At 42.1% G+C, this 144,179-nt stretch overlaps 6 protein-coding genes across 26 annotated transcripts in view; 4 read left to right on the top strand and 2 right to left on the bottom strand.

Annotated features, from left to right (window-relative positions):
* The window catches only part of palld (palladin, cytoskeletal associated protein), a 457,154-nt gene extending 412,528 nt beyond the window's left edge, over positions 1 to 44,626 (bottom strand). Inside the window, exons 1-12 of the mRNA XM_072439450.1 lie at positions 44,446 to 44,626; positions 41,692 to 42,636; positions 19,093 to 19,268; positions 18,398 to 18,464; positions 17,721 to 17,838; positions 17,595 to 17,657; positions 16,199 to 16,340; positions 15,920 to 15,943; positions 13,756 to 13,875; positions 9,367 to 9,625; positions 8,680 to 8,844; positions 5,188 to 5,223 (exon numbers count right to left, since the gene is read on the bottom strand). Coding sequence (XP_072295551.1) covers positions 5,188 to 5,223; positions 8,680 to 8,844; positions 9,367 to 9,625; positions 13,756 to 13,875; positions 15,920 to 15,943; positions 16,199 to 16,340; positions 17,595 to 17,657; positions 17,721 to 17,838; positions 18,398 to 18,464; positions 19,093 to 19,268; positions 41,692 to 42,635 — 2,114 coding nt within the window. The 5' untranslated portion in view covers position 42,636; positions 44,446 to 44,626. The remainder of the gene's footprint in view (positions 1 to 5,187; positions 5,224 to 8,679; positions 8,845 to 9,366; positions 9,626 to 13,755; positions 13,876 to 15,919; positions 15,944 to 16,198; positions 16,341 to 17,594; positions 17,658 to 17,720; positions 17,839 to 18,397; positions 18,465 to 19,092; positions 19,269 to 41,691; positions 42,637 to 44,445) is intronic.
* Positions 44,627 to 46,024: 1,398 nt separating this feature from the next.
* Positions 46,025 to 53,014, top strand: anapc4 (anaphase promoting complex subunit 4). Of its 3 annotated transcripts, XM_072438627.1 has the most exons (28): positions 46,025 to 46,124; positions 46,612 to 46,727; positions 46,949 to 47,054; positions 47,119 to 47,251; positions 47,330 to 47,404; positions 48,171 to 48,197; positions 48,290 to 48,334; positions 48,405 to 48,489; positions 48,650 to 48,757; positions 48,838 to 49,008; positions 49,086 to 49,150; positions 49,300 to 49,342; positions 49,425 to 49,501; positions 49,640 to 49,740; positions 49,822 to 49,873; positions 49,956 to 50,011; positions 50,089 to 50,135; positions 50,205 to 50,261; positions 50,345 to 50,401; positions 50,493 to 50,586; positions 50,674 to 50,771; positions 50,854 to 50,915; positions 51,081 to 51,119; positions 51,203 to 51,304; positions 51,530 to 51,607; positions 51,814 to 51,981; positions 52,442 to 52,565; positions 52,727 to 53,014. In XM_072438627.1, the coding sequence occupies exons 2-28, from the start codon at positions 46,620 to 46,622 to the stop codon at positions 52,958 to 52,960; spliced, it is 2,412 nt and encodes an 803-aa protein (XP_072294728.1). In that variant the 5' UTR covers positions 46,025 to 46,124; positions 46,612 to 46,619; the 3' UTR covers positions 52,961 to 53,014. The 3 variants fall into 3 exon arrangements, with proteins under 3 accessions (XP_072294728.1, XP_072294727.1, XP_072294729.1); XM_072438626.1 differs by having other exon boundaries at positions 49,640 to 49,873; XM_072438628.1 differs by lacking the exons at positions 46,025 to 46,124; positions 46,612 to 46,727; positions 46,949 to 47,054 and having other exon boundaries at positions 47,200 to 47,263; positions 49,640 to 49,873.
* A 1,436-nt stretch (positions 53,015 to 54,450) lies between these two features.
* Positions 54,451 to 75,595, top strand: slain2 (SLAIN motif family, member 2). 9 transcript variants are annotated; one of them, XM_072438231.1, is made up of 11 exons: positions 54,452 to 55,141; positions 58,896 to 59,038; positions 64,684 to 64,724; positions 64,767 to 64,893; positions 65,647 to 65,823; positions 66,258 to 66,608; positions 67,143 to 67,286; positions 70,688 to 70,774; positions 72,691 to 72,729; positions 73,289 to 73,517; positions 73,883 to 75,595. In XM_072438231.1, exons 1-11 carry the CDS (start codon positions 54,690 to 54,692, stop codon positions 73,938 to 73,940), a joined length of 1,848 nt encoding a protein of 615 aa, XP_072294332.1. In that variant the 5' UTR covers positions 54,452 to 54,689; the 3' UTR covers positions 73,941 to 75,595. The 9 variants fall into 9 exon arrangements, with proteins under 9 accessions (XP_072294328.1, XP_072294326.1, XP_072294331.1 ...); XM_072438229.1 differs by having other exon boundaries at positions 70,685 to 70,774; XM_072438227.1 differs by having other exon boundaries at positions 54,451 to 55,141; positions 64,684 to 64,893.
* Positions 75,596 to 78,095: 2,500 nt separating this feature from the next.
* slc10a4 (solute carrier family 10 member 4) lies at positions 78,096 to 82,564 on the top strand. Its single transcript, XM_072439452.1, has 3 exons — positions 78,096 to 78,583; positions 78,651 to 78,861; positions 81,950 to 82,564. The coding sequence occupies exons 1-3, from the start codon at positions 78,096 to 78,098 to the stop codon at positions 82,466 to 82,468; spliced, it is 1,218 nt and encodes a 405-aa protein (XP_072295553.1). The 3' UTR covers positions 82,469 to 82,564.
* A 354-nt stretch (positions 82,565 to 82,918) lies between these two features.
* Positions 82,919 to 85,096, top strand: zar1 (zygote arrest 1). Its single transcript, XM_072438735.1, has 4 exons — positions 82,919 to 83,553; positions 84,609 to 84,701; positions 84,775 to 84,849; positions 84,915 to 85,096. The coding sequence occupies exons 1-4, from the start codon at positions 82,951 to 82,953 to the stop codon at positions 85,056 to 85,058; spliced, it is 915 nt and encodes a 304-aa protein (XP_072294836.1). The 5' UTR covers positions 82,919 to 82,950; the 3' UTR covers positions 85,059 to 85,096.
* A 1,192-nt stretch (positions 85,097 to 86,288) lies between these two features.
* Positions 86,289 to 141,602, bottom strand: fryl (furry homolog, like). Of its 11 annotated transcripts, none has more exons than XM_072439441.1 (64): positions 135,674 to 135,902; positions 133,636 to 133,707; positions 124,764 to 124,972; positions 124,269 to 124,322; positions 122,923 to 123,062; positions 122,750 to 122,846; positions 121,532 to 121,611; positions 120,531 to 120,611; positions 120,146 to 120,314; positions 119,596 to 119,688; positions 119,420 to 119,518; positions 119,222 to 119,323; positions 116,425 to 116,469; positions 114,699 to 114,802; positions 114,500 to 114,608; positions 114,222 to 114,308; positions 113,974 to 114,145; positions 113,753 to 113,885; positions 113,533 to 113,640; positions 113,205 to 113,448; positions 112,939 to 113,115; positions 112,779 to 112,865; positions 112,443 to 112,711; positions 112,161 to 112,365; positions 111,945 to 112,072; positions 111,813 to 111,870; positions 111,646 to 111,737; positions 111,385 to 111,557; positions 111,150 to 111,310; positions 110,954 to 111,064; positions 110,731 to 110,885; positions 110,552 to 110,651; positions 110,313 to 110,481; positions 109,902 to 110,170; positions 109,563 to 109,703; positions 109,186 to 109,354; positions 109,009 to 109,093; positions 108,613 to 108,725; positions 107,975 to 108,125; positions 107,770 to 107,873; positions 107,496 to 107,678; positions 106,018 to 106,222; positions 105,527 to 105,648; positions 105,231 to 105,418; positions 104,814 to 104,908; positions 104,117 to 104,715; positions 103,361 to 103,629; positions 102,621 to 102,761; positions 101,640 to 101,840; positions 101,375 to 101,536; positions 100,632 to 100,742; positions 100,347 to 100,523; positions 99,277 to 99,450; positions 97,909 to 98,103; positions 95,330 to 95,470; positions 93,509 to 93,834; positions 91,795 to 92,002; positions 91,573 to 91,722; positions 91,404 to 91,502; positions 90,496 to 90,564; positions 89,427 to 89,444; positions 88,529 to 88,639; positions 87,923 to 88,116; positions 86,289 to 87,858 (listed from the first exon to the last, which is right to left on the bottom strand). In XM_072439441.1, exons 1-64 carry the CDS (start codon positions 135,873 to 135,875, stop codon positions 87,624 to 87,626), a joined length of 9,690 nt encoding a protein of 3,229 aa, XP_072295542.1. In that variant the 5' UTR covers positions 135,876 to 135,902; the 3' UTR covers positions 86,289 to 87,623. The 11 variants fall into 11 exon arrangements, with proteins under 11 accessions (XP_072295542.1, XP_072295539.1, XP_072295541.1 ...); XM_072439438.1 differs by having other exon boundaries at positions 99,238 to 99,450; positions 135,674 to 135,901; XM_072439440.1 differs by having other exon boundaries at positions 99,238 to 99,450; positions 100,668 to 100,742; positions 135,674 to 135,900.
* Positions 141,603 to 144,179: the final 2,577 nt, after the last annotated feature.

Here is a 144,179-nt window from a genome sequence, read left to right as displayed (position 1 = left end):
AGACGGTCGAGGAAAGGTCTTTGTGATCAGTATTGGGATATGTCTGAATATATCATATCGCGACATGTAAATCATGATAAATAATGCACACCACACTGAGGAGAGAATATAAGACTCTGCAGCCTCTGGAATATAACATAAGCCAAATCAGTCTAAAAATCATTGCATGCTCTTGTCTTTATGCACATTTATCATTATGTTTATACCGCTGTGACATGTTACTAAGTAAAGAAGTTGCCATGTCAAGCTCCAGAAGGGAAAAGTGAAAAGGAAAAGATGGGATTTCACTTTTTAAGCCGTTTTCAAACTCAATAAGTTATGATGGGTCAGTGTCTGTGGCGTCCTCTCTGAAAATCATCGGTGACGAGAGAGTGATGAGGGTTTTTTTGGTTTGTTTCTTTGAGTGTGTGTCCTGTCTCCACTGACGACCGCCTCACTGTGGGCTTCTGAGGTTTGGAGCTACTGCACAAATCAGTTAATCTTCCCGGTATGGCAATTATGTCAGTCTATGGGGATTGAAATGTATAAGGTCAAACTGTGCGCTACGGCCACCATATTAAACAGGATTAGACCATTGCTCAGTGTTATCGCCGCTGGATGGACGTCTGTGGCTGGCTCTAAGTCACTGACACACTATAGGCATGTTGTTGTAAGCTCCTGTGTGCCCCTCCATCTCTCAGTGTAGGCCCTCAGTAATCATTCATGTAACGAGCCAGACTGTTATTATTAACCACAGTTATTTGGGCAAAGCACTGATGCCAAGCAAAATTGGCCCAGATCTTACATAATGGGCCTGCAGTTTGTTTGATATGGTAATTGGAGAATTTGTGGTATTTAATAGTGAAGGGTAACAGAATCGAGTTTATAAAGTGTATCCAAAGTATGCAAAGATGTATTAAATGTCCTCTTATTTTGTGAAGAACAATAAACAAAGTGTGCCATTTCATTTTTTTTGTTCAACCAACTAATAACATATTGTTCATGTTCGTTCCTTTTGACTTTTCTCTTCTGGGGTCAAAACAGGAAATTGTGACTATGTGCACAGTGAATGTATTTACTGTAAGTTTAACATTGGTTTTGATATTTATCCAAGCTTGATAAATGCACAAAAGATAAACCAACTTTAGACGGAATAAAAAAACTAAATTAAATCAACTGGACAATGTTTTAATTTTTAGATTCTTCTCTGATCCAAAAGATTGATGAAGTCTTTAGGGTAAATTTCGAGCAATTTGGTAAATTAGGTCCAATTTAAAATTTTTAAAGATCCCGTATCATATCATGCTATTATTCCCGTTTTATTGTCTACTCTAAGGACATAGTTGATTATAATGAGTGTTGTGCAACACCCATAACATATCCATCCGTCCATCTTATTCCGCTTATCCGGGGGCGGAAGAAGATGGAGTCCAAGCAGGGACTCTCAGATTTCCCCCTCCCCAGACACTTCCGCCAGCTCCTCTGGGGGGATCCAGACCTGTTACAAGGCCAGTCCCTCCAGTCCTGGGTTTTCCCCGGGGCCTCTTCCCAGTGGGACATGCCCAGAACTCCTCCCCAGGAGGGGCGGAGAGGCGGAGGGGGCGTGTTACAGGTACAGAGTGCTTCCTGGAGGATTGGCTTGAACAGGGAAGCGTGCTACGTCACTAGGCTGACTCATCCTGGTGAGTAGCCCCGTCCGTCTGTTCATCCGAGGGGAAGGATAGAGACTGTTCTCCAGCTAAAAACTGCAGGAATCAATCAAAACCCACTTTGGGCACATACAGTATATGAGGCACCAATAGCACTGTAAGAAGGTTAAAAGATCTAAAAGGCGATTTTGCATGATATGGGACCTTTAAACTCAAATGTATGTTGTGGTCTGGGGCAACGTTATAACCATATTGTAAAAAATAACTATGGGCCACTATAAAAATGTGTTTTTCTCAACATGAGAATAAATTGGACATGATTCAAGGCTAAACAATAAGATCAAAGCCTTTATATTTTATATTGACAGGATTAAGCAATGTCATGTAATGTAAGGCATGTTCTCTAAATCCCCTGACATAAATCTTTGGCTCAAAATCAGTATATGTGCATTACATTAAGGTTCATGCCAAAACCCCAAATCCAAAGTAAGTAAACTGTGCTGTGTAAAGTGCTGAGCCTGTTTTTCATCAGCGCTAATCTTCCCATAGTGAGTAAAAATGAACATGAAAGTATTTTGTTCAACCAGATCCGTGCTACAAAACAATTTGGCCCGTCACTGCAGATTCCTGCTTGTTTGAAGGAGATGAAGCTGTGGAGTGGTTTGAGGGGGAGTTGTTGTTGCTACACAGTGTGACAGTCAAAAAGACATGATTCTATGCTATTATATTGTATCGAGGTATACTTGTATACAAGTGTATCAATGTGGCTACGCAGCGCTCTGCAATCTACTCGGACCATCATCTCTGGTCAGAAAGCAACAAAGTATGAAACCAGTTAAATACTTGTGTTTCTGACAATGTGACAAAATACTTCCTTGAGAAAAATTTTATTGCACGTAACGTAGACTTTACGAGAACAAAAAGAGACAAAACTCGACCGTATCAGTGACAGAATAAAGCAGAACTTAACTATTTAACAAGTCAGGACTAAACAGAACTAAACTGGGTCTAAATGCAAGTTTATCTAGCACAAATGCCATATTAAAATTGGGTCTAAACTAGGACTAAACCCAGAACTAAACATGGACACGACCAGGGCTAGACCAGGACTAGAACAGGACCAAATCAAACTACATCAGAATTAAACTGGGCAAAAACTAAGACCAAACAAGTGTGAACAGACCCTGAATCAGGCCCAAATGAGAACTAAACCAGCACAAAAACAGGTTTAAGTGAGATAGAATCCAGAAGTTAAGCAGGACAAAGTCAGATGATGAAACCAAAATGCATCAAGGTTTGCATCAGGACCAAACCTGGACTAAACCTGGATCAACCAGAATTACTCCTATACCTCTTTTATTCATTTAAAAAAGAATACTAACTCTATTTGACTCCTATTTCTAAGAATGAGAACAACACTGGAGAACATTCTTAGAAGAAAAATAAGACACTTCATTTGTCAGTGAGATCCACATAGAACATCACACACCAGATATAGATAGTGCCTTAAGCAATTGTTACTTTATGGTGACCTCTTTGATAATCACTCAAATCCAGGCTGGACTCACCGTGCATCACCTAATGCTATCGTCTCACACGTGTCTAAATCATTCAAGCTTTTTATCAACATGACAACTTATGTAACAGACTCTGGTTCAACAGCCTGAAGGACCTTAACCGCACTCAGCCAATGTTATTCACAACATCAATATATGTATATTATATATGTCAAAACAAGTGAAGATATCCTATTGGTATGTACAAACCCGGGGTAACAGAAGAGCATTTATGGCCTCTACAAAGCTGTAAATCTGAAGCCACATTCTTGTCCTCACCTGAACACTGTTTATCACCCAAACAAAGTCATCCAACAGTTTCTGAGCTTTAACCAAACTACCGGACCATCTGCAGCCCTTTCATTGTTGGTAAAGAGATTATACTGTAAATAACAATCCAAGCAGGTGGTTAGTCATTTGTATTCTTTCATTTGTCTGGATTCTCATTAGTTATTACCACAGCAATAACTATATAACTTGATTATCTTGTACCAGTAGAATATGTCTTTGGTTTACCATCAATGTTGTTTTTCTAGCTACAATGAGTTCTTAATTAAAACATTGTAACACCATAGGCATATCTGATCATACATTCATTCAAACAGCACAGGAAAATAAAACTAGATTTGCCATTTGAAATTATTATCAATTTCAAATTACCAGTTCAAATAATCCTTGAGGTTCACTGTTGGACAGAATAATGAAATAATAACACTTATATTTACCATCTAAAATCATTCAAATATTATTTTTCTCTTCCCAAACAGACATTGATAATATCCACTTTACAGCTTATTTGCTTTCTCTCAAAATTCCAATTTCTGCTCTTTGTCCTAAGGTCTTATTCAGATGAAGTAAAGCATAAAACTCAAACACCTGAACACATTTTCAACATAAGAAAATCTCCCCTTGTGTTTCTTGCCTTTAGTGCCAAGAAACACAGCGTGGCCCCAAACACCAGCGCTTTATTCAAACATCATCACCTTCTCCATGTTATTCTTATCATTTCATCTAAATTTGAGAGACTTTTCCTCTGAACACAAACACGTCATCCCTCCAGTTACTTTAGGGTTTTCAGCTTGTGCAGCGCTTAAACACAACTCCAGAGATATTTCCTGTTTCGGGACGTCGTCTTCTTAAATGTCTAGGACCTCACGCCTCGAGCTGCAACTAAAGTGCTCAATAAAACGATCCATCTTGTGCTGATGTGGCCTTTAAGGAAGCAGCAGTAAAAAGGTCACACTTTTCACAATTCAATTCACAACAAAAGCAGAAAGTCGTAAAGGCTAAATTGACCCTTCAGTTTGTGATGCAGAAAAGATGTATTAATTATGACTAGACTAGAAGCATCTGGAGCTGCCAGAGGAGACGAAAGCATTGATCTGGTCTCACAAAGGTAAAGATGGTGGAGCTCTAGAGGAGATGGGGCAATGTTGAAAAAAATAAAAAAATGCTTAATAAAATATAATACAGATACAATATAGAGGATAGTTCAACAGAGCTCCTGGAACGTCCTAAAATGTGTGGTTTAATTATCATAAAATGAACCGCAAAAGTGCAGAACTATCACTTTATCACAATCGTTTGGGCGATTACACTAGACATTTCCATCTATTTTGAGATCATTTTTAATAGTTTCAATTAGAAAATATACCATATCACCTAAACAGCAACTGCAATATTATCCGTTTCTTTGATATATACCACCTCTATTCAAAGGCAAATGCTTTTTAAAGACTTCATATCCGACATTAGAAAAGAAGACAATGAAACACTTTCTCATTTCGTTTGAATCAGGTTTAAGTCTGACTGTGTCATTATGAAGTAAAGGGAGGAGTGTGGTTTGCGTTTTACTAATTGCCTCACAGTTTGGAGCCCATAGTTGTAGCACTGTGTGTTCTTGTTGTTGTGGAAAGCTCCAGGAGACATTTTATAGAGATCTATTTCGAGAAACTCTGTGCTAATGAAGAATACTGAGTAATTCCTCTCAAATGCATATTTACCTGACATTTTGTGCCTCCTCCACTCTACCCTCAGCTCTGGAAGGACAGAATCAACAGGTCAGCACACTTACATAAGCTGCGGTTAATGCCACGTTGCCCATGCTGCAGATTTGTATTCGTGCTGTCCACATGTACTTATGTTAGTTACAGAAGTCTTTCCTATTGCAGGGAATGTTGAAAGATGCAGCCTTATAATGTTGAGCGTTGGATGAAAAGGATGCAGGGACAATGTTGTTTTGTAAAGTTTTCATTTGCGTCTTCTGCATCGCTTTATCCCGTCACCAACAATATAAATAATAATACTGTCCACACAAACCAATCCTAACTACACTATAATTGTCCTTTTTGGTAAGGCAAAGAGTGGTAAGCCATCTTAAGTTGACCTGAAACTGGAGTCATGACAACGCCACAATCGACACACAATTGAAACAGCAAAAAGCTCGTGAACATGAAAACATCGCCCAAAATGCTTCATCTTTGCACAAAGAGCTCATGCACACGATAAGAAGGTTTTTCCAAGCAAAGCGTCTCCAAAACAGAGACATCTGAAGGAGACACTGAGGACAGAGACGTGCTGACCGCTTTGGGACATACGGAGGTCAAAGGAGCAGGAACAATAGGAGCAGATCTGTTTCCAGCAGACAGAGGCAGCTGCACACGGGACGGGCCACACCCCACCCCACCCCACACCTCACCCCACCCCACACCCCACCCCACCCCACACCTCACCCCACCCCACCCCACACCACACCCCACCCCACCCCACACCTCACCCCACCCCACCCCACACCTCACCCCACCCCACCCCACACCTCACCCCACACACCACACCTCACCCCACCCCACACCTCACCCCACACCTCACCCCACACCTCACCCCACCCCACCCCACACCTCACCCCACCCCACCCCACACCTCACCCCACCCCACACCACACCCCACCCCACCCCACACCTCACCCCACCCCACCCCACACCACACACCACACCCCACACCTCACCCCACCCCACCCCACACCACACACCACACCCCACACCTCACCCCACACCCCACACCTCACCCCACACCTCACCCCACACCTCACCCCACCCCACCCCACACCTCACCCCACACCTCACCCCACCCCACCCCACACCTCACCCCACCCCACACCACACCCCACCCCACCCCACACCTCACCCCACCCCACCCCACACCACACACCACACCCCACACCTCACCCCACACCTCACCCCACCCCACACCTCACCCCACACCTCACCCCACACCTCACCCCACACCTCACCCCACACCTCACCCCACCCCACCCCACCCCACCCCCCACACCCCACCCCACCCCACCCCACACCCCACCCCACACCTCACCCCACCCCACACCCCACACCCCACACCCCACCCCACCCCACCCCCCACACCCCACCCCACCCCACCCCACACCCCACCCCACACCTCACCCCACACCCCACCCCACCCCACACCCCACCCCACACCCCACACCCCACCCCACACCTCACCCCACCCCACCCCACACCCCACACCACCCCACCCCACCCCACACCTCACCCCACACCCCACCCCACCCCACACCCCACCCCACACCCCACCCCACACCTCACCCCACACCCCACCCCACCCCACACCCCACCCCACACCCCACACCTCACCCCACACCACCCCACCCCACACCTCACCCCACACCCCACCCCACACCCCACCCCACACCTCACCCCACCCCACCCCACACCCCACCCCACACCCCACCCCACACCCCACCCCACCCCACACCCCACCCCACACCCCACCCCACACCTCACCCCACCCCACACCCCACCCCACCTCACCCCACACCTCACCCCACCCCACACCTCACCCCACCCCACACCCCACCCCACACCTCACCCCACCCCACACCCCACCCCACCTCACCCCACACCTCACCCCACCCCACACCTCACCCCACCCCACCCCACACCTCACCCCACCCCACACCACACCCCACCCCACCCCACACCTCACCCCACCCCACCCCACACCTCACCCCACCCCACCCCACACCTCACCCCACACACCACACCTCACCCCACCCCACACCTCACCCCACACCTCACCCCACCCCACACCACACCCCACCCCACCCCACACCTCACCCCACCCCACCCCACACCACACACCACACCCCACACCTCACCCCACACCTCACCCCACCCCACACCTCACCCCACACCTCACCCCACACCTCACCCCACACCTCACCCCACACCCCACACCTCACCCCACACCTCACCCCACACCTCACCCCACACCTCACCCCACCCCACACCTCACCCCACACCTCACCCCACCCCACACCCCACACCCCATACCTCACCCACACCTCACCCCACACCCCACACCTCACCCCACACCTCACCCCACCCCACACCCCACACCCCACACCTCACCCCACACCTCACCCCACACCCCACACCTCACCCCACACCTCACCCCACACCTCACCCCACACCTCACCCCACCCCACACCTCACCCCACACCTCACCCCACCCCACACCCCACACCCCATACCTCACCCACACCTCAGCGCACATACAACTTATTATTCACAGCTAATAATCAATACAAAAATCTGAGTTATTAAAGTTTCTGCCAATCACAAAAGCACAGACTGTGATTTTATTGTCTGCAAGTACCAGTAATTACCACAAACCAGCTGAATGGTTAATGTATGGTCCATGCAGCTGGTAACTGGGATTATTACCACCACTGGAAGGCCTTTACTTATAAGATTAACTATGATGTATTTCAACAGTGATGATAACCACAAATGTTAGTTTTGAGTGATAAACCTCATCATAAACAATGAAAACATTAGTAAGTCAAATCCGACAATATTATGATAATTAACATGTTCGATCTGTTTAACTGGGACATTTCTTCAGCCTACATATTAGCATTAGCAAAATTGTTCATTCATTTGCTCTGAATTCGGATATTGTAATGTTCAAGTGGTAAATAACCGACTTCCCAGTTGCCTGGAGCTCGAGTGGACGTCAAAAAACAACTGTTGCCATGGAAATCTGCCACAATGTTAAAAAGTAAAGTGTACAGTGCAACCACCTGATAAACTGAAGGGTCACTACTGGTAAATACATTTGTCTCACTGTAGTGTCAGAATGATGTGAAGCTACAATCCAGAGCTCCATATCAAAAATAAAACTCAAGTATAAAAACCTGATTGGATTTTGAACGGGAAATCACATGTGAGCTACACGAACGAGAGACACTGTTAGAAGTAAACAGTACCAACACTAAATAGGTGAATATCTGAACATAACAGGTCGACTACATGATGACTCGGTGCCTCAGTGGAGCGTCACTGTCCCACTGGGGACTTTGCAGAAAGGTTAAATAACCACATGGTTTTAGTGTCAGTGTTGTTCCCCTCCCGGTCCTGGGGCCCTGACCACATGGGACCTGATAGCCCTGTACTCACAGTTTGGGTTTGGGCTTCAGGGGCAGCGGGGCGTCCTTGGCTGGAGATGGAGACAGTTTTGGGGAGGGGGGCAAGTCTGGCGCCGGCGGGACAGGAGCCTGGGACTCTTCAGCAGGTTCAGTCTGAGGAGGAGAGGGTGGAGGCGGGAGGGGCGCGGCTGGCTCTCTATTTAGGGAAAAAGTGCATTCATTTACTTTTTACCAACAATTATTACAAGCAATATTTTGTCTTGATTACATAAATAGTCATAAATAGTCATAAAATAATAAATATATTGTACGGTACATACATAAAGACTATGAAATACTTTCCATGTGTACTTTTTGTGTTCAATACATCAATTAAAACATTTGACATTTAATGTTTGTAATGTGATTTTCTACTAAAGTAATTTTATTTACAATCTGTAATGTGACTGTAAACTATCATCGTTCTATGATCTTTCATTTATTCAACTTTTATTCAGGATTCTTTTTTTTAATAGTACAAATACAAAAATAAACAGTATGTTTTTAAAAGACAGCTATACCAGGGTTTCCACATCTTGGGACTGTATTGCATCTTATATTCATAAGTAACAACAGGACATTTTAGTAAATACGAGTTCTTGCAGCTTGTTGAGTGTTGACACGTGCCCACCAAACAAAGTAATTTTATAAAAACGTGAGTTATATGCACTTTACCCACCTCTGACACGGAGGGGAAGGTGGACTCTGGGGTTGACCGTTGGAGACCGTCTCTTTCAGCTCCATGTCTGAGGACATCAGCGCAGGGGGCAAGGAGGACACACTGGGCCACAGATCGAACTCTCTCACCTGGGAGAGGTGGGGCAGGGCTTTGGGGGGGAGCTCCAGGAGGGTGATCTCTGTGGGAGGAGGCGGAGGAGGAAACAAGTCCTCCAGACCTGAGCTCTCACCGGGAAACCCATTAGTGGAGGAGTCCTCAGCTGCAGAGAGACATGGTATGCTTTACATCCATTTATTTATTTCAATTTGGTTTAAAAAAGGACATTATACAAAAACAACTTTGATGAGCTTTTAACATACAACAATGTTTCCTCATAATTAGTTTCCCCCAAGTTGTATTTTGATTGAGTCCTGCATGTCTGAGTAAGCCTGAGTGTGGTAAAACACTTAAACTAATGCATCTGGTGAGTTGAGATTATTTAAGATGAGAAGAGTTAGAGTGACACATGTGGGTTATAAAATGTCCCACAGGCTCTTTTTAATCACAAAAACAATCCGCTGCTTGTTACAGTGAAATGTGACTATGAAGAGGCGGGGCTTAGTGATCTATACTGAATTTTTCCCTGAACAAAATATAAGATGATGACCTATGTCATAGTTCAATACTAAGTATCTGAAAGAGCATAATATGTCTCCCTTAACATTATTATGAGGGTATTAAAAACATGTTAAAGGTCCCATAACATGCAAAATCGACTTTTCAGAGCTTTTAACCTTCTTACATTGCTATTTGTGCTTCATATATGTCCAGAGTGTTGTATTGATTGATTCCCGCAGTGTTTAGCTATATTACAGACTATCTCCTTTCCGCGAATCTCCAAACTGACGAGCAGTGGGAGCAAGACCGCGTCATAACCACAGGCACGCGTCATCATCCCCCCTCACCCTCCCCCTCCCCCCTCTCCACCTGCCTCCCCCTCCCGCCTCTCGCCTCCCGCCCCCTTCCCCCCGGCTCCGCGCTGCTCAGGCTCCCGTTTTCTCCCCATACAAGCCCTGGAGTTTTAGTTTTTCTGCTTCGATTTACGACGAAACACGGCTCAAAGAGGCACAAAACTTCATGAATGATATCGCACACTTTACTATTATCACAATGGTGAAGGTTTATATAGCAGCTGATGCAGCAACCGGGAAAATAAACGGAGAGAAGTTCTATCCAATACCGAAAAATCAGGAAATAAGAGCGCGATGGACATAAGAATATTGATTGTAGAAAAAGCTTCAGTTGTTTCATCTGGAAGTTAGAAAATGTAAACTTACCCTCTTGGTATCTATTGTTTCTGTTGAAACAAACAACTCTTTCCTCTTCAGGAGGCTCCTCCCAATGGGCTGGACTTACCACAGAATAGTATAAATATCGGAGTTCTCGACCTAAATTCTTTTATTGACAATGACTCTTGGATGAGAGTTGAAACGTCTATTTTTTCTAACTGAGTCCAGATGAAACAACTGAAGCTTTTTCTACTATGGAACACGCCTGGACGAATGAGGGATTACACCGACATATATATATATATATATATATATATATATATATATATATATATATATATATATATATATATATATATATATATATATATATAGATCTATAGATCTATAGATATATCTGTTCTGCGCACGCTGTAGAATAAACACCAGATTTATTTAGTCTCAAAGTAGTGTTGATCTGAAGTTCTATCGTTTCTCACTCAGTGGCGCAGCGCGGAGCAGACAGCTGTGGGGGACACACTACGTCACGGGTGGGCGGGGCACACACGCTCTGAGACTACGTCACGGGTGGGCGGGGCACACACGTTCTCTGAGACTACGTCACGGGTGGGCGGGGCACACACGCGCTCTGAGACTACGTCACGGGTGGGCGGGGCACACACGCGCTCTTAGACTACGTCACGGGTTGGGCGGGGCACACACGCGCTCTGAGACTACGTCACGGGTTGTTTATTATACACTTAGGATAGACTACCAAACGTGAAAAAAGCATGTTATCGCACCTTTATTGAAGCATTTGTAAAGACAGAGACATGGAGCATGAGCGAGTTATATATATATATAAGGGAAAGCTAATCCTACTTCTCCCATGTAATACATTTAGATGTAGAATTAATACATAATTAGCTGATGCCTTATTAAACATTATATAATCTCTCTAAAGTCTTTCTTTCTTTCTTTCTTTCCTTTTGTTTTACGAGACTCCAAACTATTTTCCAGATTTCTCTGGAACTGCTGACGATGACACAGTCCAGCTGAATCATCCAGAGCAGCAGCTGGAGCTATTCACCCATTGTGTTTATTCAGCCCCTGAGCCACTACTGGATCACACACACACACACACACATGCAGACACACACACACACACACACACACACGCACACACACACACATGCAGACACACACACACACATGCAGACACACACACACACACACACACGCACACGCACACACACACACATGCAGACACACACACATGCAGACACACACACACACACACACACGCACACACACACACACATGCAGAAACACACACACACACACACACACACATGCAGACACACACACACACATGCAGACACACACACACACACACACACACATGCAGACACACACACACACACACACGCACACACACACACATGCAGACACACACACACACATGCAGACACACACACACACACACACATACACACACACATGCAGACACACACACACACATGCAGACACACACACACACACACACGCACACACACACACATGCAGACACACACACACACACACACATGCAGACACACACACACACACGCACACACACACACACACACACACACACACACATGCAGACACACACACACACACACATGCAGACACACACACACACACACACATGCAGACACACACACACACACACACACACATGCAGACACACACACACACACACACAAACACACCCACACAAACACACACACACATGTACACACACAAACACACAACTGCACACACACACACACACACACGCGCGCGCACGCACGCACACACACATGCAGACACACACACACGCAGACACACACACACACAAACACACACACATATGCACACACACAAACACACAACTGCACACACACACACACGCACGCGCGCACGCACACACACACACACACACACATGCAGACACACACACACGCACGCACACACACACACACACACACACACATGCAGACACACACACACGCACGCACACACACACACACACACATATACACACACATGCAGACACACACACACATACACACACATGCAGACACACACACACGCACACACACACACACACACACACACACACATGCAGACACACACACACACACACACATGCAGACACACACACACACACACACACATGCAGACACACACACACGCACGCACACACACACACACACACATATACACACACATGCAGACACACACACACATACACACACATGCAGACACACACACACGCACACACACACACACACATGCAGACACACACACACATACACACACATGCAGACACACACACACACGCACACACACACACGCACACACACACACACACACATAAACAGAGGGATGCACAGCACATGTTTACTGCATGAGTGTCCAGTGCAGTGTAAACAGGACTAAATATATAGGGTCCATTTTTAAACAGAACCCACAGCAGAGCTATAGAGCCGTCTGGATGTACAAATGTACAACATGTGTATGTATAACGTATGTTGGATGAGATCATGAGCAGAACGATGGTGTTGTTATTCCCACTACATAAAAACATGCACAATAATCCAGGTGCTTCTGTCTAAGATTCCTGTGCACAACAATGAAGTCACACACTGCCCCTGATACATTACTCCTGCAGCAGAGAAGGATGAATGGAATTTAGAAAACACATTTCCCAAAAATATATCCCATTATTGGCAACACAACAGTGAAAGTCTAAGTTAAAAGGAGGAAAGAAGGAAATTGTTCAATAAGGATTAACATATCTTCTAAACAGCCTTAATATGCCCCTAATATCTTCCAGATGTGTTATCCAGACTATTGTTATGAATGCCTTTTAAGATCCAGACAAGAAGTGACTGTTTTAACTTTCCCCACTTCAAAAACACATTTGTCTGCATAGTCTTACTCTCCAAAATAGGTATAATACAATTCCCCTCTTTTGATTAAATAACCCGTGTTCGGCGTAACAGAGTGCAGACCTCGGCCGCTTGCGTGAGGCACTTTGTCTTGTACATAAATACTTTTGAAGTGTGTACATTTGGGTTTTTGAAGCCCATCGCGTCGCTTTCATGTGGCTGACCTGCAGTGACCGCGAGTCGGGCCGAACAGTTGATGGAGCCGAAGGGATTGGAGGCCGAGCAGGAGAAAACACCTCCATCTTCAGGAAAAGCCTCAGCAATGACCAGAGTACAGATCTCCTCTAGAACAAGGACACATACACAGACTTTATACATTCTACATTCTACGTTCTACGTTCTACGTTCTACGTTCTACATGCTGAAGGGCTTAAAGATACAATGAGGGACAAATGATGAAGCTTTGCACTTCCTGTGTTGATGCAAAGAGGCTGTCCCAGCTCATCACCCTTGACTCTCCTCTCCTGCCTAAATGCACTCTCTCTCCCCTCCTTTAATGCTCGTAGCAGCAAAGCCACCAGCCTTTTCATCTCCTCTTCCTCATCCTTGAAATTGTTGAAATCCTACCTCGAAAACAGGAAATACTTTGTTGAGATTGGTGACTGTGTCTCTGAGAGCATTGACCTGTGGGGTGCCCCAAGGGTCAATCCTTGGACCCCTTCTGTTCAATCTGTACATGTATCTGTATCTACCTCTGTATCTACCTGCATTGCATCAATGAAATTTCCCCATGTGGGACAATTAAGGATTATCTTATCTTATCTTATGCTGCCATTGGGACAGCTAATGCGAAACAGTGGTGTGTCCTATCACAATGATGCTGACGACACTCAGCTCTATGTCTCACTGACGGCAGGTGAATATGGACCTGTCAGTTCACTCTGTCATTGACTTCAACAGTAATTTTACCTGGTTTTTAATATTTTAAAATACTACATTATTTCTATTCTTTATTTTATTTCTCACGTACATTGTTTTACATTTGTATAAATTGCATTACGTTTTTATTTTATTTTTTTAATTGTGTTTTAAACACTGTAAAGCACTTTGAATTGCAGTTTGTATGAATTGTGCTTTATAAATAAATTTGATTTGATTTGATCCTACAGTGTCTACTCTTGTGATCTCTTTTATCTCTACAAGTGTCTAAGCACCATATTATCTTCAATCATTTATCCATCCCTCTGCATAAAATAACGTTTACTAAAGACTTTTAACATTTGTGATGCGAAGTATAATTACTCTGATTTGTTTTGGAAAAAGCAGACAAATGATATATTTCAAACAGTTTATACCCCATTATCCAAACTCATAATTATCTTAATCTCTTATTTCTTTCATAAAATAATCTATTGCGATCCTTCCCGTTTCGAGTCGAATGATGTCATGTGAAAGTTCATCACCGTGAGTCACAGCGTCAGGTAAATGCTCCAGACAACTCATCATTTAGACATCAAAAGCTTTAACGTTAGAGGTTTCCACTTGAAACTGTAATTAAATATGTTTCCAAATCACTTAATCAGCCTCAAAGAACAAAGCTATGGAAAACTCAGATATTCATAAACATTCATTAATTCAAATGAAACGTCAAATATTTGTAAAGGATAAAAAGAACACTCACTTTATATATAAAAACTGAGAATAAGGATGATTTAACTAAGATTAAAGGTGTTCTATGATTGTCTCCATTAAAATGTTGTGGTTCTTCCTGCATTAAACTTAACTTAAGCCAATTGAATGAATAAAAGATGAACACGTTCCAGGCAAAGCAATAACATCTCCATAGAAACAAGCAGGTTACAGAGTGAAAGTTCAGATTAAAAACAATAAAAGAATAATAGTGGCTTTTTTAATCATCAAGACCCCATGAAAAACACAAGCAGTGATTATTAGAAAATAAATAGTAAATAAATAGATATACATATTATTCTTTTTTTTAATCAACAGACATGACAACAACTTATGTAAGCACTGCCAGACTGATTTTGACTCATGTTTTCAAGTCACAGATGTTTTGGGACGTCAAGATGACTCAACTTTACAAATCCAACACCTGAACTGACCCGGGACAGACGGGTGGGACAGTATCAGTCTGTAAGTGAGAGGGAGTTCTAGGTTCACTCGCTACTGCCATCTATCTTATGATGTAACGTCCGTCTAGGCGTGACTTACTGTGTTGTAACTTGAACGGTGGACAATAAAACTATCATCAAATTCATCAATATTTCCACACAGCAGCTAATAACGCTTCAGATTTGAACAGGTCGAGTAGAAGAGGAAAGGTTTGTTTTAATATACTGTCACAGCCCCCAGGAGGTGATGACATACCTGGCTCAGCTGCAGATCTGGGCTCTGGAGAAGAAGGAAAGAATAATGTTAAGAGTACGTCCAGTATTTTGAATGATGTGTGTAAATATATGTATAAAGTGAAAGAGGAGATACATTTTGTAAATTGGGTTTAAGCCCTGCGCACCTGAAAATTACACCAGCAAACCGGGGTAAAGCTTCTATTTTATGCATTTTCACCACTGAAAACATAATCTTCCTGCCTCTACTGTCACTCACAGCATAAAGACATTGAAGTTCACACTGAGGGAAGTTATTTACTTTTTTGGAGTATGCGAAAGTCTGGGGAGTCCAGGATCTCCTCTCCCTCTCTGTACCATCGGAGCTGCAGAGGAGGGCTGCACCGGACCCTGCACTCCAGAACCACCACTTGACCCTCCGAGGCCTGGGCATCCTGCAACATCTGAGAAGAGAGAGACTCGTTTTATTTGGGAAACACTTTATATTTACACATTCCCTAGTGGTTCATCTGCCTTTGCACTAAATCAGCCTGTGCACTATAATGCACACAATTTAAATCAATTAAAAAAACAAAAACATGTCATTATCGTGTAATTACCTCGACAGATTTTTGCTGAGACTAAGGTACCACTGCCTCTTCTATCCTCTTTTTGAGAAGTTGTATTATGTGTGAATAAAATAAACCTTTGTAAGCAGAGTACAGTCAGTTTTACCGCGGTCCCTTTAAGCTGTAGCTGAACACAATGTCTCTTGGTGGGACATCTCTCACCAGGGCCCACTCAGAACCATTCGTCTGTCTTTGTGTTTCGGGACGTGTGTGTCTGCTCTCGTGTGTGTGGGGTGACATCACTGCAGGCCCAACATCTTCTCATTCAGATGATTAAAGCGTGCAACGGTCTCTTAAAGGAGGCGGGTGAAGGGTGAAGACAAACAAATGGACTTTCTGTAACGAGCTGGAAAATGATTTAGGGTCTGACGGGTTCTGGATGTGAGTAAAAAGAGAGCTGACCCCTGTGGTTTCAGGGGGGGGCGGTTGAAGCTCTGTCCCAGCCTGTCTCACAGTCTGGACTTTAGAAAAGCTTTGGCCCAAGGCAGAGAGGGGAAAGAGAGGATGTGTTTTATATGACCCCCACTGCTGAAAGCCACAGAGCTGCGCGCTGTGACGAGAATCTAAACGATGTGTGTCTATATAAACTACTATAAACAGCTCTAAAGCCACAACTAAACTATAGCAATCATATGTGGAACACTGGGCCTTCTCTGGACAATTGTTTTTTACTTTCTCAAATTAGTCTTTTTCCTTTTTTTCTGGACAGGGACAATGCACATTTGTACATATTTGTTTAAATGTGTCAGTATAAACTGTACAGGTATAAAATACCAACAATTTACAAAACACTAAATGAAGGTTATATAAAGGTTATGTAAAAGTGGATGTAACAGCACTTTGCATGTTTTACTTTAAATGATTACAGTAAATGTAGAGGTAAATTGTAATTGCCTGGGTTAGATAACTTTTTAAGGAAAATGTATTGTTTTTTCCTTTTAAAAACATGAATGAAGAAATACAAAGTTTAATTCTAAGTTCTCAGAGTTTAAGATAAACTGTGACGTTTCTTTAGATGATGAGACTTTTATGCTGTGACGTTTGTACAGGTAGTTTCTAACTTAACAAGAAATGTATATTGTGACATACTTTAGTGAATACTGGAGGTCCTGACACGTCGGCGTTGTACAGTGAAGACACAGGACTCTGCGTCTGTAACAGACATGACAGTGTCATTGTGTGAACAGAGTCTCTCCATGATTGTAGAGGTGTTACCCTGGGGGGGGGCAGAGCCATGGCCTGGACCAGAGTCGTGCGACGGGACACACCCTCTGTCACTTTGGGTGAGGACGAGCGTATTGTCAGGGACATGGAAGTTGTTTTCTTCTGAACTCTGGAAAGAGACAAAGAGGAAGAACTGACATATATTTGAAGCATTAAGAAACAAAAACGTTGTAAGTCTTTTTCTATGATTGAGAGGATTCTTGACACAGTCGGGTCTTGGCTTGTGTCAGTAAACAAAGAGCGAACTAGGAAGTTGTCCAGAAATTTGTATTAAGATAAAAATCTAAATATTTGGAAAAAAGAACAAATGGTGGACACTTTATTGTACAATAGTGAAATCTGATTATTTAACATATTTTGAATACGTAGTTGTTTACTGAACCGTACAATTTATACAGACGTCAGTAGAAAACAGAAGCCAGGATTCTGTCTTTATGTCTATGTTGTTTTTGCTTTTAGTCAAAGACACAGAGGAATGTGGAGAAAAGGAGAAAAGTAAGATTATTAACCCTGCTTTGTGTAAACTGGGGCACTGGTTAAACGTTACGGGTCTTTAAGGGGCTTTTTAAGGCTGTAGTTAAATATGAACAGGCAGCGGACTCACTGCGTTTAACCGGGTCATGTGTTCAGGGGTCAAAGGTCATGTAGTCAAACTGAGACACACGTACTGAGGCATGGCTCCGGATTTGGACTTGGACGCACCCTCTCCCTCCGAATCGGACGAATCTGAAGCTCCTGAAAATGGGATAAAGTCAATTATGACACATTAGACAACACTTTTCAGTAAAACAAAGTGAATATAATGAAGTTTTAAGCTTTTTGCCTGTTTTTGTCCAATTTGGCAATTTTGGAGATGTTTCTAATGTTACTTCCTGGTTTTACATGGCCAGCAAATTATGACATAACCAGAGTGTAAACAAGGGCCAAAATTCATTCAAATCATACAATAGTTATGATTTGATGAATAATTACACCTGACAACACAAAAATGCACATTTTCTTGCGCATTCTGATGACATCACAGAGGTGGAGGTGTTCTGTTGTAGAACTCAGCACTACTTCATGTCATTTTCAACTTTTAATTGTCACATTTTCTTCACAAACTGATCATTATTTACCACCAAACAACGACATAATCAGAAAAACATGAGAACTTGTCTTATTGGCTTTGAATTGCGCCAACTTACAAATCACTCAATGAATCAATACATTTAGTCCAGAGGCATGCTGAGGAAAAATCTGAATAGAATAGATTTAATATCAAGGGACATTGAATATTTGCTTAGTATTGCTTAGTAAAAGTATTAGTTACATTGACCAAACAAGGGACGTAAAGTTAGCACCAAACCCAGCTCAGTTTTACCTTCTATGTAGACCTCTGCGGAGGTGTTGTCTGCGCCCAGGCTGTTGGAGGCTACGCAGGTGTAGCGGCCCGTGTCGTCCTCAAAAGCCTCGTTGATCACCAGCGTGAGCAGGTCTCCATCTCTCAGGATCTGGATGTCGGGGGAACTGTGCAGCTCACGCCCTTCACAGAACCACCTGCGCAAGAGGACACAACCTGTTAGGACAGACACACTTTCAAACTTCACACTTTTGGAGAAATAAGTCTTATGTTACACGGGAAAAGGTGTGGACTGACTAATAACAAGGCTATTCATGCTTTGTGAATTTAAGTTATTATAGGTGGTCTACAATAAAGCCTAACATTTTAAAACATTTTCAATCATTTTAAATTAAGACTAATTATTACCTTGTACAGTCAACATGTTCCACTAATATGCTAAAGTTCGTGTAATGCTTAAAGATTCTCTACTTTACTATAATCCTTAAGGCGCTGTGACATTAACATAAATTGTGCCAAAAGTTCCAGACAGAAACCTTGATTATCACTGTTATTTTTCCCATTGTCATGTGGGGTTTGGTTAACATCTTGCCAAAAGAAACATATATTCCCGTAACAGTGAAACCTCCCATCCCATTCTCAAGTTATGATATCATGTTATTACCAAGATTTATTACGTCTTCATCAAATAAAATGGAACTGACACGCACGGGCAATGATGACAATAATCGACTAGACTTTTACGGGAAGATGGAAGTCTGCCAGTTCAGTGCTCATCGTTCAAGTCATGACAACTCCTTGTGGCTTTTTCTGCATCTTTTATTTGTGTCAGTCGTCAGCACCTGCAGAGGTAGTGAGTGGGGCAAAGGATTTTGGGAAAAGGATGACACGCCCTTTTCTCGGTCATTGACTTCGACATTGACATCGACACCAGCAGCAACTGTCTTCAGGTGGTTTAAGGTCAGGGCTCCACCGTCAGCATAATGGGGCATTTAGAAGAAACAATACTGACCACTCGTATTCACATTTTAGCATTGTTTAGTAGACGACTTCAAACGCTTTACTGATCATTTTGTTGAGTCTTGGACCAAATCTTCTTTAGGCCAAATAGAAGCTTGATTACAGAGGCGGGTAACAGGCAATTGATTTTTACTTATTACCTACAATATATACCATTTTTGTTTACAATCCATCAGATACGTGTTCAGGTCTTGATCTCTTTATACCCTTGATTGTAAGATGGTGCTTTTTGCAGTGTTTTTATGGACTTTGTGTTATAACATATAGTATTATGCAATCACAGTGCATTTGAAATTGTTAATGAATTACAATTTTTCGCTCCGGCTTGTAGTTCTAAGTGGAAAGCAGTAGCATAAAATGGGGTGAGGAGTGGGGAGAGACAAACAGATTGCTGGACCCAGGAAGTCTATATGTACAGTGAAATCCTTAAGCATTTGTAATATCTAGCCAAGTTTGGGTTTCTTCTGTATCCACAATGAAACATTCTGCTTTTCAGACACGTGGAGTTAACCCTATGACACCCTCCTCCATGTTTCCATGTTCACCCCTCGACCTCCAGTGACAAGAAGAGGGGCAGAGATTCCCGACATTCCCATAAAGAGCAGCTGTTGTGTCTGTCTCAGCCCTCGAGCAGGAAACATTCTTTCCCCAGAAAATCCATAAATTGCCATCACCTAAAATTACACAGAGATTCTATGGCAGGTCAATCAAAAGAGCAAGTTGTTAAGATTTGCTTCTAAATCTTATTGTTATTCAAAATTATTTCCGTTTGTTGCCTAAAATGAAAATTACTTCTACAACTAAAACCTCGCTGTGTCCTGTTTGTTCTTCTTAGGCAGCATACTTTAAATTGTTGTTACAGCAAACAAAGAAAGAACGCGTAGACAGCAGAAGGTGTATTAGTCAGCGCACTTTACCGGACAGAGAAACGCTACAAGCTGTGTCACCGTGGAAACACACTAAACTGCCTGTTTGAGCTGCAGAGGTGAGAGGTTAGGCTTTACCGCTGCAGCAAAAGTCAGTCACTCCAGGGCACTTCCTGCGCGTTATCGAGTGTTGAAGTGAAAGTGCGGAAACCAGGCGAGCTCGAACACACCGCCAGACGCAGACGTGTGTTCAATGATAGGAAACAGTTCAAGACACGAGACCTTATCCAGCGACCTGTCCAGACTTCAAACAAACACAGACGGAGAGAAAAGTGGAAAGAAGGGAAGTCTGACGGGCGTAAATCAGATGACGCTAATTTAACTGGACTTTGTTGCTTTTTGTTGTGCATGAGTAATGGCAATAAAGTGGAATCAATTCATTTCTCATAGGAAAGGCAAATACAAGTCACACTTTAAATTGACTCCTCAGCAACTATATATACATAAAAATGCTTTTAAAGGTGCACTATCTTTGTCTGGTTCAGGGTCTGCCACCTGATTGTTTCCATGGAGATTATAATATTCCAAAAAGCATGACAATTAACTTTGCCATATAAACATTTATTCCGTTAGAAATACATTTATTGGAAAACTCTTACTGCAGGGACAGCCACAGATCAGAGGTCTCATTTATAAAGCGCACGTACAAACATTTTACAGACGTGAGTTTCTACATTAAGTTTGTGAAAACGTGACAAGGAAATGAGCCAAAAATGGTCAAAAAACTGGTTTGAAGAAGTTTGCGTTTCGTCTGTACATTTTTAGTAAGAATTCCACGTAAGTTTGATAAATGAGACTGATCTGTAAGGATAGTGGGGTCACCTGCTTGTCTGACCATAACCCTGGAGATAAGACAGGTTTATACTTTACTGTGGGACCAGGAAAAACAAAAGCTTCTGAAGACGCTCCATCATGTGCCTTTTTATAAATATATTTCAAGCCATTCAGAATTCTATAGCACTAAAAGTATGTATTATCTGTTTGGATCATATTATCTTTATCAATTGCTCCAAATGTATCCCACACATCCTTTATCTTCTCAAACCTCGTGATTATAGTCAATCTTGTCACAAGCTTTAATCTGACGGTTTCAATATTTCAAAGTAAAAAAAAAGGTTTATTGTTTGAGCAAACCAATGTGTCCATGTGGTTTTGACATCCTTTTGTGTGGATTACAGCCAGACAAGAGGAAAAGCAAAAACAACTGGACTGGGAGGCTGCCATGTCTGCAGTGAAGGATCCTGGGAAACTCAGGACTCTTGTTCTGGTCTGATGTTGAATGAAGAATTATTTCCTGAGTCGAAAAACACATGGGAATCCTACTCAAACTTGGCCCACGAAAAAGAAAGAATAAAACTATCAATAATACATATAATTTGAAAGTTTTACATATTTTGATGATTATGGCCTTGAGTGTAATTGAGGAACAATAACAAAGCATTGGCCCAAATCTGTTCGATCACAAAACTGCACTGACTCCACAAACGCTGTCCCAGGAACAACTAAAGGTTCCTCCAGAGCTGAGTCGCAGAAGCAGTTTGACCCAAACGTGGAGAGTTGATTTCATCACCGATCTATAGGTTAGCTTTGGTTCACATTCCTTCCATTTCCTTTGTGTCTCATAGTTTTCGCAGACTTCCCTCTGTGAACCAGCCGGCCAGAGCAGCAGGAGCACCATGTGGAAATGTAAAAAAAAAGCACAATTTGATGAAAACCAGTTCTTGCTCCTCTGAGGTTTGACGGAGCATAAACCGAGAAGAACAGACTAACAAGCGCTACAATAAAACCTATTATTAATCAGCTTTAATGGTCGCTTATTACGCCCAATCACAAATAAACTTATTTAAAGACAGTCTGTTTAATCTAATTTGTGAGGAATGTGTCTAAATGTGCGGAAATAATACTGAGAAAATCAACAACGAAGCATAAGCTAATTGACATTCTTCTTCATTCTTTTAACGTTCTATGTACTTTTCTCCATATGGGATTATTTATAACGTAAACTGAAGGCAAGGCTGGAAAAGACTTTAAAATCTTGAGTCACACTGAGTCCAAAGGGAGAAGGAACCCAACCATCAATAGCTCATTTGCGGAGGAAACACAGTCAGGGAACATTTCTTGGCTAAGTTTTCTAATGCCACCCATTTCCTTCGAATACAATACAATTATGAAATATATCACACAGGAACATGGTGAGAACAAGCCTCACTCATATCCTCACACACACAGCTACTAGTGCTGAAAAACAGACACAAGTTCACCTGCTGAATGGAACAATATTGAGGCTCAATGTTAATCATTGGTAAGTTTAGTGTGTACTCGTACTTTTTTTGCAGATCATGTACATTTTGTGGGGATGATCCTGCATTAGAGTTTTTCAAAAGCTTTTAAACTACCTGCTTCTTCAGAGAGTTGCTGTGATTGGTTACAACCACCAGTCAATCAGAGCATGACAGTGATTGACAAATAGGAGGTGTAAATGATTAAAGGACATATTATGTTAAATCAACTTTTATGTGCTATTATAAGCTTTTAATGTTATAATAGTGTCAGAGTTGTATTTTGATTAATTAATGGAGAGCTTTGAAGCTTGAGTGCTCTGTTTTCACCTATCTCCTATCTCCGTCCACTAATCTGTACTTACAGGAAAGGAAGTCAATGGACCCGTTTCTATTATTACGTAAGCTGCATCGGCTCAATGTTACAGTAAAGAAAATTAAGCAAATGATGGTATAATTGTGGTGAGAAAAGTACAAAAGTTACTGCACAGGTACTCGAGTATGTGTGAGTATCATGGCTCTACTACATGTACTCACAGTGATTGAATAACAAGATCTCTCTGTATAAATCTTCCATGTGAAACACCAATCAGACACAATTGTGGGCAGATAATGCTCGCACCAGGAGGAGTCTGGTTCTCATCTTCCTCTTCTTCAGATTGTCCACCAAAATTCCTCAGTAAAACCCGAAGAGCCCGAACCTATCATTGCCCCGGACGCCGCCGTGCGTGTCCCGCCCACGCTCTCCTCGCCTGACCCTGTTTGTTATTTGCTGCTGTGGATGGATAATTTTATGAAGCAAAAAGCTCAATTTCACCACAGACCCAAACTGTGCCGAGCCAGAGCAGAGAGCACTGTGGGAAGAATGGAGAAGAAGAAGTAACCGTGGAGAAGTGATCAAAGGTGGAAGCCCCGCCCCCTCTGCAGCTCAGTCAAGCGCTCTTCAAACTCACAGTGTATTAAGACATTATGGCCCCTTTATACTCACAAACACATTGACAAGATAAGTAAAGTGTCTTGCTCACTGGCACAAGCATAGCATGGTTTAGAACTGCAAACCTTTGAGCGGCTACTGCTGCTTCTGCAATGATGTTTACTATAATCAAATCAAAGGTGGGCAGTATATTTAAATGTAGATAATATTGTGAATGTCGTTTTGAAGATATGTTAAATTGGAACGTCGAGTTTATCATTTATAGTAAAAAGAAAAAAAAATGCAACAAAAACCTAAAATAAAAAATGATGGTGTAAACTTTCAAGTATATGGTGATATTTCTGCAATTTTCTGATTTATTCTACACATATGTCACATTTTCCTGATAATTTAACCTTTACTTATATGTTTAAAGACATTTAATAAACAGACTGTTGGATTGACAAAATATTTGATTATCTTTATCTGCGGATACTCAAAAAACAACTATATCCATGTTAATATTTCCAACCACTAATACATACTTTACTTCTGCACAATTAAACAACCATCTCTTATACAGTTACTTTTACTACAGCTTTTATGGGGCTAAGCCGTTATAATTCCTTCATTTATCTAGTTCTGTTCAATATAAAATCAAGTAAAGTGGAAAACTGCTCTTTCTCTTCCCTCTTTCCACAGTTTATGGACCACAAAAGCACAAAAGTCAAGTGATTTTTTTTTTTAAAGCCGGCGCTCCATCTTGGTTTTCTTTATCCCTAATTACAAACTACATCCAACCGACAAAACTGACCAAATGCTATAGGAAGAAACTTCCACAACACAGACCTTGAGGATATAAAGTAGATCAAGCTTTTATGCTCACAGTAAACTTAAGTCTAAAAGTGGTCTTTAGTCACAACATATTTAGTTTTTCCACTGTAGTTTTCCATAATTACCCTTAATGTGCCATTTACCTGCCTCATCGTTATACAAATGTAGCCATAATTGTATAATAGACTAATGCAGGATAAGAGCATCACATTGTGAGGCGACCAAAACAGAGCTGCCAGAAATAAACACCACTGTGATAGAGCTATTAAAAGTGTAAACACGCATTTCCTAAATCCAGTTGCTAAGAATCCTAGTCCCCAAACATTAACAAAAGACGTCATATTGAGCACATAAACTAAATAAGTTGTACATCAATAAGAAATGCAGCTGGAATCAACTCAGACTCAAAAGCATTTATGTCTCTGGGGTTCAAAGAGTTTTTTAACTTCATTCTTTTACTAACTCATTCTTCCTCCAAGATCTAATTTCAACTATTCAGAAAATGCTAAATTAAGTTTGGAACTTTGTCAACCACAGTGTAACAAGAGCTGGTTATTACAGAGCGATGGATGTGGTCGCAAACTATTTTCAGCCTGAAAAAAGTTCTGCAATTTAACTTTTACGAGGTCCCAAATGTTGAAATTGATCTGATAGTTTTAGAGAAGCCGCGGCACAGACGGTCAGTCAGGGCAGCTGTGGCTACAGAAGAGTGGACAGGGTAAAGTGCACTTGTTTATCATCATTGTTCATCATAGAGAAGTAGAATGAATAATCAAGCACAATACAATTATGATCAGAATCATGATGTGAATTCCTGGACAAACTAGAAACAAGAGGCTGTTTAACTAAAGCCTTGACAGCCATGTTTCAGCTGATAAAAGAGCTACAAAGTTAGCAGGAGGCTAATGAGCATAAACCATTTGTCATCACAGGGAGGCAGGGCAGTCTAATTTTAACAGCCTTACTCAGTCGGGGAACTCTTGTAAGGAAATATTTGTATTTACTTAAATGCTTACATGTAATACAGCTATAAATGAGCCCATTCAAAGAACCATAGTAACCTGAATATCAGATCAATTACTCATGAGCTACGGCTACACACGTTATATAGACTTTATTATAAATGTCTCTATTATGACTTATTCTCATGTCGGAAATACAAATACAAAACAGCAGCAAATTCCAAGTGTAGAACAAGGATCCTAAACATCTAAAGCAATTGATGTGTAAGAAAATGATTGTCTTTCAGTTTGACACAAAACGTCTCAATATGATATTATGTTAGAAATGTTCAGAAAAAATGTAAAATAAAGATTACACTGGAATAAATCATCTTCAGCACAAGCGTGTCCCACAGTGATGGAGTCTCGCTCATGTGGGGTCAAAGGTCAGGTGAATATTTAGGACGGAGGGAGGACAGCTGCGGGTCAGACCGGATGGGACGCCTGAAGAGGAAAAGGGCAGGGAAAGTCTAAATTGGCTGGTCCATCAAGAGGAGAGCACAGGACTCACTAACGACCACTGTTACTGCTGAAACCAGTGTTTTTGTGCTTTTGGGCAGGCGGAGGTAAGTACAAGGGGCAGAGCAGAGGGTGTTTTAGAAAGTGACAGACAAGAGCAGCAGCTGAGCAAAGGGTAAACTCACCGCACATGAAGATACAGTTTAGGCATAAATTAGACTCAACTACATCCTTGATTGGTTAGATTTGTCTAATAATTGTAAGATTGAATGCAATACTCTGCACCAAACAACATTAAAGAGGCAAATTCAGAATACTTTTAAACAAGGTCAAAGCTTTTAATAAATATTGTTGAATGCACCGTAGAATTGAGCAAACATTTCCACTAAGTACAGGGGCTTAAGTTGTAACCCTGGGACATGTTTCATCACGCTATCTAACATGCAAGGATGATTTTTAAATTGCCTTTGGTTTGGAATAAGATTAAAGCATACAAATTACAATAATTTGATTGACTTACACACATTAAAACATAATAACTACAACTAAATAAGTGTCGAAAGTGATTGTAATCTGGTTTGAACGTGAATTGTAGTTTGTTTTTCGCAGTTGCAAAGAATGTAACCGCCACTTTACAACACAGTAAACACAAATGTCCACCAGATCCGACCAGTGAGCTCACAAACCGAGACACTTTTAAACGATATCTGCATTTATTTGACAGCAATGACATTAAAGACATCAGCGCTACCTGTGATACTGTATTTCAATACTGGGCACGTTATAACACATCCACCTGTCCAAAGCTACAGTCACGCTAACGTCAAATACGCCGGACATTAAAACTTACCCAAATTATTGCTTGTTACTCCTTGTGGTGGATTCTATTATATTCCTATTGGTTCGTGCCTGCACAATGCTCCTGTCTTGACACTGTCCCAGCAGAACTGCCCCACTGAGTCACAGACAGACAGACAGACAGTGGGGTGCGAGGTGGAGTGGGCGGGAGCAAATCACAGCAGCTAAATTCCTCACTGGACACAAGGCCAAAAGCATAGTAGAGCTACAGTTCAGACAGAAACACTGACGGTGGAAAAAGAGGAAGTGAATGGAGTCAAATGGATTGGGTTTGGTCGCCACATAATGATTTAGAGGAATTTACTGAATTGAACTGGCTGACTCTATGAAACGGGGCATTCTGGAGGAGTTATGCTGTACACAGCAGTCAACTCTTACATAGTCAATGATGAATATCTATGAAAAATATACCTTCAAGAAAAATCTGATTGTTTAATCTTATTCTTTTATCGTAGCTCTGTTAAGTCAATACATATCATGAGCTGGATCTAAACTTGGTTAACGGTGCAGTCACACACACCACATGGACATTTGGTCTAACACCAGAACTAAACCTGGACCAGGACTAACCCAGGACTAAACTGGTCTCAAACTAGGACCAAACACGTGCACCCTAAACTACATGTGGTTTAAACCAGGTCTGAACCAGGACTATACAACATAAAACTACAAACAAAATAAACAAAACCAGAACACGACCAGGTCAGAAGCACCAGCACCGGTCATAGTCACCGGTCATAGTCTGACCAGACGAGAACCACTGGGATATAAAAGTGGATACGGGCGAAAACTCACAATATGATTTAGGGGATTTTGCAAGGATGATCAAAGCATTTAATGTGCCTAAAATAATTGTTCATAGGTTTATAAACTTCTACTAATCAAAGTGTTTGGGGTTTGGAGCCGGTGACCATCAAAGCACTGCAGCAAATCCTCTGTCATGTCAAACACAGTGGTGGGCATTACAGCAGGAGTAAACTAATTAGAGCTTCATCCACTTAATAGACCACTTAAAAAGACCCAGGACCAAAATAGTGGGATACGTCAGGAGCCAGTTGGCAGCACCTGGCCCCAGGACAGATGGTTCAGTGGTTCATTCACCTACATCAGCAACTATATCATTGAGGTTTCTCCATGATGAGTGGGAAAGTCCAAATGGAATCAATACAATGAAATAAATAAGTGATTTGACTTGTTACTCAAGTGCATAGTGCTCTACAATAAAGTTTATACAATGCCAAAGTAAGGCACAAATAACAAAATTGTCCCAAATCACTTCCTTTTTGTCAGTATAAAGCAGATGAAGCCACTACAGTTCACCAGTTACCAAACCCTGCATATTCACTGTTAACTCAACAGAAGTGTTCAAGAATGATGAAGCTACACTTAGAAATAAAAATGTATTCTAAAACTCTTTCATTGACATCTCTATCTCTGACCACAACTGACCAAATGCCAGGCTGATGTCTGTTTTGTTTCTTCAGTAAGAGCTCGAGTGGAACACAAGAGGATATTTTGGTGACAGAGGCACAGGAGGTGTTTGCTGAGACGGAGCAAGCTATTTCTGAGTCCTGTGAGTGAAAGAGTTTCAAACCGTTTCAAAACAGTTGTTCAGAGACAAGAGGGGTGCAGATGGACAAGGACAATCGCATTGTCCAGAAGGTGTGTCCCACAAAAGGGCAGTGACCAGTGAGTCATGAGCCTCAACTGCGTACGATGTAACCGAGCACTACAATATGTCAAAGAGGGATGTTTGGATAACTCATCTTTTGACCACTAAAACCACAGACTTTGGATATGAAATGAATACATTAAATTCAAGCTTATTCAGGCTGTATCAAACCTTCATGTGAAGCATCTTGATCAAAGTTCACGGTGGTTCCAGCTTCAAAATAAAGTAAAGAAATAAAAAGTCTACACTATCAAATAACACATTTTAAAAAGGCCTGAACTACATCTTAAAGTGAATGTTGCGGCTGAATAAAGATTTGCAGAGATGGTAGTCACATAAAAGCAGTGCACTTCCCCTCAGCACGTCTATAAAACAAAATGAGAAGTAATTCCCATTAATGACTATTGTCTGATCTTCCTTAAACTATAACAGAGCAGATGGAATCAGTTTCAGGCACAATTACAGCACCATTTAAGAAGCAGGTGCGCGGAGGAGACACACATATTGTCACTGTTTGTACGAGGCCATCGAAGAGTCACAAAACCGCAAATAAATAGATGCACGTTGTCATGGTAATTGTCTCATTATTGGCCAACTCCAAGGAGACACCATGACACTAACATAAACAGATTCCATCCTCCTCATGATGTCATTCTGAGAAGCTTTAGACTGTCAAATAAAACCAGCCGGAAAGCACCAAGAGCAGGACTGAAAAAAGGAGCCGAAAATGAAAGAATAAAATAGATGATCTCACATTGAACAGACGAGGTCATTAGGTCATTAGGGTTTAGCTCATATGTGATTTGAAGTTCCCATGTGCTCAGGTCAATGTTGTAAACAGGAATGTGCTAAACAAGAATGTTTCTGTCTTGAGGAAATGTTTTTGTGGATTTCCATGTAACGTTTCTGATGAGGGCGTTACCTGCTCGTCTTTAATCTATCGATGCAGTTTTTATTCATTACAGCTGTTTGTATTGCTCAGAAAAAATATGTCTCTCCACAGTTCTGCCTTTGGCCACTTGTTTGTCTCCAGAGAGAGACATACGTTAATGCCATCTGCATGGACAGAAATAACAATACATTGAGTCCCTTTAGAGTATGAATGAATGTGTTGGTGTCTTTGATTTATTTCAATAGATTCCATCAGCTGAAATAAATGCAATCAGCTCGTTTTCCTGGGACCATTGTAATTAAAAACAGATTTAATGTTATTTCACTTTTGCAAATACAACAACGTTGTTATCAATTATTCCATTGCATGATGTTTCATTACTTATTTAAAAGTTACATTTCAGTCCATAGTAGTGTAAAATGCACATTTAAATGACACATTTTAAGTGGTAATTGTTGAAATCTAACACATGGCACTTCAGGTTGTTATTTTTGAGTTTACAAAGTTGAATAGAAATACGGTTTCAAATGGATATTGCTCTGTACAAACAGTTCTTTTCATAAAGTTGGATTTTGGATGTGGTGGGATAAGATGACCATTGGCTACAGTTCTTCTTCAGTGGTTTGTTTAATATAAAGCAGAAATGTTTATGGGTAGTTTATTGTTTAGCCCAATGTAACTTGTATTCTTTTATTTAACAGATTGTAAAACATCAGTTCTCTGCTTGTTCTAATTGAGCGACAGGAACTGCTGCTTTGTTATAAACAATTTGTATTTTTGCTAAAACTTTATGAGATGTAGAAGACAATATTACGTTATATTGTAATCATAATTGTTTGTTAATTATGAATTATGTAGTTTGTTGAAAATTATGTTATAGACTTTGTGATTATTGTGTTTGACACAGTGATTGCATATTTTAGTTACAGCAATGTTACGACCCATTTAGTAAACAATAGAGTTTATGAGATTACTATCAATGACCAGACCCAAGTGTTTTTTTATCTTCAGGACGAGCTTGTTCCTTTGAACCCACTCATACAGTTCATTTTATTACATGAATCTGCATCATCTGAATCTGCATGAAACGACATTGAGGCTTTTTTCACAGTGAAAGGTAAACACAGAGAACAAATGAGGTCCTAAACAGCTTCCTTGAGGAAGTCCACATTCTAAACTTTTACTGTCAAATGAATAAACAGTGTAGAAAAATGAGAGATAACTTTGCAACAGCAGAAGTAATAAAACCAAAGCTTTTCATTTTCCTTATTCAAATCTGATAATCTGTTAGAGTCTGTGAAAACAACGCTGAAGTTCAACATCACTGCACCAATTCAGAATGTTCTGAGCCACCTGCCATAAGAGCTGTGCGAGTAAATGTGCACGTTAAAACATTCAGTCATTAATGTGAAATATCAGTACATTTGACTAAGTACAGGGAGGAGACTAATAGGTCTGCAATTCTGGCCATTAAAAACTATTTCTGGTCTTTGATAAACGGAACTTCCTTCCATAGAGTGTCAGGAAACACTGATTAAAGATATGACAAAAAGGTGCCGCTATGTTCAGCTGTTTTGTTAAGAAAGTATAAGTGCCATGTGTAGGACGAGACTTAATAAAGATCTATTTTAGATATTGTTTTGTCTTGGTTTGATTCTCGGTCTGGTTTACTCCTGTTTAAATCTGTTTTAATTGAATGGCAGTCAAGGAAAAGTAACAGCAGAGTTTGAGAATTAAAAGTTCTTGTACAAGTTACAAGTGCAAGTTCTGTTCAATTTAATTTTACAACAATAAAAAATGTAATTCATTCAGAAAAAGCTGGTTGTTTTAACTGCACTGAAAAACATGCATCTTTACTGTTAGCGTGCTTGCCTCTCCAAAGACCTGACTCTTACTTACCTGGGGAAGTAAACCTTCTGTTTGTCTCTGTGGAAATATTGTTCCTTTGGCTATAATATCCCACAGTATCTATCTCTTTGTAGAATATTCTGAAGTATGGTTTCAACGTTGCATTTCCATGGACTCATACAGGTGATGTTGCGCCTCCAGAAAGTTCTGCAGCGTTTCTTTTAAAAATCTCTCCACATAAACCTGAACCTTTATGAGATCCTGCACACAACACCTGCACTTACATCATCTCCTTTACAGTAATCGTCAACCGGGTGATTTCCTAAGCTTTTTTTCTAACCGCAATTATCAATGGTCCTGCCACTGAGTAACTACAGATGGGGTTAAACTGCAGAACAGAGTTAGCCAGTGCTGCTATAAGCTACAGTGTGTATCATGAGCTTCTGGGAATAACAATTAGCATGGGTGGTATATGGGCCACGTGAGTCATAAGACATAGTTTTAATTTGAGCTCATGCAACAAAACCTTCTGTACAACTAAAATTCTGAGATGGGCAATAGGAACGAAGAGTTGAAGTTTGCTCATCTGGCAAACAGTATTTAATTTTCTTGTGGAGAAAAAGAGACTAAATAATGATTGATCCCACTTCCAGCTGCCACCCACGGCTTTGCCACAAAAACCCAAACACAGCACATCTGTAGAAAAGATGATGGACAGAGTCTGTGGGAAGAAAGCATCTATACAAGAAGGAGAGGATTGCTCTGGTTTGAGTCCAGTTGAAATCATGTTCTCTTGATGTAGGAGTCAGAGACAGAAAAAAGTGTCCAGAAGTCCAGGATTCAGGATCAGTCCATTACACGTCCAAATGAGATGAGAAATATATATTGTACAAAAGAAAGAAACACAAATGCTCAAAAAAAGAGTTCCCAATCAAAACTTGGTTGCATAGATTTTCATTTAACTGTATTTTATTTGGCCCTGCGACAAGTTGGCCACTGTCCAGGGTGTACCCCGCCTAAGGCCCGAAGTCACTGGGATAGGCTCCAGTCACCCGCGACCCCGAAAGGGAACAAGCGGTAGAAAATGGATGGATGGATGTATTTTATTTTAAATACAGTTCAATCCGTTTACTGTTTTGTCTGGTAAAGTTTATGGGTTAAAAACAAGTTTAAATCAAATCAAATCAAATCACTGACTCTGGCACTGGCACTTTGGCTTTTCAGATTTAAGACTTTTTGCCTCTTTTTTAGGCCTAGATACTTTTCCCATCCTCCAGAGTAATATTCACTCCATAAAGCGGTTTTATATGGGTGAAATCACAGTTTATTGGCACAGTTCCCCTGACAGTTTGAACTCTGCACACTCTCCTCCTCAGCACAAATGTATCTCCTGCATCAAAGACACATGAGCCAGTCTGGACCGTCCTCCTGTCTCCTGTCTCCTGTCTCCTGTCTTTCCTGCTGTAAATCCCAGGACTCAGGTTGGCTCCGTTTAGGAAATGGTTAGATAATTTAAAATACAAACCCCAACCATAACACAGAGAAAGATACACATCACCAGTTTATTTCTAAGACAGTTTAACATGTGGGCAGCTGTTATTCTGTCTCATGAACATGGGAAGCAGGACACAGGAGTATTTTTATAGTTCCCATTTGACCTCATAAAAACAAACATCTCTGCGCAGGCCTTGCACATCATTTTACAAATACAGAGGCCCATGGAGAATTCATTCAAGTATATTCTCAGCATCCTCTCTTTAGGCCTTGAGCAGCACATTCATGAGTATTCAATTCAAAAGTATCGGAAATCAGACACTTATATTGAACAAATATCAAAACTAGATCGTCATCAACACAAAAAAAACAAGAGATCAACAGGACAAAATTGTACAGTTTAGAACAGGGGTGGGCAAACTGCAGCATGTGGCCCGTTTGTCTTTATAATCCGGCCCGCCAAACATGCCAAGTAATATTTGTATTTTATTTGTATTTATTTTTTGCCCTTAGGCATCTGTCTGCACTTGTATCCTTAATACGTTTAATGTGAAATGAATTAAATAATAGATAAAATAGCCTATATTTGACAGAAAAGTGATATTTTATTTGATATTTAATTTTTGGGATTTCTTTTTTTCACACCAATGATTACGGGCCCTCCGCTACTTGCCTGGATTCGAATATGGCCCTCGGGGGAAAATAATTGCCCACCCCTGGTTTAGAAGGATTTAAAGCCAGCAGAACAAGTATAAGCCCACATGGTAACATAAAAAAGTACCATTATTTAGTGTTAAGGACTACTCTATTGTGTGTGACAAAAATAAATCTATTTTTATTATCATTTTGATGTCAAATTGTGTCAAGTATCGGGCAGAAATGCTAGTATCCTGACATTAAAATGTTTACACCAATGCTATGTTATTAAAAAATAGAGAACATTCAGTTTCTTATGTTCTGGTATCAGATCAGTATCTGGTCTGAAAAAGCTAGATAGATACGAGACCTCTCATTTCCTCTAAATCATGTCTTTGCAGAGTGGAAAAAGCAAATAAATAGTTTTCTATGTCGTCTTGGTCAAAACATATAATAATAATAATAATCATCATCATCATCATCATCATTCTCATGACTAATCTCTGTGATCAGGACACACGATCACGACTATGAGAGTCTGAACCTCAGGAGTGAGAAAGGCAAACTCTCTTGAAATTCCTCCACTTCATTAAAGTGGTAGACGCCTCGTTGGATCGGGACATCAAACACAAACTCTTTGGCAGCGGGACAAGAATCTGAAGCGCGAAGGAGAATAATGGCCCAAAATATCTCATCAAAAGGTGGATTAGAGTAAGCTGTGTGCAGTGGTCGTGGCTTATGGAGCACAGTCATCCAACAGGTGCCCCGCCCACTGGTCAGCTGTGGAGAGGGGTCACATGACTCACAAGGAGACGGGTCACATGACTCACAAGAACAACTGGACAAGGGTAGATGGTATTACCAGTCCATAGATCTAACTCAGGCATCAACGAGATTCATGTAAAAATAATAAATACAATAAATAATAATGTTATTTTATTTTGTCTCATTAAGGATGAATAAAAATGCCTTGTATTTGAATATGAAACTATGAATTTCTTGATAATAAACAATACATACTTTTAATAATTTCTATTTAACACAAAGTAGTTACATTTCTTCCAAACACATGCTTTTAATGACAAACTGTCGATGTCACAAGCGGATCATTGACGATTACAAATGACTGCATCTAAATCAAAATTTGATTTATTGCACAACTTTAATTCCAACATTACAATAAAGTTCTAATGTATAGGACAGATGCTTGATAATTGACTCTGTTTCATTGCTTTGACATTTATATACATTTGAATAAATAGAGTCACAAAGTCATTGTTGTTTGTTCAGCTGCAAAAGGCTTTAAGTCCAGAAAGCCGTCAAATGTCTGAAAGAATCGTCAGGTTAAATGACTTGGAGCTACAGGTCCAGTGGAACAGAAAAGTACATTGGTGAGTGTTTTTATGGTTTTTGGAGATGTAGATGTGTTTACAGATGGGGTCAAACAGGACCGCTGACCCCATGTGAGGGAGAAAGGACTCCACAGTCCAGAATAAGATTTATGGAGTGGACCAGGACATTTCTGTGTTGAACTTGTCTTGGATTTCGGCGTTCCTGCTGCGCATGACTGCGACCTTTGTCCACGACCTTTGTCCACAGCAAACAGACCTCAAATTAAATCTGGTATTCCACTTCTTCAACTGTCACTGATCCACTTATATAACCCTCCACGAATATCATTTTCTCTTCACTCTCATTGGACACACTTCCTCTTTAACCGCTTACATCCTGTCTATTTAGATAACACAATGTATTATTATAGATCAGGTCAATAGGTTTATTTTATTTTTTATTTTATTTTATTATTTTGTTTTATTTTATCTTTTTATTTTATTTATTTATTTGTTCCTCCATTCCCTATTAAGATATGAGAGGAGTTTTGTTAATAAGAGTTTTTTGTTTTGTTTATAAGAGTTCTTCTATTAAGAGTGTTTTTTTTTTTTAAACTTGTCCAAAATCTGTCCTTTTCCTCTGGATCTACAGTAACAACGACATTTCCCCTTGTGTGGACAATAAAGGAATATCTTATCTTATCTTAGGTTTTTATGATTGACTATAAATTTACAGTAATAAATAAAAGGTCACATTAAATCTAAGATTAGAGCAGTGAAGAGTCCACAATGAACTGTATATTAATTAACATGAATATTATTAAAGGTATGGTGCCCAGGGTATACATTAAATCAAGTACTGCAAGGTACAGGTGGTATTTTTTTAATTGCAAAAATATTGCACCAAGGCCAAGTTTATTTGGTGTTTTGGTTCTTGATTGATCGTCCAATCAGAGAGCTAGTTTCAACACTGAAACCAGTGAGTTTAAACGTCCTCTCTGATGCGAATGGTCTCTACCTAAAGCTCAGCACCTGCACCAGTCATGAATCACTGCTAGTGCAGCCTCTGCAGCTCAGTGAGCCTGGAATTCTGGAGGTTTTGAGCTGAACATGAAACCTGGATATAATATAAGTTATTGGACATTAGAAGAAGTAGAGGACTTTCGTTTCCTCTTCAAAGCAATAAATCTACATTTACATGGACCAGGAAAGTTGGCACATATAAAACTTTATAAACTGTAATCTCACAGGGGAAATGCACTTAAGGGAGTTCTTAATGAAATTGTTCAATACCAGAGATTGAGTGTTAGACTTATATACCGGTATATAATATATTACAATATTTCAAATGAATATATATGATTTAATATATACATTATTCTTATATAAAAAAAAACCTTTCCATTCATAGCATTGCAACATTCTCAGTACTCAGAGGTCAATGTAGGGCGCTTCTGGACTTCACGGCTGAACGACGAACACAGAACGTTTCACCTCGTCAGGCGAAATCTCACACTCAGCATCCAGTCCACAAAGGTCAGAGGTCAACACCGAGACTTTGGACTTTAGACAGCTCTGATCGTCATCGACACAGCTCTGAGGAACGCCATTGACGCTTGTCCCTTTCACAAAAAGCTATTTAGTCCAACATTGATTCTAGCGTCCAAGTCATTCTTTCATATTTACATGTGAAATATGTGCCTCGCTAAACTATTACAGGAATGTTAAAGTAACCAAATCAAAATAGGTAAATATTTGAAGTGATTAACACTATTTGTTTTCTTCGTTTCAGACGAGGCCTATAAATTGTACTATCACTAGTTTAAGTTAAACAACACGTCAAACTCTCTCACTTTCACATTCTAAGTCAATATTTACCTCACAAAATGTTTTCTGCTTCCAAGAATGTTAAGCTGGCCAATTTGAGCTGTTTTAAACCAGACGCTGATTACTCCCAGCTTATGTCGGCTATGACAGCATGTTGGCAGTGAAGAGACAGAAGCAAGTGCGGGGCCAATATAGTTACAGCACAACATAGGTAACATTTTACACCATACTTATTTATTATTATACAATTACAGTGGAACTGGAGATCCTTCATTCTTACAGAGTTAAAGGATCAGATAAAGTTGCAGTTTCAAGCAAATGGGTCATCGCTTAGACCTATTCACAGCTTGTTTGAAGACAAAAGTGGACAATAAGATTCCACGATAGTCTAAAAGCCTTTTCACGTTTAAGTCTAAGACCTGAGCTTCTGTTGTACTTGTTAAGCAGGAATACCAATCATTTCAACAATAGAAATGTCTCGCTCTTAAAATACTATATTACATAAAGTAGTTTGATTTATGCAAAATGTTCAAGGTCCTTGTGCACCAACAAATCAACAACGCACTTTTTCTGTGGGCGGCTTGAAAACGGCTTTGTTTGTGTTGAGTTTTTATACAACTTATTTGCTGTCGAGATCAGCAAAAGGGAAACAGATAAAAGCAACTTATCATGGCAACTTCCAAATAAAGTGTATTTGGGAAACAACAAAAATATACCAAAGAACATCATGTGGGTATTAACTTGATAAAAGCCATGATGAATCCACTCTTAAGTGATGTATTATTGTGGTTTCTGATAGTCTATTACAATAAGTAAAAACTGTCCCTTTGCATCATCTCTTACTTTTATAGGGAAATCACACGGCAAACTCGCTCTCTCATACTTACATGCAAAATATGTGTCTCGCTAAATGTTTTCAGCTTCCAGGAATGTTAAGCTAACCAATTTGAGCCGTTTTAGACCAGACGCTCATTATTCCAGGCATAAATATGAAATGACATCATGTTGGCAGCCCAGGGAGAGAGAAGCAGGTATAAAAAGTTCTCCTCTTCCTCCCGCTGAGATCAAATAAGCCCGGGAAGGGGAACTGAAAATGATGGCTTTTCCTGCTCTCATCCAAGCAGTGAGCATTTCAGAGGCAGCACGTCATGAGTCAGGAGTGGGTCACCTGCGATGACCTCATTCCACTGCTGTTTCATACAACAGGGAGGAAGGGCTACTGCTGCAGACATCCACTGAAGGAATTAGCCGTGAAGGCATCTTTCCCATGATCGTAAAGATGATGCAAAGCTAAAAATAAAATATAGTCATTTCGAAATGTGTAGTAGTAGATGTAGTAAAGAGGTGGGTCCATTGTCTACTACTTGTACTGTAGCTTACAATTCATCTGTTTCCATTGTTTTAGTAACATTAATAATTTGACCCAATGTCGTGAGGTTTATTGGTTTATCGGGCTTGTCAATCAATGAATAAGGGTTGAAAAATAACGATTAAGCATCTTTGAGTGTCCAAAAAAGAGCTGAATCAGTTTGATATATTCATATTTGATTAGTAGTATTAAGTGGGCTCTTATTAGTGTGTTTAGAAGGGAACCTGAGAAGCTAAAGGATTAGGGACAGTTTTCCTGGGCACATAAGATAACATTTTATACCATTTTACATCGTTAAAGTTCCCTAGTGACCTCATTATGGTTATCACTGGATATAAACCATATAATTAATGATACAAATGAGAGTTTGCATGTTTCTTAATGCATTATTCTGCTGTTAAGTGCATTGGTGCAAAACATTTCTACTCATTTTTTGCCTTCCAGTCTCGTTCAAACCCAAACGCCAGTAGCAGCAGGACTTCCGAGGCCTCTGTGTCTCTTCAATAGTCAATATTAGCTCAAACTGAGGGGAGTGAGGTCAAATTTAAACAAGGATCATATATTATTGAGCTCAAATTCCACTTTCTTTCTGTGGAATGTTTCTGAGTGAGACACAGAGCTGCAGAAATGTATTTTTGTAGAAAAACGGGCAGTCTCTCATCTTCTAGAAATTTCCTGTGTGGTTTGAAGACAACGTTTGACTTACTCTCTAACTTCCCATCGCTTTTAATTCAAGTCGGGAGCTGCCCTTGTTTGCACAGCAGGCAGTTAGAGTAATAACATAGAGGATTCATCACACAAAATGTCTAAAATAACATGTTGAGAACGCCACAATTGGAGGTGGATTTTGTCTGTCTGCGCATTCAAATGGCGCAAAATCACTCGTCAAGACAGGCAGCATGTCATAGGGGCGAACCTGCACGCCTAGACCTCCCACAAACACCCATATTTATCTACGAGCCCTTTAACAACTTAAAAAGCATTGTACAGTGCTTGCACATGTTCCCAAGTGCCTCATGCCAACCTCAAAACCAGCTCGCCTAAGCAAAAATGACCTCAGCCTTAGAAAATGCACAAATTAGACAGTTAGTTACAACGCACTTGCACATCAAACTAACACCAGAAATGCACAATTATGTAAACATGATGGCTACAGCAGGGAGCGTGAGGTCTTAAGAATAGCGGTATAAGATTTTCGGGGCCGAGACAAATTGGCCCTGACCACAGCTGGCCGCGCCCTGCCCAGAAAAAAAACACAAAACTGCAGCCAAGGCAATAGAGTGAAAAAGCAGAGAGGTGAGAGAGTGCATCACCTGGTCGCTCTGGCAACGGTTCCAAAGACTAGCGGCACCATGGGAACTGAGCACCAAATCAGGAAGTATGGTTATTATAAACGTAACAGTGAATGAAGGTAAGTACATCTGTGAGATTTTATAGGCAATAAAAAGTATTTAAGATAATATAATGAATCAATGAGGTCTTTGAGTCAAACGCACAGGTGTTTCTGGATATTTAAGGGAAAATGTCCCCCAACAGTAGGAAAATGCTTAACAGTTCTTTATGACTTTTACACTTTTTTGTTTTCCCTTTTCAACATGGCTCTAAATTATGTCAAATCACAAAGACATTTTGTTCTGTGTGAAAAGCAACGTTTGGTGAAAGTTTAGCTGCATAAAAAAGTTGAATTTTAACTTTTTAAAGTAAATAAGTAAGCAGGGGACAACAATTCAGCACGAATGTCAGTATCTTTTACTGTCTTTTTTTACACTTTCATAAAAATAACTGAATAAATGAGTCTGAACAAAGTATAATAAAATATGTGACGTCTCAATCCCTGTAAACTACTATTCACTGTCAAATATATGTTAATTTGCTGCCATCTAGTGTTGACAACAATCTAACGAAAAACAAGTTCACTATTTTGAACAAACAGTTCATCCTTCCCATAATGCATCACTCAACAGGCATGAAATATGCAGTATGAAACTAAAGCGTTATTAATACCAAACATGTGTTAATCTACTTTCTGACACTTCTACCTGACTATTAACTTTCTGTTTATTCCTTGTGTTATATAAAGTCAGCACTGCCACTGAGTCTGGGCTCTCTTGTTTCTCTGAGGTGAAACATGCTACATACACCTTCATGTTCCCAAGAAGGTGTGAGCAGATATGGAGGGACTGAAAACGCCTTGTCATTATATTTGAGTGCATGCCTGGCCTGGCTCCTGTTAGCCTGGGACTATTTATACAGGCGCAGAGGAGGACCTGCTCAGGCCAATAGGAGAACACACTGCCTGGATCCTCATACCTGATGATCACATTTTTATTAACATCCCAAAGACAAAAACAGATCAAATAAATGCACGGAAAAGTTATGGCAACTCACTGGTCAAGTCTTACTTAATATGAGTAAAAATTTGAATCCCACACACATTTGTAAACCATTGCAGACAATTAAAGGAGGCAAAAGGCAACGGCTGAATGCAAAGGTATTGCAAGGTTCAAATTACCTAAGTGGGCTACAACCATCATTATCCACACACAAACCCCCAGGTGCATACTGAATAGATTTGAAGGTAATTCATGAAGTAGGTCTCACAAGTAAACACACCAGTGTAGGCTGAACGGTGCAGCTCTGGAAACAAGAGAGGAGTGTATTTTTAGTTTCCTAAGGATATGTCGCAAATACCCAGGAGCTGCACATTCAATGGATCGAGCTGTGAGAGGCCCAGGTAAACAGGTAAACACCTTCTTTCTACACAAGGCTCCATTTCACCTTTAACACTTTATCTGCAAAACGCAACACTCTTCAGATTCTAGCACACCCTGTCACTTAGGTTCCTTGGTCTAACGTTGGTCTGTTTGTTGTTGGTCTGTTTGAGGACCACAAATCCAAAATAAAGCTATGTTTCTATCTAATGTAAGAACAGGTGAAGTTAAACCAATCCATAAACACTGAAGACCGAATGTAGTACACCTACTGGTGTACAACAAGATACAAGTATATATTGTAGTACATCTTCTGGTACACCAAGTGTATATTGAAAGGTTTCAACTGGTTCACTTTGGTGTGGATCAGGTCAGATTGTGTCTCCACTGTCGTAAGTAAACTGTACCAGTTCATTTAAGAGAAGTACAACCTCCCATAACAAAAAGCAAATAGAAAATAGAAAATAGCAAATAGAAAATAAGAATTTCTCGCCAAACGCTGACTTGACTCTTCTGTGCTGTGTCCACACACTTGTATATCAGGCCTTACCTGACAAGGGGCAGTGGGTTCCCTGTGACTCTGCACTCCAGGCGGATGGGGCTGCCCTCAGCCACCTCTTGGCTCTTCAGTTTGTGGAGGAAGTGTGGAGGAGACAGTGGTCCACAGGAGACTGGAGCTCCAGACTGTTGATACCGAACTGCAGCCGCTACTGGCCCCAAAGCACCTGACAGAGGGCCAACTGCGGTCTGACTATACAGGACGTCCTGGGGGGGAGGGGGCATGAGGGGGACACTGGCTGAGCCCTGCGTGACAGGCCTCTGGCTCCTGGGGGACAGGTATCCACTGTCTGGAGAGGATGAGTCTTCCTCCTGCGGTTGCTCTGTGTGAGCTGTGCTTTTAAAGATTGAGGACAGCTCCTCGATGAAGGATGCAGCTCGGCTGCAGAACTCAGAAGCAGAGCCAGAGCGCTCAGCCAGCTCCAGACCCTCGTGGACCAGCCGGGGTTTGTCCTGTCTGTACACAGGGGGAACAGGTTTGTGCCGAACCACTTTCTGCCCTGTGGCCTTGCTGAGCACCTGTACAGGCCTGAGGGGGGCACACTGCTGGGACAGGACTTTGACAGGACTGTTGTCAGGACAGGGGGTTTTGGTCTGTTGCCGGACATGTGGGCTGGGGGTAAGGTCTACAGTCTGCGTGGGTCCTGGGAGGGCCTGCTCCTGGGACAGAAGTGTTGGTCTTGGGTCTTCAGATATGTCTCCAAAGGCCTCCCGGGCCAGGTCCAAACTCAGGTTTATCTCATCTGCGCTCAGAAATGATGTGAGGTCTGCAAAGTCCCCTTCTCCAGAATCCAGCTCTGGTGTGGGGTCCTTGTAAAGCTCTCTGTCAGAGGAAGTCTCTGAGAACATCCCTCCATCCCCTTCCAGGTGTCCGGCCGCTGGGTCTTTCAGCAGCGCTGACATGGGGAGTGGCTGGTTCCAACTCCCGTCCTGCATCCTGAAATACACACGCCACATTAAGACAGTACAGTTCAGACTTCAGGACATGAATAGAAAAGAGCAGTCATTCGGAGAATATAGAGTACAGTATGGGTCAGTCACTCGGGGCCAAAGCAGCAGTGTGACTCAGTGCTGCCCCAACACAGATGAGGGTTATTAGCAAAGGCTCACTTAGGTCATAGAGAAGAGTAAGTGTATTTTGACTATGGGACTCACAATGTATTTTTACATCTTTATGCCTTGTGTTAAATACAAACCACAGCTAAGAAAAAACACAGCGTAAATGTTTGCACTTGTTGCTAATGATGTTCAAAATAGTAGGAGACGCGATTTATCCAGAATGATAGAAGTGCAAAAGAATCTGTTCCGCTTGACTGATATTTTAATTAATCAATTAATTAATGACTGGATTTATATAGTGCCTTTCATGTAATGAATGCGCTTTACAGTGTATCACTCCTTACTTGGTGGTGATAAGCAACTATTGTAGCCACAGCTACCCTGGGGTAGCCTGACAGAAGAGTGGATGACAATCTGCACCATCAGCCCTTCCCATCACCACCAACATTCAGGCACACAACAGATTCATACTAGACAATGTGTCTTGGACACAACAACAGTTAGTTATAGCCTCCCCTGTGGCAAATAAATGAAAGACTGTCACTGAGTATTAGCACAAAGATTGATGGTGATTTGCCACAATGAAAGCATGAATGGATGAATAAATGAATGAAAATTACAAATATACAATACCTAGAAATAAGAAAACAATGGGGTTGATATTGTAATTACAATGATTTATACTGTTTTGATTATATTTAAATATTGAGATTAAAGTTGGTGAAATTTGCCCTCTGCACTTGAGCCATCCTTCAATGCTGCTCAGAAAACCTGTGGACAACCACATTGTGAAACCGATTATTCCCTCAACATGAAAGGAGATAAGGGATCATTTTAACAGCAATTATGCACATATATAAGGACTATACATCAATTAGTATACAATTAGCTCACTGTACTTTATCTGTAGCCATCAATTGACATACTCCAGTGAAGATGTTTTGTTTTTTTAATGTCATGCGCATTCTCTAGAGCATTCTAGGTAAAGAGATTTTCACTTGTTAGTAGTAGTAGTAGTAGTAGTAGTAGTAGTAGCAGTAGTTAATATTATGCTTATTTACCTTACATTTACCCAGAATCATACTTTTTCCATGATATGTTAAAATATACAGTAAGTCATCTACTCGTCTGATGTGAAAGTAGAGGTGTTGATATGTGCAATGCAGAGCCACAGTGAGAGCCTCATGGCGTCCTGACGACCAGCTGTTGTTATTTTTAATCCCTTGGGCAAAGTTTCACAGCAGCAGCACAACCCGGCCCTGGACCTGCCTTTGAACCAGACTCAGGTAAAACTAACGAAGACCCAAGAGTCAAAAGCACTCAGGAAGTAACCACCTCTGTGTTTTTCAAACAGGCTGTCCAAGGATACTTCAGTGTTGATTAAATATGGATGTGGAAATTTGTGGGAGGTTTATGCTTTGTTCGTCCTGTCATTACCAAATAACAGTCGGCCTACGTTTTCTGACTCAACGAATGAATCCTACAATGAAAGCCTTGTTTTGAATCTTACAACACCATATGACAGTTACACAATACTATATCAATAAGGTTAAGGGTGTAATATTGAAATAAATGTATATAACAAGTACACATGACAAGTCAATGTATCAACAACATTACCTGGTAAACAGTGTTTACCATTTAAACACAATGAAATAGAAATTGGGCAAAATTATTAAAATCTTACCTTGAGCTTTTCAAACAGAATTTCCACCAGTTCCCTGTTTTTCTTTATCTTGATCAAATAAAAAAGAGGCCAAAGTCACGCGTCTCTGCCCAGAAGAGGAGCCTCGTTGGTGGGACAGTCAGCAGGCTTAGAGGGTCCAATTGCGCGGTGCCTCTGCAGTGGCCCGCTGTCCCATCTGTCTCGGCCTCTAACTCCTCACTGTGTAGCTATATTTGGCCCTGGCTCAGGTTTCACAGCCAGAATATTGGCAAGAAGACAGACATTAAGGTAGTCTTTGGGAACAGAAGCCATAGCAGACATTTTAGTATCCATCATAGTAATACCACACATTACTAATAAACAAGCCTCAATGGAAATTTGACTTAAATACAGCAATGGTTGTATTTTTGTGTGCACCTGCTATTATAAAACAGTTAATCAATATTCAAGCGTTGAGAAATGTCATTTTGTAAAAAAAACTCTGACAGTCTAGGTTGTTTTAATAATTGAGCCAGGTAGTATGTTGGTATAGTTACAGAAGCTTGTCACATTAGCTCAAGTGTCCAGCAGTGTTGACCCAATGACCCCAGAGGCCCAGACCACCCACTTATCTGCCATAATGCGTGTAGAGCTGCTTTGTTGTTAACATTTATGTTTACATATATTAGAGGCAAATAAAGATAAAAGAGTAAATTACTATTCTACCCCGGGGGACAGTGACAAAGAATGTTCAGACTAATGCCAAAACACAGGCTCAGGGAGGGCCTGAAGCCTCACTGCATCACTGCGTCTATTTCCAGGCCACTATCACATTTTGTGCTCTCTGAACTATTCTGGTTCTTTCGTCAAACCTCTGATTATAGTCAAGTAGTGCCTCTGATAAGACCAGAAGGAATTTTAAAATTGTAGTCTGACATTTTAACAAATGAGGACATATACGTTGACAATTGATTTGCGCTATATTGATTTGTGTGTTATTTGCAAAGTACACCTTATATATATATATATATATATATATATATATATATATATATATATATATATATATATATATATATATATATATATATATATATATATATATATATATACATATCCCCAAATATTCCTAATCAATCAGTCAATGATTAAAAAGATGAAAAAAAGGTTATAATATTGTTGGTGTTTTTATTATTATCGTTATTATTATCATTATCATTATTATTAATATCTAGAGACCGGGGTAATATATGTCCGAGTTAAAATCAATATTATAATAGATCCATGGTTAAAAGTGATCATCTACTTTGCGGTGAGTTTGGCATTTATTTATTATTTTGTGCGAAAAGTTTGCTCAATTTAAAGAAAATGTGTTTCTTAACAAATTTCACAAGTGCTTAGATCGATATTAGATTAGTGCATCGTGGTGTCTACAAACACACATATTTTTCATACCGTACTTACCTTGTATTTCAAACTAGATCGCTGTAAATGTGACGTTTTTATGCTGGTGCCTCATTTCATCTTGTGTTTTAGTAATTTGCGCTCATTATTTTTACGAATCGCGTTTCATGCTGTTTGTCACTCCTGGCTTTCCGTAGAAGTGCAGTGATAGGTCTGAAAAAACATGGCGCTCTCCGCGTAAAAAAACTGCTTAAATACAATAAACAACACGATTAAGAGGAAGGTTATTGCTTGTTTTTGAGTTTTGGCTTGTCGCTGTAAGTCTTTATTTATTTACACGTTGCATTTTAAACAGAGTATTATTAAAGAGAGACTGTTTATTGCTAACAGTAGCTATAGTGTTAGCAATGTGCAGCTGTCACATGTAAACAAAGTACCTGCTTTGTAACAACCCAAACATTTTATATTACCTTACAATTGAAGTATAAAATAACGTCCACGCACTTGTACATTACTTTTACGTTGAGCCGAACAACAACAAATGCCAAATGTTCATTAATAACAGATTACTAACTTGGCTAAGTTATATATCTGCCTATTCTGTCCTGCAATGTGGTTGTAACTTGTTTATTTGTCAAATGTTTTTCAACTACTTTCTACTAAATACACACGTTAGTTTGTACATTTTGATAATTTAGTGCTATAGTTTATCTCTAGTTGGAATACGACCTACTAAAATAACTTTACTTATTAAATCCACAATAAAATATGCTAAATAATCCACAGAAACATTTCTTATTGCAGTTGACATCATGCCTGCTTTTCGGCAAGTGGGCGAGAAGCAGCTCCCGAACCCGGTCCTGTGTATGGCATGGTCCCCTAAAAGAGATTTAATTGCCCTGGCCAACACCAGTGGAGAGGTGAGAGTCATGGATTTGTTTAGTTACAATTAAATCAGATATATTCTTCTTGTTCTTGAGTATACTCTGGTACAATTTTGTTGCATTGGATCCAGAATAGACATTTTTTTAATTGTATGAAAATGCAGAGATATTCTGTTTTTTCCCGGCAAACATTTTTGGCTACTCTACCCATGCCGACTAGTTCTGTCTTATAGTGCTTACTTTACTTGTGTGAACAGTTGCTCCTCCATCGCTTGGCCAGCTTTCAGCGAGTTTGGAGCCTTCCACCGAGTGAGTACACAGGGAAAGACATCACAGCGCTGGCCTGGAGACCTGATGGGAAAAGTAAGGCACAATTATTGCCTTGGAAAAGACCTGTGACAGACTCAATAACAATTTTTTCTTACAGTTCTGGCCTTCAGCCTTGGAGACACAAAGCAGGTAATCCTCTGTGGTGTTGAAAAGGCAGAGATCTTGCATGTGTTTCCCATCCAGAGCCCGGTGACCTGCATGCACTGGATGGAGGTGACAGAAGAGAACAGGTAAAGACCATTGTTAACACTATAATGTTTGGTCCTTTTAGTTTTGTGCTACTTTATTTTGCTGTTGTATTTCTCTAGTGCACTGACTGCCTTTTACAACTCTGAGGATGAATCTGTAATGTTCTTGCCCAAGTTACCATCACTTCCAAAGAGGTAACAACATCAGTTTTTTTCACCTTTTATTTATGCATGCACTCAACTTCACTCACTACCACTAGCAAATCATCTACACTATCTAGTGAAATGAACAAAAGTAGAACCAACTAACTAATGGCTTCATTCAGAACAATCTCACCTCCAAAACATCTCATTTGTATACATGTCAGCTATGAACCTCAGCCTCAAACAACACCCCTCTTTTAGGTTGCACCCTGCAAATACACTCCCATTCGGCACAACCCTGACTTTCAGGTAAATAATGCCACACTATCAGACATTGGAACAAAAAAGGAATCATCCACCTATTTAACAACAATACATTTATGCCATTCAAGCAGGATTGAAACATACAATCGCCACAGAAACAATAACTTCCAATATTTACAAATGAATTAATTAAAAGGTTTAACATTCCTAATAATACCAACTTACAACTGATTCAGTATAAGGTCATCCACAGAACACACGTAACTCAATATAAACATTATAAAATGGGAGCCACAGACACATACCTTCATTCACCAAGAAGACAAGACAAAACTGGAAATCTAAAAACTCTTTAAGCATTAATTATCAGCCTAACTCTCATCCAATCCATTTTAACCTCTCAAACCACAGCCCATTATGATGGTGACATACTGTCTTTCATGAGTCATTTTAACATCACTCCTGCCTAGCAACAATTTCCAACAAGAAAGAATCCACTTGCCTTTATTTATATTTATAATGTTATGTGAATCACACATTTGTTTCTATTCAGCTACAGCACAACATCAAAAATCTTCAGGTAAGATAAACGGTATATTTACTATGTAGTAATACCGTACATGTCAGAATAAACTACAAACTAACTAACTACATCTGCTGTCTTTTCTACAGCGAGGAAAAATCAGATGAAATCACAAATCTTCTGGGAGAAGTCAGGTAAAAATTGTTTTGTTCATTCGGCAATTAAAACCTAATATGAATTGAAATAGTTATTGTTTGTGTGTAGACTCAACATACTTGTTCTTGGAGGAAGCAATGGCTCTGTTGAGCTTTATGCTTATGGGATGTACAAGATTGCCACTGTCACAGAAGTAAGTAATAATTGGTTTACTTAGTCCCTCACAGTTTTAAAGTACATAAACACCACTGCTCAAACCCTATAGGGATTTTACAACACCTAATCAACTTTTATGATCTTCATTCCTACATTGATGTGACAGTAAATCATGGTTTTCTCATATGTTGTTACAGATTTCCGGAATGTGCCGTAGCCTTGGTCTGTCCAGTGATCTGAAGTCACTGTCCATCATCACAGAGGTGAGGTCGGCCGAGAACGACCCAGAGATCTGTTACTGTCAGGTGAGCATTTTAAATTAGTAGTATATGTTATTTTGCATTTTCTTTAATATATTCAACCAAGCCACTTTCTCGTTCCATAGCTGGACACTGGATTGCTGTCTGACTGTCTGCCAGAGGTGACCAGGATGGCTCGTAAGTTCACTCACATCTCCACGTTGCTCCAGTACCTGCACCTCTCCCTCACCTGCATGTGCGAGGCCTGGGACGACATCCTGCTGCAAATGGACCATCGGCTCACCAAATTTGTCCAGGTCTGTTGCTGTTGTTGGGCACTGCACTGCTAGTGGAAGAATCAAGTGGTCACGTTTTTGTTGCTTTGTTCTTGTAGGAAAAGAACACAAGTACTCAAGTTCATGACGAGTTTCTGGAGCTTTTGCTGTGGGGGCAATCAAGGTGATGATAAGTTGTTTTGATATTTATATAAAGATGCTGTAATACCCGAAGTGTCCTGTAGGTGGTATCCAAATGCCTTGTATAGTAATGTAGCATTTTTTAATATGATATGTGATTATAATTTCATGTTCATGTTGATGTTTATTAAGCCCTGAACTTCAAGCACTTCTCATGAACCAACTCACGGTCAAGGTGAGACCAATTTCAGTGGATTTTATTGCAATATATTCCACATTTCTTTAGGTCTATTCATTATGTTTATCTTTGATTCTAGGGCCTAAAGAAGCTGGGGATGTCTATTGAGTCGTCCTACTCCAGTATTCAAAAGCTTGTCATCAGCCATTTACTAAGGTATGGCTTGTTGGTGATTGCACGGTGACTTAAAATAAAGTAAACCTTTTTAAATAATGTTAACGTCTGGATTTGGACCATCTTGAAATACTTCTAAAACCTTGTTGCTGCCCTAACAAACAAAACGTCTGCTTGTAGTGGCTCTGAAGCGCTGCTGTACCACCTGAGTGAAGTTAAAGGGATGTCTCTATGGAAACAGAAGTTTGAGCCTCTTGGTTTGGACTCAGCGGCTGTAGAAAGTATAGATTACCATAAACTAAATGTAGAAAGATCTTTTGGAAAATATTTGACTTTCTTTGTTCTTTCTCTTTTACGATTAGGTGCAATTACAGCTGTGGGCTCATTTTCTTTAAAAGCCAATGAACTTCTACAGTGAGTCAAAACACAATGCTAATTACAAACATAGATGATTGGCTCATGCATTGTCTTATTGTTTGATATTTTTGTTTCATAGGGTCATTGATAAAAGTATGAAAAACTTTTCAGCATTTTTTCGATGGCTGTATGTAGGTATGTAGGTGTAGAATTATGAAATTATGAATATTTTGCAGTTGATTATCTCATTAATTCATTTGATTCCTCTACAGCCATGCTAAGAATGTGTGAGGAACATGTGCCTCCTGAACTCAATAAGGTACTATATATATTTTATTTACAATGTTTTGCACGATTTGAGTCGCTTTTAACAGATTTAATCCCGCAGATGACTCAGAAGGATATAGCATTTGTTTCGGATTTCCTTTCAGAGCATTTCAGTGAGGTCAGGATTCATTTATCACATTAATATCATGTGCTAGTTAAATTGATAAACAATGGTATATCTGTTTGTATTGCATTTAACAGAATAAAGAGCTCTTTGATAGAAAAGGGAAGTACTTTAACGTTGAAAGAGTTGGTCAAGTAAGTAGGCGTTTTAATAAATGGTAAATGTTTTTGTCTGAAGACTTTTGGTTTTGTGTTTTCGTTTGACATGATGGTTTGGATGTTGCAGTACTTGAAGGATGAAGAAGAGGACCTGGTGTCTCCACCAAACACAAAGGGAAACCAGTGGCTCAAGTTTTTACAAGAGAGCGCATACTTGAAGGGTGAACTTTGACAGAATTGTAATCGAGGAACTACAGCCAACATAGTACAAATAAATATGACTAACATAGACAATATCCATTCTTTAGAAAGCCCATTGCTGTTTCCCTCGTATCCTCAAAAGTCTCTGCACTTTGTTAAGAGAATGATGGAGGGAGTCATTGAGCAGTGTTTACAAAAACCAGCTGTACGTTTGAGTCGCCTTTTTAATATAATCATTTTATGAACGGGTAAATTCCACAATACAATAAATATTTGTTTCTTTGCAGGAAGTTATAGGAAAGTCCATACATCAGGCCGTCTTTTTGCCTCTTTACACTGTGCCAGAAAGGTGAGGTTATACATTTGTTATGGTTTGAAGCATTTGTATGTGCTATACTGTACATATGCTCGATTATCTTAAGGTCTGTGGAGTTTGAGTGTATGTAAAATGATTTTCTGTATCGTGCAAAACACATTTGTCACCGATACCATTTTTTTCTTTTGTTTATTACAGTTCAGAAAACACTCCACGTCTGTTTGAGCTTCCGTCTTTGTAAGTCTATTACAAACATACCTGATTTTAATTATATATGAATGGCTTTTTGGCCTGAACCAAACCTGCTCTTTGACCTATAGGTGGAACGACAAGAAAGCCAAGGTTCACAATGTTGTTTTCAGCATGCCAGAAATTTCACCATCCAAACTCTACCTGTTACGAAAAGCTACAGACCCACACAGGTAGCACTAAGCCAATGAGCTTATATTATACATGTTATTATGTATTGGTCCTATTTTATTCTTCATGTAACTGTGGAGTTGAAATTTTGAATTCCCAACTTTAAAAACTTGTGATTTTTTACCAGATTCAAAGCTTGATTTAAATGATTGTAACGAATATAATTGCCTCATTGTCATTAGTTACCACATTGCTTGGATGAATAAATCAACATTTTCCCTTTGCAGACACATTGCAAACAGTGTGATGTCGATTGATCTTAGCCACATACTGGACAATGTGGATGATGACAACGCCACAGCACAGTAAGTACAAGCCAGTGGTACATAAGTTTTTGAAAGAAAAATCCCACCAGAAAATTATTATTTGTTTAACTTGATTATTATTTGTTTGGGATTTTTTGTTTAATACTCAAAAAACAACCACTGTAGAGGGGACATTTTAGACATTTTATAATGCTCCCACATTGATTAAAATGCACACTCTCATTACATATATTTTCCTTTTTTAGTTCTAGTTTTGTGTACAGCTGCCAGGACGCTCGTTTCTATGACGATGAAATGTTAACCATCGTTTTGCAAGAACCAGATGAAGAAAACGGTCGGTGCATTCTGGCTCAGCTCCCTCTTACTTCCACTCTGAGCTCTGACACAGAGTTTATGTGGGAACCCAACAAGAGGTATGTTTTGGTCACGTGAACATGTGTAATTAAATGTACTGTATATGGCCTTGTTCCCTCTCTGCCTTCATTGAACCTTATCTACATTTTTACTCACAAAAATGTCAAGAATTACAGTTGCTCTTGAAAATAAATCTCTTCTGTGGTCTGTCTCCCATCTGGTAACTCGAACCTTCTTTGACCCATATATTTTATACCTACTCTGTACAAAACTACCAAAATCTATAAATAAAATGTTCTTTTGATGTAATCATTCCTAATAATATCAGTCATTCTCTTGAGCAAAGAAAACCTCAACTTGTCCCTTTGTTTCCTCAATCCCCCTGTGTCCTTTCCTCTGTATTGTTCACTTTTATTACTCTTATTGTCAAGCATTTTACACCATTTACCATGAGACATAAACATATACAACAAAGAAAAATAGGAAAAAAGTAATATGGTGAATGTGTAATGTTTCTAGGTTGGATCAGCAAACCAGTGCAATCCCGTGCCAAGGGATCATGTTGGGAAATCAGTGGCGGGAACTTGAAAACATGAAGGCTCAGTTTGTTGCTGTGAATGGCATTCGTAAAGTGGCCTGTGTGGTATGTCCTGCCTGACTTCATATTGTGTTGGGTTTCCTTGTGTGCTGTGGAATGTCTGCCTTTGTGACTGGGATCAATAATGTAATAAGAATAAGAGATTTCTTTGCCAACAAATGAGTTAAAGGAATTGCATTTTAAGAGCTTGACACTTCTCTTGGCAGTTGAGCGCAAACCTCAGGCACATCCGGGTTTTTGAGATGGATGTTGAAGACGAGGATGATGAAGGAGCTGACTCTCAGAATGTAACTGCTGAACAAGACGTCCTAGAGACAAGCATGTCCAGCCAGGGGAAAGAAGAGGAGCAGGGTCTGACAGCCAAGGATCAAAGTGCAGAGGGCAGAGGTCTCAGAACAGAGGACAAACTCGAGTCAGAGGAATCACTTGAACTCTCTTAACACCAGTCAACAGTTTGTTACTTTGTGGTAAATCATTTGTAAAGTCAGAAACCTGTTTAAAATAAATACTTTTTGTATAAATAAACTGTCATTACTACATTACGACATCTTTCCCAGTTGTATTTAGTCTTCTAGGACAGTGTTTCCTGGGATACGGGGTCCCTGGAGGTACACAAGCGTTAGGCAGTGCTTTGACTGATTTCAGATTTTAACAGTAGATGGAATTGAATAGTATTTATAAAATGCTACTTTTTAGTCTATATTAAATCTTTGGGAATGTTTTTAATAATAAAACATGCTAATATAATTCAAATAATTGATATTATATGAGTTAATATATTTATACTTAATAAACTAATCACTATTGACATTGAGACCCCCACTAGAGTGTTAAAGTGTCTACAATACGTCACATTTCAGGCCTATATATTCCACAGCTTGTATTCCTGCTTATTACTTCTGTAAACATGGGTTAATACCATGAATACATTATGGTTAATACCATGGATATATTATGGTTCATACCATGGATATATTATGGTTATATTATGGTTAATACCATGGATATATTATGGTTAACACCATGGTTATATTATGGTTCATACCATGGATATATTATGGTTATATTATGGTTCATACCATGGGTATATTATGGTTCATACCATGGTTATATTATGGTTCATACCATGGATATATTATGGTTCATACCATGGATACATTATGGTTCATACCATGGATATATTGTGGTTCATACCATGGGTATATTATGGTTATATTATGGTTCATACCATGGATATATTGTGGTTCATACCATGGATATATTATGGTTATATTATGGTTAATACCATGGATATATTATGGTTAACACCATGGTTATATTATGGTTCATACCATGGATATATTGTGGTTCATACCATGGATATATTATGGTTATATTATGGTTAACACCATGGTTATATTATGGTTCATACCATGGTTATATTATGGTTCATACCATGGATATATTATCAAATCAAATCAAATCAATTTATTTTTGTAAGGCCCAAAATCACAACAACAGTTGCCTCTGAGGGCCACAGGGAGAAATGAATTATGGTTCATACCATGGATATATTATGGTTCATACCATGGATATATTATGGTTATATTATGGTTCATACCATGGATATATTATGGTTCATACCATGGATATATTATGGTTATATTATGGTTCATACCATGGATATATTATGGTTCATACCATGGATATATTATGGTTATATTATGGTTCATACCATGGATATATTATGGTTCATACCATGGATATATTATGGTTATATTATGGTTCATACCATGGATATATTATGGTTCATACCATGGATATATTATGGTTCATACCATGGATATATTATGGTTATATTATGGTTCATACCATGGATATATTATGGCTGGTGACGTGTGCGCGTGAATATAGGTGTTGGTTACGTGCGCGCTCCCGCGCCCCTGCGCGGTGACGTATGCATCCGCCGCCTGTTGGTCTTTCTCAGTTGGTGACGAGTATTATGAAAATGGCCTCGACCCGGAGCACGAAGACCCGGAGAAGATGACGGTGTTTGTCGTGTTGAGTGAAGTGAACCGCGCCGTGTCTTCGCCGCGGACGTAGAGGAGACAGACACAGGGCCGTGGACAGAAAAGGACGAGGACCTCGGGAGCGCCGCACATTTCCACTCGGCCGAGGAGAGACGCCGCTATGGAGGACATCAACTCAAATATCAACGCGGACCTGGAGGTGCGGAAGCTCCAGGACTTGGTGAAGAAACTCGAACAACAGAACGAGCAGCTCCGGAGCAGGTCCACGATCCTGTCCTCGTCCGGAGCTCTGTCAGGGGGACACAGGTCGCTGAGTGCGGGCTATGACTCGCCCCTGAGCGCGGGGCTCGCCGGCTTCACTGGGGTGGGGTTCGGGGGTCTGGTGGAGAACAGCCGCTGCCGGAGCCCCAGACTCTCATACGACGGCATCAGCTTTAGGGGCCCCTACGACAGTGACGGGGCCGCGGGGGCCGCCCCTCTGTCCAGCAGGAACTCACTGTATTCAGAGACAACGGGAGGTTTCAGCGATGAAGGCGAAGCGTCGATCTTAGATGAAGTGGACGTGTTAGACTTGGAGGACATGGACTGTCTGCACGAGGACGAGGACAGCTGGTGAGTGACAGCTTTGTCCCCCGGAGGTGTGTGGGCCCCCGGGGGCCGGTGCTCTGCCCTGGCACAGCTGACACAACACTACCACATCACACTGACCACCTACAGTTCCTCTGAAGCTCCTCTGAAGCTCCAGTTCCTCTGAAGCTCCTCTGAAGCTCCTCTGAAGCTCCTCTGAAGCTCCTCTGAAGCTCCAGTTCCTCTGAAGCTCCTCTGAAGCTCCTCTGAAGCTCCTCTGAAGCTCCTCTGAAGCTCCTCTGAAGCTCCTCTGAAACATGAGGAGATGTTATTATAGTGTAATTGACAGGGAGTGATGCCTGGTCACGTGAGACGCACCTGACCTGAGGAGATGACCTCACTGTGTTGTAAATGTCCTTACAGCTCTTATCTTGTGTACAGTGTGTGCATCTGTGGCCCCTCAGCTGCTCCTGGAGGCCTCTGTTGTGTTTGGACAGGTTTGTCATGGCAGCCAGTGGTGACAGGAAGTTGGTGTCCACAGTTAGAAGTGAAAGTGTTTTTCCTGCTGTGGCCCAGAGGCAGCACCAGGGTGTTTTCCTCCTTTGGATTCCCTCACACACACAGAGAGCTGCACACGCTCTGCAGCTTCAGCCAGACACAGCACCGACACATCAAGTCTCATTAAGTCTTTTGAACAACATCACAAGACTCTTTTTCACTCAAATGGTTGTGTTTTTTATGGGAACCACTTGGAATAGCTCATTATTGGAGTGCATTTTCCTTTCTTGCCCTTGGTTTCTACCAACGAGAGTCTTGAATATGGCAGACCGTGCTCAGGATGAGACTGTCGTTTCTGTCATTTGTAGCAAAAATGTAAATGTTGGATTTAGATTTAGTTCTGATTAGTTTTTTAAGTAAAATAACATTTTTTTTGGTATAGGTTGTTTCCTCATCAAATAATCCTGGATAGTTTTTCTCTCGATCTCATCTTCACAGCTACTTTTTTCAGCCTGATCAAAACTGCTTCACTATTCAGTGTGACAGCAGATATAATCTATGGTGCCAACATTATACTGAGAAGTACTTTTTACCTCAAGTTTTGAATCTTCTACCATTATAACCTCATTAACTAACATCTTTGTGTAAGACAAACCTAAAACAAGGTTCTGAGACTAAATTAAGATAATCTTAATTTAGTCTCAGAACCTTGTTTTAGGTTTGTTTCATGGTTCATGTTTCAATAAGGTTCATGTTTCAATATGTGGCCCCTGCTCCAAATACAACTGAGTAAACGAGAATGCAAAACCATTATAACATGCCGCTCTAAAAGTCGATTTAGTAGAATATGTCCCCTTTAAACTTTACAAAACGAGAGCGATAAAGTGTCTGAAAGTGTTCAAAACCCTGATTATAAGTCAGAGATTCGTGTGTATTTGCATGTTTTTGCTGAGCTGCACAGCATTAGTTGGGCTTTTCACAGCTTTCCTTCAAAAGCACGATCCTTAAGCCTCACGGGCTGGAGCTCCTGTGTTTACATTGAAATGAGCTGTGGACGTATCGACTTTGGTTGCGGTACTTTTCTGCTACACTGGGCAGCCTACGTTGATGAGGGCCATTGTTACTGGATTAGAGGCATGTTATCGGCCCTTCAACAGAAGCTTGGTTCGATTGGTCTCTTTTTACGACCGCGACGGGACGTTAATGGGCAGGAGTGCACTCAAAGACGTAGCGGATTTATTCATTCCATTGAAGGAACCTTTGTCCCCAAATTGGGGACAACGTCATCTTGTTAAAGAAGAGGAAACTTAACTTCTAGAACGACAAATTGTCCGTTGCCATGTTGAGGCGTTGTGTTTGAAGAGCACTCAAAACTCTGTTACTACAACAATTTTATGTGAAGCACTTTGGTCACTTCGAGTGTTGTAAATGGCTCTATAAAGAAAGGTTGAAAGGTTTAAAAGTAAGAATGTACGTAATCTGACCGTATATCTTACTCAAAATACACATAACAACTTTGCGTACAGAAAAGTACCAAGAAACTGCACAAAGAAACAGATATATAAATAAATGGATCATTCACATCTAAAACTCCAGTAAACTCGCTCTGTCTTTCCGTTCTTGGCCAGATAAAGCCTTATAATTCCAATAAAATAGTTATTATTAAGGCTCAATCGACCGATTAATCGACTAAACCCTTGCAGCCCTACTCTACAAAACATGATGAGGAAAGATTTTGAAACATTTTTCATATTGATAGCAAAGGAAACTACATACATAGACCATGATCCTTTGCTCACTTTCAGTTCAACCAACAAAGAGATTACTAGTAAAAGTAATCCTCTGTAATATAACATTAAGATCCTCTGTAATATATCACTAAAGACTCGTCAGGACATTTGAGAGAAAACACTTCGGATGCTGTTTCCATCTTGTGCTCAGTCCACGCTGAATCTGTTACTATACGAGTTGAATTTATTAAAAACAAATCTGTGTCGACAAATTGTTGTAGTAACAGTGAGAAAAGTTAAACTACAGATGGTGTAATGGCCAGATAAGGATTTCATTTTGTACTTTGCGTCTTTGTGGAGCGGTCACACTGCTCCTCGCCGTTTGTTCCAGCGGCTGAACTCGGGCGACAGTTGAACATTGCTCACTCGCCCCTCACACTTTACACCCGCTCGGCCTCTGCCCTCCGGATCAGATCTGGAGGATTACGTCGTAGCACCGAGCCTGTGCCAGCTCCCGCTACAGACTCCTGTAATCCCAGAATTAGCATTTAACCGTTTTTTTTAAACACATCCCATTCTGTCAGCGAGGGCCTTATTGACAAAAATGTATATGTACATATATTTTTGAACAGAAATATGTTAAAACATGTCATTGAACATGTTGAACGTGAAGTGTGCAGAAATATTACTTATATTATATTGTAAATGATATACCGGTACTCAATATTCTTCACAATATTCTGGATATTTTGATAAACTGATTTTAAAGCTACACAAGGCTTATTTAATATGGCCCTCTATAAAACTCAACAACAACATAGGTACACCTTATGTTGCATCTAGTGTTTCATGTTTCATCATTTTGTCCTATATTTAGTCCTGGTTTAGTCCTGGTTTCATCATAACATTTGACCTGGCTCTTGGTTCTGGATATACTCTGAACATGTATTTTGCATATTTATCATAGAATTGCTTTGGTTTCACAGAAGCACAATAAGCTCAGACTCGCTGTGATGTTGATCCTCAGGAGGGTTGGTGTTTTCCTCTGTCTGGGACGTTTGTGTTTGAATGAGAAACGCTCAGAGCCGACAGCTGCTGACTCAGATCTGTCCCGAGCACAAACACAAACTCGCACACTACCTTCACTTCCATCAAATGAGTATTAAAGCCTGGGTCACGTCATAGTTTTATCACACGATGCTGGGCTTCCACATCCGAGCGCTCTGACGGCCGTAATCGATGGAGCTGAGCCGGCACAAACATGAGACACTGTAGCAGGCCCACAGAGCGCCTCATCAATAAAGGAAACTTTGTATTTTCTTCTTAGGAAAAGCTGTTTGTTTTGCTGTGTAAAGGGATCACAGTGAATAACCAGCTTTTATGAATGAAAATATCCAGTATGTGCACCTCAGAATGTATCACAGCCCTCCATCTTCTGCATTTCATATTTTATTACAGACTATTTTTGTACAATCTACTTCCTGGGTTGTACTTCAGTCAAAGCAAACAGTGCAGACTCCATCCTTCAGTCCATCCGTGCCCTCGCTCAGCTCTTGTCGTGTTTGTTTCAGGTTATATGAAGCCAAACTCAACAGCCCGCTCCAGAAGGCCTTGAGTCCCATCGTGTGGTGTCGTCAGGCTCTGGACAACCCCAGTCCTGAGATGGAGTCGGCCAAACGCTCCCTCATCCACAGACTGGACCTCTCCATGTCAGGTACAGACGGGACAGGCGCAGCTCTCTGGGGGCAGAACACATTGGTTATTGAAATGAATGTCTTAAGAGCAACGCTCACTTTTTTGGGGGCACCAGGAAGTGAATTTGTTTTTAATTTTTTTTCAAAAAGGCAAAAAACACGACACTGAGAGAACACACTTGAAACAAAGAAGTATGCGTGATGACTATGATCAAAATGGTTATGCAATAGTATTATTTTTACATAACAAGTTAATACAAAATACTTCTGCCTTTGTGTACAAGTCAAATTCCAAACTTTACAAAGACTAAAGAGGAACAAAGCGAGGCTAAATTAGTGGTAAATTAAGAAGAGACATTTTGAATATTGTAAGAGTGCGTCGGTTAAATGTATTATACAATCTCATCTGTGCCACTGTTTCCAGAAAACAAATGCACAGAAAAGAGAGTGGGGTGAGTTCATGTGGAAACTATTGCGAGTCATTGTAGGACGCAGCGCTTTGACCCCCGCGTCACAGAGTCCAGTGTGGTTTATGTTCTGCTCATGTTGGCTACGTTTAAATCTGCACGACGCAAAAATATAAGACTATTTAGAGCGTGAATTTAGTTTTGAAGACGTACATAAGTCTAATATAGTTTATAGTTGGCAACAAAAATAACTGATTCAAAAGAATGAAAATGGTTAATGAACTGTAAGGTGATATTCCTGCACTTTGTGATTAATTTGACAGCTTTTTATTATATTTGTCTGATAATGAAACCTCAACTAACACATTTAAATACGTGTTTTATCACATTTCTGTTGGACTGACTGAATATTGTGTGAATATTGTTACCAGGAGATATACATTTTTGTCAGTGTTGCCCTATTCTGTTTGAACCACTTGATTTTGTATTAAAAATGTAATTATTGTGGCAGTTTTAAGTTAGAATTAATACAAAAAAGAATTTGAAAAAGTTTGTAATAATGACAATGTGTTCACACCATTCAACATCTAAATGGTTTGTTTTAGTTTAGAAATTCATGATAATAGTTTTGGCTACTGACTTTATATTGCTAAAACAAAACTAGGAATTCAGGATTAAAACAAGAAAAATGGAAATCCAACTAATAACATACGTTTCTGATTATGTAAAAAAAAAAAAAGTTTAATCACAATAAAAGCAGAAGCGTTTACATTTCAAAGCAGTACATCTTAATATTCAGGTATTTGGCCAGCGTCTGATATCTGACCAAACTTGTTCTGAAAAACCTGCTCGATCACATGAGCGTATCACTGTGTGACTCTGTGAATGTGTGACTGTGTGACTGTGTGACTGTGTGACTCTGTGACTCTGTGACTGTGTGACTGTGTGACTGTGTGACTGTGTGACTGTGTGACTGTGTGACTGTGTGACTGTGTGACTGTGTGACTGTGTGACTGTGTGACTGTGTGACTCTGTGACTGTGTGACTCTGTGACTCTGTGACTCTGTGACTGTGTGACTGTGTGACTGTGTGACTCTGTGACTCTGTGACTGTGTGACTGTGTGACTGTGTGACTGTGTGACTGTGTGACTGTGTGACTGTGTGACTGTGTGACTGTGTGACTCTGTGACTCTGTGACTGTGTGACTGTGTGACTGTGTGACTGTGTGACTCTGTGACTCTGTGACTCTGTGACTCTGTGACTCTGTGACTCTGTGACTCTGTGACTCTGTGACTCTGTGACTCTGTGACTGTGTGACTGTGAATGTGTGAATGTGTGACTGTGTGACTCTGCACAGACCGTGGCGTTGTTCCTGTCGTGTGTCGTCCTCACTGTTGTCTTGTCATGAGGAGTTTTGCTCTGGTCATTTTTGAGATGTTTGCGTTCCTAATTTTAGTCCCTCCTCCTCAGTCTAAACTGAGACGGGTCAGTCCAGTTTTGACAGTGGCACGTCCATGTGACTCTGGATCGTGTTGACCCATGCACACGTCCATGTGACTCTGGATCGTGTTGACCCATGCACACGTCCATGTGACTCTGGATCATGTTGACCCATGCACACGCCCATGTGTCTCTGGATCGTGTTGACCCATGCACACGTCCATGTGACTCTGGATCGTGTTGACCCATGCACACGTCCAGGTGACTCTGGATCGTGTTGACCCATGCACACGTCCAGGTGACTCTGGATCGTGTTGACCCATGCACACGTCCATGTGACTCTGGATCGTGTTGACCCATGCACACGTCCATGTGACTCTGGATCGTGTTGACCCATGCACACGCCCATGTGACTCTGGATCGTGTTGACCCATGCACACGTCCATGTGACTCTGGATCATGTTGACCCATGCACACGTCCATGTGACTCTGGATCGTGTTGACCCATGCACACGTCCATGTGACTCTGGATCGTGTTGACCCATGCACACGTCCATGTGACTCTGGATCGTGTTGACCCATGCACACGTCCATGTGACTCTGGATCGTGTTGACCCATGCACACGTCCATGTGACTCTGGATCGTGTTGACCCATGCACACGTCCATGTGACTCTGGATCGTGTTGACCCATGCACACGCCCATGTGACTCTGGATCGTGTTGACCCATGCACACGTCCATGTGACTCTGGATCATGTTGACCCATGCACACGTCCATGTGACTCTGGATCATGTTGACCCATGCACACGTCCAGGTGACTCTGGATCATGTTGACCCATGCACACGTCCATGTGACTCTGGATCGTGTTGACCCATGCACACGTCCATGTGACTCTGGATCGTGTTGACCCATGCACACGTCCATGTGACTCTGGATCGTGTTGACCCATGCACACGCCCATGTGACTCTGGATCGTGTTGACCCATGCACACGTCCATGTGACTCTGGATCATGTTGACCCATGCACACGTCCATGTGACTCTGGATCATGTTGACCCATGCACACGCCCATGTGTCTCTGGATCGTGTTGACCCATGCACACGTCCATGTGACTCTGGATCGTGTTGACCCATGCACACGCCCATGTGACTCTGGATCATGTTGACCCATGCACACGTCCAGGTGACTCTGGATCGTGTTGACCCATGCACACGTCCATGTGACTCTGGATCGTGTTGACCCATGCACACGTCCATGTGACTCTGGATCGTGTTGACCCATGCACACGCCCATGTGACTCTGGATCGTGTTGACCCATGCACACGTCCATGTGACTCTGGATCATGTTGACCCATGCACACGTCCATGTGACTCTGGATCATGTTGACCCATGCACACGTCCATGTGACTCTGGATCATGTTGACCCATGCACACGTCCATGTGACTCTGGATCATGTTGACCCATGCACACGTCCATGTGACTCTGGATCATGTTGACCCATGCACACGTCCATGTGACTCTGGATCATGTTGACCCATGCACACGTCCATGTGACTCTGGATCATGTTGACCCATGCACACGCCCATCAATAATCAATATAAACAATACAGTATCACTATAAAGTATGATATAAAAATAGGATCCTTTAATTCATCAATTGCATTTACTTAAAATATAAATAGGAACGCGTTTGTCTATTGTTGGCGTGGAGCTGCTGGACATTTTTTATCATTTCTTTTACATTGTGAGACGGGGCCAAATACTGAAAAGGAGGTTTGTTAAATAAATGAGTCTGGATCTGGCACATTACGCTTCTTCACTGTCCCGAGATGAGCCTTGGGCAGCTCTACCTCATTCTCATCGCACCATTTGAACATTTCAGGGACCTACAGTCAGAATAATGTGTTTCATCTCCCTTAAACCAATGATGTCATCTTCACAGAGATGCTCCTCGTCCTGTGGGACAAGATCAATCCCAAAAGGCACAATCCAACCCTCATTTGTCAATAATAAGGTCATCACGGCCACATTCATCCTTTGTCTGCTCAGGTAATTGTGAAGAGAAGAGCAAACTTAAATGTGCTTAATGCCTCTTGTGCTTGACCGACCGCACCCAAACTATGGCTTTAGTCGTGTTTGTCTAAAGGAGATTTGAAATAAAGACTGGGATGTTCCTGTGCAGCTGCTGACTCACCCAAGGCTTTCCCTGACTGTTAAACACGACCAGGCCCTGGGTTATATAAGAGTGAGCAGGGAGGCGGCTCTCAGACCAGAGCACAAGAGTTCAGCATAGTTCTGCTTCCATAGTTGTGACAGATGTTCTGGTTCGGCTGATCTACGGCGCGTCACAAGGGTCAAAACACATTCACACAAACACGGCAGAGTGGAGTTAGTTCCCGTCTCACGTCACACTCTGTTCCTTCGTTCTTTCTTGTTGACAAAGGCAACAGTGTTGGTCGTTCTCTCGTCAGATGTGCAAAGTTTTCAGAAAATGCTTCCAGACATTTTCTTTTTTCAAACCCAAGTGAGTTTCAATACTGAGCTTTGTTTTCTCCAACTTTCCCCTCCATTTTAAGTTCACCAAACGGTCTGGCATGAAGTTAAAGCCTCACTTCTTATATTTCCAGTTTTCTAAAGCTGAAATACAAAGTGACACAGTTTAGATGGTAGTTGTTCATAGTATTGGCTACAGTTGATTTAGTCATTCATATTTACTGGTGCCACTGTGTAAAGATCCTGCTCAAATATTAAGCCAAATACAACACTTTTAAGATTGAAATTTGATTTGGAGAATTGGACAGGCATTCATTTAGAAATATTTGCAGATTCATGTCACTTTGTTGTTAAACCTGACAGGTCAAAAAGCCCCTGCATCACCTCCAGGGCTGATACTTGTTCATGTTATGTGTGTGTTTGTTGTGGTCAGCGTGGACTTGATGTAGTTTGTTGAATAATGCATCAGGGCGTGGTTCTGATCGCAGGAGCAGGGAGAGTGTGGAGTCAGGGTTTAGTCGCAGACACTAAAAGGCACTTCCACAGCTGTGTAAATAACTCCAGCCCGAGACAAAGAAACAAACGAACAGAAAGTGTCCACAGTCTGGTGTCGGCTGGAGAAAGCGCTGGTTCAGAAAGCGTTTCATTGTGAGTGGAGCTGAATGGTTTGTTGTGTGGAGTGTGTCGCCGGCTCATAATGTGGCCTCCTCCAGCGAGTAATGGACTGCACTTAAGAGAGCACATTGATTGAGACGCTCCTCGTGTATCCGGAATGTTGTGATGTACGAGTATTACTTTCAACTGCAACTTTTCTTTGTCGTCGGCGTGGAAACGGGTTTAATATTGGAGATTCAATCATTCGGGTCAGTGACAAATAATCATAGTTGTATTTTGATCATCGTCATTGTTATCTGGACTTTGCAGACTCTAAAAACACAATTTTATTATTATTAAGTCAGAATGTCAAAAAATATCAAAAAATAAATCTAATTCTCAACAACAATACTGTTTTATTCTTTGTAAATATTCTCCATCTTTAAGCCTTCAGTCGCCATAGTTCAGCCTTTTATTTGGTTGATAATGTCATTAAAAAGTCTCATTGTACAATAATAGTCGACTGAAAAATGTATCGTTGACTAATCAACTACTTATTTTTATTCTGTAATAATGTTTTCCCTGTTGATCAGTCACCGTCTCTATCCAAGTTAGTTTAGTCATGAATCACCTTAAAGAATAAATAAATAGTAGGTAGTCATAGAGTTAAGAATAGAAGTTGTAAGTCATAATCTCACACGCTGCTGTCGCTCTGCTGTTGCAGCGCTGAAGCGCAGGAGTCTGTTCGGCAGCCCGTACGGTCAGGTGGGCAGCCCGTACGGTCAGGTGGGCAGCCCGTACGGTCAGGTGGGCTTTGCCAGTCCGTACGGCTCGAACGCGGCCAACAGTCCGTACAGCAGCGGCTTCAACTCGCCCTCGTCCACGCCCGCCAGAGTGCCCATCGTCAGACAGCAGCTCATGCCCACAAACTCTGGTAAGTGACCACGTCGACACAACTGTGCGTTTCAGAGACTCTTTGTGACGTGTTCATATGATTTTTCTGCGATTTAGTTGAACTATAAGAGAAATGGATCATAACGTTACATTTTGTTCATTGTAAAACGTAATATTGTTCTGAAAACCCTCAATAATAGAAACAGATGACTTCCTGTTCCAAACTGCAGAACGGATAAGCCCCGCCTCTTCATAGAGACGTTTCACAGTAACAAACAGCAGATTGTCATTTATGTGTTTTTATTTTTGGAAAATGACAACAGGACATTTTGGAACCAAACATGTGTCACTCAGAGTCTTCATTCAACTAAGTGCAGGGATGTGGGCGGGGATAGGTGGCAGGTGAAAACAGGCATTTTCTGAGCACTCAAGCCTCAGTTGCAGGATAAAACAGGATTACTCAAACGTGCAGGAGTCAATCCAAATACAACTGTGAGTAAAGTCATGATGAGGAAACACTTGTTGTTGGTTAAAAGCTCAAGTTGATTTTGTATATTTCCCTTTTTTACCGCTACATTGACCACTCTAAATATTTCTATTCAAATATCAGATATTTAAAGTGCTCTTTGTTACTGTAATGCCCTCCTGGGGACATTGTAGACAAACACTTCCATATTACACCTTTATTTGACTTTGATCAGAGTGATTTTTATTTTTAATTTTTTTTTTACATCCCATTGTTCCACTTTGATTTTTGCAAAATTATTGTAATTTTGTGTGGCTATTGTCCCAGTTTATCAGCGAAACTCGTCGGTGGAGAGAAACCCTCCTCCGGCCGTGAGCCCGCAGTCGTCTGTGGACAGTGAGCTGAGCACGTCGGAGATGGACGAGGACTCCGTGGGCTCCTCCAACACCTACAAACTCAACGACGTCACCGATGTCCAGATACTCGCCCGCATGCAGGAGGAGAGTGAGTACTGCCTGGCTCCTCATGAGGGCAGCGTTTATAGATTTAACCCTATGTATTATGTTCTGGACACATTGGGATACCTGGTAACAAATGATGAATTTAAAACATTATCGCCTCTCATGGCAGAGTAGACAGCACATATGCCTGTCATGTGGAGCATGTGGAGCACCTTCCCCAGTCTCATCCTGATGCTGCACTGTCCTGTCTAATAAAGCCCACGGGCCAAAAAGTCCTTTAAAAAATGTGAAATAAAGTAAAAAATGATAGCGAACTAGTCGACTATGAAAACAATGGTTAGTGACGGCCCTAGTTTTGCCTTCATCATGATCACCATAACGCCCACGTTGTTATGCCTTAGGTTTTAACATAATTAATGTAATGTGACCTTCGTTAGTTAATGCTCTGGTAGAACTCACGTGGTTGTGTTGCTGCAGGTCTGAGGCAGGAGTACGCGGCCACCGCCTCCCGCCGCAGCTCGGGCTCGTCCTGTCATTCTCTGAGACGCAGCACCTTCAGCGACCAGGAGCTGGACGCCCACAGCCTGGAGGACGAGGAGGACGCGGTGCACCCGGCGTTCCACCTGCCCTCCGCCCGCTTCAGCCCCTCGCCACGACACTCGCCCCGCGTCTCGCCAAGAAACTCGCCGCGCTCCAGGTCTCCGGCCCGCTCCATAGACTACAGCCACGGCAGAGGGTCTCCACAGCCCATCAGCCGCCTCCAGCAGCCCAGGCACTCGCTGCAGGGCCACGCCCACGACCTGCAGACCAACGTGGTCAAGAACGAAGGTAAGGACTTGACTTTTGTTTCGTTTCTAACCATGATACAAAGTTGTATTTAGCTTGTTTCATGAATCCTTCAGTGTAAAGTCAGTTCCATCATCGCCTGCGTCAAATCACGTTCATTACAACCCCATGTTCACGTTAAAATGTCAGGGCTAAGCTAGTTTTTGTTTATTTCACCGTGGCAATTCCCTCTGCTGCCAGTGGAGTGAGTGCTAACACTAATCCTGATGAGGGAACGCTTGACTGTTAGAAGTCATGTGCTTTTGACTACAAGAGCACGTTTAAAGACCAAAGACGATGACATAATGCATAATGTTTCCTTTAACTATCTCTTGTTTTTATAGTTTAGAACTGTTTAATTTCAGAGCCAAACTGTGGATTATTCATATCAAATGTACTTCACAACTTAGACACTGCCAGATGCCGTGTTTAGCTTGACGCTTCTCTCCTCATATTATTTCAAATCAGACAAGGGAAAATATCAAGGCTGCTCGAATGCAGGACTTTTTATGATGATGACTGTTTCTCTCGTCTCAGAAAAGCTGCGGCGGAGTCTTCCCAACCTCTCGCGGACGTCGGGCGCCGCGTCCCAGAGTCCGGAGCCGGTGAAAAACAGCCGTAGCGTTGAGTCCAACCTTCAAGTGCCAAACGGGTCTCCCCGCCATCAGAACCAGTCTGCCAGTGAGTGACGCAGCACACACACGCTCACGCAGCACACACACGCTCACGCAGCACACACACGCTCACGCAGCACACACACGCTCACGCAGCTCACGCAGCACACACAGCAGACACACGCTCACGCGGCACACACACGCTCACGCAGCACACACAGCACACACACGCTCACGCAGCACACACACGCTCACGCAGCACACACAGCACACACACGCTCACGCAGCACACACAGCACACACAGCAGACACACGCTCACGCGGCACACACACGCTCACGCAGCACACACAGCACACACACGCTCACGCAGCACACACAGCACACACACGCTCACGCAGCACACACAGCACACACACGCTCACGCAGCACACACACGCTCACGCGGCACACACACGCTCACGCAGCACACACAGCACACACACGCTCACGCAGCACACACAGCAGACACACGCTCACGCGGCACACACACGCTCACGCAGCACACACAGCACACACACGCTCACGCAGCACACACAGCACACACACGCTCACGCAGCACACACAGCACACACACGCTCACGCAGCACACACAGCACACACACGCTCACGCAGCACACACAGCACACACACGCTCACGCAGCACACACACGCTCACGCAGCACACACAGCACACACACGCTCACGCAGCACACACAGCACACACACGCTCACGCAGCACACACACGCTCACGCAGCACACACAGCACACACACGCTCACGCAGCACACACACGCTCACGCAGCACACACAGCACACACACGCTCACGCAGCTCACGCAGCACGCTCACACAGCACACACAGCACACACACGCTCACACAGCACACACAGCACACACACGCTCACGCAGCTCACGCAGCACGCTCACACAGCACACACAGCACACACACGCTCACGCAGCACACACACGCTCACGCAGCACACACAGCACACACACGCTCACGCAGCACACACACGCTCACGCAGCTCACGCAGCACGCTCACGCAGCTCACGCAGCTCACGCAGCACACACAGCACGCTCACGCAGCGCACACACACGCTCACACACACGCTCACGCGGCACACACACGCTCACGCGGCACACACAGCACACACACGCTCACGCAGCACACACAGCACACACACGCTCACGCAGCACACACAGCACACACACGCTCACGCAGCACACACACGCTCACGCAGCACACACAGCACACACACGCTCACGCAGCACACACAGCACACACACGCTCACGCAGCACACACAGCACACACACGCTCACGCAGCACACACAGCACACACAGGCTCACGCAGCACACACACGCTCACGCAGCACACACAGCACACACACGCTCACGCAGCACACACAGCACACACACGCTCACGCAGCACACACAGCACACACACGCTCACGCAGCACACACACACGCTCACGCAGCACACACACGCTCACGCAGCACACACACGCTCACGCAGCACACACACACGCTCACGCAGCACACACACACGCTGACGCAGCACACACACACGCTCACGCAGCACGCTCACGTGGCACACACAGCACACACACGCTCACGTGGCACACACACACGCTCACGCGGCACACACACGCTCACGCAGCACACACACGCTCACGCAGCACACACACACGCTGACGCAGCACACACACGCTCACGCAGCACGCTCACGTGGCACACACAGCACACAAACGCTCACGCTGCACACACACGCTCACGCGGCACACACACGCTCACGCTGCACACACACGCTCACGCTGCACACACACGCTCACGCGGCACACACACGCTCACGCTGCACACACACGCTCACGCGGCACACACACGCTCACGCTGCACACACACGCTCACGCTGCACACACACGCTCACGCGGCACACACATGCTCACGCTGCACACACACGCTCACGCAGCACACACACACGCTCACGCGGCACACACACGCTCACGCTGCACACACACGCTCACGCGGCACACACACGCTCACGCAGCACACACACACGCTCACGCGGCACACACACGCTCATGCAGCACGCTCACGCTGCACACACACGCTCATGCAGCACGCTCACGCTGCACACACACGCTCACGCGGCACACACACGCTCACGCTGCACACACACGCTCACGCGGCACACACACGCTCACGCGGCACACACATGCTCACGCGGCACACACACGCTCACGCGGCACACACACGCTCACGCGGCACACACACGCTGCACACACACGCTCACGCAGCACACACACGCTCACGCGGCACACACACGCTCACGCGGCACACACACACACGCTCACGCGGCACACACACGCTCATGCAGCACACACACGCTCACGTGGGAAACACACTTCTGGTGTCTCTGGAACATTTACCGGAGCGAGAGTGTTTCATCTCCTCTGCTCTAAAGGGCGTGTGCCTTTGGTGGCTGGGAATCGTCTTTGAACCTTTCTTTTCCCTCTCACATAAACCCCCCGTCGATCCTTTTGTTGGTCATTAATGTTGTTTATAACGTGAGTAAAAAGGAGTCTCATTACGTAGTGTCATTCCCAAACTTTGCAGCGTCGAGGCCCATTTTTCAACCCCATGAGCCCATTTTTCCTTTCATTGCCTTAGATATCGTTCCATATTCTTCTGTTCTTCTGTAGGGCAGCACGATGCATAGACTTCAAAGTATCAAAATGGTATATTTGACCAAAAATATCGGCAGAGTTTACAAACCGTCGACTGCTCTGGATGATCACATCTGTGTCGTCTCCCTCCCTAAAGCGGTCAGGGGTCGAAGGTCATATATTAAACACGTATTGAACAACCGCTATCTGCTCAAGATCTGCTCTTTACAACAGCAAATCCACATCATCTGGAGTGCTACATGTCCTTAACTCTAAAGACGGGCTACTGAAAACTCAAATAGCTCCTAATACTTTCAGCACTAATTTAATAACACATGCGCAAAATATATTATTCAAGAATACCTACTCCATTGATTAGTTGTAGTGTAATACTTAGTTTTAATCTTTTATTCTGCTTTAATCTTAAGCACTGGCCTCTTTTACATGACTTACTTTATGTAACAGTTGATGTAAATTGACCGACACAATTCTTGGAGTAAACATTTCCAGCATTTTTCCTCTGGTTTTCATCAAATCGACACTATTCTCATACTCTGCCTGTCTGAAGCATGCTGTTCTCTTTGACAGTAGTTCAAGCATGTGACTAAACTAAAGCTGTGGCTGCTCTGGTGTCACGAGCTGCTCCTGAATGACACTTCCTCTTTTGTTTGGCTCCGGCGCCCTCTAGTGGTCAACAACTTAACTGCAAGCTTGAGCGGGCGTTATTCCCACCTCTTTTATCAAATGAAACCAAAGTTATAATGTGCGTGTTTTCCAGCAGCAGCAGCTCCTCACTCCAGACAGCAGAGCCCTTCCTCCCGCTCCTCCCCAAAAACCAAACAGCACCTCCAAAGTCCTGCTGCTCTGAGAGGTAACGACGGTCCAACAATAGAGACAGGTTCACGTCCTCATTGACACGGGCAGGCACAGCAGAAACTGTTCTGTTTTCTGTAACGCTTTTGTTCTTCACAGAAAATGTGTGTCGTGAAACAACTGCAAAACGATAGAGCAAAATGTAAAGAGCAAACTAACAAAAAGGTGATTTACTATTTACTGGAGCGCTGCAGTAAATAAACCCTGATCTGGGTGAGTTTAGGCCGATCACATGTGGGTTTCCATCAGAGCGGTGGTTCCATCAGAGCAGTGGTTCCATCAGAGCTGTGGTTCCATCAGAGCGGTGGTTCCATCAGAGCGGTGGTTCCATCAGAGCGGTGGTTCCATCAGAGCAGTGGTTCCATCAGAGCAGTGGTTCCATCAGAGCAGTGGTTCCATCAGAGCAGTGGTTCCATCAGAGCTGTGGTTCCATCAGAGCAGTGGTTCCATCAGAGCGGTGGTTCCGGTTCCATCAGAGCAGTGGTTCCATCAGAGCTGTGGTTCCATCAGAGCAGTGGTTCCATCAGAGCGGTGGTTCCATCAGAGCAGTGGTTCCATCAGAGCAGTGGTTCCATCAGAGCTGTGGTTCCATCAGAGCGGTGGTTCCATCAGAGCGGTGGTTCCATCAGAGCAGTGGTTCCATCAGAGCAGTGGTTCCGGTTCCATCAGAGCTGTGGTTCCATCAGAGCAGTGGTTCCATCAGAGCAGTGGTTCCATCAGAGCAGTGGTTCCGGTTCCATCAGAGCAGTGGTTCCATCAGAGCTGTGGTTCCATCAGAGCAGTGGTTCCAGCAGTGGTTCCATCAGAGCAGTGGTTCCATCAGAGCGGTGGTTCCATCAGAGCAGTGGTTCCATCAGAGCAGTGGTTCCATCAGAGCTGTGGTTCCATCAGAGCGGTGGTTCCATCAGAGCGGTGGTTCCATCAGAGCAGTGGTTCCATCAGAGCAGTGGTTCCGGTTCCATCAGAGCTGTGGTTCCATCAGAGCAGTGGTTCCATCAGAGCAGTGGTTCCATCAGAGCAGTGGTTCCATCAGAGCAGTGGTTCCGGTTCCATCAGAGCTGTGGTTCCATCAGAGCAGTGGTTCCATCAGAGCAGTGGTTCCATCAGAGCAGTGGTTCCATCAGAGCAGTGGTTCCATCAGAGCAGTGGTTCCATCAGAGCAGTGGTTCCATCAGAGCAGTGGTTCCATCAGAGCAGTGGTTCCAGCAGTGGTTCCATCAGAGCAGTGGTTCCATCAGAGCAGTGGTTCCATCAGAGCAGTGGTTCCATCAGAGCTGTGGTTCCATCAGAGCAGTGGTTCCATCAGAGCAGTGGTTCCATCAGAGCAGTGGTTCCATCAGAGCTGTGGTTCCGGTTCCATCAGAGCAGTGGTTCCATCAGAGCTGTGGTTCCATCAGAGCAGTGGTTCCAGCAGTGGTTCCATCAGAGCAGTGGTTCCATCAGAGCGGTGGTTCCATCAGAGCGGTGGTTCCATCAGAGCGGTGGTTCCATCAGAGCAGTGGTTCCATCAGAGCTGTGGTTCCATCAGAGCAGTGGTTCCATCAGAGCTGTGGTTCCATCAGAGCAGTGGTTCCGGTTCCATCAGAGCAGTGGTTCCATCAGAGCTGTGGTTCCATCAGAGCAGTGGTTCCAGCAGTGGTTCCATCAGAGCAGTGGTTCCATCAGAGCTGTGGTTCCATCAGAGCGGTGGTTCCATCAGAGCGGTGGTTCCATCAGAGCAGTGGTTCCATCAGAGCAGTGGTTCCAGCAGTGGTTCCATCAGAGCAGTGGTTCCATCAGAGCAGTGGTTCCATCAGAGCAGTGGTTCCATCAGAGCAGTGGTTCCATCAGAGCTGTGGTTCCATGGTTCCATCAGAGCAGTGGTTCTGGTTCCATCAGAGTGTTACACAGCTCACAGTCTCTGTCTCTGTTCAGTCCCGCTCTCCTGTTGCTTTGGAGAAGAAGGAGATTTCAGTGAGTATTTTTTATCACTGAGAGTTTCACTTGAATATTGTGACGTGGCCTTGCTCTTCATTAGTGATTGTGCATCTTGTGTTGGAACAGTTGGTGTTCGAGTCTGTGATGTTGCATTTACTGTGTCTGTTGTCATTGTAAATGAGTCAAATTCTGAATCAAAGATTCTTATTGTTGAATCAAAATGATTCAAAATGCTCAAACAAGCACTTTGAGATTAGTTTTCTCAAATGTAAAGTGCAATTGAAATCAAATCAATTATTTGTATATATAATATTGACATATTTCTTACTGTTGTTTTTCTGTTAAAGGAATTCCTGAAAATATAGTTTTGTTTTTATCATTGAAACCAATTGATTTGGTTCTAGGAAATTGAATGATGATTTATAAAATATTTGCCATTATTAACTAATGATTTTGGCTTAATAAAACATAAATCATTGTGAATTGTAATCAATTCACAATGATCAGTTCAATCGACCCTAAGAATCAGAACTGTCCTCACGTCTGTTGAATTGTCATGAGAGACATGACTAACACATGTCTCCTCTGTCCTCAGTCCCGTCTCCCAGTAAACTGAGGACTCCTGTTGCCCCGTCGCCCCTCACCCTGAGGCAGCCGGTCAAAGCCACCTCCACCCCAAACTCCGCCTCCTCCACGCCCACACGCTCCCTGGCCACGCCTCGCTCCGGTCTGCCCCGCCCCAGTGCCACCACAGCAGGAGGAGGAGGAGGAGGAGGGGGGGGGATACCAGTGCCCCGCAGCAAACTGGTGCAGCCTGTGCGCAGGTCAGTCTCACGCTCTTAATGATGATGTTAATGATCAAATTGTTGTAAGCAATTATTTAAAAAACATTAACACAAATGTCCTGGACAATTATTTGGTTCACACTTTTCAGTCCCCATCTCTTAGCACCTAATTAGATACTAAATAGGTTTGTATTGGTACAATCCAGGACTAAACCAGAAGGATGTTTCTAAACACGTTCCATTCTGTTCAAACTAAGGACTTTATCAGGCATAAAAACGAGGTCAATCAAAATGAAAGTTAAGTTAAACTGTTGCCAGATTAAATCCTCGAGTGTCCTAAACGTAGAGCAGCAGTGACACAATCTGTAAAGCTACATTTCTAACCCCCAGTGTGTGTTTTGTAGGTCTTTGCCTGCTCCTCGGACGTACGGCGGTGAAAACTGGAGAGAGGGCTGTTACTGAGGCCGACCAGCAGAGGGCGCTTCAGGCTCAGCACTGGAGGAAGATGTTGCAACACGGCACTTTATCTTCCTCAGCATTTTGTACCAAGAGAAGAGAGAACAAATGTAAAGATGAACTCCTGCTCTTTCACGTCCCTCAGGTTGAAACAAATGCATTTCTCTGATGTTTTGTGTTTGATGTTGGTGAAGTCTCTACGGCCGCATCCTATTTCTCCAAACTTGTCTCCTCGACTGAGCCCTTCAGGTACAACCATGTCTATCTGAGTAGGGCTGAACAATTAATCATGTTTAATCTCTAGTGTGATTTCTGATGCAGCGCAGTGGCCTAGTGCCAAGCAGCCTATTCCCACAGTCAGAGGGTCTGGGGTTCAGTCCCCGGGCCTTTCAAAGTTACATATGGCTGCTTATATTTCTTAACTTTGTTTAATAATGAGATAACAATATTTCAGCATACACCGAGTATATAGTTGAATCAGTAAACTTTTCCAATGAGAGCAACTTGATGCTAAGGAAGGAAAAAGAGGATTTAAATGTGCAAGTTTAGAGAAATGAGATGTGACCTGATGCGGTGCAGGTGACGTGTCCTGAGGGAAATGAACAGCCTCCATGTGGCGACTACATGAGTCAGTTCTTTCAGATCTGACAGATTGTATGCACAAAAGTTCTTGAAAATTATTTATTCAAAATTATTTAAGATTCATATCAGTATTTGCTTTGATATTTCAATTGTTATAACCTGGTTATAACCTCAGCTGATTCTCCAAAGTCTTGTGTTTTGTAATCAGGGTTTAAGATCAAATACACAACCAAAGCCCCAGTGCATTTTGTACCAACATTTGCCAAAATACTGAAGTACAAATATAAGTTTTCTGTTCATGTCAAAACAAAGTAATCAAAACTATATCGAAACTAAATATTCAATGTTTCACTGCAAGAGAATACAACCTTTTAAAGGCGTATATTTCACAACATTTAATAAATGAATTAAATAAATAACTCATGGTTATAAGTTATAAGACTCCAAGAACTAAGCACACATTAAATATATGAAAATAAATAAAGCTGTTTATTAAAATGTTGACAATCCACAATCTCCAAATGGAACGATGTTTCTACTGTAACGTCTTTATTCAGGTTCAATCCAGTTTTCTGTTGCCATTGAAGCATAAGATGCTTTGGCTTTACCTCTGGTGCCATGACGACGGCGTGGCAGTGTTAGAGTGTGCTCTGAACTAGTGGTGGCTCCTATTATCGAACCAGTGCCTAATTTAACTTTTTTTTTTATTAAGTTTGACTCATTTATGATTTTGTTTGTCTTTATTTCATGCCACGTTTCATTTTGGGTTGTTGCATCTGCTTGAATGATTTGCTTGGCTGCTTGATGTTCATAATTGTATCAAATGCCATTTATAATTGCTTTAAAACTACATATGCGCCTTCATATTTATAACTACAGTACTTAAACATCTGTAAATGAAGATATTTATTAAAGAGAGGTGCCTGTCAGTGTGTATTCAGTGGGAGCTGAAAGGAATGTGCAAAGACCACACCATTTGTGTGACTGTTTTTGTTATTACACTTTTTTTTATATCCATGAACATGAACTTCAGTTTCCCCTGTAAAGTCACATTTCAAAATAAAAGTGGAAAAACTGTCTCTTTATTTTGTATGTCTTTGTTTAATTATGGTAAATATTGATTGATATATATAAGATAAGATAATCCTTTTGTTGTTGCACTGCAGTAGATCCAGAGAAAAGGACAGATTATAGGAAGTTTCAAAAAAAACTTAAAGGCGGTATGGACGATTTGAGAACGCAGGCGGAAGTGCGCATGCGCACTCCCCCGTGCACATGCCACTCCCCCGTGTGGACTGATAAAACACACACGTGCGTTTGTTTATTAGCGCAACGGATCACATCGCATCTCTCGTCTCCCGTAGATTTCTGTCCACTTCTGCGTCAGCTCGAACTGTCTTTCTCCGTCTTCATTTTGCCCCGTACACTGAGGGAACTATATTATGATAGATCCATGCGCTTAGGCACGCGGAAACGTAGGGACGAGCCTGACGCGGCTGCAGGTGAGCGACAGGTGCGTTTTATGATTGACACGTGGCAGGACAAATGATTTATCCACGCCACGAGGAAATATGATAAAAAATTTGCTGAAAAAAATCGTCCATTCCACCTTTAATTGAAGAACTCTTATGAACAAAACAAAAAACTGCTTAACAAAACTCCTCTCATATCTTAATAGGGAATGGAGAAAATAAATAAAATAAAAAGATATAAATAAAACAAAGTAAGTAAAAAAAATAGCTAGCATAAGACTAAATAATACTAATACTAATGGTAAGTAAACACTCTTATTTACATCAGTTATTATGCACATGAATATGACGGTATTGCACATGGTTAAGTGGTTAAGTCAATCAAGTATGTCACGTGTTCAGGAGCAGCAGAAGGAAAGACCTATATATATATATATATATATATGTATATGTATATATATATATATATATACACATATATGTATATGTATATATATATATATATGTATACATATATGTATATGTGTGTATATATATATATACATATATACATACTTACATATATATATATATATATATATATATATATATATATATATATATATATATACATATACATATGTATATGTATATGTGTATATGTATATATATATATATGTATATATATATATATATATATATACATATACATATATATACATATGTATATGTATATATATGTATATATATACATATATACATATATATATATATACATACACACATAATATATTCTATATATATAATATATTCTATTATATATTATTATATATATATAATATATATAAAATATTATATATATATATATATATATAAAATATATATTATAATACAATAAATTAAATTATATATATTATATATTTCCGACCAAAGTGAAAGTTTTGCCAGTAAAAATGGAAAATAGTCCAGTGATTCTGCATCTTAAATATCTGACTGATAATAATATACCACAAATCATACTCAGGGGAAGGGTCTTGCCTAAAAGCACAACAGCCAGTGAAAGTGTCGGTCTCAGACACAGTAACAGTCTGAGGACCGGTCAGAGCTGGGCTCCGGTCAGTGAAGGGAGATGACGCTCTGTCTGAGCACTTTAGTGATCGGGGCCCTCTGTGGCTCCGGGAACAGGAGGACACTGGTGACGTCTGAGGGCCCCACACACGTGAGCTAATTATGACCAATGTGACGTCAGAGGTGGAGGAGCGCGCGCCCGCACACACACACACACACACACACACACACACACACACACACACACACACGTACAAACACACACGCACGCGCACACACACAGAGACAGACACACACACACACAAATACACACATGTACAAACACACACACACACACACACACACACACGTACAAACACACACGCACGCGCACACACACAGAGACAGACACACACACACACACACACACACACATGTACAAACACACACACACACACGGCTCTTATGGCCTCATGTGTAGTATCCTCGGGACCATGCAGGTATGCAGCTGCAGTGACATGTGTCTTCAGTCTTCACACTGGGGGGTTCTTTGGTTCTTTTGAATAGTTCTAATGTTCTGGACATGAAGAATGGAGCTGCCCTGGGCAGAGTCGTGCGTAAAGCGCGTCTGGCGCGCGCGGCTTCACGAGGATAAAAGAGGCGCGTGTTTAGTGGAGCAAACAAACCTCTGCGGCCTCTTTTCTTCACATGAAGAGAGAAGTTTGTCTAGAGTTTGTCCAACTGCGAGTCATTTCCAAATGTGATGCGGTTATGATGAAATATGATTGATGTATTGAGTGTGTAAAAGTACTGGTCGCTCTTGATTGGCTCAGCCTCTGGCTCGAGCCGCGCGCACGGCCCTCCAGCGCGTGCGTGAGAGCCAATCTGTGGCACGAGAGTGACTCACCGATGTCCCTGGACTCAGTGATGTCTCTGGACTCAGTCATGGCTCCATCACGTCCCGCGCGCACCGGACCTACAGGTTTTTATTAGGAGCCGCGCGCCATTTGGGAACTGACTTTACGCAGCAGCAGCAGCAGCAGCAGCAGCAGCAGCAGCAGCAGCAGCAGAACATCCCGACATGGAAACCTCCAACAGGACCAGGACAGAGGCTTTCACAGACTTGATCCTGACGCACGCGCGGGGCCGGACCGTGTCCCAGGAGCGCTGGTCCGCGGCGGCACCGGCGGCTCCGGTGTTTGTGGAGCGGGAGCTGGATCTGATGGCCGCGCTGCCCACGCTCGTTCCTCCAGGGATCCCCGCCTTCTGGGACTCTCCCCTGAGCCACGGCATCAATGTGTTTGTGGGACTGGTGCTGTGCTTCACCATGTTGGGTCTGGGCTGCACCGTGGACGTGGCTCAGCTCGGGGAGCACGTGCGTAAACCCATCGGGGTTCTTCTGGCACTTGTGTGCCAGTTTGTCATTATGCCGCTCGTGGCCTTTCTTTTAGCTCTTGCCTTCTCTCTGGACGATGTGGCGGCCATGGCCGTGCTGCTGTGCGGCTGCTGCCCCGGGGGGAACTTGTCCAACATCTTGTCACTGCTCGCACACGGCGAGATGAACCTCAGGTAACGCTGTCCACGTGACGCTCCGTGCGCCGCGTTTCTCATCTAATAATGAACCTTTTGTCTCCAGTATCATCATGACCATCTCGTCCACGCTGCTGGCGCTCGTGCTCATGCCCCTGTGTCTGTGGATCTACAGCCGCGCGTGGATCAACACCCCCGTGGTGGACCTCATGCCTTTTGGGGCCATCATCCTGACGCTGTGCAGCACCCTCATCCCCATCGGCCTGGGGGTCCTGCTCAGATACAGACACACGCGCGTGGCCGACATGGTGCTCAAGGTAAACCTCAGATTATGACATTTACAGACATTTAGAGACATTTCTTTGCTGGAGTGGGTCGTGTTTAAACCAAAGGCGCAGTGCGTAATTCTCCTTCTCCCTGAGCCACAACAGTGACCGGAAACGCTCCTCCCTCTGCTCATAAAAGTTAGGGCCACTTTTCTCCCAGAGGACAGTGATGTTATCAGCTGAGGTCTTAAGTCTGACCATCAATTCACCCTTATAACCCTCATAACCATGGTAACCATGGTCCATTGGGAAGAATCAATGGAGATCAAATGCAAACAAAGGAACAGAGGAAACTTCATGTTCTTTATGATACTTATAATACTTGTTCCATCACAGAAACACATCAGAGCATCAGCATCAGAGCATCAGCATCAGAGCATCAGCATCAGCATCAGAGCATCAGCATCAGCATCAGCATCAGCATCAGCATCAGCATCAGCATCAGCATCATCAGCATCAGCATCAGCATCAGCATCAGCATCAGCATCAGCATCAGCATCAGCATCAGCATCAGCATCAGCATCAGCATCAGCATCAGCATCAGAGCATCAGAGCATCAGCAGCATCATCAGCATCAGCATCAGCATCAGAGCATCAGCATCAGCAGCATCATCATCAGCATCAGCATCAGAGCATCAGCATCAGAGCATCAGCATCATCAGCATCAGCATCATCAGCATCAGCATCAGCATCAGCATCAGCATCAGCATCAGAGCATCATCAGCATCAGCATCAGAGCATCAGCATCAGCATCATCATCAGCATCAGCATCAGCATCAGCATCAGCATCATCAGCATCAGCATCATCAGCATCATCAGCATCAGCATCAGAGCATCAGCATCAGCATCATCAGCATCAGAGCATCAGCATCAGCATCAGAGCATCAGCATCAGCATCAGCATCATCAGCATCAGAGCATCAGCAGCATCATCAGCATCAGCATCAGCATCAGAGCATCAGCATCAGCATCAGCATCATCAGCATCAGAGCATCAGCAGCATCATCAGCATCAGCATCAGCATCAGAGCATCAGCATCATCAGCATCATCGGCATCAGAGCATCAGCATCATCAGCATCATCGGCATCAGCATCAGCATCAGCATCAGCATCATCAGCATCAGCATCATCAGCATCATCAGCATCAGCATCAGAGCATCAGCATCAGCATCAGCATCATCAGCATCAGCATCATCAGCATCATCAGCATCATCAGCATCAGCATCATCATCAGCATCAGAGCATCAGCATCAGCATCAGCATCATCAGCATCAGCATCATCATCAGCATCAGAGCATCAGCATCAGCATCAGCATCATCAGCATCATCAGCATCAGCATCAGAGCATCAGCATCAGCATCAGCATCATCAGCATCAGCATCAGAGCATCAGCATCAGCATCATCATCAGCATCAGAGCATCAGCATCAGCATCATCAGCATCATCAGCATCATCAGCATCAGCATCATCAGCATCAGCATCAGCATCATCAGCATCAGCATCAGAGCATCAGCATCAGCATCATCAGCATCAGCATCATCAGCATCATCAGCATCATCAGCATCAGCATCATCATCAGCATCAGAGCATCAGCATCATCAGCATCATCAGCATCAGCATCATCATCAGCATCAGAGCATCAGCATCAGCATCATCAGCATCATCAGCATCAGCATCATCAGCATCAGCATCAGCATCAGAGCATCAGCATCAGCATCATCAGCATCAGCATCATCATCAGCATCAGAGCATCAGCATCAGCATCATCAGCATCATCAGCATCAGCATCATCAGCATCAGCATCAGCATCAGAGCATCAGCATCAGCATCAGCATCATCAGCATCAGCATCAGCATCAGAGCATCAGCATCAGCATCATCAGCATCATCAGCATCAGCATCAGCATCAGAGCATCAGCATCAGCATCATCAGCATCATCAGCATCAGCATCATCAGCATCAGAACTGTCAGGACCAATTCACCCTGAGACTTGTAAGAAACAAAGTGCATTGGGAGGAGTTGGCACAGTCCAGTCACATGACGCACTGATGATGAGGAGGAGGATGATGACTCTGATGATGGTGATGTTGATGAGGATGATGAGAGGAGGAGGAGGATGATGACTCTGATGATGATGAGGAGGAGGATGATGACTCTGATGATGGTGATGATGGTGAGGATGATGATGGTGAGGATGATGAGAGGAGGAGGAGGATGATGACTCTGATGATGATGACTCTGATGATGATGATGACTCTGATGATGATGAGGATGATGAGGATGACTCTGATGACTCTGATGAGGAGGATGATGATGATGACTCTAATGATGATGATGGTGAGGATGATGATGGTGAGGATGATGAGAGGAGGAGGAGGATGATGACTCTGATGATGATGATGGTGAGGATGATGATGGTGAGGATGATGAGAGGAGGAGGAGGATGATGACTCTGATGATGATGACTCTGATGATGATGATGACTCTGATGATGATGAGGATGATGAGGATGACTCTGATGAGGAGGATGAGGAGGATGATGATGATGACTCTAATGACTCTGATGATGATGATGGTGAGGATGATGATGGTGAGGATGATGAGAGGAGGAGGAGGATGATGACTCTGATGATGATGATGGTGAGGATGATGATGGTGAGGATGATGAGAGGAGGAGGAGGATGATGACTCTGATGACTCTGATGAGGAGGATGATGATGATGACTCTAATGATGATGATGATGATGACTCTAATGATGATGATGATGATGATGACTCTAATGATGATGATGATGATGACTCTAATGATGATGATGATGATGACTCTAATGATGATGATGATGATGACTCTAATGATGATGATGACTAATGATGATGATGACTCTAATGATGATGATGATGATGACTCTAATGATGATGATGATGATTCTAATGATGATGATGATGATGACTCTAATGATGATGATGATGATGACTCTAATGATGATGATGATTCTAATGATGATGATGATGGTCCTTCAGGTGATGAACAGTTGCATAAAGACACATGATGCAGATCTGAACTTGCTGGTGTGTTTCAGGCCTCGCTGTGGTCACTGCTGGTCACTCTGATCCTGCTGTTCATTCTCACCGGGGCCATGCTGGGCCCGGAGCTGCTCTCCACCATCCCTCTGTCCGTGTACGTGGTGGCGGTCCTGATGCCCGCGTGCGGCTACGCGGCGGGTTATGGCCTCGCGCTGCTGTTCAATCTGCCGCCCAACAGCTGCCGCGCAGTGTCTCTGGAGACCGGCTGCCAGAACGTGCAGCTCTGCACCGCCATCCTGAAGCTGGCCTTCCCCGCGCAGCTCATGGGCGGCATGTACATGTTCCCGCTGCTCTACGCACTGTTCCAGGCCACGGAGGCCGGGGTCTTCATCCTGGGCTACAGGTTTTACCGGAAGGAGGTGCTGCAGAAGCCCGAGCTCATGAACGACACTGAAGATATTACATACCAGAGGTTTACGGACGAAGACTTCGACTCCTCCTACGGGGCCGTGACAGTGAGTGACCCCAACAGCATCAGCCTTGACCCGTGCCCCCCGGACCCCACCCCCGTGTGAGCTGCTCCTCAACAGCAGCTTATTACAGGACATTATCCGGAGAACAGGGGGTTTTCTGGACGTTAACACTTGTGCACTTTGCATGCTCCTAAAGGTGCTTCACTCACGTTACTGTAAAGCTCTGTGTCTGCTCCTCCACCTGAAGCACCTCATAGTCTCCATATCTTTACCTTCTGTTTACAGGAAGGCTCTGCTCATTTGTAATGTTGGTATTTTGATCAAAGTCTAAATCTCTATCAAATATAAAACATAAGCATTATTTCATGTTTCTCACTAACATCAGGATTTTCAACCAGCGGTGCCGCTCCATGTGCTGAACAGAGTGTAATGTACAAATGTATAAAGTCTATATGTGTATGGAATAATAAAGAAGTGAGGTCAAAGGTCAAACGCATGTCGTGTCCGTGACTGACCTTCACACCTGCGGTAATCACGTCACGTCATTTAAGCAGCCGCAGGTGCGAGCGCGGGTTGGTAACAAAATGGCAACTTACGGTGCTGATCCTTTAGACAACTATTTCTATCCCTACAGCCGTTACACCGGCAGATTCCCGCGCGCCAAAGACGCGTGGAAATACAAACACTACTTGTCTCATTATGGCGACGCCGAAGCCTTCAACAACCAGCAGCGCGCGCAGCTCAAGTCCATCCTGTCCCAGATCAACCCCAAACTGACCCCGCGGCTGCGCAAGGCCAACACCCGGGACGTGGCGGTGCAGGTCAACCCCAAGAGGACCACGTCCGTGCAGTGCTCCATCGGCCCGCGGACGCTCTTCGCCCTGAAGCGGGACGTCCGGCGCCAGAAGGCCCCTGAGGGTGGCTCCTCTCCCGGCAGCAGCCTCGGGAGTCCCACGTTCCCCGGTAACGTCCGTTATCCCCGCACCACCGGCGTCTACTCCCCCGTGGCGTTCAGGAGCATCACGTCTTTCCTGGTGGAAGAAAACACCGAAGACCCCGGGACAGACCGAGAAGAGAAGACATTGTCCCCAGAACAACGGAACAAACCGGCCAGACCGAAACAGACCAAAAGTGAAGCGGTTCAAACACCTGAAGGGTCAAAGGGCGTGGCGCGCGTGCGCTTTCAGGTGAGACTGATGGAGATGTCAAATGTGCATAACATCTATACATTTAACTTCTATAACATGATGCTCTCTGTGGATCTAACTCTGCCTCAGACACTAATGCCAAAAATGTAACTATGAAAATTATGAGAAATGTGGGTAATGTTGCATTTAAAAGTAACTTGCTAGTTTTCCAGAGAAGTAACTAACGTTTGCGTTACTGAGCTACCTTTTTATAAAGTAATGCGTTAGAGTACTACCAATTACCAATAACCAACATTATTGCATAACTACATCGTTTGGACAATCCCTTTGCATTTCTGAACTCAGTAAAAAAAATATTAAAATGTCAAGCAACATACGTAACAAGCAAAGTAAAAGTGTTTGAGCTTTATGTTATGTTGATTACCACTACAGTTTCATACAATAAGCACGTGTCGGCCTGTCAAGCAATGAAAAACTTTACTAAACGATGAGTGGATTAACAAGGGCACAAACGCACTGGTTTATTTACATCTAATGCACCACATCAGTTGCTCTACAGTTGCTCTACAGTTACTCCTCAGCAACAAATTAGTGGTTATAACGAGGGGGAGGTTTTTCAAAACTTCCATCTGAAAGTTTATTTTCTTATGCGTGAGGCTCCTAGTGCGCATGCTCACAACAGCAGTGACGCAGACAAGTGATTGGTGCAGAGGCTCTCTCTGGGACACAAACCTGGCTCTGGGATTGTGGTGAGGAGATGAGACCGAACCAAAATGAACACATAACTCGTAATAGAAGGTAATTTGAGTTCTCATGGCGTTACCTCCAGCTCTGGCTGTGATAAACTGAAGTGGCATCTCACTCCCCCTTAAAGGCCTTTGACATGAGCCCACTTTGTGTTGTGGCCAATGCAGTAGATTGAGAAGCAGAAACATTTGCCCTGAAATAATGCTGTAAATGCAAAGCCCAGTGCAAAGTCTCATCTGGATGATGGTTCAGGGCAGGAGGAGTAGTCCTAGTCCTATGGTTTACACCTGATGCACTTGATCCTGGTTCGTGCCGGACCACAAGGCGTTAACTCTTCTTCTCCTCAGTTTCTTGAACAGAAGTACGGATATTACCACTGCAGAGATTGTAATCTGCGCTGGGAGAGTGCGTATGTGTGGTGTGTCCAGGGCACAAACAAGGCAAGATAAGCTTCAGTGCAACAATAATGAAATCCCTAAATGACTCTCGTCCTCTAAAATGTCTACGTTTCAGGTTTACTTCAAACAGTTCTGTCGGAAGTGCCAAAAGGAGTTTAACCCGTATCGTGTGGAGGACATCACGTGTCATGTAAGGCCTGGTCTTTCTCTTGTTTACGGAATATGAATCTGATAACGCCTTTAATATCTCTCCAGACGTGTAAGAAGGCCCGGTGCGTGTGCGCAATAACCCCGCGGCACGTGGACCCGAAGCGGCCGCACAGACAGGACTTGTGCGGCCGCTGCAAAGGGAAGAGGCTCTCCTGTGACAGCACGTTCAGCTTCAAATACATCATCTAGAACACAACCTGCCCATTCATGCACAACCTGCACAAGTCACGCGTGGATCCTCATGTATTTGCAGATGAGATTTTTTTCTTCCTTTGTTTGTGAATTGGATGTGATATTCACGCCTTACTTTGCAAATGTAATAAATGGGTATCTTGCACTCTGAATGTTCATGTCTCCAGATGAGCCAGTTACAATTCATCTTTTGAGCCAGGGGTGTCAAACTCATTTGGGCCGCGGGCCGAACTGTGGCGCTCAGGCTGAACGTAACGTAAAACAAAACTATTACAAATAAATGGCTTTATAAAGCCTACGCTGTTTTGAAGCAATTACTGGATCGATTAAAAAAAATTACAAAACGTTAATGTAATTTCACCAAAACTGAAGTTGTAATGCTCAAACTGAAGCAGAGTTGATCTACAGTTCTACAGAGATAAAAAATTGACTTTATAACAAAAACTTCTCAAGATCTAAAACTTTCAAACGTACTAACATTTCCACATCTGTAGTTCTGTTCACCTGAACTGACTCACCACTAAACTTCTCAAGTACTTAAAGTGCACTTCTCCCTCACAGCTCACAGCAGTGCAGCAGAGCCCTGTGGGGGAGGGGCGGCCACCGGCGGCATTGTGGGACGTGTAGTTTAGGATAAGATATTCCTTTATTGTCCCACATGGGGAAATTTCATTGGCGCAACGCAGGTAGATCCAGAAGAACAGATCACTTATAGGAAGTCTGAAAAACACTTTCAGTTTTAGCAATAAAAACGGTTACTACGGTTCTATGAATTAAAAAAAAATACACATTTGAAATGTTCGGTGGTCCGGATAAAAACATCTGACGGGCCAGAGTTTGACACCTGTTTTAAGATAAGGTTAATTTAAAAGTCTTGACATCTTTGGAATAATGTATTTTTCGGATTATAACTTGCACCGGCCAAAAAATGCATTAAAAAAAACAAGTTGCACTGGAGTGAAAACATCAAGTCGCTCCAGAGTATAAATATAAGTATCACTCCGGCCAAAAACTGAAGGGTGCAACTTATAGTCCAGAACATACGGCAATGGTTCATTAAAAGTGGTTAAGATTCACAGCATATTTAAGGGGCCAGAGCGCTGCCCTCAATAGTCCTCACTAACCTGTTTTATCAGTTTGCTGGGGACATGGGAACACTGAGCCCTGTGCTGTTTAGACTAATGTCCTTCTGCAGTGCATCTAATTAAGACAAGGATTAAAACAATGTATTGATTAGATTTTATTTATCCAGAGAAGGCTGGTATGTGAGTGAAGAAAACTAATGCATCTCTACATAAATGCATCTTCCAGGTAAATAAGATTTGTCATTAAATAAGAACAGCATTCATATGTACCAAACAAGCAGGAAAAAGCTCTGAGGAATGAGTACAGTGACTGACAACCATGTGCCGCAATTTCCAGAAAGCATTTGGGTTTAAGTCCAGCAGTCACAGCAGCACTAGGGGCCCTTCGGAGCACAGAGTTTAAGGTGACATTTGGGGAGGGGGCGCTGCAGTGGTCAACCTACAGAGACAATAACCCAAGCCCCTCTCGTAAAGCTTTTACAGAGAAAGACCCGGGACAAACAGAATCACAGTGACAGAAGGAATGCATAGGACGTGATTCGGTGCAACTGGAGTCTATAGGCCACACACAAACCCACATGGCTCATCCCAAATATACCATGACCCCATTGACCTTTACCCCGAATCATGACTGGGGCTTTTGAAGTTTGTAGTTGGATGAAAAAGCAGAAACTTAAAGACTTCGATGTGGTCGTGACTTCCTCTCATCTTGTTGGCTTTATAACAGTGCATTTACACAAAAGTACAGGGGAAAAAATACTGGTTTTACACTATACATTTCTAAAATATATACAGAGTAAAATAAGTTATGTTTCCATAATGAGTTGTAGCTGAATGCATCAGTGCGCATATATCAGAATATCTCATACAGCACACAGTGGGACTAAAGGCAGCTACTTATTTGGTTAAAGAGTGAGTTTTGCGTCGGGACCTGTTGCAGCAGATCCAAAGACGATACATTTCTCTTTTTACAATCCCTGAGGGTGGACCTCCCCACAGGGTTCAATACATGTTAAATACCCTAACATTTACAACCTAGGATGTTAGCTCTAATAAAAATACATTTCTCAAAAAATATTCTTGCAGCAATCTTCTTTCAAGCATGCTTTTCAAAACTAAAGATTCTCTGTTGGACTCCTGATGACCTCTTTGGCCCTCTGCCGACGGCCCCTCGGAGCCCCTCGCTCAGTGAGAAGGCCCGGGGCAGATTCAGCAAAAACCAAAGGAGCTCAGGAGCAGTGCATCCCGTCTCCTCCTTTTCCAGGCACTCTACAACGTTACTTATTGCAACTGAATTTTGCAGGTTTGCTTGTCTGGGAAACAATAATAGCTCTAGTCGCTCACACATGTAATGATACAGATGAAGAGTCAGTTATTCCCACACATCCTTTAGCCCTTTAAAGTGGAGTCTCTCCTGAGCCCCTGCCTGTCCCAGGACTGGCCAGGGGCTCGTAAGTCCAGTCCAGTGTCCTGAGGCTTACAGCCCAGTGCTGATCATGGTGGCTTGTGGGGCCTGAGCCTGGCTCAGAGCCTCACGGATCTGAAGGTTGAGTTCCATAAGGCGAGCGCTGGCCTGGGATAGGTCCCTGCTGGGCCCCACCACAGCCAGGCAGCCCGTCTGCCCCAGCGTCTGGTGCCGAAAGTAAATGTGCAGAAGAGTCTGGACCGCGTTGTCCGACTCGTTTCCGAAGATGTCGTTTGGCCACAAAGACCTGAAACGCAGCACATGCTTAGACACCGTTTGGATCCAGGTCCGTCAGTGTGAGCGGCTCTTACCTAAAGACTTTGACCTGCGTGAGGGCGGCGCTGAAGTCCCGCGCTCTCAGGGTCTCAATCAGGGACTGGATGGCGGTCTCTGTGCTGGTCTGGGCGTGGTCCGACATACACACGTCCTCCTGAACATCCGCCCCGCCCTCCGCCTCCTTCAGACAGCTCTCCAGCAGGCTCAGCTCCTCAGACATGTTTGTGACCTTAAATAATCACACTTATCATATTGTGCAACATACAAGCATCAATATGCAAACTCTATTGATCGGCTCGAGTCAAACTAAGGTCTAAATCAAATATGGACTTGAAGGGCCGACCTCTGTGCTCCTTCAGTTAAAGGACTTAATGTCATTAAATGCTTTAATCGGATTAAATGTGCATCAAGATGCAAACAGGATGTCCATTGACTGCAGCAGATACACTAACCATTCTTAAAATATAAGATCTACCTTGCAAGCTTATATTTACAAACTGCTTTGAATGGATTAGACTAAAGTCTTTTTGGCTCAAAGTCCAATGCAATTTGTTCTTGATAAAAAACATCAAGTGCTTTTTGGTTCTAGTTCAATTAGATGTTGCCATCAAAAACTGAAACAGCAGAAGTCCTAGTCTCACCTCAGCCTCTCTCTTGATGGTGTCAACGCGGCTGATGAGTTTACAGTAGGCCTGAAACAGCAGCAGCAGCTGGAAGTGCAGTTTGTACAGCCTCCGGCACAGCTCCAGCTCCTGCACACGTACACACGTGCACACGTACACACACGTACACACGTGCACACGTACACACACGTGCACACGTGCACACGTACACACACACACACACACACACACATGAGGAGGACTGAATCACTCTGATCACGCCAAGTCCAGGGTTAGACACATGAGCAGATGAAAAGGTTAACATGCGTCGAGGTCGGGGTAAAAGGTGAGTCTCTATGACAAGTACAATTAGTCATGAAATCTCAATTAGTGCATAGTCCATCACCGAGACGACCGCCGACGCATTATTCACCCTGCGAGTGTTTAGCAGGACAAATGGCCCAAAGAAAAGCTTAAAGATCCATGGCTGTTACACAGTTAGGACTCTATTCCAAGAGAAAACTTGTACAACCGTCACATTTGTAATAAACATGCAAAATGAAACTTATTTCAACTATAACAAGCACCTCGGACTGGGAAATATGTAATATCAAACACAAATTCTATCTTTTCATATGTGGATTTTGTTTGCCAAGACCAAAAAAGAAAAGTTTTTACATTTTTATCCTTCTTCCCAGTCCTTAGTGCACCTTTCTGAAACGGATATTTGAAATGCTGCTAATAAAACAAGCTTCTGGGACCGCTTGTGGTTGAATGGGGAAGACTAGGTCAATTATATGAATCATTTCAAGTCGGGAAAAGAAAAAAAGAGTGGATAGAGCTTGAACACCGTATGTAGCCGTGTAAAAAGTGATGGGATGGTGAGCACTTTTGCCCAAAATGATGATTAAGAGACCATAATATGAGAACCACTTACTGCCAGATTTTCCATTTGCTAAGCAAGAGGGTGAGCGGGTCACACACACAAACGCACAGGGAGAAAAAGACCAAGAATTAGTGCGAGCTTTTGACAGAGACACAGAGACCGGAGTTACAACGCTTCAAACAGGCAGAAAACACAAGCTCGTGGTTTATTTCAACCGACAGAAGAGCGGCAGAAAGAGGAGCAAAGTGCATCGTTCAGGCTGGAGAAAATACTAGAAGTCTTTAGAGAATATTGGGGATGTAATTAGTTGCAATAGAAGGAAAGCAACCGCACAAAGATCTTCAAGACTTAAAGCAACACTGTGTAACTCTCTGTAGGTGGATCATCACAGCACGAGTCCATGAAAAGTTAAATCACAGTTTGGACCATTGGAGATTGTCACTGTCGAGATGCTGTACATTTCACTCAAATCATACAAGAAAACAAGCTTTTATTTTTGTCTATTTTGTTGCAGAAAAGTTATGTGGTGGAGCCTCAAAGGATATTTCATGCATATTTAGTTTATCAGTTTATATTCTACCCAGTTTATATTTGAGTATTATTCATGGTTTTATGTTGCCCCATAAAACCTTTTCTGAACATTCACATTCAGCAGTTATGAGAGTTTCAGCTCATTTTGCCTTCACTGCTGCATCTCTTGGTGCAAAGTGAAGCTCGCAGCTTTAGCCTGCATAATATCAGACCTATAGAAGGGATGTACATCACACTATGTGGCTGGATTACATTATGACTAGCATTGCATAAGAAATAGAATGTCATGTTTGACAAAATTATTATTGTAGTTCTCAAAATGATAATACATTTCGTAATAAAGCTAGAGAACCTGAGAACCTGAGAACAGTTATGGTGGCTCTGGAGGGACATGTTCAGGGAAACCCAAAGAACAAACATGGAGATTGTACATATGCAGAATTATAGACAGGAACATGTTAGAAATATATTTGTTAGATGAATACTTAATATATTAAGCGGCTACAACCGTGTGTATTGGCTTTATAGTCTTTATCATTAATAAAAGTATATAACACATATTCTTACAGTGTTTTTGTACATAACTTACCTGTGCATGTGTGTTGGATCTTTGGCTACTGTCCTTGTCTCCAAAAGTCTTCCTGCAGTTGTCCAGCCACTGTAAGATTGAGTGGAGCATAAGACACGGCTCACGCTGTAGCAACTTTAGCAAAGAAGAAACACGCCGACATCAAATGTGTGCCCCATGTTTGTATTCACATGTCATAAAGACAGCAGCAGATTTAATAAGAGTGTTGTACTTAGCAAATTAAAACAGGTCTGGGACGGTCTCTAGTCCTCCAGGGACCAGAGCCGTCTCATCCAATTAGCACGATGGATCCCAGAACCATTTGCAATCTCATCTCTAGATCCCTCTTCCCCCATTCCAGCCCCTCCTGCTCCTCCCTCTCCTCTCACAGCCCCTCCCTCTCCTCTCACAGCCCCTCCCTCTCCTCTCACAGCCCCTCCCTCTCCTCTCACAGCCCCTCCAGCTCCTCCTGCTCCTCACAGCCCCTCCTGCTCCTCTCACAGCCCCTCCTGCTCCTCACAGCCCCTCCTGCTCCTCACAGCCCCTCCTGCTCCTCACAGCCCCTCCTGCTCCTCACAGCCCCTCCTGCTCCTCTCACAGCCCCTCCCTCTCCTCTCACAGCCCCTCCCTCTCTATAACTGATTTAGGAGAAGTTATTTTTAGCCCGTCAGAGCGGAGCGTTGAGAGCCGCAGCAAATCTCCTCGTAGAGAGCAGAGCGCTGGTTTAATGTCTGCCTCAGTGAGACACAGGATAATCTTCAGCATCATCTGCAGTGGCATCACCAGGATGAGATCTGACACAGCAGCTGACCACAGTGCAAACACCACAGAGCAAACTGAGTAGTGCAGCAGAGGCACGTCAGCACTATGGGAATTTAAGCTGTTTTCAAAGCCTACTTGAATCAGAGTAGAAACATGTAGGCACTTACGATCTCGGCCGCCTCCTTCTTGTTGTTGTACGTGTCGAGGTGCTCCTGCAGCTCCAGCACGCTGAACTTCAAAGTCTCCAGCAGCCCACAGGAGACGAGCTGTAGAAAGAGCAACACATTAAACACATGACTCACTCTCCTGCCGCACACACTTGACCCGAGGCCTCACCGTCTCAGCGTCCAGCAGCACAGTGGGGCATTGGGAGCGTGATGTCATCACCTCCAGAGAGCTGAGGAACTGGTTCCCCATCCGCTGCAGCCGCTCCCCCAGAAAACGCACAGACGCATGGGTGATGGATCCAAACTTCCTCTGGATATTCTGCATTAAAGACATTTATGTTGACACTCACTTCATTACAAGTATAAACTGTACATTTAGAGAAGGCTTCACCTGGAAGAGCCTTGAGAACACGTGGAAGGTGTACACAGCGCAGGAGCCGTCCGAGTCGGACAACATCTGGTTGACATGGCAACGCCAGGCGTCCTCCTCGTTGTCATAGGCGACGGGCTGGAAGGCAGCCAATATGGCCGACAGGAAGGGAGACGGCGGAGGGGAGGCCTGGACTTCAGGGAAGAAGTCTGCGTCACCTTCATCCTGACTGAAACAGAGAGATGGACCAATGAACTACAGACCAGCAGCAGCAGCAGCGTTACCATGGAGCCCATCTGAGGCTGAAGGACCCATGTAAACAACAACACATGCTCTAGCAGTAAACAGTAAACAGAAGCAGTCTGCGGCGCAGTCAGAAGCTCTACTGCAGTGCTCTGCCACAACAACAACACACAAGCTAACAGTGATTAGCATCATGCAAAGCTCTTCCACTCAGATACTCACAGGCCGCTGGGACCAAAGAGCCTGAACAAGCACACAGAGTACAGGTATCTGAAGCCTGCGCTGCCGAGCGCCGCCGCTGACACCGTCTCTGTCCTCATAGTCACCCCGAGTATCGCCTCCTTTGCCTCCCTCTCTCCCCCCTCTCCTCCCTCTCCTCTCGCTCGCAGCTCCACTATGCTGCAGCTAACACTAGCGCACTGCTCTCCCATCCCACACAGGACTGCAGCTCTCCTCACTCGCACTGATTCATGTTCAGCTTTGGCTCAACACAAATACCTCAGACTAACAGTCTTTTCTCTCCAACTCATTAATCCTCAGACACAGAAAACATCAACCATTTTCTGCCCCACATTTGAGCCGCTTAGCTGCGCTCACAGATGGACATCAATCATGTTTGGCTTAGCCAACAAAAGACTCAACACTTTGGTCTGGACAGATCACTGTAGCCCTCGGTTACATCAGTCTTTATAATGTTTTAGGTTTAAAGTCTGGGTTTAACTGTCCTTCAGAAGTAGCAGCACATCCTTGAACAGAGTTTGGAGGACCCGAGTGCTGGCCCACCTTCAAGGCTGCAGCGGGAGCTGCGCCAAGAAGCATCATCCATTTTGACAAATGTACTCAGATTTTTAATTAGACTGTTCGACCGTTCAGTGGAACACACAGACCAACACTCATGACACAAGAGTGATGCAATGGGAGAGAGCTAAAGCTAAAGAGTTTTGATTGTTTTTTAATTTATACTGCAAGTCTCCTATTATGCAACCAATACTGGCATTGTCTTCTTTGTTATCCATTATAAACGGTCTATAATTGTGTTATTTTTCATTAAGCATAACTAGGGGTGGACGATACCGACTGAATATCTGTACATTTTATTTGGAGTCATTTGGAGTAGCTTATACCGCTATTTAAACAATATTACATCAATCCAACAGAAATGTGTTAAAACATATCTTTAAATGTATTAATTGAGGTTAAGTATCAGACAAATTAAATGACCCGCAAAAAAGCAGAAATATCACTCGTTTGAAAAGTTTGAAAATATATTTGAATTTTTAATCAGTGCTTCTCATGAATCTTATTATTCTTATAATAAACATATACCCCTTATTAATCTTCTAAATAACATTTACAATAAAATCAATATTCGATGTGTTGTCAACCTCCAACTACACCACAAAATACCACAATCATGCTAGACAATAACAATAAATACTAGTACATATCCTGTATATCATACAGATGAAGGGCCGTTTGGGCGGAGCTTTACCTGGACATGCCAGAGAAATCCGCCTCTTCCTCTTCACAGCGCTCGTCCAGCTCTTTCAGCGCCTGGGTCACGTCCTCCTCCCACATGGACCCACAGGTGCTGTCCGGGTCCTGGTCCGGGTCGGGTTTAGCCTCAGGGGGGAGGGGCAGGTTTAGAGGGAGGGCCTCCTCACAGAGAGAACCTGGGGGCGTGTCTATGGGGGGCGGAGGAGGGGGAGCAGGGTCCAACTCCACCTGAGGGTCCAACACTTCCTCCTGCACTTCCAAAACGTCCTCTATGACCTCTAGTACTTCCTCCATGACCTCCAGCACCTCTGGAACGTCCTCCTGAGGGACAGACATCAAATACATTTTACAATAACAAATCATTATAGATTTTACATTTTACAGATCCTTTTTTCAGATTATTTGTCAGATTTTTACAGTTTAAACTGTGTCTAACCCAGAGACACGACAAGTGTATTAAAGAGACATCTACAATCTTCTGACCGCAAGGAAAATGATTATTGACAGCCGCACTATTGTAACATTTAATATGAATTTCTACATTTCAATAAACAAACACCTAAAATGACAAAGCTTTTATACATGTGAATTTTTCAACCAAGGAAAAATATAAAATGGATAAATTGAACAGATTTTCCCAATCATATATATAATTGGATTCCTGCATGAGTAATCCTGTATTGTCCTGCAACTGAGGCTTGAGTGCTCCAAAAATGTAAATTTTCACCTACCCCCTATTCCTGCCCACATCCCTGTACTTGGTTGTGATTATTATAAAAATGAAGGCTCAGGCCCCGTCCCTATACTCGCACTGAAGCACTTCAAATGCACGTTCATGACGAGCCACTCAAGTGTGCAGTTTGTCCCAATTCAAAGAACGTTTCAACATCAGGCCCGAGGGCCAAATCAGGCCCTCAAAGTGATTTAATCCGGCCCATGTCTCGTCTTCCAGATAAAAAAAAAATAATAATAATAATAATAAAAAAATCTTGTTTACTGGTTTAATTCTGGGTTAACACTAGTTTAGACCTGCTTTGGTTCTGGGTTAATCCTGGTTCAGACCTGATTGGTTCTAGTTTAGTTTAAAGGAATAATAGAGAATTTTTCGCCGATTTGAGAACTCAAGCGAATGTTAGTCCCTTTTTTAAAAATGCGCATGCCCACCCCCACCCTCACGCCACCCTCACCTCCACCCTCACCCTCACCCTCACCCTCACCCTCACCCTCACCCTCACCCTCACCCTCCTGTTCTTTCCAAGAGGCGGCCAACCATCAAACCTCGAGTGGAAGCACGCAGCAGCACCGCTGCTACACGTGTTTGTTTATTAGCGCGACTGATTGAATCGCTCGTCTGCGCAGATTTATGTCTCTTCTGTGCTCGAACACAATCCTCTATTAGTTTAATTCTTGTTCAGAATTGGATGGGCAATTTTGGGCAATCTATCAGTAATTATTTTATTGCATTAACTAAATTTATTGAAACAGTGTTGGGGATATTTTGTGCGGCCCAAAGGCCTTGGCCCAACAAAGAATCTGGCCCTCGGGAAAATGAAGTTGAATAGGTCTGGTGTAGTGAGTCGTACGAGTAATAAGAGTGATATATGTTCTAAAAAGTCACGTAGCCACAAAAACATGTAAATGACAATCCACTGTTACTATGGTGAAATGCCACTATGAAGAGGCGGGGCTTATCAGTTCTGCAGTTTAGTGCAGTTTCTAATGAATAAAATGTAAATTGATGATCTACCAATGTTATAGTTCAATACAAATGACCTGAAAAAATGTCTCGTAACATTTAACACTGTAGGAGTCCTACCTGGGCGTCCAGCATGTTCGGAGCATCCGCCAGGTCGTGGGGGTCAGAGAGGTCAGGAGGCAGAGGAGGGACACTGCAAAACCCTGTATCTTCACTGACACTGCTGCTGAGCTCGTCTGCCGCGGTCATACTCGCAGCATCCTGCAACACAAGGCCACAAGGGGGCGCTCAACTCGAGGTGCTCTCATTATCTCCAGTCCATACAACGGACAAATAAGAGAAACGCAATAGTCGTACCAGTCCAACGATAAAGACAAACCTTCTCATACACATTTGTCAATACTTAAAAAGCACAACAAAGATGGCAAAACAACGGTTGTGAAAACTCAGATGTGGGTGATGCACAAACACAACAAACTACACAACTACTAAAAGAACAAACGTAACAACTACTAAAAGAACAAACTACACAACTACTAAAAGAACAAACGTAACAACTACTAAAAGAACAAACGTAACGACTACTAAAAGAACAAACGTAACGACTACTAAAAGAACAAACGTAACAACTACTAAAAGAACAAACGTAACGACTACTAAAAGAACAAACGTAACAACTACTAAAAGAAACCAGGACAAATTCAGGACCAAAGCACGACTGATCTCTAATAACAAAATGGACTAAAATTAGAGCTGCATCCGTCTCGAAATAAATAAATAAATAACTTAAACTACCACTCCATGTACCAGGTACCGTCCTTTCTAACCCGCGTATATCTGTAAAACTGCGCCGACTTTGACGTCGTCTCCGGCTCCTAAAGTGGACCAGCACACGCCTCTTGAACGCTCCCATCTCCTGTATCAAACCCACCACGGACATGACTTAGAATCACGTATTCGCATCAATGACACTTGAGGGAGCTTAGTCAGCGCTTCGGATGCGACTTAACTTCCTGCGAGATGGTTTTTCACGCCGCCGCCCATGTGAACATCCCTCGTCAGAAATTAAATAAAATGAACGAGAATCAATAAACAGAAGCCAATATCAATCCATCAGGGACACGACGTAATAAAGTCGACCCATGTGCCAATAAAAGTGAGGAGGGAGCGAGGGCGAACGCACCGGGGGAAGAATGGGATGAATTGGCGTCCGAACCTGTGAGTAGTGATTTATGGTATGTGTAAATACAGCTTTGTCATAGTCAAACATCTTTAGCAGTGATAGTTTCTCTACATTAGACAACTGCCAATAGACTAATACAACAGTCCATAGATACAGGATGTGAAATGACAGCTACAATCCAAGCACTAATTACTTTATTCCTGGCTTGTTTTTTCTTGTTATATTTTAATGCATTAGGGAGCCGAGTGTGGCAGGAGGCCAGTACATCAGCTCGAGACAGCAGTGATATTACAGAAAGCTTTTAGAAGTGGTCGTCGTTGGCCGGCGTGGAGCGAATAAGGAAGAGTATTGATGGTTTTATCTGGGGCTCATTTCACTAAGAGCCGCTGCTGTGATGGTGCTGATGTCCTTCAAATGCTCTTGAGACCAGCTGGATCGAGTTCCTAGAAAGTTACATGTGTTTTTGGAGGGAAGCCATAAGAAGAGCACATAAGGATGGTATGTATAGTATATAAGCTGTAAATCAGTTACTATTAGGGTCACACAATATGACGCACATTCTGAGTTTTCCCCCCTGAAGGACAGCTACACAATCTGACAAATATCTATTTGCAATTTTTCTGACAGGCAGTGTAGTTGAGATCAGATTAACTGATTCTAAGACTAGTATTTAATGGACATTTAAGGTCATGTAAATATAGTGGTCTAAATTACAGTCTTAGCAGATAATAAGTGGGAATATGAGAACATTATGTTACTAAAATGCCAACTTTGTGATTTGCCAATAGCAACATTTCCTATTGTGATTTTGTTACAATTAGAATGAATCTTGTAGCACTAAACAACCCATACTTCTAATCTTGCTCTTCTATTAAAATATATTAGAGTACAAAATGTTTTACTCATCCAGCCGTGCCCAAGCTAAAGAGATTCAAATTAAAAGAAATATTGTTAGTATAAGCAATAAATGTCAGTAGCAGTGGAAAGCAAGCTCGTCGTTAAAACAAGACAACATTGTGTTAATACAGTAGCACATGAAGTGGGTGTGTTTCATAAGCTGGAGCACCAGTGGTTTCCATAGACTGAATGTAGATACTCACACAGACTGGAGCTGAAGACAAGGACAGAGGAGACTGGCCTTTAGTTTAAATGGAGGGTTAGGTGCCAATTGCCATTATTGGAGGTTAGCAGTGACAGCTGACCTGAGGTGAGTTTTTGTTTTTGTTCCCACAATCACAAGAGCAAGCCCCATCTGCATCAACTATAAGGTATAAGACATCTAAGCCCAAAGCACAGGCAGAAAGGACCATAGAAACAAAGTCATCATGCCCAAGCATAAAGTGATAAAACTATGTCAAATCAGCGCCTATAACCACCAACCACTATCCAGCTTCCTGTACATGGGACTAAACAAGCAGCAGGCACCCCAGAAGCACACAGACAAAGAGAGGGAAAGAGGGAAGAGCTAGAAGGCACCCGAACACCAAAGTTTATTATTGCGCCCCAACGATCGCACCTCAGGCAGCTGGCTGCTGGTGCTGTCTGAGTGAGCCCTCTCCAACATGGGGCTCTCCAGCCGAGGGAGGGAGGGTAAAGAAGAGGCCAGGACAGGGTGCTCCTCTGTCAGGACACTGCTGGACGACTCCTGCGACTGCTGGAGGGAGTCCACGTGGTTCGAGGCCGTGTCGTCTGTGGCCGAGTCACTGTTGAGCTGCAGAGAAACCAGGAGGGATGAGCTCAGAGCAGATTCAAAACAGATCAGTTCAACATTTAGATCTAGAACTCCGAGGAATCAGATGGGTCATGTTGGGCTATACAAAATATGTTTCAATCTTATCTATAAATACGAGGCAAACCACCATAAAATAATCCAGCACAATCTAATCCAGCACTGTGAAAATTCAGTTTTGAATTATTTTTTTAATCGTTTCTTGCACCGATGCGATTCTCCCTCAAATGTGAACAAAATATTTGATTGCATATATTTTTATTAGTGTAATGAACATGCATTCATAATTGCATTCAGAATACCAAAGTGTATTTTAATTTAATTAGTGATAAATATTTTTGATTCAATTCAGTCAATTCATGCCAAATGGTGTTTATAATATTTGAACATTTAATAATTGCATTAACCATTGAAACATGCAATTATGTGTTCTAGACTAGTTAGTACAAGATATTTGTCAGGCATTTGTCTACGATAAAACAAAGACTATACAAGGTCAAATATTGAACTATAAACAGCTGTAGCAGGCGAAACAAGCCGAGGGGTTAGAAATAAGCAGCAAAAGAATATTAGGGTTGCAACAGGCAAGTTAAAACGGATTTCTATTTAAAGCATTCATGTCAAGAAAAGCTATAGAAATCTTATCCAGAGCCATCCACCTAAGTATCTTTCAGACAAAATATTGAATCTTTTCTATCGTTATCAAGCAATAATGATTACAGTGGTCATTTATTAGAGGACTGCAGCTTCAATTTGGAAGCTTAAACTCATTCCACAAAAAGAATTACAAGATCTGTCTGGCCAAGTCCAGATTTGTCATTGTACAAAAATACCGCACTACAACTGTTAAATGAAAGTGAATTAGCTGGAGTTTTACTACACGTAAATATTGGACAAAATGACTATAAAGGAGCGTAGGATTATAGCGCTTAAAGGCTAAAAGCTTGAGCTGATTATCTGAAGGGCGACTACCACCAGTGCAGAAGCAAGCGCCTAGCTGTGTGCCCAGAGGCAGCAGGTCCAGCAGGTCCAGCAGAGCGCGCACACACACACACACCATGCTAGCAGACTGGGAGGGAAGCATGGTGGGCAGTGGGGTTTCCCGTTTGGACTTACAAGACGAGAGCGGTTGAGAATCTGGCTAGCGCTCAGTACCTCCTCCTCTGACGACTCGTCTGTGTCTTCGTGGTTGGTGAGGTTCAGGCTCGGCGTGCTGCCCGAATACTGGCACTCCTGCAGGGACGGAGTGTCCCCGTCGCCGTCCCCTTTGTCCATGCTCTCCAAGGAGCGCCGTCGGACCCCCCAGTTGAAGTTGTCCATACTCTCACCCTAAAGGACAAAGAAATGGGTTTAAGAGTCAAACAGATAAAAGTATGCTAAATAACTTTATAAACGACACAAGATCAATGCGATGTAGTGGTTCTCAAACGGTGATATTTGTTTTTCTTGAATGCCTTTTATGATTTTATATGTCGTTTTATAATTGTTCATTCTTTTATGTTGCACCAAATCACTGGCAATGGCAATAAACCTTCTGATTCTGACACAGGAGAAAGTTGTAGCAATCTCAATTTAAAATATATTTAAATTTAATAATATTTAAGCATATCTGTTCAAATGATTTGACTCGTAGTGAGCGCCACAGATTTCACATACAATTTGCACCAGATGTTCTTCCTGACACTGCCCTCTCAATTTATGCAGTTCGTGCCCAGCTTAGCCCGGATTAAGTTAAACAAAAAAAAATTCGGAACATACATAGGCTATTAATAATAATTTAAAAAAGGATTACAAGAAGGTAAATGTGCTTTTCTGGGACTTTAAGTAGTGGTAAAAAGTTTGAGAACCTCTGGAAAATCAAAATGGATGACTTTGACCACAACACATCTAAAAACACCATCAACTATAACCGGTGCATTCACAAAACAGCATTCATGACTTTAAAGTGAAAGTTACAGTAACGTCACTATGGCAACGGGCACATGGAACAGAAACTCTTTGGACCACTGCCTTACCTGCAACTCCTTGTGGCAAGAGAAGACAAAGAACACAAATGTTATTGGACTAAAGAGACGAGACAATATTAATAACTTTTCAACAGTTCGGATCGGGACACGTAGAGGACAGAGACATAATTGATGGCGATATGAGACCAGACGAGTGCATTTATGTGGTTAATACAAAATCAAATAAACATGAGTGGGAATTTTCATCCAAACCCTCACCTCGGCGTCTTCCAGCTCCACATCCAGAAAGTCAAAGTCCTTGAAGACTCCAAACTGTTGCTCACTTCCTGCGTCTTCTCCGAGCGACTCCTCTTCTCGGACCACCTCCTCCACAGTCGGGATGAGGCTGGTCTGCTGGTCCCCGGTGTCGAGATCCTCATTGGACGAAAACACCACCTGAAACCAATGAGAGAACTCTATATTGCAAATGTGTTGGGGAAATGGAGCACACTGGTCAGACATGCACCAAGAGCAATGGTTACGGTGTGCGTCATTCACAGAGACCTGGTCAGAGGCTTTAGAGTACGAGAGGAGTCTTACGGAAGGATTTTTCGCAACACCCGATTCAGGACCACACAGAGACAAGACATTCATAAGTTTCTCTCTGGTTCGTCTCTGTAACAAAACACAGAAAAGAGGATTAAAACATAAAAAGGCCTGTACGGTTAAATATTTATATTATTATAATCATCAGCCTGTATTATTACTGTGACCATTTTTAATTTAAACTTGGTGTTTTAAACTGCTGTAAGTCATTTTTTTGATTGGGTCAAAAAGGCTTTCAAGTTTTGCGATTAGATTTGCAATTGATGTTTTTGATAATAGGATTCTGTTCCAAGTTTACATTTCCAACGTGTTCAGGAAAATTGACAATAAAAAAATGAAAATACTGAAATCGGCCCATGAACTGACAAACTAGTCAACTAATTATTGTGCAGATCTAAACTACAGTGTTAGCAGATCATATGCAGAAGAAAACAGGATATTTTGTTGTTTGTGGCTTAAAATATTGCAGCCTGTGTGATTTGTCAATTGCGTTCATTCAAATTTGGATTTGATTGCGATTAATCTTGCACTTTCAATTTGCACACACATTTTAGGACAACTGCACAGATATAACAGATGTTGAGCTTGTTGCTAAGCTAACCTTCTTGAAAAGGCCCACCTGGTTACAGACCAGTGAAAATCACCTACAGTTAATGAAAAAGACCATACATTTAGGTCTGTTTGGGGATAGAAGCAGATACCTGGGAGAGTTGAGGCCTCTTCCAGCTGACTGGCACCAGCCCATTGGAATTAGACCCTGACGATGTGGACGAGGTACTTCTGGTTACCGCAATGACCTGAGGCTTTCCATTACGGCCGGCCGTTGTGCGCTGGTCCCCGTACTTATGCCCTATGATCGGTGTCTGTTGGGTCAAGACAAGGTTTAGACACGCATCTGCAAGCACGCTGTAACATCCCATCGTGGTTCAGGCTCTGCTGTTAAAAAGGAATGAACAAAAAAGTCACCTCTGAGATATCAAAGTGGAAGTCCAGAGTTTTCCCCGGCAGCTCTTTGGATGAGTTATTAAAAATGCGTGTGAATGCGATTTCGGGAGAGCCACATGATTCGGTGCTGTAGGAGCGCTGCACGTCGTCGGGGACAACGAGGCTGGCAGAGCGGGACACCACCAGTTTCAGGATGTTCTGGGCCTCTTTCCAATGTGGGCTCTGCAAGAACAAACACAATTATCAGGTGTGTCAGAAAACAAAATTGATTTAAAGGTTTAGATTCTACATCCATGACGTTACACTGATTTGGTTAGACTTTCTGTCAGGGAAAAACCTTTGGGATATTTAAAATATACTTTGGAGACTCTATTAATAACCAAAGTTTGTTTTTAATTGGAAACCAGGAAGAAAGTATGCGCCGGGAATTGTTGAATTTTTCATGTGAGAAACCTTCATTTTGGTGCCTTATATTTGTGAAACATACATATAATGAATGCACTGTTAAGGTAGGAATGGGTGGGGCCAAGGCCAACAGTTTAAACTTAACTAGCTCCCTCCATTACAGTTAGTACAGTACAGGAGCTTTGATGTGGTTGATAAATAGAGTGGGCACCAGGGCACATGCTGCTGCACAAACACAAAGCAGCGCTGGTAAAGGATGGGCCCCGGGCACTATGGTATAACAGCTGTCAGATGGTGCAGTGAGCTAGAGGCAAATAATGCACTGGGTTATGGCTAAGAGGTTCTTTAAAAGAGATGTGCATCCATCAAAAGGACCTTTAACAATTGCCCTGGAAAAGAGGAGTTGGCCTTTCATGTTCAGCTCTAATAGCCGGCATTCCATGTAGAAAAGAAAGAATGGGAATTAATCAAACCAATATTTTAACTCTTATGTAACAAATATTCACACAAATTCTCTTGAATAATGTGTTTAAATTTCTAATGCGTTATTGTTTGTCTGCATATGTACACAACTGTCCTTAAGCACACACGTCTCACCTGAACATATTTGCCAATGATCTTCATGATTTCCAGGTTAAATTGCTTGACAGGGGCTGCTGACAGCTCAATATGATTCAGCAGGCTGTAGATGATCTGTAACAACGACTGTTGCATGCTGGGAAGGCCTTTCTCCAACAACTGTAAGAAAAATATACCAGTGGTTCTCAAGCTGTGGTTCAGTCAAAGAGTGTCTTTTGTTTTAGTCAATATATAATTATATACGAAATTGGATAAACACATGTTGGACTTCTTAAATACCTCATTAGTACCGTATCTATAGGAGTTTTTTATAAGAGTTCTTCTATTGAGAGTGTTTTTTAAACTTCCTATATTCTGTGATCTGTCCTTTTCCTCTGTATCTACTGCGTTGTATCAATGAAATTTCCCCATGTGTGGACAATAAAGGATTATCTTATCTTATCTTATCTTATTTTCCGGAATATAAGTCGCACCTTTTTCATAGTTTTGGCCGGGCTGCGACTTATACTTATATTTATACTTATATACTTAAACTCCGGAGTGACTTATATGTGATATTATTTGTTATTTTCACACTTGCAACAGCATTTCATACTCCAGTGCAACTTATATGTTTTTTTCCTTCTCTATTATGCATTTATGCTGGTGCGACTTATAGTCCGGAAAATACGATATTGAAAATCACCTCATCATTCAAGTCTATTACGTAGTAACATCAAACACTCACCTCAGCCAAATAAGTAACATCAAACACTCACCTCAGCCAAATAAGTAACAAGATTCAGGGTTATGTCGGCAAAGGCCATGTGGAGGTAACGGCAGACCACGTTGATCCAGTTGGTGCAGTCTCGAGAGTAGTTCTGTTTTCTGTAAAGCGTCATCATGTGCGCCAGGTTGGCCAAAGCGTCAGACTTCTCATCTGTGCAAACCTTGGCTATTCTATCAGCCGTGTCCTTACAAAACGGAGTCGGGCTGTCAAAGTGCTGAATGAGGTGCGGCAGGAGGCACAAAATGTTTAATGGGAAACCTGGAAAAAAAAGACTGTACATTTAGTTTAAGTGCAGACAGTATTTGATATGGTGCGTCTATACAAATCTCCAAGTTATGTTGTTGGCATTTGATAGTTTTAATGTTTGAAAAAGCTTACTTCTGAAAGTCACACATTTATAGCATAATAACTCTGCTAATTTACTTCCTGACGATCAGTCCATTTGTAAATATCAAGGTGACATTTTAAGAGACCACAACAGCAACATATCAGTCTGAAAAAAATCCTCAATTGAAAAAAAAGTTGCTTTGTTCTTCATGTAAGACACATTCCGGTTACTTTAAAATACTAAGAGAAGTGCTAGATTGTGTATTATTTGCGTGTACTGAAGTGAGTGGATTATTTTTAACTCAATGAAGATAAATTCAAACCCATTTAGATGCGCAAGCAACTTTTAAAATGAAAACAATCCATACATGAAATATTTACTCCCACATAAAGTGCTTTCTCTAACAAGATGATTTACCTGCTCCTTTGGTGGGGTCCACCAGCGTGTGCCTGGACACACTGATGAGTTTGCTGAGCAGGTGAGTGGTGAGCTCCTGAGTAGAGACGGAGGTGAAGCCCTTTAAGAAGAGCTGCAGGAGTCCAGGGAAACTGTACCACTTGAGTTTGGCCAGAACCCTCTCCAGGCGCTCCCTGCTGTCGGCCTTGTCCAGGGGCAGATGTCCCAGCAGCTTGTTGAGTAACCGCAGGGCGAGAAGGTACTCAAACTCATAGTCCGACTCTAACAGAGACGTGGCGATCCAGAACATGGAGGCCAGCAGGTTTGAAGGGTCGACCGTCGGCATGGAGTCCACAGTGGGACCTCCTCCACCTTCTCGTAAAGACGATAAGCTCCGAGTTCGTGCAAGATTTCCATGACTTCCTCCGAGGCGGTCGGCGACGTCGAGTGTGTTACTTCGACGCTTATCGCTTTTCCTTTCTCCCATTAGGCTCGCGCGGAGAGAGTGACTGCGAGCGTGAACGTAACCATACAGACCACCAGTGTTCAAGTTCAGCTGGCCCGTGCTCTTACGGTTTGCAGCAAGTTTGGGCCCAAGCAAGTGCTCACGTGTCGGCGCCCTGCGAGTGTTACAGGAAAGAATTTGTCAAGGGGAATTTGTGCATCCATCACTGCGAAGACTTTTATTAAAGAAGAGTCAAACCGAGTGAGGACTTACTGTGCCAAGGCAGTGAGGAGGTCATAATTCTTGAGTGTGTCTGCGAGTGTGTCGATGCCTGCCTCCAGGGTGAGCAGCAGTTCAATGACAAAGCCCTGAGGAAAACGTCATCAGTTCTCATTTTGTATTTAACCCCCAATGTGCAATCTTCGAGCTCTAGATGAGACTAAGCAATAAGCCAAGAACACTGGATGAGTTACCACTGTATAAAACCAGATGAGCGTACAGCATTACAGACTAAAATGTGTCTGAACTCTATCAGGACTAGAACAAAACTGTTTCAATTGAAGAAATCTGAATAGGTTTCCCGAGTCAATTTTTTGAATTTCCTACGACTATGACAGTGTCACATTTTAAAGGATATGAAGCGAGACATTCAAGTTGATAATACCGCTGACTAAAATGCATTGTCCTCACCTGCGCCTCTTCTCCTGGGTCACCTACAGTCTCCACCAGTCGAGACAAGATGTCAGAGAGCGTTGCAGGGGTCAAAGGTTGTTTGAGAGCTCTGAAAATCTGGAAGGAACGTCCGGCGTAGTGACGAGATGAGCAAGACAAAGCAGTTTGTAAAGCTACTTCACTCAGTAATGCCTCCAACTGGTCACCTACAGCGCAGGATAACAAAGAAGATTAGAAGAAGAAGCACTAAATATAATGACACATGATATTTGACTTATTGTATTGACAAAGTAAGAAGTAAATTGGCTTTTTACCTGACTGGGAATACTTGAAGACAGTAACAACATGTCTGGCAAAAACACTGAGTTGATCAGCGCTCTTGATGTTGGGGTTCTTTGGAGACACATCTTCATGGTTCCACAAGGGACCACGTTTCCTACAAGTCAGAAACAAATTATCATTTACTTTGCCAATTTATTTGACTGCATTATCATCTGTACAAAAACGACACATTGTTTAGATTTTGCATCTTCAAGTATTTATTTTTCCACATCATTTAACAATTTTGTTAGTTGCAATACCATTTTCCTAATCACACCACACTCACTGAGCATACTTTATGTATTCATTTTCTTATTAGCAAACCTAACATGTAACATCAAACCCAAACTCAAAACCATGCTTCGCAAATATACCAAATCCGTTTAGACATTGCTGAAGGCATGGAATCAAATGGCAAAGATGATAAGTGAAATCAAATTTGATTTGTGTTATTAGCATTCATCCATCAAAACATTATTCTGACCTTGTTGTAATGAATTCGATGAGAGCTTTGACCTTCTCGTCCTGTTCGGCGGTAGCGTTTACTTCACTGAGGAATGAAGGAGACAGTTGGGACAGTGCACTGGACCCTGTCCCGAGACTGATACTGGAGGAGGTGGAGCTGGTACTGAGGCCCGAGTCGGTCATTGGGGACGGGTGACAGTCGACTGGTAACACGTCCTGCACTCCTGTGGGACGGAACAAGTATTTGGTTGTAGTAGTTCAAATGATGAAGTGTGAAGTGTGGGAAAAGAGGTACAGGAAAACGGGACACATACTAGCAAACATAACAGTAGGCAATAAAGGAAGAAGCGGTAGTGTAAGTAATTAGGGCTGAGTATTGCCAAGACCCTCGCGATACGATACGTATCCCGATAATTTTCTTTAAAAAGGGTCTTGAAAATGTACCAAATGGGTAATGTTTTTACGAAAATGTATGAAATGTCATGTTTATCCACAAAGCACTTATTTCTAAATCCATTCTGCTCTAATAACTTCATACATCCAACCAGCTGATCCAAATAAGATAAGATAAGATAAGATAATATAAGATAAGATATTCCTTTATTGTCCCACATGGGGAAATTTCAAATAGAAGTATAAGGAACACATTCTAGTAAAGTATTGCATGTTTCTTGGCAAATAATTGTCCTGTGCAGAAGATGCTGCTGCAGCATGTTCAGATCATATCAGTTTCTGATCAGGTCCACAGCTCCTTCTCACCTCGGCCCAGAGGAGCAGCACAAACAGCAGATCAAAAGTACTAATCCACCTTGTTTAAAGCCTACAGGCCACAAAAATATATATATAAAAAAAATGTATAAAAAATTGTTTTTGTCCGTGACAATATTTTGAACACAACCCTATGTGCAATCAAGGATCACCCGAAGTAGTGAAGGCAATGGAATTACTTTAATTTATCTAGACAGAAATGTGCTTATTCATGGAGGAGGTTTTAAACAATTCTGACATAAGCAAAGTCATGACCAACCCAATCATTTGCTGAATCTTTACTGCCACCACGTGCTTAACACTGGTAATGCAAGTTTTACATTTACACAACTGGATAGATGACCAGGTTCTCTGCAACTTGGATGCCATTTATTCAATATTGTCACGCACTAAACATACTTTTCAGCTGCTATAATTAAACATAGATGACACACATTAAGTGAATAGGGTTGGACAATATTGACAAAACCTCTTCATTTTTATTCTTAAATCAGCACTTTCAGTAGCATTTTTTACTTTAAACGATGTACTGGATATTCTAATTTTGCATATCTTCAAACCAACGTAGAACATTATCTGAATTTATAGTATGTCCCGTAATATGCCCACCTATGTGTAAATAGATGGAATCGGTCAGCAAAGAGTAAAAAAATATCTATGGTAAAGCTTGTAAATAACTAATTAAGCAGTGATTAACATAGTAGTCGTTTAAACCCTCTCATCACTGACCTGTGAGGTTGTACTCTGGTGTGGCAGGTTTCACAGTCAGGACCCGGGGCTCGTTGAACTCCCGGTTTCGTAGAAGCACCATTGCCACCGACTGGACGCTGCTGTTGGCGCCCTGGACCACGAGAAGATGGAGGAGCAGACGCTTGCAGTGCTCGTAGACCTCTGGATGCTGATGATCAAAACCTGGATGAAAATGAGCAAGATGGGAATGACTGAATGGAGGAAAAAGGAAAGCAATACCAAATGAATCTGAACGTGTTCGTGTGCAATTTACCAATGAATATGGCATGAAGCAGTAGGTGCAGATAGGCACTCCAATCCACTTTGACGCCGTGGTCAACGATGAGGTCAGTTAGTAAGATGACTGCAATGTTACATCTAAGAAAACACAAAGAAAATGGAGTTGGTCTTTTGGGTTAAAACAGACCTGTTCTGATCCTGAAAGAGTTACAATAAGATATATACGGTACATAACTTACCTGTGCAACGTTACAGCAGGAGTGTTGGTCTCTGGGAGATAGTCAACCAAAGGAGACCAGCAGCCGCCCGTCGGTGGAAAAGGAAGAGGCTCAGGTTGGTTGCGCTCCATCACTTTCAAACGCCAGTTAGCGTAAAGAGGCATCGAGTCACCTGGTAGGAGAATTTACACATTAGAAAGGCTTTAATGCTTTCCGTTTTCTTTTTGCCCTACAGGCTTTAATAATCCAGACAGCATATTTTAGATAGAGACCCGACTTCCCGTATTTTGGACGGGGTATTTTAAAATGTGGACGGGCATTTTGGAGTGCAGGGACGGCCATTTTATTAATCAATCTTAGAACAAAAGGGAATAATATAATTAAATCAGGCCGGGAAGCATTTGACAATAGTCCGCCATTACAGTTTACGGTTTACAAGTGAAAATGTGCATGCTGTGCACTGATGGTTCGACAAAATGTGTGTGCTTGGCGCTGATTGGCTGCCGAGCCGTAGTCCAGAGAATGAAAGCTACTTCATTCTACTAACTAAAAGCCTGTCAGCATGCAGTGTGAAATATTAGTGAAAAGCAAATAGTGTGTGACCAAACAATAAACAGCAGATCAACTACTTTAAAGGAAACAGAGATATTTTGACTTACTCTTTTCTTCCTCATAAGAGCCTCCGGAGCTGCTGCTGTAGCGAGACTCCAGACGGTGGTGCTGTCGTGTCAGATTACTGTTCAGACCTCCATAGATCTCCAGGTGGGTGTAACTACCAAACAAAACAAAGATTTCATACATATATTAATATTATATTACATTATAAGATGACGGGGTGGACGCATTCAAACAGAAAGTAGTGACTGTATGTTCAGTTAATCTTAGCACTGCCAAACTTTTGGGGTTGAGATGAATATTATTACTATAAGATAATAAAGAAATGCGGAGAACTCAGGGTATCCATGTTTGAGAACCACAGCTCTCCATCATACAATCAAACTGTTTTCTTACTCACTTATTAAAAATACATTTAAAAAAGGCTAAATTGCTTGTACCTGTCCTCCATATTTGAGTCCTTTGTCTTGCCGTCATGATGTCCATCGGTGCCTGCCACCATTGTATTGCTGCTGGATGTGGTTCCTGAGATCACGCAGGTTGAAAAATATGAGAACAAAATACCGATGACAATATTTCTATCAGTATTATAACAGTATTGTCCAGCACTGGCTAACCTGAGGTGACTGAAGGGATCTTGTAGCTGGAGGAGATGCGGTAGTACGGAGGGTTGTCCATGTGAGTGACAGCTGAGCTCACCGGATCCGTCAAGTCCAGTTCACTCATCAACTCCTCCAGCAACTGCATAGTTTTATCCCTGCCCAAGTAAACCACCACACGCTTAACCTGCAGGCAAGAACAAGGTGGGAGGATTAGTGTGGACAAAGCTGGGTAGAGAAGACAAAAAGTAGAAGTACGAAGTCCAAATAACTGCGGCAAACTGTGCAAATTCTAGTCATTCCTACAACAGCAAAAATAAATTCCATAATAAATAACATAATCAATACTTGAATGAATGATATATTATGCAACTTTTAAATATGCAGTGACTTACATAGGGCAGGAGGCTGGGGTCACTGCTGACTCCTGAAATACTGATGAGGAAGTGCAGAATGATTTTGAGGTTCTTTGGCCAACTGTCCGCTAATGTGGTCCAGACATTCTCAATCTCCGACCAAGCGAATTCATCTCCATACTGCAAAAGGTGCATCTCACAGTTAACGTGACACTCTGAAGTTAAAATGTACTTTTAATTCTCACATTGTAAAAATATATTTATGTTTTGCATTTTACTGCTTGCGTTGATTGACATTGGGTCAATGTGATACCTTCCACAATTCATCTACTGCGTAAAATAAAAATGGTAGCGTTCCATCGCCCTTAGATCGTTTACCTTTGCGGTCATGAACATGAGGTTGTTGAGCACCATGGCGGTGGCGCGAGGTGAGCCCCAGCCCTCCCCATGGAGCCAGCGCCGACTGTTCACCATCATAATGTCTGGGTCCTGAACTTCCTCTTCCTCTTCTCCACTACCACAGTCCTCGGAGCGCTGGGACGTAGGTTTGAAATCAACCAGCTCCACATTGTTCATCCAGGGCAGGAGATAGTGCAACATTACTTGGCGCCCACCAGGATGCGCTGTCTGGATACGCTGGCTCACCTCTGCAAAGCAGGAATAGATTAAAAAAAAACTAAGGAAATTCAGGGCAGTTGACTTTAATTTAGTCCAGGTTAATTTAGGGAAAAACAGGGTAAGCCTTGAGATTTTTACATCATTTTTAATCTTAAATGACCAAAAACCAACCTGAGAAGATGGGTAGTGTGAGCTCTGGGTACGTCCTTGCGAGCTCCTCGGACAGCTGGTAATAAGACACAGAGTAAAGGTGTGGCAGCGCTGACGGATGTGTCAGGATGCCATCTGTCCGCTGGATCTCCAACTTGTGGGCGTAACGGAAGAGCTTAGGCTCCAAAATCTGCCAAAAATGTTTCATTAAATTGTAATGAAAAAAGGTGAGATTTTAGAGAGTATAAACAAAGACACACCTGTAACAGCTGCATGGCCACCTCATAGGTGTCCCTGGAAGAATCCGCTGCCTTGAACAGAATTAAGTTGAGCAGCACCACAGTGTCAAATTGGTAATCCCTGCAAGATGAAGAGTGAGCATTTCACAGTCAGATAACTTGAATCATGCTGAATCATGACTTATTTGAAAAAGAAGTACCTGTTGTGAAAGACGTTTGCGATGGCTTTAAAGCAGCCCGCAGCCACTCGCCGTGAGCCGGTGTAGCAGCGATCCACAGCCCAGAACATCAGGTTACTCTGGTCCGGGTTGAGCTCCAGCAGCAGCATGACAGCCTCACATCCCAACTGGTGAACCTGGAGAGAGCAGACATCATTAAGACTACAGAGAGAAGGGTGTATGTAAGCAACAGGTCATGTCTTACCTTTTTGTCCTGAGAATCCAGGATGTTATCGAGCCATTTGTAGAGGTAGCCATCAGATGAGAGGCCAACATTGTCTGCTACAGGCCCACAGCACAACACCGCAGACATGGCCTAAAGCACAAACAAGCACTCGGTCATATGCAGCATCTTTTGTTAATGATTGTAATTGTTAAACACGTGTTTTCAGGGCCTGTACCTTTAGTGCACAGTACTGGTGGCGATTGATCTGCATATTTCGGTCACTGTATCGATCCAGAGGAGTAAACATGATGCTGAAGGGTCCGGCCCAATGACTGAACAACATGAAGAGACTGTGTCTGAGAGATTGCTGAGGGAAGATGGTCCTCCTTTGATGAACTGGAAACAAACAAAAATGCAGCACTTTACTAACTCAGAACCACAGTATTGTATTGGTTGCACTTGACTGATACCTGGGACATTCTGAATGATGTTTGCCACGAGTGCACTGAAATGACAGCGGATGTCCTTCAGAGTGTCTGAGTCCTTGTCGTTCTCCGCCTCGAGCAGCTGCCGCGTTAGATCAACGTACTCGAGCAGCGTACTGTTCAGAGAGTGGGTCTCTCCGTCTAAACCTCCACTGGCTCTGCAATACAAAGGTTACTTATATTATCACAATAATCACATTGAGACGGAGTGTGCCACTTTGGACAAATGTGTTTCTGCTGACATACATCTGACTAATGACACCAGCATCTGCCAGAAGCTCCAATATCCGGACCAGCTGGACCCTGAGGATGTCACGACGCCTGCGCCGCTTCAGGTTCTGAACATATTAAATGTTTAATTTCAACTTCAGAAAACAGGTGAACAGAACACAATGATTATAAACCGGACTTACTTCAGGCCTTCTCTCTAAAGCTTCTTTTATGATGGGATTCAGCTCGTCCACTAACTCTCTACAAAGACAAGACAGTTTAAATAAGTCCTAATGTATTGCAATTATGTATTATGTATTTCCTTGATCATTTACCTGAAGACCATGGGGTTGGTCCTGCCAAGCCCCAACACCACAGACTCTGTGACTTCCATGCTTTCAGAGCGCATCAATGTGGGAACAATGTGTTTAAATAGGGAGGAGGGGGACGGAGTGCCAACAATCTGTTGTTAAAAAGCAGAAGAGTGTGAGCTGTAGCACAGAAGTGTAGCAGCATGATCCAACAGCGACACATTGTTCAGATGAAAAGACCTTTGAGTCGTAGCTGAAACCGCTGTCCGGTGTGGACGCCAGCGTCTCAGGCGGGGAGCAGCGGACGGAGCCGGAACTGGAGGAGGAGGAGCTGATGGAGCAGGAGGAGGCGGAGCTACAGCAGAGGATTAGATAGTTCCTCCACAGACCCATAAACGAGTCGCTGCTGTTCAGAGTGTTCACCTTCTTTGCATTAATGGGGCTGCTACAGGAAACCAAGAGAGGAGGTCAGAGACAGGTACTGTTCAGAAGAACATGTGAATATATGCACCAAATACAGACTTTAGGTCAATTTGTGGCGACAGCAGCTGCAAGCGCGTGTATGCAAACATCCATGCATAGTTGAGGGCAGTGGGACAGTGTTTGGGCAGGTGCTCCTGCCGCAGGTAGCTGGAGAAGCTGATGACCCAGGGGTCCTGGCCCTGAGTGACATGAGCAAAAACCCAAATGTGGGAGGGGCTGATCACATCAAACTGGTGGCTGATGGGAGATGACGTCCACTCTGCAAGAGTCTGTAGATCAATGCCACTGGGGCAGTACAGGAGATTTGTCTAAGGAGAAAAGTATAAAAGTTAAGTGTTTTGAAATGTTTTTGAAGTTTGATGAAAGCAAATGTACCTGATCAGCTCCTGTGAGGTGGATGAAACTCTCCAACACTGGGGCACTGAGTCTGTCCATCACATCAATGGCTAGTTCCTCGTCACCCTAAATGAAACGCATGGTTGGTGTTAACATTTCTAAGATCCTTTGATTAAACCAAGTTTTGGCTAATACGTACCTTGCTGATACCCAGTGCCGTGTGCAGTGCCCTGACTTCTTTGAGAACATTCACGGCCAGTCGTCGAGTGGCCGGTCTACAGCTGCAGAGGACCACCAGTGCCAGCCCCTCTACAACATGCAGAACTCCCAGGGGGTTGCTTCGGTCCAGGGAGAGTGAGTGTCTGTTGCCTGAGCTCTGTCAAAGACAATGCGGTTACAACCATGACCCCCGCTGTAATAACAGTCCTGAACAAATATAAGTAAATGACAAAACATCACACTTACTTTGACCTGAGGATCGTGGCCCTTGTTGCCGCTCTGCACTGCTTGTTTCCACTGGCTGATGAGCTGGAGGAGCATCTTCACAGCGTTATCCAACAGAGAGGGGTGTACGTCCGTCACCTCCCGGACGATAAAGTAAGCGAACCCTGACAGCACGTCTTCACGCCACTCTGAGAAGTCCACCATGAGCGCCTGCAGTGTAGTGAAGGCAAGACCACGCAGCTCCTCATCCATGTGTATGGTCAGCCTGGACATGGACACAAGACAATATGAATCGTGCATTAGATGACAATAGAGGATATGAAAGAGTTTACGTTAATTGGGGTATTACTTAGCGAGAAGCTCGATGAGGTCTTGTCTACTCATGCCGTCCGGTATTAGTCTTGGAATGGCGGCAACGCATGTGCGGAACAGATCAATCTTTGGTTTCCTCTCTCCCCTAAAAACAATGAAAAACATTATTCAGATTCAAATAACTATAACAAATGATTCAGGCTCAACATGGCCTAATAAGGGACAACCAGATAGAATATGAATATGAGTCAACATACGTGATCATGTCCTCCGGCTCCTTGTTGGACAGCTGGACACTGGTCATACTCATTGAGCGCCCCACTTCTTTGTCCAGATGTCTCAGGATGTTGTCCAAGGCCTTTCTGACTTGAGGATAGTAGAGTGACATTCCTGCAAATACACGCCAGTGAATCAAACTTGAAGGATTTAAAAAGTAAGAACATAAACTGAAAACCATATGAATTGTGATTCTGCATACCTATAACCTTTGCCTCTTCATCTGTGAGCGTGGTGTTGAGGAAGATCTTCTTGACCCGCAATGTGTTGCCCGATGGCATAATAATCCCAGTTGTGGGCATTGGAGGCTCGCCATCTTTTTGCTGTAAACTGTCTGCTATGACCAAGAAAGCTCGCAAACCAATATTCATCCTCTGCAGGAAGATTATATGTGATGAGTGCAAGTAAATGGAAGATTTGACAAGCATGAGATCCAGTTCAGATATTTACTTCTGGATTGATGGCAAAGGTTTTGTGAGACTTGCCCACACAGAGGAGATCGTAGATAATCTCCTTCATCGCAAAGTCCAGTCTTTCCTGTGAAAAAAACAAAATAAATCACTTTACTGGTGCATTGGAAAGAAACTGACAGCAGCCTGAAACTACAGACTTAAATCAATGTCTATGTGTTTAAATAAGCAAAAATCTAGTTTCAGTTCAGCCCAGATAAAGTCTTATACTTGAATCATGATCAATCATAGATCATACAAAGCACATGTGTAACAAACCTGAGCTATAAACTGGATAATCTTGACAAAAATGTTGAGGGGAGTGTCTCTGGGAACCACACTCCGGGATCCTTTGGGGAAGAGTGCTGAAACGATGCTGAGGAGTCGACTAGAGGAAGTACAGTAGATGTTTTATGAGTGTGTAATAAACGTGCAACGAGAGGCTTTTATTACATCCCCATAATAATAAGTAACCCACCTCTGTGTGACTGTGTTGCTCTCACACTTGATCCTGATGATGTAGACCCACAGTAGTCTATAGAGGGACTCCAGTGCTACACGAGACATTTTGGGGTCTTTGTTCTGGACACGTGAAAAAACATTTGTGAGAGGTTGGATTTGGGCCCAAAGTCTTATACGTACCTGCGCACAATCACCATTAGTATTTGCATTTTTTTTTATATCCATGTTAAAATATCTTCTATCTGACTAGGACACATTCATTGTTTATAGGGCAACTATTAAAATAGCTGTTAAGTTCCCCTAATAACATAACATGTGCACTATATCCCCATCAAATGTGTTAAAACAAATATGTATGTGTATGTATGCATGTACTGTAGGTGAGGTATCATAATAGTAGGTTGAAGCATCACATTTCAAAACAAGTTGTGATAAATGAGAAGACAAATGAGAAATGCAAATAAAATGTAGCTCAATTAAAAAAACTGCCAAAAAGTCCAACACATAGAAGTCCAAAAAATATGAAGTCACAATATTAAATCGAGTCAATGAAGTGACAAAGCCTTCTAACAATTACAACACATCACATTATAGCACCAATCTACAGAGCAAATCTATGCTTCCATTTTGTAGTCACATTAGTATCTACAATAGATGATACAAAGCATTAGAAGGGATTATGTATGAATGGGAGGTCTACTACACTTCTGAGGGCTGTTTCATAAAAAGCCAGGTTTACTGTCTGATTCTGGCATGACTGAGCATAAGCAGAAGTTAACAGGATAAGTCTGTTTCACCAGTCTCACTCAGGCCTTTCCCGAACAGTCTCATTAATCCACACAATACAAGACTACGGAGCACACGCCGACACCAAAACCTCTTTAAGATACGAGGACACAAACCTGTGTTTGGTGAGACACAATCAGAGGAATTAAATGAACCAACGGGCAAACTTTATAATACTACACTGCACATAAGGAGTATTTTACCAACACAAAGCCGCAGCCTCAAAGATCAAACCCATCCTAATGAATGTCATTTATGAATTAGAAAATTATCAAATTGTGCTGGCCTGTGGTCCAGTGGTTAAAGCACAGCACATGTATGCTCCGTGTGTTGTGAGCTCCAATCCCGACTCCAACAATTTACTGCATGTCCTCCCATCTCTCATCCCCCATTACACTCTGTCCCTTCTTGTCTAAAAAAGTCTACGGGCCAGAAAATATAGAAAAAATATTGAAAATGTAGGCTTACGTGCATATTCTTGATAGTCTACTTATTATTTTAATTGAATATGTTGACCTATTAGAATTATCATTTAAAGATAAACCAACTTCACATTTTGTTCACAAGTTCAGTAACATTAATGTAGTAATAATTAAAAAAAAAAAAAACATTTTGGGATATTGATAAAATGAATATGAAACATATTCCCCTTAAAATTAGATCAAAGTGCAGTGTTTATGCACTAAAGCCGTTTTATGAAACAGCCCCATTGAAGCCACTTCTTGATCTCAGCCAGTAAGGTAAAGCTTCTCTATGGTAAGACTCAAACATCAGAATCAATTGACTACAAAACGACAGTCGCATCACAAGCTACTACAGCATATTCTCCTCTACAACAAACAGAGCTATGTTCTACCCATTGAGCGCAGAGCGAGCGCAGAGCTGAACCTCGTCCTGTCCTGATCATTTCACCAGAGGGAAACAGTCAGGCACCTCGCGGACACCCAAAGACTCACCTGCAGCGTCTCAATCTGCTTTCGGATGCTGTTGTTAGAAGGCATCTGGAGCAAGTCAATGCAAGAAAAAAAGATCAAATGACAGAAGACAAAGGACGCAGGGAGGTGGATAAAATGCAAGTTAAAAACACACAAAAACACAAAATATTGAAGACTGTTTTTGTAAACATGTAGTTTCAACATGCCACGAGTGGAAATGAACTATTGGATTTGAGTGGCATGTGACGACTACTTTTGGTACAGAGCATTTTAAACTATGCGAGTGAGTGTTGGTCAGGTAATTACGATAAACACTGTGTGTGAGTGAGGTCTGCAAGTTAAAAGACACAGCGGACACAAAAGGAAAATGACGAAGACGAAGAACAGGAAATTGGATGGAAAACAGGAATTGAATCAAAATCAAAGCAGATATGAAGCAACACCGGTTGATTTCTAGCCACAAAGAATACCATTATTTCATTTTAACCATGTGGATATCCAGCTGAATATGCTATTGCAGTTAACATTTAGAGTGTGCCATTTATTATGATGATTCCTCTTTCATTGAGCAGTTCAATTCAAACGATGACACAGAATTTAATGTTTGTTGCATAATGTCAAACTCTGGTAGCAAATAACTTTACTGTGTCCTATAAAAGATTTGTGCACACTGACATTAATGAGTTACGCTACATTAAACGCAGATCCACCGTATGGTTAAAACAAAAAACAAACAATTAGCCCTGAGCATCTGCAATCATTACTTCAGCCACACAAGCCCACATGATTTTCTATTTCACCAGGAATCGTTTTTAAAAATTACACAGAAAAATGCTGCGACGTCAGACACAACCATTCAGAAATCTCCAGAAACACGCAAATGTATCCACCCAATGATCAGAGTCCATGAGGGGAAAATCAATGCAGGATGGGAAAAGGTCGTTAAGTCGCTCGGGCAGTCAATGGGAGATTCAATCAGTCAGTCTGGTTCATGATCAAGGAGCGAGCAGGAGAGGCTTGATCCGCTTTTAAAGGAGTCGTAGACCGGAGCTGAACAGCACTTGTGATAACGACATACTCCAAAACAATACTGACATTACTTGTTTTGGGAAATGGCTTTTCAGAAGAGCTGCACTATCTATCATCACGATGTCACTGAATAAAAGCCTTACAGGTTTGATTTCATAAAACATGTAAGGTATTTATTCAGCTAGACTTTATTTAAATTTGTTACTGACATTTGTAAACATGCACGGGAAGACAGCATATCATTTATTACATTTAATCAAACTTGCCGTTTGATTCCATTCTGTCCATAAGGGGTGCACCGATATATCGACCGATATTCACGTCACTGACGAGTGATATCAGTTTCAGCTGTGATGGTTACGCTCCAGTAATGAAAGAGTTAACTCCCTTCAGAAACAGGAAGAAAAACAGCTCCGTGGACAGAAGAAGCTGTATTCTAACAGAACAGAAACTTTAATCCAGTTTAAGACGAAACGTATCATTAAATATAAGCGTGACAAAGTCACTTGCAGCCGGCGATAAACGCAATGGTTTTTTCAGACGTTATTTGACGATCAGTTTTGACATGTTTACTCAGTCTAACTTCAGTGTGAGAGGTTTAAAGAAGGAGGAAAAACAGCAGAGTCTGAGGAGGAGAGACTGTCGCTGCTGCGGTTACAGGAGGCGGCGTTCAAGTGTTTAAAATAACCACAACATTTAGAAAATATTGGCCTAATATCGGTTATCGGCCAAAGCTTTCCCCATAACATCGGTATCGGCCCAAAATGTCCATATCAGTGCACCACCGCTGTTCGTATTTGCCTTTTTATGACAAATGTTTACTTGTTCGATTGAAATTACGGATTCAAATTCAGACGTGTGATATTTTAGATCTTTGCATGTTTATTTTTCCCAGTTTGTAGCTCAAGTTGCACGAGTTTGAATTGTATTGAATAAAGCCATTTTTGATCATAAAGCTGAGGATGTGATTTTTCCTCTTTAGACAACAAGAAGGTCTTTATAGCCTTATCTAATCAAGTGCTATTCCTGTTCCGATCTGGTGTTTTATAATGAGAGGGAAAGAACATTATGATCTTCGACAGAGCCACAGAAAACTCTACTGGAAATTTAGCTTTGATTTGTGTTTCTCACTGTCATAGCAATAAGTCAGCCCCATTTTCTGCCAATTATAACCTTTACAATCAAACTTGTTATGGGAACCCAGAAAAGCTTTTAATTTGAAGTTTCATAATCATCATAAGACCGTATTTCAAATTAACAAAGAGCTAGTTTTGATATGAAAGCTGGTAACACTTTATAATAATGCATTAATATGAAAACACATGAAGTTTAGTCATGTTTTGTGACTTATGTTTAAAAGCCATAGTAGATAAATGGCTTTGCCCCAGGTTTTGTGGGGCAGAACAAGCACCAATATCCATCAGAACTTCTATAGTTTTTGCAGTTGATTGGAACAATAATTGTAATCATGATTACAACTCCATTAACTGATCTGGTCAGATCTCAGAAGCTAAAGGACAGGGCCTGGTTGGTACTGATGGGAGACCGCTGGACCACCAGGAGCCACAGGGGAGCGCTAGAGGGAATGTCATTGTGTTTTTCAGACACTTCCCCCACGTTGCCTAGTAAAGCGCTTCCAGTGCCTTGTATAAATACACTGAATAAGTCATAATTATATCATCATATTCTATAATCGCTCTATATTGCTGCGTTATTAAAAAGTGTTACCTGACCTAAATTGTGGTCATGATTGTTCATCATTTCATCTGAGGTAAGTGTTTGGAGGTACCTTGAGGTGCGAGAGGCAGTTCTGGAGGAATATGTGCCAGTTGTTGAGAAAGAACTGCTTCTGACTAACACACAGCAAACAAGTCACCAGGGGATACAGAGCCTGAAGAAACAGAGAATTAGATTAAAAAACAGGAATTCAGGCTTCAAGGCCAAATCGTCATGGTAAAAAGGAGGTATGAAAGAGAAAAACTCTTACCAAGGAATGTTTCTTCCGAGAGCTAAGGTCATACGTCGTCTGATAAAGCATCTCCACAAAGTTTTTCAGACATGGTACATTCACTTCATTTTTCACCGCCTGGGAATGAATGATACACTTAACAAGCTCATTCAGATTCATGATAACATTTCAACTGGATATTTGTCATTTCTCACAGCAGCCACAGGGATGAGGATTTCAACGAAAAGGCCGGCCAATGCGTGCTTGATGTCCTTGTCTTTGACCTCCAGGAAATACTGGGCACACTCCTGAAACACCAGAGATGTACATGGGCAGTAGATAAACTACAATTCATTTTAAATTTAGCACCGTTTAGATGTCAACATTTTTAGATGTCAAGTAACTGAATCTTTAGATGAAACATACACACAAAATAACAAGCCAAATCTAAAATTGGAACTAAAATGTTGCATAATGAAGATGGTCATGCACCAAACGTGCAGCAAATGTTTCAAGATAATTATGATGATAATGTTTCTTCTCGGAATAACAATAATTTGTAATGCTATTGTTCCTTTTCTGTAGAGTCTGTGGTTTCTGCTGTTAAGAGGCGTTTAGAAAATATTGGCCTAATATCGGTTATATTTGGTTATCAACCAAAGCTTTTCCCATGAAGTTGTTATGGGCCCACAAGGTCCATATCGGTGCACCACTATTACATATACTATAAAGATACTGAAACAGAGCACAATGAGTTTATTTTACCTGCATAAATTGAAAAGATGCCTCAAAATCCTCCACAGGGTACATTTTAACCCGGAAGAACTTCATGCCCATGATGAGGGTAATGATGCTCTGGACGATGTACGGGCTCTGCTCCTTCTGCCTCAGCTCCTTCAACTCTGTGATGAATTTCTTTCTAACCGACTGAAACCTGGAGAAAACGTACAGTGTGAAAGATGCCAGTGAACAACCTGCCATAAATAAATACATTATATTTGAAAATTGGAATTGAAATTTGTGTGTGTAAAACATATGATCTTTTTGAAACATACACAATTATTTACATACATCATCTGAGAATCGTTAAATGGCTACTAACTTTTGAAAACAGGATATGGATTAGTTTAAAGATGAATGATGAGCTTACTTTGACTGTGTAAGGACTCCGATGACCTCTGCATACAGATCTGCAATGATGTGCACATTGCCAGTGTTGGGCCCACAGTAACTGTCAAAATAAAGAGATTGTGAGTGTAACAAAGGGTACAAGCAGTCTAATGTTTATCTCACATTTCATTTTGAACTACTTTAGTTTGGCTTTTGCACTGGTCTGTATTTGGTTACACCTGGTTTTGTGGTGATTCATACATACATAATGCTGGGCCTGGTTTGGTTTACATAAATGTGGTTAAAGTTCCCTGTATACGTGTTCAAACTTGGAAATACAAGGCATCAACATTGTGAATGGGACAAAACAGTAACTAAAGATAACAGGACCAAAGTCTACATCTGAACCTCATGGCTCTTCTCCATTAGTACCTGCTTGGCCCGAGTCGGCCTTTAGTCTGATTAAGTCCTGGTTCATTTCAGGGTCAGTTCTAGAGAAGTCTGGCTTTAGTCAACACTGTAGTCTTAGTTTCATTAGGGTTCAATTTAGACCGTGTCCCACTTTTGTTTTTTGTCAATTTAAAAAGGTGTACTATGTAATTTTCCCAGGGTGCCCCACACTATCCATGGAGATATTGTTTTCCTAGAATGTTCCACAGTATTGCATTTGACCGTGGTAGTTTAATAGGGATTTCAAATCTGTACCATTTCATTTCAACATTTTCTTAGATTTGATGAAGAAGAAAACATGCATTCTTATTGTTAGCAGGGCCACAATTCCACAGATCTGACCTGAACCTTGTCCTTGTGAAGTCACCTGCTTGACTCAATGAGAGAAATACATTTAATGTAATATTGTGGAACATTGAAGGGAAAGCAATAACATCTCCGTGGAGACAAGCGGCTGTTGACCCTTCACCGGGAAAAAGTACTTAGCGCATCTTTAGTCCATCATCGCTATGACAGATACAAGTCAACGGTATTCTCAATCATCAGGTGCGCGTGTGAGCGGAGCGTGTGTGAGCGGAGCGCTCTACTTACCCCTCTTTATGTTTAAAGTGCTTAAACGCCAGGTTTAGGACTTCATGTACTAAACCATCTGGCACTGGGTGAAGAGGAATCTGTGATGTAAACACAGTGTCATTAGTCTTATTTGAAGCGCTGATAGCATTCTTGCTCTTTCTTAGCTCCATTCATTACTTCCCCACAACAGGAGCAAAGCCAAGGACAACACAGCTCTAGTCTCCAAGGGCCGCTCTAGGTTCAAATGCTGAATTCAGTTTGAACATTCAGAGGCAGCACAGTTTAATGTGGGTGTAATGCCACAGTGTTTGTTTGCTGTGAGTAAACTCACTAATAACTGCAATCAATTCATGGACTGTAACAATCTACAATGAATAATATTAATACACACCAAGCTACACAAATATTAAATACTGCAGCTCTGTGGCATTTATTAGAATTATAAAACTAAAATATTGACACCTAGAGGTCAGACAATACTTAAATCCCATGAGATTATAAAAACTTAATATTAAGTAATAAGTGCGTGTGCATAATTATGCACACACACAAATGTGTTCCATTTATAAAGCAGTCTATTGTAGCCCAACCTAAATTAGATGCAGATTGCTGGCAAATTTATAAAAGGGGGAAAAAATATCAAAAGATCATTCTACAGAAATAAAATACTCATGACAAGATAAAGACAATGTAATATGAATGTATCTGATAACATTTATCAGATGTGTACCTCAACATCATAGTTGTCACACGATATCAATTACAAAACACTTATTGCTGTGTGGATCTAATTATAAGGCATTTGTATCCTGCGAACCAGGAAGTAGCACTAGTGCAATATTGGCATGTTAGTTGTTATTAGCATAAGTTTCCAAAAGTTGTGAAATGTGCATATAATTTCAATGCCAGGAATGCATTAGGAAAGTGAGGAATAACCCAACCCCGTTTATCCAACTGTTCAGACAGTAATAAGCAGGTACGGGGCATTTTAATGAAACATTTTGGAAGAAAAAAAACTGATTTAAAAAAAAAAGTATTACTGTGTAGCTGTTTGTAATTAAAATACCCATTCACAAATATATGGTTTGAATGTATTAGGTTGATATGTATGTTATATCCAAGTTTAGCGCTCACGTCACATTGTGCTGAATAAGAGCGTCACCATGGGGCCGCACAGGTGCAGGCCTCACACCACCTCACTAGTATTTATAGCACACAAAGTGCACTGTCACTTACCTGTTTTAGAACTTCAACAGAAACTAAACAAAATATGAAATCTATGGCCAAGTCTCTCCGCTCCAAAAGGTAATCTTTGTCCCGGTGCTGTTCATCTCTAGAAAAAGAAAACATGATTTCAGCCACATCCAGACTCTTAGTGCTGTGCAATGTGAGCACGTCGAGAGCTTCACCCTTTGGACTTGGTGCCGATACGAGGTCTGTACTCATAAGACTCGTCTTCGGTGCCGCTCTGCCGCCGGTACCAGTCAAAGAGTGTGCGCAGAAGGGAGGGCAAACAGTGCTCTGCTATTGAGCTCATAGAGCTTATTAACTGCAAACGACACACACACAATTGAGCATTAACTTACAGAGCATGACTTCAAACATCATTTTACATAAATGATAATGGCTTTTCATGTTATAAAGCACCAAGTAATGTTTGTGATCAAATAATAAAGTGAATGAATGTACAAGTTATGAAAATAAAACAACATAACTCTCAAATTCACAGTACAGATATAAAAAACAGCTCAGAATGAGAGTTTTCATGTTGTTGATGGCAAAGAATGTGTCAACAAAATGAGGAATAACTTTTGGACAGCTGCAAACTGTTTAAAATGCACTAGCTTTTGTTGTTTTTTTAGACACAAGACTGGTGGCAGTTTGCCCCTTTAAATCTGCATGCTGCAATTAGCTCTGTGCATGAAGTGGCAGTTAGCTGTTGATTTTTAAATAGTGCAATTAGTATTAGCATCAAGACACAAACACATCCCTTTAAGTGTTATTTGGTGAAGTATTAATCTGTTTAGTAAAGTATTCAACACTTTGTTAGAGTAATCGACCTAAACTCGCTATTCATTGATTTTATAGTATTTATTCATTTCAGACTGACTTGGCAAAAGTCAACTTACCTTGAGCTAGTGATTTAAACAAATAAACAGACCAACAGCCTTTTTATGCACAAAGCAAATTAAACCCGTGACAAAACAGGACTTTTACACTCTGTAGTCAGCTGTACCAGTGACCAGCTCCTCTGATGATTACCATAAATATGGTCCATCAGGGGCTCGACCACACACGAGAGCCACCATCAGATACATAAAACATGCAGCGTGGCCGGAGCTCATCAACTATTAAACTGAACCTGCAATGTGTTTAAAGGAAAGGGGAGGATGATGGATGTAAGGCAGGAGTTATGCAAGCGCTGCCTCTGCCCTTATGCTGCCAGACAGAGCCCGTCCAGAGCCCAATGCTGATATAGTGCCCGGGATGACACAGCACTTCTCCCGTCCTCTCACTTTTGCACTCTCCAGACCCATTTGGGCTGCCTCACTCACAAAGGGACAGCTGGATCTATAGCGCCATCTCCTCATTGGCTTTGTGTTGTGCTGAACAACGCAGTATGCAGCATGCAGTCCTTTTGTGTAGTTCTGTGTAATTGCCACAAACGAGGGGCTGGGGATGGGTCACTGAGCAGGGGATTGATTGGGAGGAGCGGCCCGGTTCAATGCATCATGTACACCACAGACTGATTCACCTGGTCAAATTGTGCATCTTCCCCTCTTTGAAGGGATCGGGAAAGGGGCTTCTCCTGTGAGGGACGCAGAAAAAGAGACTGAAGTCATATGAAAAACATAATACTGCTCTCATCTCACTAATAACCGATATATAATACTTAAAAGAGCTACAATGGCAAGGCAAGTTTATTTGTAGAGCACAACTTGTACAAAAGGTAATTCAAAGTGCTTCACTCGACAGGGAAAAAGCATTAAAATCACAAAGACATGACAGAAATCACAAAACATGCACATGCTTGAGGTGCCAATAAGTTTACATTTGTATTATTTAAACCATTTGTGACAATAATGATTTATAAAATGATCTATATTAAATGGTAGGCAGGCACGGGAATATTCTATATACACATACAATATCAAGTTTCTTTTCGATGACATTTGTGATTTATTGTAAAATCGCAACATTTCCCCTCAGAATAATCATGACTAACATGTTTCACATCCCTAGCTCTTACCAGTGGTTCGGCCATGACCATCTCGATCTTCTTCTCCGCCAGCACAGCGAACTCTGCGAACAGGCTCTTGATGACGAACTCGCCCGGTTTGAGCTCGGGGTCGATGGTGATGCTTGACATGGCGGCGATGTGCTGCTTGTCCCAGGACAGAGGAGTGACTGAGGCGGGCGCACGGCGTCTACTGGCGCTGCTGCTGACTGGGGTAGAGGCTGCAGAGACAGATGTGTGAAGTATTACAAAACACCAGGGAAGGATTCATCTTCTTCACTAGAATCTTGGTGTTTATCGGGCGCATGATGAGCCCTGTGTCTTTACGTATGGCAAGTATTTTGTATCCCATTCAAATCATGTAGGCAAATACATGGATGAGTTTACATTTGGTGCAGGTGGATGGATTAAGCAAGATTTAAGGGCATGGCCTCACTCACAAAGGGAAACCATTATGAAGCCAGACACTCTGATTGCCCAATATCCTGTTTAAGTGTGATCTATGAGGAATACATTTGTCCAAACAATAAATGAACTGGCCATGCGACAGAAATAGGTAATAAATGGTTAATCACTGACATTAGAGTGTATTTAAGTCTGTTGACTAATTTCTGGATCTGGTCCATCCCAGACTGAGACTCGGGCCAAGTGGCGGCCGCACACTGACCCTTCACCCTGATCCCTCCCAGGAAAAGGCCTTGTTCTGCAGCTTCCTGGTTGTCACAGAAACTCTCATGCTGTCTGAATAGTGAATACCACCAAAGAGCATTCGAGCTGTACTAGACCTGCACAATTAATAGCAATAGAATACGCAATTTTAATGGAGGCAATTAGCAAATCACAAAGGCTTCAATTTCAAGTAGCATTATTTCCTCCAGACAAAACAAAATATCCCGTTTTATTCTGCACAAAAACTGCCAACCCTGTATTTTGTTTGTACAAACATGTTCTGTCAGTTTACGCTTCAGACTTTTTGTCAATTCTCCTGGATTTTAAATGTGACGACCAGAATCCTATTATTAAAAGATAAATTGCAAATCGATTTGTTCGTTTTATTTTTGTTGTTTTACCAAGAAAATCCTGGCACGGTTTAAATAGTGTTTTTTAATACGGTCCAAGAGAAGAAGGAAAAAATATATAATTGTGTAGTTCTATAAACTCTGAAGTTGGATTGTCAACATAATGATTCTAAGCATTCACCTAAATTTGCCTTAATATGAAAGCACATTATTTGTAACAAATTGCTTGCTGAAGAACAGAGTTATTAAAATGTAGTCGGTGACCTGGCAGCCGGAGCTTTGAGATGAAAAAATATGAATTGAATAAAAGGAGATTAAAGTGTTTGTGGATAGACGGCACCCTTAGCTAGTGTCAGTGCCGATGCTAATGCTACGGTCCATCTATGCTGTCACAGAGAAGGCCTTTCAAGCAGCTGCCCTTTTGTTTACTGTGCTCCACCAACACCCAGTGATGTCACACATAGGCAGCTACTTCAGTGCTAGTGAGACACGCTGCTCCCTCCAGACTGCTCCCACATCTGTCTCGCAGCCTGGCCCTTGACACACAAAAACTCAAAATATGAACCAACAAGTCTCACTTTCTCACCAAAACTCAGACTCAATGTTCCGCATTTCGAGAGAACAGCTAAATATAGAAAGATGGAACTAAGGGATGTTATGAAATATGTGATAACTATATAGAAATATGTATTAGTTTCAAATTTAAGTTATGTTTAGCTGTGCATATGACTGAAAGGATTTTCTTTGCATTCTTGACTTTTATGTCTTAAACCGTTGTGTGATTTCTGTAATTTCTAAGTGATTTGAATGCATTTTTTCATGTTGTGTGAAGCACTTGGCCTTGTGTACGAGATGTGCTTTACAAATAAACTTGCCTTGTGGGAAGAATACTGGTATCCTTTTCTAACTTACTTTTACTTACTTCATAAACAATGAATAGTACATTTTAAACCAGATTCAAGCCTACTGTCAGTTTGTGGACCTTAAGATTTTGAAACATGCAGTATTTTCAATGATAATAAGAAATCAGCTTCATATTGCACAGCCCCAGCATTGTCCCTCCTTTCCATGAACAACTTTCTTCAAATACAACACCCAAATGAAAATGACTCTGGACAGTGACTATTATAAGTTACTCCCAGGCAGTGGTGACTCAGTCATTATCCTGAGGTCACAGGTTGTTTTTATATTCAAATCTATTCAAAAACACAAGGCTTTCTTTGCAAACATGCAAACATTTAGGATTACTCCGTCTGGTGATATGATGGCCTTGACTTTTGAGTTGCTGTGCTGTGCAAAATAGAGAAAAGCAACAGGCAAAGATTGATGACATTTCTAAGCCTTCATTGACCGTCTGAGTTGCTGTATTGTTTATATTTGGTCAAATTTAAGTCACATGCTGTAGTACAGTAGCTTCATTGTCCGTCTTTGCCCCAGCATGACTTTGAGTGGTTATAAGAACTACTTCCCTAGATGTGAGCGCCTTGAGAGACCCCACAGGGAAAGTTCAAGTTTGGAGCTAAAGAAACAAAGCACTGAAGTATTACACAACTGTTATAGCAGGAACAGTATCACAGTAAAAACAAATGCCTCCCCAAAGCATGCTCTCCTGGCCGTCAGGACAACAGGACAACCACACAGGGTCAGGAATGCACAGTGTGTATGGGACACTTTTGACTGAAGACAATAGAATCAGCCAATGCTTATGTGGCACGGCCATACCAACTTTACCATTGTGTCTCAACATGCTCCAGCTTTGACAAGTTAGTACTGGCTCTTCATCATCACTAAACAAGAATATTGGCAAATAAAACTGCTTAGTGAGTTTGTCTTGTATGTAAATAAACTTAATGTGTGTCCTTATCCTCTTGTGAAGCTTGAATTATGTTGGGACACAGTTAACAGAGGTCCAGAGCGAGAACTTTCTCTAGAATGAATTGGCCCCAACACTTCCTGGAGTCTTGTGAATACATGGGGGTTGCTCGGCAACCAGGGCCTGGCAAAGACAGGACACTATCGTTTGTTTTACTTTTGAGGTGGATTACACAAATAAAATGTGAAGTAGCCTACATGAAGAGTGAAAAGGCGTCACACAAACATTTACAGTGTCCGTTTGAAAAGGTTTGGACACCATCGGAGAACTGCAGACAGAATGGACATTTGTTATCATAGAAAGTGTCATTTTGGATTAAAAAAATAATAATTAAATCAACCTTTACTAAATTATTATAACTTATGAGTAAGATTCCCATTCAAAACAAAGTCTGGTTGTGCTCCAGCAGAGGCTCTCACAGGCCACAGATCCTCCTGGATCTGATGGTCAGCAGCGGCTAATAACAGGCGGGAACAAGAGGACGGATCAATATCACAGAAACATTAGCTGCTCCAAAGGGAACAGAGGAGGTTTTAAAACTGGAGGAAATTCTGCAATGGAGGCGGTGAGTGCAGCGCAGAAATTGATTTTTATTTTTCTGACTACTGTGTATCAGTGAAATCTGAATGTAATGAGCATTATGAGAAACCGCACAGTAAACATGTAGAAACGTAATCAGAGGTCATAGGTATGGACAAGGAAAAGCAAAACACTGCAATGGCCTGTGTGAATGTATAATTTATCTGCCAGACAAAACCCACAAGTACCCCTGCTTGGCTCAGGACAACCTCATCCTCCGATGAAGGAGTGCATTATGGGTCGAATGCAAAAGAGCCAACTTTATCAGGTGTGCACCGATAAAACAAGTGAAAGTCTGTGAAGCTTGAAATTAACATCACTTAATACTAGTTTTGCCAAACAGTTGAATATTAGATAGTTACAGCATACATAGTTTGTTGGGGTATGTAGGATCTACGACAGAAAGACTAAACTAAAAAGGATAGTGCTGCACCAACCTCTGAGGGATTTAACTGCAGAAAAGTAAAAACGCAGTCTTTGATTGCAGAAGTGTTGTCTGTCACCTGAATACACAAGTGTAAATCGGTCTCCATTAATGAGCTACTTTTAAGAAAAGGTGATAACTTGGAGCAAGCGTCACATACAAGCGTGTGCAGCCTGCAGTCTGGATGAGGCAGATAAGTCTGGACACAGTGATATGTAAATATGAGGTACTCACAGCTGCTGCTCCATGACTTGAGCAGAGATTTGATGCTGATCTCGAAGAAGACCGAATCCTGCAGGCTCAGCATCGCTGCTAAAAAGCTGGGCTCCCAGAAAGGGACCAAGTGTTACTGGATATCTGTCAGAATTATTCTAGGAAAACCACTCATTCCACTCAGAAATCTGCCCTGGTGTGAGGTCCCTGACTGGAGCTCCGGTCTCCACAGGTGCATCCCACACTGTGGCTGTCTGCTCCACCTGGACACTGAGGACTTGACTGCACTGAGGAAGAGGAGCAAGAGCATGGCCCGCACAGTTAAACAAGTATTCCACCCAAGACATGCCTTCTGCCCATGGGCCAATCCACAGAGTCCCTCATGGCCACAGAGAACAGCCCTCAAGTAAATGTTCAGAGGAACTCTCTCATTCTGAGAAATCAGCGACCAAAACAGTTCACAACAAAAGTCTCAACATACAGCAATATTCCTCTTTCCTAACCTCCTGAGTGTGCCAGCTCTAGCCCGCTAGCACTGTCAGCTCCTCCGCCTCCCAGCACTCTCTCACTCCCCATTCGCTCAGAGCAGCCCCTCCTTCCCGGCTCTGCTCCTCCCTGATGCTTCTATTCTCTCAAAGAGAGAGAGCGTGTCCCAACAGCAAACACAGCCAGCAGCCAAGTGGGGGGCGGTGATGTCATCAAAATGCTGCGAGTGTTCACTGGCTGCTGTTCAGCGATGCTAGCGCATGTCAGAGCCAACTGCACGGCCTCTTCTGGCCTATCAAACGCATACTTCCTGAAAGCTCCTCAGTTATACTGATGCGTCATCCTGACTGCAGCAGCACGAGCAGCACAGAAAGGGAGGATGCAAGAGAGACTGTACCAGAGACTAAACTAAGCCAAGAAGTTCAGCACTGCACATTTGCGTCTCAATAACAAAGAACATGTAGTATATTTAAGTGGAACAAAAGATACTGGGAGTACAGGTTGCACTGGAAGTTTAATTCAAATCACTGATGATCCTTGCATTTGCTAAATGTTCACACCCAGTGGAGTCATAAGCATTACATCACTGCTTTGTCCGCATGAAGCATACAGGGCTCATTTGTTTGAATGTGAGACACGGCAGGTTCATCTGCGGCTCATCTTGTGTGTACTTCACCAAACACAGAGGCGCGTGACTCTCAAAGTCATCTGAAGCCAAGCACAAGATCAGGTTTGTTAACACAATATTGTGTGGGGCATGGCACTAGGAGCTGCTCTGAGACAAACACTCTTTTGTCCCTGTGGTCCAGTCTTCATCTCTGTCTTTCGCCCTCGGTCTTTCTCTCAGTCACATGTCCTTCACTACACAAGTTATGCAAAACCAGGCAGCGCTCACTGCAAACAAACAGGGCACAAGCACAAGCTTTGTCAGGGCCACTGCTGTTCCAGTGGAGGCTCCACTCACATTTTAAGGACGTATAAGGAAACTGAACAGTTTACACTGGGCCACAGCTGGTTTTAGCTTAATGAAAATATAATAGTTTTTGTTGGTGCCCTAAACATTCAGGTTTAAAAGAATCCTTTGAACTGTGTAGGTTTAAAGATTGAAACATTTGACAAAACAAAGGCCAGAGCCTCTATCCATTGTTTAGTGTTAAACAGATTTAATGTTTGAGGAATGCAAAGGAATTACAGTCAACATGAGGTCTGAGTTTGTCCGTCTGGAGCTATTGTCTTCCAAGTGACGCACGTACAGGACTTCAAATGAACCATTATAGCACACTTCCTGGAGAGAAGAGCTCTGATCAAATTAACACTAAATGCACGGACAAGGTGAGGTACAGAAGCCCATTCACAAACTCACAGCTCTGACTGACAGAAGAGCATCATAGACATGGAGCAGAGGGCCCCGTCCGGAGCGGCAGACTGGAGGATGCATTTCCTGTCCCGGGCCGCTCTCAAGGGCAGGAGTGGGAACAATAATCGATCGAGCTGTAATCCAATCCCTGACCTCCTCCTAGGCTTGAGTTGCGGAGGACACGACATATGCATCCATCGCAGCACAACCGGCGCTCACATGACATCAACACAACTTTCTACAAAAATAATCAAATAGAGATGTCACTAATGCGGCCGCTCTTTAGTCGTTTAGTCGATTAATTGGTCGATGGCATTAATTTAGTCAACCGAAATTTGTAATAGTGGACTATTTATTTTATTTACATTAAAAGGGTTCATGTGGGACAGAAAAAAGGAGAAGACATGAAAGTGAGCTAACGTAATCTGCCTTTGAGGTAGAAATACACCATTTTACTTTTCTGAATTAATATTGTTGTTGACCAAGGTTTTGTATCAAATAGAACTACCTGAGATTCAAGCTCTGGATTACAAAAGGTACAACGTTTTTCACCAGTTTGTAAAGGATAATAACATGTAAAAGGTATTTACAAATAAGGATTTATTGTAATCAAGAAATTAACATTGTAATGACCATTCTGAAAACTTTCACAGGGATTAATATCTAAATAGTATCAATGCTAATCTGGACAGCTATTTTACTCTAAAACAAATGGGAAAGAGAGGGTAACTTTGTTTGACGGATAAAGAATGGGAATTGTGTGTACGTCTCAGTGGAGGACAATAAAATCACATCTGGAGGGAATTTTGTTGGGAAAATGTATGAAGTTGTTTCATAATCATGTCAAAGTACCTAAAGTTCACAAGTAAATTCTAACTGTTAGAGAAAGTGTGGTTGCCAGGAGGCAAACCACTATTGGAACGGTCCTGTTGTTCAGAAATATTGGACTAAAATTAACAATGCACTGCAGACTGAAAAAGGTCATCACAAGGAACTGCATGACAAACATCACCAACGATCAAGGACTGGACTGACATTGTGACTAATGGAAAACATTACATTAAGACTTCATTTGAAAATTAACAAATTTGATAAACTTGTTAATGGGACTTGCGCCATAATTTTATTTGTTTTCATTATTTCTATTAGTATTATTCTCCTGCTCTTTTTTGTTGTTATTTTTGTGTAAATTTCCCAATTTGGACGGATCATGCAGATACTTATGAGAGCTTTTCCACGCCCCTTTTAGTGACTAAATCAATAGGACATGTCGTTAGAAAAACCTATTTGACCAAAGCCATAATTATCACACAATAAAATGTTACAATTTAACAAAAGATAAATCCTTTGTTGTACATTACTATTCTACCATTATTTTGCTGTTCAACATACATTTTCTTCTTTATGTCAGACATAAAATGTATGACATTTTGAATGAATAACAATACTACTCTATAATATTGTGTTGTTCGGGATCGTCAAGGATCGTTAATCACACAATAATGGATTATCCAGAGGTCCCAAACTCACAAAGCCACTGTAAGCACTTTTCTTTGTGAATCTTTTCTTTGCCCTGCAGTTGGAACTCTTCAAACGCTTAAATGCTAAATGCTAAAAAACAACACTTGTTCTCAAAAGGTGAATCTCATTTTAGACAAGTCAAGCTGAAGTCTACGTCCCACAGGAGCAGCTCAGCAGCAAAGCAAATATTAAAACTCTTTTTTGCAGAGACTAAAAGTTAAACCAATTAGTCAAACACATCCTTAAATGATATAGGTTTGTTAGTGTTGATAAAACTCTTCTGTGCCCTTCTTCAAAAGTAACAATGACTTCCAGTTGATGATAATAAGCCACAGAACCCCCATCCTTAAACAAGCCTAAATGATTACACACATAAACATGTTCTGTAATACTCCCAAATCAAACTCAGCAGAACCTGCTGCACCCGTTAACCAAATAATTAGCTGCCATCTCTGAGTTCACGTGAAGACTAATGACTGAGCGAAAACAGTAACCACTTCAAAAGCCAGTGCCAATTCTGCAGCAGGGCGTGGCCGGACAGGACTGGTTACAATGGTTACAATGGTTACATGAAACTTGTAGCAGGAGATTGACCCATTTTAGAAGAGGGAGGATAACGAGCATCTTCAAAATGTGTAAACTTCTTTTGATTTTAGTTTTCTAAAAAGTTTGTTGGGAAAAGTAAAGAGAAAACAAGGTAAATCAATTCAAACGGTGCATTATGTCCATTTTCTGGCGGAGGGTCTGTCACCTGCTTGACATAAATGGCCTTGCCTGAAACATTCCACAGTATGGAATTAAACAGATCCATCTTGTATTTATTAACTGCAGGTGTTATTATTAAACGAATACATTAACTTTACTTAGTCTTCAGTTTATGGAGAAGGGAACGTGTGGTCTTTAGTAGACCTCCAGTGGATTCAATGGGACATATGTAAAATTTACTTTAATGAGCTTTTAACCAGAGTCTAATGGGTTTTTTTTATGTTTTTTTAGACGTTTCTTTGTTGCTTCTGCCTTCACATATCCCTTTTAGTGAGTTAACAATAAAAACAAATACAAATCTGCTGCTTGTTAGGATGAAATGCCAGAATGCAAATGCGGGGGTTTGGAACAGGAAGTCCATAGATCTGTTTCTATCACGACGCTTTACATCAATAATGTGGTTTACAATAAACAAAATGCAAAGTCATGATCTACTCATGTTACAGTTTAATACCAAATACCTCCCCAAAAAGCATCATTTTTGTGTCAACTGTAACAACAAATGTGTATAAAATCATATCCCCTTTAATTGTTTGAAAGTTTTTGTTAGTTTACGCATCTTTTTGGTTCCGAAAATGAGTAATAGTACTTCACTTCATACCTGACCTAGAAGAGAGCTCTCATTCTCTATTCCAGAAACAACTCACCAGTGTGACCCCTAAACCCGGCCACAGAAGGATGTGAAAAGAAGGAGCGCTTTCTAATATGGCGGATGTTTCCTAAAGTTGGGAAGAAAGAGAGGAAAGAAAACAATGTTCTGAGCTGTTCAGTGGAAAGTTATGGCTGGGGTAATCACACACGCTGGTAAGCACGGAGAACAAAAGCCACTGCAAACCTCTTTCCAAATAAGCAATAAAATGTAATAATATGGTAATAACAGGGTGTTTTCACATAACATCATATAAATTGAGGTGGAGGAAACTGGGGCAAGGAACAATTCTATGATAGTTTGCTTTTGTCATATTTCACATGTTTTGACAAGATCTATTAAAAAGGAACAGCAGGTGGAAAGATGGAATAATAAACTAATCCACACTTATATATGCCACCTTATATATGCCACAAACCAATATATGTCCTAAAGGCCCTAACCACATGAATCAAAAGAATGTAACATATCAGATGAACAAAGGTGAAATATGTTTTATACGTATATATTTTCACAGGACTTGTGCCAGATGGTTAATATGGAAGGTATTCTCCAAGTTACATTTTCTGTTTGATTTTTTTGAAACAGTGAATTGTCCCAAACCGTAGGCCCCTGTCCTCCATCAGAAATTAAAACGTGACACCCATTAGAATTCCATACGCTAGGTGTTAGCGGTAGCATATGGGAAAATGTTGTGGCATCAGAACTATTGTCAGAGCGACTTTAATAAGAAAGACGTATATTATATGAGTTTATAAGCCAGAAAAGCGCAGGAGTCGTGCTTTAGCCATGAGTAAACACAGTGGGAGCGTGCTCCGACAGGCAGCGCCGCACAAATTCATCGGAACTCGGCTGTTGCAAACTGGATCACCTGCACACGCCCACTGCATATGTGGACATGTCTTCCACAAAACTATAACTACTTCTTTATTAGACCCATCCTTTAAAAAATATGAGCTTCACATGTGATCATCAGTCATCCATTAGTCAGGGAAAAAAATTATCAAAATCAATCAAGTGAAAACATTTCAAACTACATTAATGTTCTTTTTCTTTCTTTGTCAGTAGATTTGTGCAAGTTGGGCAGACGTTGACCTTTGTCCAACAAAATCCAATCTGGGAAACCAAAAAAAATAAAGCCCCTGGCCACAGCTGCCATCTGTCACACTGGATCTCAATCTTCATCAGTTTCTAAGAAAACACTCCTTAGTTGGCTCTTCCTATTTTGGGCAGCTGACCGTGACTATAGAAGCTTGATGCAGCAGCTACTTTTAATAGTTACAGGACTCAAAGGGAAGTTCTACTATGCAAATAATACATGTTATATATGCAAAATAATAAGAATATTTTAGGAGTAGATTTGTTGCTACAAAGTGTAACAATCATTATCACACTTTATGGCAGTTATGGGGTCTTTCTGCCATCAGCCTTATGCCATTTATCAATTTAATATAAAATCATATGTAGGTAGAGCTGTACATCAATAATAATTAACAATATAGAATGCACCTCACCTACATCTCAAATAATGAAAATATATACATTTAGAAATCCTAAACATTATAAAACTAACAAGGGCTTCATTATAAGATCTTATAATGTCTAACAAAATAATTGTCAACAAAAAGCCAAAAATTCAGTTCATATTTTCTAATATATATAGTTTTTAGTTTAGGTTTAGCCCTTGTACAGGCAAATACTGAAATGACTTTAGGTCAGATTTACACTTCATCAGTCGAACTGATACAATCACATGTAGATCACAGACAGTGGCTTCTGCTGCACACACATTATAAACACACATTAAACTCAGTGCGGTCAGATTCCCTGCTCTCCTCCCCATTTCACCCCAAAATATCATCAATACATTTATTTTTTTAAAACAAGGATCCAATTTGCTGCAGCAGTTAATTAGGCATCAACAAAGCCATTATTTTTTAACAAAGTATCTATATTTTTGATAGAATAAATGGTGTTTGATTAGAAGAAGCGCAACAACACGGCTGTTAATGAGCCCACAGTGTTTTTGACCCTACCTTTGAGGGCGTGTCTTTTTGCACCCACATCTAGCCCCCCCGGCTCTGGCGTGTCCTCTTCTATCGTGTGCCCCATGGCCAGCAGGCCCAGCCTCCTCATCCTCAATAGCCTGGGTCCCGTCTCCTTTGACCCTGCCGAGTGGTCCCCCACAGCAGCGTCTCCGGACATGGACGCCGGGACCAGGCTCTTGAGAAACTCCATGTTGGGATTTCTACTTCCTTAAAGCTAGAAATAATCCAAATCTCCAGGCCCGATCACTTCTCCACTCTGCTCTGTTCCCATTTGACATCTTCAAGGCAAGTCCAGTAGAGCAGCTAGCTTCACTTCCTTGCCTGTTGTTATTGACCCGACAATGCACTTACAAACCAGAAGAGACACTTGCCGTCAGCTCGTGTAAAGTTGTTTGGCTGGTAACACCGCGCTTCCTTTATTGCGCCCATGTGACGACGAGGGAGCGCAACTTACTTTCCTTCATCAACGACTTCACCTGTCAGCAGTGGGGAGGTAACCAAAAACCCTTTCCTATGATGTTTGCAGCCAGTGGGCGGGGCAAGGGTGCTATCTGGGGTGGAACTAGAATATGTTTTATGGGAGATAACGCAATGGCAATGGCCCAATCACAACAAACAAGAACACAGAGCCACGCCCTTCTCTCCCCGTGTGTTCTGGTGCCATCGGAGAAACGAGGGCCAAAGACGCAGGGGCGAGACTGACAGCTCGGGAGGGGAGCAGGAAGAGTGCACTTTATGGTCTGCTCGCACTGATATCGTGAGGAGAAATGATAACTGGCAACACAAAAGTAAATGCTTGTATTTATGGAGTGAAATGAGGCTATACGTTTATAATAGGTGTGTAGGCAGATAAGAAATAGATAGTACAAAGTGAGTTTCATACAGTGCTTACATAATAAATGTGGGGGAGCTGCACTTCTAACTTCTTTAAATAAGAAGTCGTTTGTCATTTATAGTATTATGGGCACAGTCTGCAGTCAAATAGTAAATAAGCTAAATATGAATCAATAAGTTTCAAGTAAAAGTCCTTTTCAGATCCAGTGCTTGTGATCACCTTGAGGTCTCTTGTTTTGCAGACATTTATGAGTAATAATGTGTATGATGATGAAGGGGTACTTTGTATAGGATTATATTAGAATATTAAATCTATGAAACACCCACTAAATCTGTCAATTACCAGGTTACAATCAGTGTAATGCACCATTTCCCACAATAGTTTTGTTCTAAAACAATGATAAATCTTGCTTTGAGTGCATGAAATATTTTTGTGAATGCAAAATGAAACAGACTAGTGTGAACCAAATGTGTCTCAGACTGTAGTGCTGCAAGGCCTGATGAAGGGCACAGACTGCAGTTCTCTCAAACTATTCCAAACATCCAAAGCTCAGAATGAGGGCTGCTGACTCTAATAAATGCTCGCCGCCTGATGAAGAAATCATCGCTTTGCTGATCTCCGAAACCAGCGGGAACTAAATGAATAGTCCTTCCAAGCGTAGACAAAGACGGCTTTACATTTGCCAAAGTAGCAGTAAAGGAACCACTGCAGTTTTTACAGCACAAGTTATTATGGAGACTCAGGATGTGCCGTGATCAGTGCAACCAATCACTCCACATGACAACGAGGTGGGCAGCTACTTGTCATTTTAGATTAGTTTTGGTTCAGCCGTGTATATAATATATTATAGAGGAGGTAAAGCAATGTCTCCCATATGAGAAGTTTATTGCACACTGCACACTATATTCCTTGACCCCATTTGCATCATATTTAGTTTTTTTTTAAAAAAGGGAAAAAAGCCAGGGCCAATTAAACCCAGGGCCAATTATAATGGGACACAAGAGTGTAAGAGAGAGCAGCCCTTAAATACTAATAGTTTGTGTCACTTAAATGACTGGCTTGTCCTTCTCTGAAGCATAACGACTGTACAGACTTTAAAGAAGTACACACAAATTGACTGTGTTTAAGTTAAGCAGTTTCCACGTCAGAGCGCTATAGCCACAATAACAAATAAATAAAAAGGACGTCCTTAGGCTGTGGCAAGACCTGACACGACCTTGGTTTTGTTACCAATCGAGAAAATACTAACATAATGCCAAATAGTCATTGACACAATTCAGTAAGTGCTGTAAAAAGGTACCACTGAGCCAGTCAAATACAAGTACTACAAGGTTACAAGACGTTACTTCGCATCGTCACATGTATTGCAATAGATTTGGCTGGCTATAATTTGAATAGTCTCCACCTCGTCAGTTCTGCAGAGTAAGCATTAAGTGTGGGAATGAAACGCAACGTTAACTGCAGTGAGTCAGAGTTAATGGGAAACTCTGCCCTCTAGAGAGCGACTGGCATAAGGCGACCCAAAGGTATAGAAACTGAGCTCAAGAAACCTTCATATTACTGCACTTACATTACACTTGATTTTCTCACATGTCAGATATTACAGCACAGTTTTGGCACCAATATAGCTTTTCAATCTAAATATTGTACTCAAAGTTATATGAATATCTGAACTAGCAATAACTGAAATATTGCAGTTTTTTCTATTTAAGATGATAGAAAGAAAGACACAATCAGATTGAGGATAATTGTTTTTGGGGACATGTATTTTTGATAAGTTGTTGAGAATTCAAACTAAGGAGCTGCTAAATTGTCCAAATTATAATGGTATTTTCTCATGCAGGGTGTGAAATAAGGGGATGGATTATGCATGTGAAAGAGGATAACTAAATTCAACAGGTCAAGCTTGGATTGGTTACTCCATGAGTCAGAGAAAGAGGGGCGACTGACGGAGCAAAGATGCACTGTACAAAGACCAGTGAAGGCCACTGTGGGTTCTGAGGGGCCGGGGCCTGCAGAGTGCGGCGCTGCTGACTTAGAACAATAACCCGAGCACAGGAGGCCTCCGATCCCAATCAGCCCAGGAATGTGGAAGAGGAAACTCCGGGAACAATGTACGGTCCTGGTCCCACCCGCCTCAGCGCAGCGCGGCTTACAGGGCCCCGAAAACAGGAAGAGCGCGAGGCAGGGCCCGGAGTCAGCTGGACCAGAGAGGGACGGGTCTGTGGCATCTTTAGGTGAGCACATGTTTCAACTTGTGCTGCAGCTTCATGTCAATAAACAACAGAGGCAGAAGAGAGGAAAGACGAGGTTCAAAGGCACTGCACTGCCACCTAATGGTTAAAGCTGACAATGCACCTTAAATGTTACTTAGAACTTAAAATGTAGTGAATTTAAAACAAAGCTCTCGGCCAATACCTCAATTATCAGCAAGAGCAACGCATTTTTCTCTGATATTTGAAATAAGATAAAAATGGCTAAACCAAGCCTAAATAGGAAACAGCAATGAGTGTTACCAAAAGGGCGTATGACACACATCCTGTCTTTGGTCGGGGCACTACAAAAGTTAAACAATGAAGGTGCACAATTACAGAATCAGGATGGACCGTCTGAACAGTGGAGTAACATTATATTTAGCTGTTTTTTTTAACCTGATTTACGACACGACTGACTGGGTTTGTAATATTGCAGCAGGAAATGCATCTTTATCTTTATTGGCAGAGTGCAGTCTTTCATAAATTACATCACACAGTCAGGTCCTCAATCTGCTCTGACGTCACCTCAACTTCTGAAAGGACTTAATAGTATATCCTGCGATGCACTTGACACAAGGAGGTGAAGCTCCTCTGTTACTAATCCAGAGCCCTGTTTGGGAAGGACAGCGGGAGCGAGACGGAGACGTTTATCAGCAGCAGATAACACACCAACCACGAGTGCACAATGGGACCAGAAAGTCTACTTGAGGTGTAGGTGCCAACAAGTTAAGCTGGTCTCCAAACAGGAACTCAAAAGCTCTAACGCGAGGAGCTCTGCCCAGTGCTGTGAGTGACAGTGAGGCCAGCCCAATGGAAGGTGTCAGCGCCAGAGAATGTGACCGGACCAGCCCAGAATCTAAATAATCAACCCTTTAGTCCTCGAACAATGAGCACAAGAGGTCACGGGGAGAACGTGTACCAAAGCAATAAAGAAAATGCATTGAGTAAGACTGGAATGCAATGTATTTCATAATATGGATGTCACTCAGCCACATGTTTTCAGACTGCAGTGGGAGTAACGCACCACTAAAGTAACAGTTAGTCATGTATTCAAACATTTTGTGACGCAGTAATACAACACATTATTGAGTTGAAAACGGATAATATACGTATTACTCGTTTCATTCTCAGTAATGCGAGTTACAAGAGGCTTCTCCAGGCGGCCCCTGCACTCTGTGAGGGCCCGTGCCATCAAACCTGCTCCTCACTGCTCTTTACAAGCGCTTCCTGTCCCACATCACACAGATTATGGACTTAGGGACTCGAGGCTCCATGGCGGTCCAGAGTCCACGCCTTTTTCCCTCTCTCTCATCACAATAGATCACATCACACAGACGTCAATGACAAACACCGGCCTAAACTTCAGACTGATCCTAACGACTCCAAAGTGCCATAGAAAAGGACAGAAATGTGTCTCATGTTTGTTGTAGATTTCTTCATAACGTGCGCCAGGCGGCTGTAATTCTCATGGAGCTGTTGATCTGATGGAGTATTTTGGCACAAAATATTTCAAATGCTTTTATCAGTCAGGTGCAAGTGAAAGTTGATTTACAGCTGTGATTCTAAACTGTGGGGGACAGACAGTTTAAACTCAGTATAAAGACTATTCATGAATTTATCATCATGAAAATCAAAAATACTGTAAACAACCAGTTCTGTGTTGATTGGAAAATACATTGTAATATTATGAAAAGAATAGTGAACTTCTAATTTGTCAAACGACTAAAGTAATGCAAGTAGTAAAACTCAGTTACATTTTTGGGACAGTAATATTGCAGTTTTGAGCACTGTAGCTTGTAATATATAATGTACAGTATTACAATATAAGAGTAAGTTGCCCAACACTGGGTATAAGCATGGACAGTTGTTTAGATCGATCTTACATTAGCACTGCACTGATGCCAGGTGAATATGATATACATATAATATAAATGCCAGCAATAGAGGGTAAAGACATTATTATAGTATATTAATTCAGTTTCTAATTAATTGAAAAGGCAAAAAATTTCCCTCAAGGTCCAATTTATGACACATAGTAAAAAAAAGAACTGTATTATTTTTGTTGTAAAAAAAGGACTAAAAAGAAGCCATAAGTAAAACTTTTTTACTTCAAACATGACATTAAATAACAATAATGATAAAGTTTTAAATACAGCTCGTCAGTGCCTTGTCAGAATACTATGGGAAACCCTGACATTTGTGGTATAATCATGTATAAAATGTATTTAAAAATACATCAGCTCCAAATTTACGGTAAAAAAAAAAATATATATTTGACATTATTTGGTGATTGTTGGTGCCACATAGAGGAATATATAGATAAAAGTAGGCCTATACATTACAAAGAACAGATTTGGTAGCAGTAGAAACTCCTTCCTGTCCCGTGCCAAACAGCAGAGCTAAAAGGTTCAGGACGCATTCCCCCAACAAGCTAAAACATATACGACTCACAGCTTTGATCACAATACTGCGGTGAACGGCGTTCTACTTTTCCCGACTCCGGCCAGAACGCACTGGCATGTAACAGCTCCAAACACATGTTCTATTATATGTGGTGAAATCTACACTTTTTCCCCCCTTTCTGAACTCAGCCAAACAAACAGTGAGATTAGCAGAAGGGTCCCGCTTGTTCCCACGCTGCTTAGCTCGTAGCTCGTGTAAAATTCAGCTACAGGGTGAAATGGAACCCTCCATTAACCCGTGAGACGCACCTTAGGGCCATAAGCAGGGGCTGGTACTGGAACAGGCCGAGCTGCGTGGTCTTCTGCACAAGAATCTGAAATGAACAGAGCAAAACAATTAGATCTACAGTGACAAACTGTTTTAATGGCACGGTTCAGGAGGGATTTTATAGCCCGCACAAAGCTATGGAGAGTTACAATAAAACACCATTTCACAGCAGTGTTTTATAATGTAAATAAATAACATGTGAAAAGCTGTGACATTCTATGCAAAATGTTATCAAGTTATAGGTTTAATTATTAAGTAGAAAGAAAAACAAAATACTGCCAATTCTCACACATGCATTAAGAAAATAATTTATTCTTGTTATTTTCCATTGCTTACAAGTCAAATATTTTTTTCCAGTTGATTGCAATGTATTTCTCTATTTTGGTAATGACAAAGATGACAAAAACCACCATCTTCATATAATCATGTGAAAATGAAGGTAAAAACCTGTGAAAAGGTCATAAAGAGGCCAACTGGGCTTGGATTGAAGAACAAAATCAATTTTGTCGCTCCAATGTATTATAAAAATGTGTTAGATTTATCAGAAAAAATTAATAGTCTATTCTTCCTCTGCACTTATTGCCAAGAAGGGTCTGATGTGATTTGCTCATTAACGTCTCATTCTAAGATGAATTTGGTGCTGGTCCCATGAGCCACTGCTGCCGCTCACTATGAAGCTTCGGCCTGTGACGAGGAATAATAAAGGTCAGACATGTTGGCTCTCCCGAAGCGGACTGCAGCCTCTCTGGACGGTCTCATGACACAGTGATCTCCGCCTGGTTTGGCCTGTACGCGGCGGGATTAAACCCTCCTCCTGAGCAGAGCAATAATCTGAAGATTACACACTGCATCCAGAGTTACATAAATCATCCCAGCCTCCAAAAACTACACTTTCCATCCTCCAGAACAGGTTTTATTTAGGTCATACTAAAGAATATAAAAGGAAAAACACATGTATATGGCATGTTCAACTCTTCATCTTTTACCATTACAGCTTTAATCGTTTGGTGAAGATTGTTTCTCACAGAAAGTATTCCAGTAACACTGGAGAGACGAGACAATGAAAATGCTTTTAGACAGAATAAAAAGAGGAAGTCTGTAACGATAAAAATAAGATAAGAAGTCCAACCACAAGACTGTGACCTCACGGGCCAAAACAGCAGCTTCATGAAAATAAACTGCAAATTAAACCTGAAGAAACTTTTACTTGGAATTATGTCTAAATCTATTCATTGGTTTCAGTTTCCTGTTACAGGCAACATTTTGAGGACTTTGATAAACAGAAGATGGAATGTTTTCTTTTAAATGGTTAATTGCTATGGCAACAGTCCCAATTGTTCTGAAACTCATGAAGTAAACTTGCCATTAGACCCTTCAAGGAGCGATTGTGTTTAGAACAGCAGCCGAGGGGTCGATATGGATTATTAATACAATATCTGATATTTGGCTGGCTGCTTTTGCCAATATTTACATTTTAAAATCCATGGCCAGGCCCACAAAGATATATATATTATACAATCACTTATAAATGAATCATAATAACAACAGAATATTTATCTACAACCTAAACTTGAGCCTAATTGTTGTTCTTTTTCCATATTTACTCATTGTTCAAAAAAATCTAAATATATTGGGGTAAAATATGGGCTGATACTGGAACAGATCATCTCTCCCCAACAGCAGCAAACACTGAATATAGTTATAAGAGTTATAAAAGCCAGCATAAGTGTAGAAGTCTACCCCAGACGCATGCAGAATGCTCAAAAGGCCGACACATTAACTTTGCTTGTGTTCGCTTATATAATTTCCCTTTTGCATCTCTGGCACAAGTAGAATATAGAATATATCCATAGCATGTTACAACTACAACGAGTCGACGCGTTAAAGGTCCGTCTGTGTCCGATTGGAAACAATAGGAAGAAAGACTGAACCACAGCGGCAGACGGAGAAGTTGAGCCATGAGAAAACTTCCTCCACATTAAGTCGAGTTTATCGAGTGGAAATAGTGACAGTTTGACTCGCTGGCCGACAAAATGACTTGCACCCTGAACTCACTTCTCACGCCGTTCTCAGACCTGTGAAGAATACTGATGACCGACTTCCTGTTCCAACCCAGCAACTCCAAAACACAAGCAGAAACCACAAAAAGTTCAAAACTAGCTCTAGCATAGCACTGTATATAGACAGTCCCTCCGGCTCGTTTATGGCCCAAAATAAAGAACATATAGAAACAACCGTATGTTTACAGGGAATAACAATGTCGATTATAATTTATTGTTAAGTAGAATACATGTGTTTGGCTCTGGTAGTTTCTGTAGTTAGCACATCATTCGAGACCCAAAACTGTAGTGTACTTTACCCAACCATAAAACTTCAAACTAGCCTCACAGATTCTAAATTGACCTCACACGTGCAGATGTATTCATACAGTTGCGATGCACAGATAACATTGATCAAAAGAACATTACCACCAACAGCCCTCACCTAATGTTCCCACTAACTCTTTGTCTACTCGCAGTGGGGGCGTTTATGTCGTACCTTTGACACTGGAGGGGAGGTAAAGGTCGTCTATGCACAACTGACCCCATCAATGTTTAACCCAAAGTTGGTCCAAACACGTCCTGCTTTCACCGGGGATCGCTCACAGTCCGCACACTGCAAACAAGACCTAAAG

Source organism: Eucyclogobius newberryi, unplaced genomic scaffold (genome assembly GCF_026437365.1).
Source record: "Eucyclogobius newberryi isolate DKJ021-1_F unplaced genomic scaffold, fEucNew1.0.hap1 SCAF_9, whole genome shotgun sequence".
NCBI lineage: Eukaryota > Metazoa > Chordata > Actinopteri > Gobiiformes > Gobiidae > Eucyclogobius > Eucyclogobius newberryi.
The sequence above is the reverse complement of the archived record's forward strand: the minus strand, read 5'-3'. Positions and strand labels throughout refer to the sequence as shown.

Bases quoted from the DNA above. Each gene is read 5' to 3' on its own strand.
- anapc4 (XM_072438626.1), top strand. From the start codon at position 46,620: ATGCCTGCTTTTCGGCAAGTGGGCGAGAAGCAGCTCCCGAACCCGGTC. The intron at 47,055-47,118 runs GTAAGGCACAAT...TTTTTCTTACAG, and splicing joins CTGGAGACCTGATGGGAAAA to TTCTGGCCTTCAGCCTTGGA. The intron at 50,587-50,673 runs GTGAACTTTGAC...TCCATTCTTTAG, and splicing joins AGAGAGCGCATACTTGAAGG to AAAGCCCATTGCTGTTTCCC.
- slain2 (XM_072438225.1), top strand. From the start codon at position 54,690: ATGGAGGACATCAACTCAAATATCAACGCGGACCTGGAGGTGCGGAAG. The intron at 55,142-58,895 runs GTGAGTGACAGC...TGTTTGTTTCAG, and splicing joins CACGAGGACGAGGACAGCTG to GTTATATGAAGCCAAACTCA. The intron at 65,824-66,257 runs GTGAGTACTGCC...GTGTTGCTGCAG, and splicing joins CGCCCGCATGCAGGAGGAGA to GTCTGAGGCAGGAGTACGCG.
- slc10a4 (XM_072439452.1), top strand. From the start codon at position 78,096: ATGGAAACCTCCAACAGGACCAGGACAGAGGCTTTCACAGACTTGATC. The intron at 78,584-78,650 runs GTAACGCTGTCC...TTTTGTCTCCAG, and splicing joins CACGGCGAGATGAACCTCAG to TATCATCATGACCATCTCGT. The intron at 78,862-81,949 runs GTAAACCTCAGA...GGTGTGTTTCAG, and splicing joins TGGCCGACATGGTGCTCAAG to GCCTCGCTGTGGTCACTGCT.
- zar1 (XM_072438735.1), top strand. From the start codon at position 82,951: ATGGCAACTTACGGTGCTGATCCTTTAGACAACTATTTCTATCCCTAC. The intron at 83,554-84,608 runs GTGAGACTGATG...TCTTCTCCTCAG, and splicing joins TGGCGCGCGTGCGCTTTCAG to TTTCTTGAACAGAAGTACGG. The intron at 84,702-84,774 runs GCAAGATAAGCT...TCTACGTTTCAG, and splicing joins GTGTCCAGGGCACAAACAAG to GTTTACTTCAAACAGTTCTG.
- fryl (XM_072439438.1), bottom strand. From the start codon at position 135,875: ATGGAGTTTCTCAAGAGCCTGGTCCCGGCGTCCATGTCCGGAGACGCT. The intron at 114,803-116,424 runs GTGAGTCTTTGG...TCACGTGTCCAG, and splicing joins AGCAGATTGAGACGCTGCAG to AACAAAGACCCCAAAATGTC. The intron at 107,679-107,769 runs GTAAATTGCACA...ATTTTCATCCAG, and splicing joins GCTTCATGCCATATTCATTG to GTTTTGATCATCAGCATCCA.